The 111,415-nt window shown below is 36.1% G+C and overlaps 14 protein-coding genes, 1 long non-coding RNA gene and 2 other non-coding genes across 33 annotated transcripts; 6 read left to right on the forward strand and 11 right to left on the reverse strand.

The window, feature by feature from the left end:
- The first annotated feature begins 3,515 nt into the window (after positions 1-3,515).
- On the forward strand, positions 3,516-7,690 carry LOC113691062 (putative late blight resistance protein homolog R1A-3). 2 transcript variants are annotated; one of them, XM_072050901.1, is made up of 2 exons: positions 3,516-6,491; positions 7,100-7,306. In XM_072050901.1, exons 1-2 carry the CDS (start codon positions 3,799-3,801, stop codon positions 7,107-7,109), a joined length of 2,703 nt encoding a protein of 900 aa, XP_071907002.1. In that variant the 5' UTR covers positions 3,516-3,798; the 3' UTR covers positions 7,110-7,306. The 2 variants fall into 2 exon arrangements, with proteins under 2 accessions (XP_071907002.1, XP_027065049.1); XM_027209248.2 differs by having other exon boundaries at positions 4,072-4,241; positions 4,409-7,690.
- Positions 7,691-12,216: 4,526 nt separating this feature from the next.
- Positions 12,217-16,739, forward strand: LOC140003922 (uncharacterized). Of its 2 annotated transcripts, XM_072050903.1 has the most exons (3): positions 12,217-12,355; positions 15,622-15,776; positions 15,958-16,739. In XM_072050903.1, the coding sequence occupies exons 2-3, from the start codon at positions 15,671-15,673 to the stop codon at positions 16,560-16,562; spliced, it is 711 nt and encodes a 236-aa protein (XP_071907004.1). In that variant the 5' UTR covers positions 12,217-12,355; positions 15,622-15,670; the 3' UTR covers positions 16,563-16,739. The 2 variants fall into 2 exon arrangements, with proteins under 2 accessions (XP_071907004.1, XP_071907003.1); XM_072050902.1 differs by lacking the exon at positions 12,217-12,355 and having other exon boundaries at positions 15,481-15,776.
- A 1,320-nt stretch (positions 16,740-18,059) lies between these two features.
- Positions 18,060-24,668, reverse strand: LOC140007740 (uncharacterized). 5 transcript variants are annotated; one of them, XM_072050906.1, is made up of 9 exons: positions 24,365-24,662; positions 21,308-21,762; positions 20,375-21,085; positions 20,141-20,301; positions 19,712-20,050; positions 19,502-19,633; positions 19,287-19,385; positions 19,135-19,203; positions 18,060-19,051 (listed from the first exon to the last, which is right to left on the reverse strand). In XM_072050906.1, exons 2-9 carry the CDS (start codon positions 21,714-21,716, stop codon positions 18,308-18,310), a joined length of 2,664 nt encoding a protein of 887 aa, XP_071907007.1. In that variant the 5' UTR covers positions 21,717-21,762; positions 24,365-24,662; the 3' UTR covers positions 18,060-18,307. The 5 variants fall into 5 exon arrangements, with proteins under 5 accessions (XP_071907007.1, XP_071907006.1, XP_071907005.1 ...); XM_072050905.1 differs by having other exon boundaries at positions 20,375-21,091; XM_072050904.1 differs by having other exon boundaries at positions 20,375-21,762; positions 24,365-24,663.
- Positions 24,669-35,911: 11,243 nt separating this feature from the next.
- On the forward strand, positions 35,912-39,579 carry LOC140007342 (beta-amylase-like). The gene is made up of 10 exons (XM_072050077.1): positions 35,912-36,112; positions 36,809-36,895; positions 37,024-37,076; positions 37,310-37,433; positions 37,918-38,105; positions 38,219-38,396; positions 38,577-38,775; positions 38,823-38,850; positions 38,934-39,207; positions 39,336-39,579. The coding sequence occupies exons 1-10, from the start codon at positions 35,912-35,914 to the stop codon at positions 39,441-39,443; spliced, it is 1,440 nt and encodes a 479-aa protein (XP_071906178.1). The 3' UTR covers positions 39,444-39,579.
- Positions 39,580-40,212: 633 nt separating this feature from the next.
- Positions 40,213-41,348, reverse strand: LOC113688388 (uncharacterized). Its single transcript, XR_003447967.2, has 2 exons — positions 40,764-41,348; positions 40,213-40,671 (listed from the first exon to the last, which is right to left on the reverse strand). It is a non-coding gene; the product is annotated as an uncharacterized lncRNA (long non-coding RNA).
- Positions 41,349-51,634: 10,286 nt separating this feature from the next.
- Positions 51,635-54,885, forward strand: LOC140007741 (beta-amylase-like). 2 transcript variants are annotated; one of them, XM_072050909.1, is made up of 7 exons: positions 51,635-51,750; positions 51,962-52,360; positions 52,624-52,788; positions 52,886-53,149; positions 53,766-53,975; positions 54,096-54,335; positions 54,452-54,885. In XM_072050909.1, exons 1-7 carry the CDS (start codon positions 51,700-51,702, stop codon positions 54,596-54,598), a joined length of 1,476 nt encoding a protein of 491 aa, XP_071907010.1. In that variant the 5' UTR covers positions 51,635-51,699; the 3' UTR covers positions 54,599-54,885. The 2 variants fall into 2 exon arrangements, with proteins under 2 accessions (XP_071907010.1, XP_071907011.1); XM_072050910.1 differs by having other exon boundaries at positions 54,197-54,335; positions 54,452-54,544.
- Positions 54,886-57,271: 2,386 nt separating this feature from the next.
- On the forward strand, positions 57,272-60,617 carry LOC140007742 (beta-amylase-like). 3 transcript variants are annotated; one of them, XR_011815140.1, is made up of 7 exons: positions 57,272-58,037; positions 58,227-58,625; positions 58,880-59,044; positions 59,147-59,410; positions 59,508-59,751; positions 59,862-60,101; positions 60,217-60,617. XR_011815140.1 is itself a non-coding variant. In XM_072050911.1 (5 exons), exons 1-5 carry the CDS (start codon positions 57,978-57,980, stop codon positions 59,739-59,741), a joined length of 1,122 nt encoding a protein of 373 aa, XP_071907012.1. In that variant the 5' UTR covers positions 57,272-57,977; the 3' UTR covers positions 59,742-60,272. The 3 variants fall into 3 exon arrangements, 1 of the variants encoding a protein (XP_071907012.1); XR_011815139.1 differs by having other exon boundaries at positions 59,508-60,101; XM_072050911.1 differs by having other exon boundaries at positions 59,508-60,272.
- On the reverse strand, positions 57,466-57,556 carry LOC140007908 (small nucleolar RNA Z221/R21b). The gene has a single exon (XR_011815355.1). It is a non-coding gene; the product is annotated as a small nucleolar RNA Z221/R21b (small nucleolar RNA).
- Positions 60,618-62,792: 2,175 nt separating the features above from the next.
- TRNAA-AGC (transfer RNA alanine (anticodon AGC)) lies at positions 62,793-62,865 on the reverse strand. Its single transcript has one exon. It is a non-coding gene; the product is annotated as a tRNA-Ala (tRNA).
- A 96-nt stretch (positions 62,866-62,961) lies between these two features.
- On the forward strand, positions 62,962-75,077 carry LOC140003904 (formin-like protein 3). Of its 7 annotated transcripts, XM_072050918.1 has the most exons (14): positions 62,962-63,085; positions 63,255-63,317; positions 63,512-63,580; positions 64,211-64,357; positions 64,524-64,574; positions 64,665-64,732; positions 65,723-65,837; positions 68,061-68,149; positions 69,155-70,160; positions 70,244-70,727; positions 70,843-71,042; positions 72,017-72,252; positions 73,103-73,998; positions 74,587-75,077. In XM_072050918.1, the coding sequence occupies exons 7-13, from the start codon at positions 65,831-65,833 to the stop codon at positions 73,964-73,966; spliced, it is 2,886 nt and encodes a 961-aa protein (XP_071907019.1). In that variant the 5' UTR covers positions 62,962-63,085; positions 63,255-63,317; positions 63,512-63,580; positions 64,211-64,357; positions 64,524-64,574; positions 64,665-64,732; positions 65,723-65,830; the 3' UTR covers positions 73,967-73,998; positions 74,587-75,077. The 7 variants fall into 7 exon arrangements, with proteins under 7 accessions (XP_071907019.1, XP_071907013.1, XP_071907014.1 ...); XM_072050912.1 differs by having other exon boundaries at positions 65,723-68,149; XM_072050913.1 differs by having other exon boundaries at positions 65,723-68,149; positions 74,688-75,077.
- A 2,515-nt stretch (positions 75,078-77,592) lies between these two features.
- LOC140007343 (putative late blight resistance protein homolog R1B-17) lies at positions 77,593-79,620 on the reverse strand. The gene has a single exon (XM_072050078.1). It carries the CDS (start codon positions 79,618-79,620, stop codon positions 77,593-77,595), a length of 2,028 nt encoding a protein of 675 aa, XP_071906179.1.
- Positions 79,621-81,985: 2,365 nt separating this feature from the next.
- Positions 81,986-82,822, reverse strand: LOC140007344 (putative late blight resistance protein homolog R1A-3). Its single transcript, XM_072050079.1, has one exon. The coding sequence runs from the start codon at positions 82,820-82,822 to the stop codon at positions 81,986-81,988; it is 837 nt and encodes a 278-aa protein (XP_071906180.1).
- A 391-nt stretch (positions 82,823-83,213) lies between these two features.
- Positions 83,214-85,586, reverse strand: LOC140007345 (putative late blight resistance protein homolog R1B-17). Its single transcript, XM_072050080.1, has 2 exons — positions 85,173-85,586; positions 83,214-85,031 (listed from the first exon to the last, which is right to left on the reverse strand). The coding sequence occupies exons 1-2, from the start codon at positions 85,584-85,586 to the stop codon at positions 83,214-83,216; spliced, it is 2,232 nt and encodes a 743-aa protein (XP_071906181.1).
- A 1,816-nt stretch (positions 85,587-87,402) lies between these two features.
- Positions 87,403-88,239, reverse strand: LOC140007346 (putative late blight resistance protein homolog R1A-3). The gene has a single exon (XM_072050081.1). The coding sequence runs from the start codon at positions 88,237-88,239 to the stop codon at positions 87,403-87,405; it is 837 nt and encodes a 278-aa protein (XP_071906182.1).
- Positions 88,240-88,630: 391 nt separating this feature from the next.
- On the reverse strand, positions 88,631-91,003 carry LOC140007347 (putative late blight resistance protein homolog R1B-17). Its single transcript, XM_072050082.1, has 2 exons — positions 90,590-91,003; positions 88,631-90,448 (listed from the first exon to the last, which is right to left on the reverse strand). The coding sequence occupies exons 1-2, from the start codon at positions 91,001-91,003 to the stop codon at positions 88,631-88,633; spliced, it is 2,232 nt and encodes a 743-aa protein (XP_071906183.1).
- Positions 91,004-92,765: 1,762 nt separating this feature from the next.
- LOC113690110 (putative late blight resistance protein homolog R1A-3) lies at positions 92,766-99,281 on the reverse strand. The gene is made up of 3 exons (XM_027207933.2): positions 98,629-99,281; positions 93,264-95,626; positions 92,766-93,183 (listed from the first exon to the last, which is right to left on the reverse strand). Exons 1-2 carry the CDS (start codon positions 99,088-99,090, stop codon positions 93,302-93,304), a joined length of 2,787 nt encoding a protein of 928 aa, XP_027063734.2. The 5' UTR covers positions 99,091-99,281; the 3' UTR covers positions 92,766-93,183; positions 93,264-93,301.
- A 4,804-nt stretch (positions 99,282-104,085) lies between these two features.
- Positions 104,086-108,606, reverse strand: LOC113690111 (putative late blight resistance protein homolog R1A-3). Of its 2 annotated transcripts, none has more exons than XM_027207936.2 (3): positions 108,010-108,606; positions 104,635-106,946; positions 104,086-104,538 (listed from the first exon to the last, which is right to left on the reverse strand). In XM_027207936.2, exons 1-2 carry the CDS (start codon positions 108,460-108,462, stop codon positions 104,673-104,675), a joined length of 2,727 nt encoding a protein of 908 aa, XP_027063737.1. In that variant the 5' UTR covers positions 108,463-108,606; the 3' UTR covers positions 104,086-104,538; positions 104,635-104,672. The 2 variants fall into 2 exon arrangements, with proteins under 2 accessions (XP_027063737.1, XP_027063736.1); XM_027207935.2 differs by having other exon boundaries at positions 104,086-104,555; positions 108,010-108,605.
- Positions 108,607-111,415: the final 2,809 nt, after the last annotated feature.

The raw sequence follows: 111,415 nt of genomic DNA on the forward strand, positions 1-111,415 counted from the left end.
CTATTTAATGTAGATTTCACCTGAAAAAAATGGATTTTAAAAGTATAATATGCCCAAAATAGATATAAACATATGAATTCCTAAAACTCGGAAAGTAAGCCATTTTTTAATTTATGTTTGTTCTATGAATTATACGTCATTTAGAGTAGAATTTTCTTTTGATGTATTTGGTGTTTCACTAATTACTTTCTTTTTTTTTTTTTCCCAAGTTTATAATTCAAGCACTTCTGAAGCCAATTTAGAAGGACACGAGACTCCGAGTAAACCCCCACTATTGTTATGGTGCGGGCCGATCTGTGTATTGAGTGAAAGTGTGAAACCAATAAGTTTTTTTTTTTTTTTGGTTCCCCCTTTGCCACTTGTTTCAAATTTCGACAAGTAAAATATTTGAGAGACAAAAATTGAGAGAGATCAATGTCAACATAGGGACACAAGTCTAGGATAAATAAGCCTAAACTATCACACATTCTGCAATACTAAATTTCATAATTAATGGTTTTCCACTGTCGATAGATGTGCTCTCCCTAGCTACTAACTACTATTAATTAGTATAACAGAATTGAAAAGGAATCCAGGCTGCTGCTAGACGTAATATAGTATTGTCTCTTCCTTCTTCTTCTTTTTTCCATTTGCCACTTGTATTACTTAATTTTGCTTAGGTCCTGTTTGATAACCTAATTCAACACTTAAAGTTAATGGCTTCAAATCTTAACATATTCAGACATGTTTGATAATAACAATCGAGTATCTTAATTAATTAAAATGGTGTTGAATTTTCTAGAAAAAACTTACTCAAAAAAAAAAGTAATAAATTATTCACTTATCACTTAATACAAAATATGTTCAAATGTTAAGATTTTAATACATAATAATTCAATAACTTAATAGATTTAAATTTCAAATTTTCATAGAGCCACTTCAGGAGATACAAATGGACATGGGAAATTTTCATCCAAAGAAATGGACTACTGATCTTCTCAAGCTTGTTTAGTTTGGACAACCAATTTATTCATTTTATTTTTCTCAAAAAATTTTTTTTTTTTTACTTTTGTACTGTAACTAGTTGTGTTGCATCAGTCTAACATCAAGATCAAGTAACTCATTTTGTTTTATTGTTCATTATCCCGTCTTAAACCTGTGTGGTAGGATCACTTCCTAGGATATTTGTTGTTTCTAAATATTTAAATGAATGAAGCAGCTGTTTTTGTTTTTCAAATTTTAGTTATGTTTTGAAGAATGACTACAAATTTAGTCAATCTTTACGTAATTTGTTTACAAAAAAGAACGAATGCCATCGACTAATTTAATTACTAGGATTTCATAATTTATCAATTCTTTTTTCCATTGTCTACCTCTACAATTTCTTTCTGCCAGGTTTAGTAGTCTAACTGTCCAACCGAGCCCAATCATGAGATTTAATGAGTATTTTGTACCCAGTTGGTACTTGCGAATCTTTCCTTCTCCTCCTCCTCCTCCGTTTTGTCTCCAATTTGCCACTTGCATTATTCAATTCTGTTGTTGAGTCTCTCCTCTTATTCGACAGAAGTTTTATAAAGAAATCTCTCATCTTAATGGTTATAATTACAATGAATTTAAGTGAATTTAAATATGCTAAGGGTACCAACTCAAGTATCATATATACTAGATGAAGAAAATTTTAGAGGGCCACACTCTAGTATGAGAGGAGTTTTTGTTAGATATCAAATGAAAAGAACAAGTAACGGGATTTTGGACCGTTAAGCATTTTATAATAGGTTGCCATTAACAAATAATTCTAAAGACAAATAAGTGGAATTATAAGGAGAAATATTACCTCAAAAATGTCAAATAATAAATGTTTTTGTTTAGTGGTTGCTCAGTAGTAGGCACTTGTATTTTGCGATCAGTCAAATGTTAGCCATAAGAAATTGAAATAAGTTTATGGATCAGAAATTTACCTCAATAGATAATCAAGAGTTGCTCGAAAAAATATCCAACCGTTGATTTGACACTAATAGAATCTCGACAGAGTCTCGTGTTTCATCTTTCGCTCAGAAGTAGAGACTTATGCTGATAACATGTTGTAAAACTAATAAAATGACAAGATGTAGGATAAAATAAAATAGAGAGAAGTAGGCAAAAGTAGTGAACTATTTTTCCTTTTATTAACTCAAGACGATCAAAGCTTACAAAGAGATGTTCAATCACCTTTATTTATGGAGAACACTGAATAAAACTAAAAGATTAACCTCTATATATAAGAGAGGTTATAAAATTAATTGTATAACAAAACCAAACCGTCATCTATACCGACTCTTTTATCTTTGAGGCGGATTCAATAGACATTTTAATGGATATTCATTAGTACCATTTAATTGTTTCATGAAAATGGAATCAAACAATTCTGTATTTGGTTTTTAGTGCTCGAAGTTCGGTCAGCCGAAAAAACCGGTCATGTGAAAAGCATATGATTTCGTGAACTGACCAAATTACCAGTTATAATCTCACCACGAAAGTTTTGAACTATAGTAAAATAGTCAATATGAGCCCTTGATAATGTGCATATTATGAGAACATTAACAAATTAACAGGCTCATTATTTTTTTTTTCATATTCTTAGTAAGTATTATAAGGAGTCAATAAAAATCAAAGGTTATGAGCAAGTTGTTGAAACTATTTAGACAAAAAATAAATAAATAAAGTGTCCTACTAATTTTTAGCATTTCCCGAAAGATGATAAACAGCATGCACTGGTTCAATTTTCTATGACCTGCTGACTCTATATAAGATCAGATTTTTGGGTCAATAATTCAGCTACAAAATTATTCCTTATGAATAAATAATATATCTAGTTGTGAGTATATATACTCGCAACTATGGAGGAAATTTCCAAATCATAAGAGTTTTAAGAAAGGGTCTCAAATAGTCAAGGTTTTGAAAACAAAAATTCAATAAATATGATTTCTAAACGATACATTCATACGTTATTTAAGTAATATCTACCTATACAAATAGTAAAACAATTTTATAAATGCATCATGTGAAAAAAAAAAAAAAAAGGATTGCATTTCACTAAATGCGCTTTTCACAAATTGAGAAAAAGTTAAAAAAATATTACCCATTGAAAATTTTTCTTAAAATGTCTCACTTTTTGGGAATTCAATATCCAGAAAGAGTTGAGCCTAAACGTGTAATTGTTGCAGCCTAATAAGCTTGTCAAACATTATTGACTGAAAATAAGGAAATATAAATATTGTAGCAGATTAAGACGAGGAATTCATTACTTTTGCACCTGTGAAATTTCTTATACTTTCCCTTTTCTCGTGGGGGGGGGGGCGCAAAACTGTGAAAATAAGGGCAAGTTGCTCGACAAAAGCGAAAACTTTAGTGGGATTGACTGACTTTTCACATTTCAGAACAGAACCCAATAATTCAGTAGCTCTCCACTTCTTCTGCAATGGAAAAGATAAATAACAATATCCAGCCAAGAATAGGAATACAGGAAGGTTAATATCAGCCAGATGTGAAATACTATATATATTTGCAAGTTGCAACCAAGTTTATGCAGGGGAAAAGGCCAAATTATCCCCCCAGGTTCAGCACCAGCCCCCCCAACTGGGCAATGACAGACCCTCTTTACCAGCTCTCCCAATTGGACTGTACACAAATTCTCTCTAAAACCTCGATCTAAGTATCTAACTTCTTCTGAGCTCAGAGCTTTCCTAGTTTCTGAAAGAGAGATCTGTACAACCTTTTTCATCATTCCTAGCCATATTCATTGACTTCATCTCTAAATTTAACTCATCTTCCTTTCGTTACATGGCCTCCAGTTGTCTTACTTGCATTTCAGCCATCTTGGATGATCTGCAGTTGCTGGAGGATCTGTGTCCTAAAACTCCAGATTGGGAGGACAAGCTCATTGACTTGAGGGCATTTAAAATATTTTTCGGAACTTTCAGACCATTTCTTCTATGTGTGAGAAAGTGGGGCGATGATGATGATGCAAATCTGGGAGCACTGGTTGTTAGGATGAAAGATTACATTTCCAAAGTGGGACCGGCGATTCACAAGGTCTATCTTACTAGTGTGGAAGATGGATATCGTATGGAACTTGCGGAACATATCCCCGATGATCTAGAAGAAGTGACATCCCTCGAACAAGAAATGAAGGATTTAGACACCTCATCAAGGTTGCCTAGCAAGTCCCTGGTAAAGAAAGATGACCTAATGGATGTCATGGACTCTCTTCAGGAGAGCCTTCGGTACGTTTGCTTAATAGATGTCTTAGAAGAGCAGGAACCATGGGAAGACTTAGAAGAGAAGCTAACATTCTTGAAAAACTTCATCTGTTTTGTTACACTTCATGGCATCGATGATGGGCAATTGGGACCTTTACTGACTCACACTAAATCTATTGCTGTCAACGCAGCACGCAACTATCTCCTGTGGGGCCTTAGCTCATTCCCGTTAGATGGCGATCCTGCTCGGGACCTGCTGCTGAAGATCATTCCTGTAGAACCCGAAGTCCGTAGGACTTGTTTCCAGGCCCTGATTGCTTCAAAGATATCAAGACAACCATACGAGAAAAAAGATGAGCACATATTCAGAGTCTTCATCGATACTCTCCTAATCTATCTTTGGGAGATACTAAAGACTGGAGCTTGTGTTATGATGTCTTTGAAGGATCGATTGAAAATGGTTTACGACGGGCTGAGGTCTTTGAGAATCATTCTCAAGGAGAACCCCAATGAGTTTGATGAGAAAATGAGAGATCTTACTGGACTCTTGCTCTGTGATGCAGGACTTGTTATTTTTTCCCTTTCTCTCAATGTAATTAAAGATGGATCTGTCAAGGAAATGGATCTTGAGTCTTTTCATGATTTCCTGAAAAGAATAAAGCTTATCAAGGCAATAGTTGCAGAGAAATATCCAGAAACATCACCATCATCCAAGTTTCCTAGGACTAATGAGTTGGGATTTATCGATTTTCTTCTAAAATATATGGAAGATTTGACAAATCCTGATGCCCATTCAGTTGCTCTTTCAAACTATCCAATTCATGCAATCCATGAAGAACTTGTTTACTTACGCTCCTTCTTGGGAAGAATTGTGGAATTGCGCAATGAAGATCAGGAGCTTCAAGCACTTTGGGATCGTGTTGTTGAGGTGGCATACATGGTAGAATTTCTTATCGACTCCTTGTTGGTTGGAGACATTCTAGATTCTTCTTCAATCTCATTTGATTCCGTTGAAGAAGAAATTAAGATCATCAAAGCTGCGGTCATGAACACTTTTGATAAAAAAACACTTGATCTCAATGTTAAGGAAGTTACCAAGAGTCCAAATAACATGTCATCACAGGGAAGCATGCCAATAATCAATGACATGATCGTGGGATTGGAGGATGAGGCAACCTCAATAATCAATCGACTCACAAGAGGATCATCCCAACTGCAAATTGTCCCCATTGTAGGTATGCCAGGACTTGGCAAGACAACTTTAGCTGAAAAAGTCTACAATAATTCTTTAGTTACATCGCATTTTTATACACGTGCTTGGTGTACTGTGTCTCAAGTGTATCACAGAAAAAATCTGTTACTTGAAATTTTGACTTGTATTCACTCCAAGCCTCCTAACAATTTTTCTAAGATGTGTGAAGAAGATTTGGCTGCAGAAGTCAGAAGAGGTCTGCTAAGGACTAGATATCTCATTGTTTTGGATGATCTATGGGACACTGAAGCATGGAATGAATTGGAAGCATCATTCCCTGACAATCGAAATGGAAGTAGAGTGATCGTGACAAGTCGAAAGTCTGATGTCGCTGATCCGATAGATGAACTTGATGAAGGGCCTCATTTCCTCCGTCCACTGACTCCTGATGAGAGCTGGGACTTGCTAAATATGAAGTTATTTCCTGGAAATGATTTGCCTCCACCAGAATTATGCGACCTGCAAATGAAAATCGTGAAAATGTGTCAAGGACTGCCACTTACAATCGTCATTCTAGCTGGAATTCTGGCAAATGAGGACCAACATGGTTGGAAAGAACTTGTGGACGGTTTAAGTTCAAGAATCGTCTCTAGTACAGAACAATGCTCTGCTGCAATAGAGTTGAGTTACAAGAACTTACCAGATAATTTGAAGCCATGCTTTCTATACTTCGGAGCATTTCCAGAAGACCATGAACACTCTTCTGAGAAGTTGATTTGGTTATGGGGCGCTGAAGCATTTACCCAGAAAACTCAGTTCAAGAGTGCAGAGGATGTGGCAAATGATTTCTTAATGGATCTTATCCACAGAAGCTTGGTCATTGTTTCCAAGCAAAGATCCATTGGTGGTGTCAAAGCTTGTCGCGTTCATGATTTGCTGCATGAGTTTTGTGTGACAAAAGGCAAAGAAGAAAATTTTCTGCAGCTGGTACGTGGGTATGATGAAATATATACTTTCAGAGTGCCACGCAACCTTCGCCGCCTATGCATCAACTCTAACCCAGAGCACTTTTGCAAGTCCAGGTTATTTGCTCCCACAATCCATTCTCTAATACACTCCGATGGAGGTAAAAGGCACCGACATCGTGGATTTGAGATTTCATCCATTTTTGGTATCTTCAAACTTGTTAGAGTGTTAGAATTGAGCAACATAAATGTAGGTACTACTTTTCCTAGAGAACTAGAATTATTGGTTCGATTGAGGTACTTGGCAATTCTAGGAAATATGGATTCAATTCCATCTTCCATAGCCAATCTCTTGAATTTGGAAACTTTCGTCCTGAAAACAGTTGGTCGGCCTGTTTTACTACCTGATACTATATGGAATCTGAGGAACCTAAGGCACTTACAGATAAAGGACATCTACTCTGAACCTTTTTGTTCATTTTTGTTACCCACAGACAATCTTGACACTGCTGCAAACTTGTGTGATTTGAATACCTTCTCCCGAGTATCTTTTTCTTCTTTGGATATCGTCCGCAAGGTATTCAGTAAAATTCCTAATATCCACAAGCTGAAATGCATTCTCATTGCGTATAATGAACATGATTGGGTTTCAGCAGACAAGATTCTAGTACTTGACTTTCCAAGTGGACTAGAATCACTGAATCTGATGTTCAATCATTATACAGGTCTTCCTAATCCATGCCGGTTTGAGTTTCAATTCCCTTTGGCAATTAGAAAGTTGACTCTATCCGGTCTTCGTTTCCCTTGGAGCCAAATTTCAGTGATCGAAAATCTTCCCAATCTGGAGGTTCTCAAATTACTCCGTGACGCCTTTGATGGGGAAATATGGAACATGGAAAAAGAGGGGTTCCCTAAAGTAAGATTTCTGAAAATAGCTGCCTTGGATATTGTCAAGTGGACTGCCTACGAGGGCGTGGGCTGTTTTCCAAGTCTGCAGAAACTAGTATTGATAAACTGTCGCTTTCTAAAGGAGATCCCTTCTTGTTTGGGGAGTTCGACTCTCGAAATAATTGAGGCGTCTGATTGTCCCTACTCTGCAAGTTTTATAAAGCCACTTCAGGAGGAACAAATGGACTTGGGAAATGCTGATCTGAAGATCCTTATTTCATAAGGTGGACTACTAATCTTCTCAAGTATCTTTGGCTTGGGCAGCCACTTTCACTCATTTTACCTGTTTTTTTTTTTTTTCCTAGTCCTTTACTTCTGTACCACTACTGGCTTTGCTGTATCAGTCTAGCATCAAGATCAGTTAATCAGGTTGCGTTAGTGTTACTTGCATTACAATTTCTGATCTTCCCGACTCCTTCCGGCGAATTATAAAAATATGACCCGCTAACTCAATCTATGTAGTCATCAAATCAGGGCCTCACAAGCTTCGTTTCAAACCAGTTTGTCTAGAGCATAAATAAGCGGCGGTCCAATGTAAATAAGCATTAGTAATGTGTAAACAAGTGGGATCATGGTGTAAAAAAATTAAAAACAAGACTGTCAACTGATTTGAATTGAAACTTGTGAAACCGTAATCCCTAAAGGACAGCTCCCTAGTTTGCTGATTGAATGTTGTTACTATCTGTTTAAAAGAAAAGCCATAGTAAAGACCCACGCCACAGTTGGTGATGACCGCAGTAAACAGTAAAACATGATTTGTCTGGGAAGGAGGGGTATGAACATAATTGTGATGATATAGACAAAGCAGCAAGTATGTAAATTAAAAAAGAGAGGGGTTAAATCCACATTTTTCCATCCCAAAATCCACACCTTAAATGTCATAAAACTATTGAAGCCCTTGACAGTTAATGGGTTTCTGCTAACTTTTTGTTTATTCTAAATTTTGCTTTCACATAAAATAAATGATTTGCTATGTAGTTTTTTTTTATGAGAATAATTACTTTTCAATCTTTTTATCTTTCACATGTGTTTCCATTTTATAACCTCTTATTTTATAAAAACTAATCTAATGGACAGTGAATTTCATAACATAAATTTCATGGCTTTAGTGATTTTTGGGCCACCTTATGCGTAATATACAAAATTTTAATTTTTTTTATCATATAACAATAGATTTTACTATACTATGAATATTTCTCCTAAAAAATCTATTTTTTTAAGATTTGAAGATAATCACATTGAGGTTTTGATCACTACATGATTAGGTGTAGTTAACTAGTAGAGCGAGTTATTTGGGTAGCCACGAAACTTTTTGAATAGTCGAATTTTGACCACTCAACTATTAATAGTATTTTTTATCCATTGAACTATGAAAAGTATAAATTTTTGAACATTTCGTCTGATTCCACCGTTAACTCATCTAAATCTAACTATTAATAGTATATCTCATATATCATGCGAACTATTAAGTCTGATAGAGTTAATAGTAAAATCAAATGAAATGATTTAAAATTTACACTTTCAAAAAAAAAAGACTCAAAATTTACATATTTGATAGTTCATTGTGTAAAAACATACTATTAATAGTTAAGTGGTCAAATCTTGACTGTTGAAAAAGTTTAGTGCTACCTGAATAATTGCTCGAACTAGTATTAAATGGGTAAATTTATCGATTTATTAGTTTGACTTTGACTTTTTTCTATTGATCGTCAGTTTTAACGAAAAAACTCACAATCACACTTGAACGCAAACCATAAGGGGATTATACATAGATTTTTAAACTAAAGAGAAGGATATATGGTAAATGACCAAATCATAAGGGGTCAAAAGTAATTTACCCTTCTATATAACATAACATACTATGAAGGCATGTTGATTAAACAAGAAGTATATTGTTCTTTCTTCTTCTAAATCCAAACACATTTAGTGGTGCTAGTACTAGTAGAAAGGTGGACTTTGTACGTGTGTATACATACATATTTGAGTATTTACTATTAAGGCAGTTAAAGACTACATTTTGAGATCGTGCTCCTCTAAAGAATTAACAACATTATAGTTGATGTCTCATGAAAATCTATACCGAGTGCTTACCGATCATGATGCTAAAGCCTCATCCAAGAGAAACAATTACAATAAAGCTTTTAAAACAGGGCAGCCAAGCAAAACTCAGTACCATAGAATTTGACAAAAAGCAGTAATAAAAGGTACAACAGGTTGCCAGTATCATTTTGGAGATAACACAAAACGGAGAGCCGTCAGTATAACTTGAGTTGTCATTAAAGATTTGCCAAAAAATAAAACCACAGGGTTTGTCGGGATTGAAGAATATTTGGAAAAAAATTTTGATTTTATTTAATTTAGTACTTTTTTTATGTGATGTATGTCAGATATAAGTTAAAAAACATATTTTGTGAATAAGAAGAAAATTTTTTCCCAAATCATCCTATCTACACGAACCCTGTAGCTCTCAGATCATACTTGGGAAAAGGATTTTTATGTTATTTACTGTAGCACTTATTTTAAGTGATATATGTAAGATAAAAAGATAATTAAAAACTTGTGAATAATAAAAAAAATTTCCCTAATCATCCTATCCTAATGAACAAATGTTTTAAATGCTCTGGTAGTTCTCGAATTATCACTAGTCTAAGCCACCCTAAGCATCTCGCAATCATACATGACTCTCTATTGAATTTATCATTCCAAAGCTCTTACATTCTATGCTTCTATTTGAGGATTTAAATGGCTTAAAACTACAATGTCAACAAAATTATAAAGGTATCTATGCTTAAAACAAATTCCAACTTTTGGCTTCTAACCAAATTAATCATATGTAAAACCTAGTATGGCAGAATTAAAAGTTTAAGAGTTACATCCAAATTCATGATTATCCAACAAGAGCAACATCTTAAGGAACTGATACCAATAGAAGCTTACACTAATATATGATACTATGACTCTTCTTAAATTACCAAATCCTACAAAGGAATTACAACTTAGAAATATTAATGATAAGTCAAGAAAACACCCTCAAATACTAATGACTTGGGGGAGACTTTAACTAACTTAAGAATACTTAATGATAAACTAGGAAAGGTGTTCTACAATCAAGGACGAATCAAATCCAGAACCCCACGTTACCAATTAAAAAATTTGATAGGTATATCAATTAAAATTTGATTTAAAAATTATTTTCCATGTCAAGCAACCTCAAACTCGTTAATTTAAATGATTTTTGTCTATTTTTCACATTAGTTCAAACCATAAGTATTGGATTGTATGGTTTGAAACTATAAGGGAGTTTTTTCTACAGGTTTGCTAAACCATAGGGGGCTTTTCTATATTATAACTCAAAGGATATATTATAACCATAGGTATATCAATTGAAAATTTGTTTATTTTTAGTACAAATGCAAAAAAAAATTCAGATGATTTTCGTCACTTTTTTAAATTGGTTCAAACCACGAGGTACCGGAGTGTATGTTTTGAAACTATAGATGATCATTTTGTATGTTCGTTTAACCTCAAGGGGTTTTTCTATATTTTACCCTTATTTGAATGTAATTGCTTACATGTTGATGTTTAAGCTACTCATTTCAGTAAAGGTTTTTCTAATGTATGCCTGTTGGATACACTTTAATACATCTAACCTATTATGTGAATATATACACTAACAATTATTACATTTTCTTATACTTATATATTTTCTTAATTAACTTTATCTTTTCAAAGAAATTAATATTTGAACTACATTTTAACGGTGCCCAAAGGAGTGACCCTACCAATAAAAATCAAGAAAACAATTTCATTAAAGCAGATAACAAAATTCTCTTCGACCTTTCAAAAAGAATTCTGTTAGTCCACAAACTCGCCCCACATTGCCCATCAAAAATAGGGCCAATTTTTACTTGAAAATGGTCTGGGCTGAGGATGGGAAAAATTTAACTGCCATTTTCCAAGTGGGTCATACTAAGCTTGGCCTGTTTTCAGAGAGTTCCGCAGAGGCTTGTACACGAGTCTGAAGTAATTATTTATGAGAGAAGGGGTAATACAATTGGAATTTTCGTACAATTGCGCTAGTGTTGTACTTCTTTTTTTTTTTTTTTAATGTAAACGGGAGGATTCGAATCCGAGAACTTTTGCTTACACTTCCCCCACCTCTTGTTGTACATTTTACTTGATTTGGTGTATACTTACATTTCTTTGTTTTACACATAATTTTTTTTCGATAAAAGCAAAACTCATTAACAAATTGCTAAAAATCATCCAGTACAATTTGATCTACATCACTGTCCTAATGGCAAATTAAACATGTACTAGAAATTATAGATCTACAATTTAATAGATACAATGGATCCGAAAAATTATAACACATTTGAAAAATACAAGAAATTTGAAAGTTGTTTTCAAACAGATAAATCGTTGCAACTCCATTTTGTGCATGCTGTAATCTTTAGATCTACTAATCAATGGTTTTAAATTTCAATAATGATGGTGATCTGTCAAAATAGATTCAAGATCCGACAAAATTCAGATCTGAAATAAATTAAGATGTAACATTTAAAAAAATAAAAATAAAAATTTCCATAGGAATCCGTAGGAGAACACCAAAAAGAAAAAAAAAAAACACATAATTGGTTTGGGCCTAATAGACGAAATGGGCATATGCACTAAGGTCATACTAAAAGAGATAAAAGGAATAAAAGGGTTCTTGAAAATAAAAAAGGAAAAAAGGGAGATAAAAGAGTCACAAAAAACCAACATTGTAAAAGTACAAATGTAGTTTTGTACGTCCACCATGAAACCCTAAGCCCTTGGTGTACTTCATATCATAGTACAAATAATTAAGTACTTTAAAGACTTCAATCTTGGTGTTGGGTAATGGAGTTCTTCTCTTTCTATCCAGATATCGAATTCCCTAATTATCCCCAGTTTGGATCCAGTTCTATTTGTAAGTCTAATTACTACAAGGGATCATGTTCTTGTCCAATGACAACAGGATGAAGGCGAGTATCAATTCAATTCAGAGAACTGTAAGTATTTTTTTTCCTATTTTTTTTCTTTTAATTACTGGCACTTTTGGAAACACGTCTTCAGCTTAATACAATTGCTATTGCTGATTAAAAATATTCTAACTGCAGAATTTATGATATTTGTGATACGGGAAAGCTAGTTTTAATTTCCTTTTTTCTGAATATATATATCCCTTTGAGCTAAAAGGTTCTTTTCTCTATAAGCAAAATCATGGAAACCAAAATGTTTTCTAGAATTAGTTTTCGTGGTTCTAGTCCCTCAAACTTAATTATATATTAATATTGTCCATTGAAAGAATAGCTTGTATTAGAAATTTCTTGAATACGATGTTACATATAAGATTGCTTGCTGTAGTTGCTCTTATAAGATTAAAATTTAAAGTTAAATCTATTAAAAGAAAAGTCAATGACATCCTGATCTGAGTTCAAATCCCTCATTTCTCTTTTTCGCTTCTTAAATTCCATTCTTGAGAAGCAAAAAAAAAAAAAAAGAAAGGGTTGGCATGATCCTATTGATATTTCCCAACGCTAGATCCTGCTTTGAATACTCGGGCAATTGCCAAAACCACTAGGCAAACGTCTCTAATTCTGAAGCAATAGCTAAAAAAAAAAAAAGACAATTCTAAAGCACTAATGGCAATTTGGACTTATAAAAAATATTTGATTTTTCTTCAATTGAGCCCCAAAAATTGGAAAATTCTTGCAAGAGGGTAACTCAATTGATAAAAAGTTCTTCCCTTGCTCTTGTTGTTGTCCATAGTAGCATCCCTTTCTCCCTCTACTCCTGGAGAAGAAATAACTACTCAATAGAATTGGAAAACCACAATATTACTGCACCACACAATACAATTGAAGGGGAAATAGCCACAGATTCTTTGTAATTTTGTTTCCTGCCATGGCTATGGTGGTTGGATTCTGGTGGATTTTGTAATTTTGTAATTATAGATGATAGATCACCACCATGGTATGCTAATTTTTTGCCCACATATATTGACCTTTGTGATCAAGTAAGGGCTTAAATGAAACCAAAATTTAACTTTTGTTGATAATAGACATAGACATAAAACTTCAAGGGCCTTAATATATGCCAGTCACATTTCAAAGACAAAAAAACTTGTCCTGGATTTCATTATTTTCATCTTCATTTCTCATTTCTCATTTCTCAATTTCTAAGACCAAAAAAAAAAATTTTTCAAAATGAACCCATGTAGAATTCTTTTACAGTTTCTTTCTTCCATAATTAAACAAGACATTCATGATTCATAGATTAGTGGGCATCTCCTAGCTAAAACGTGTGCTCCATCACATGGCTGCTGGCTGGTTTTAGGGATTTTATTATATAAATACTCTTTAAAAAAAATTATTTGGCCTACAAAACATGGTCACGACCACAAACAACATCATATAATTCTCAACTTTCTACTGTCAAAAAAATTAATTATAATAAATGGAAGAAAATTATCAAGCTTTTTGGTCAACGAAGACAAACCAATGAACATGGCTTTGTACAAATTGTGCACGAAAGGGAGGTAGGTGGAGACAGCATCAAACATTTTCAAATTGTCATATTTCTCTTATAAGTTAGTGCATTTTTTTACTTTCTTTTTTTCCCTTTTCTTTCTGGAAATCATAAGAAGCGGTTCAGGAAATGTTTGCATGTTGTTGTGTTTTTCTTTCAAGAATTCAAGAATAAGATTCAAACATAAGAATTTTTCTAGCATACACCTTTTTTTTTTCTTGTGCATGTTGTTGTTAGGAATTTTCCCCAACTACCAAATTTTAATCCTAGAATTGCTTTCATAAATTTAACATAAACAAGAAAAACGGATACCAACTAAATTCTTGGTCAATGGATTAAACCCTTGAAAATGAAGGGTTTTTTTAAAAAAAAAAATTTGTGAATTGTAACTCAATCATATGCAACACGACCTAGAAGATTCTCACATAGCAGTAGAAAGCAAAATCTCGACTCAAAGATGTTATGTTCTATTCATGATTGTAGCAGCCAAAAATTGAATATTAAGCTGTCTTCATATAGATCATGTCTATTACAACTAGGGCTGCAAACGAGCCGAGTCGAGTCGAGTTTTGAGCTAATCGAGCCGAGTCTCGGCTAAATTTTATCAAGCTCGAGCTCGAGCTCGAGCTCGACGAGCTGGCAATTTTCGAGCTCGAGCTCGACTCGAATCAAGTCGAGCCGAGCTCGAGCTCGAAAAAAATAAAAAAAAAATTATTTTATTTTTAAAAAAATAAATAAAATAATATTTTTTTCTGAATAAATAATAAAATATTAAGGATATATCCGTAATTTCACTATGAAAATAAAAAATAAAAAAATATATATATAATATACGTAATTTATTATTAAATAAAAATAAAAATAAAAAAAATATATATATACTCAAGCTCGCGAGCCGGCTCGCGAGCTAACGAGCTTAATATTCTGAGCTCGAGTTCGAGCTCGAGCTCGACTCGAGCTGGCTCGAGCTCGACTCGAGCTCGATTAATGTCGAACTCGACTCGAGTCTGGCTCGAGCCGCTCGCGAGCGGCTCGATTCGTTTGCAGCCCTAATTACAACTAATGGACATGTCTTTTCCCTAGGAAAAAAAAAAGAGCAAAAAAAAAAACTATAATGATAATAGATAATTTATCACACCTTAACAAGGCAAAATTTCCCGGAATAATAAGCTGTTGAACTGGAAAGCCCTTGGGGTTTGAGCTAAGCATTTTTCTTCTAGCTTCTTTTCTTCATTTTCAGTTTTCATGTGGGAGGGAGGAATAGAACCTCATAGGATGCTTCCTATATTTGCGTAGTTTAAATCTGGGAATCAAACATCACAAAAAGTCAACTAACGTGTAACGGTGCTGGATCAAGACAAAATTAAGTTTAACTTATTTGTACCTGGTCAAGATTAGGATAAACTAATGTGCATCCTCCAGCTGCAATTGGCAGAAAACAAATGTATTTTGATGGTGGAAAACCAAGAAAAACGCGTTATACTTTCAAAGTAGACTTCCTTGTAAACAAGCTGGCACTAGCCTATCACCCCATCCCCATCTTCAATAATGATCAAAAGTCAGAAAGAAAAAATCCTTTCCTACTCTTTTTCTTGCATCTATAAATAGCAAACCTTGTCAAGAAATAAACCAAGATTGGGAAAAAAAAATCAGCTTCCAGATCAAGTTTGAGCAACTGTTGAAGCAAGAGAAAATAAGGAACAGCTTCCTTTTTGTTGATAACCAAAATGACAATAATGTTGCTCAGGACATTAGTGATTGCAGCTGCTGTAGCAGCAGCATTTGTTGACACGGCCATGGCCGCGAATTATGTGGTGGGAGCGCCAACCGGTGGATGGGATCTCAATACACAATTCCAATCATGGGCAAACGCTAAAAAATTCTTCGTTGGAGACACTCTGAGTAAGTAATCAATCCTAAAATGTGTGCAAAAACTTCTTTTCTTGCAACGTGCATTAGTCGACTCGTGACTTTGGATGAATTCGTGCAAACTGATATAATGTGGAACAGATGTAAAATGAAAGTTCTTTTTCTTCAATCCCAGATGGATTTTATTGATGAAAGCTCTTCTTGATTTCTGCAGATTTTGTGTATGGACCAAGCCATAGTGTGCTTCAAGTTTCAAAGCCAGATTATGATGCCTGCCTGACGAATGCCTCCATAGCATCGTATTCTGGAGGGAACACTGCTATAACCCTTTCTTCCTCAGGAAACAGCTACTACATTTGTGGAACATCTGGACATTGTGACAGAGGAATGAAAGTGGTTATCAGTGTACTTCCTGCACCTGCGCCCCCAACAGCCGCTCCATCGGTTCCTCCTCCAGCAGCCACTCCATCCTCCCCAACACCAGCAACTCCTTCAGGTTCCCCAACTTCAAGTCCTACAGGTTCGCCTGCTGCATCTCCACCCAAACCTGCAGCTCCAGCCAACTCTCCAAAACTGTCTCCTTTAGTGTCACCCTCCAAGTCACCTGCAAGCAGTCCATCCAAGTCACCAGCCATCAGTCCTGCATCATCACCTCCTCCCAGTCCCACTCCTGCTGCCGAATCCCCAGCAGCAAGTCCACCATCTCCTAACGCATCTTCACCATCTGGCTCTCCCCCACCATCTTCAGCTAACAAAGTCAATGTGGTATCTTTCACAATGACAGTGGGCTTCATCATCATGATGCTACTGACTCTCTGAAGATTTTGACCAGATTTTCATGCGGAATTTTTGTTACCGCTGATTCCTCTCCATTGATGTCTCAATTCTCTTGTATCGCTTATTCTTTGATATTTGATCTATCTGGTACATTTAAAAGATTGTGTTCCCGTTGTACAATTTTGCTCCTAATATGGATGTGTGAAAGATATTCTGTGAGTTCTCCTGCCATAAATGCATTTCAGATTCTTCATCTACCGGGTGCAATCATGGTTCAAAGTCGTGGTCGCGGTCACGGTCGCGGTCCGGAACGTTCCATATCGGTCTCGGCATATCGATCGCGGTCTCGGTGAGACGCAAATTTTAAAGTATTTAATATTCTAAAAATTATTAATAATATAAAAAAAAGTATGCTAAACAAAAATAATAAAAAAATAGCAGAAGAAATGGCCGAGTCAATCTGTCACGGTGTAACTCGGCCGATTTCTCGTCTTGACTCGGGATAACTCGGAGTGACTCGGCCGAGTCAATCCGTCGCGGTGACGTCTCGGCCGATTTCTTGGCGAGTCAAGTATTTCGGTATCGTTTCGTCACGGTTTCGTATCGGTAGGGGCCGAGACGGTGACGACTCGGCCGAGTCGTCTCGGTCTCGGCCGAGACTTCGAACCATGGGTGCAATAGAAGGATCCTGTTATCTTCGATATACTTAAGATGCTAATGACAAAAATATGTGAATGGAATTTCTCTTATTTTTCAGGTAGGCACATAATCTCATGAGTTGCATCCTACTGATAGAGCCCCTCTATTTTCATTTTCGCGAAAATAGAAACTGAAGACAATTTGCTTCAATTTAGACAGTTCTTATTAAACTTGATGAGCTTCAGAATATGCAAGGAATTACCATAGAAAATGGCATTTCACACATTCTTGGGTCTCGCTTTAAAATCCCTAGTCAAGCACCCCTCAAAGATGAACCTCAACTGATATTAGCTCAGCTTGTTGGCAAATATTTTAAGATATCAAATTTAGAGCAACGAAGGAGATTGGCAACGCGGTGGAGACCAGTTTCTTGTACAATCAGGTGCCAGAACCCTAAATGAAGGCATACCCAAGGCAGAGGAGGCAAACTGTAGAGATGATGATGAATCCTAAGGAATTGCCAGAGAAAATGATATTTGAAACATTTGAGGATCTCACTTAAAAATCCTTGGATCAAGAACCCCCAGTAAGATGAATCCCAAAATCAATTTAGCTACGGTTATTGTAAATATTTCATGATATCAAAGTGAGAGGGACGACAGAGAATGGCAACTGGGTGGAGACCAATTTCATACACAATGAGGTGCCAGAACCACAAGGAGAGGCATACACAAGGGCGACAAGCCAAACTCAAGAGATGATGACTAATCCTCCAAATTCCGTTCCAGGTTAATGGCACCAAGACAGATACAAAATTTCGTAAATTCCTATATGCAGGCTTGGTTAAATTCACGAGGATATGATAATGAGAGCAACAAAAAGAAAGCAAGCCAACAACAGTTGCAGAATAAACAAATGTTGCTACTCAAGAGTGATGATTAAGCCTCCAAATTCTTCTGTTCCAGGTTAATGGCACCAGGACAGACAGGCTAAATTTTATGAGGCAACAATATGCAGGATTAGATAAGTTCACAAAGAGGACATGATAATGAGGACAACAAAAAGAAATCAAGCTAACAACAGTTGCAGGATAAAACAATCCTTAAGTCAATAAATCCGATAGAAAAAAAAAACAAGACATATAAGCACTAAGGCAGATAAGATTGATTGCCCTGAATATCAGCCCATTGTTTCTCAATGCTGTCCATGTCGGCCATTACTTGAATTTGCTTTGATAATATGCTTTGTGATTGTGGCTTGACTTCTTCATATTGCGATCTAGCAGTGGCAGCTTTTTCAGCTAACAAACGCAAATCCTCATTTGCTCGATCGTCTTCTTTCTTCAGTGCGTCTCCTTCAGCAAGAAGTACATGTACAGCCTCTTCTATTTCTTGGTGCCTGATCATGATAGCTGATCTTCTATCTGTTAATTCCTTGGACAAATGGAAAGAAGTCCTCAATTCCTTTAGGAGAGCATCTTTTTCCTGAAGCACCTTCTCCAATTCAGATAATTCACGAGTAGCAACTTCATAGCGCTGAGTCAAGTATGGGAGGTTGTTCACTAATTGCTGAAGGTACAAGGCCTGCTGACAAGGAAGCCTTCCAGAGGCCAGCAAGGACTTGCAAGTAGAAATCAGCACTGGCAGCCTTCCGGGATGGGAGATGGCTTCTAGAGAAAATGAGATCAGATTCTTGACAGTTGAGACATGCTTGTTGAATTCTTCTTCTGAAAGCTCTGTCTTTTCAGAATTAGTGCTAGATAGTTGGAAGCCATCTGAGAAACTTTCCAATTCCAAGAAATTTTCCAAGTCTTTGAAAATAGCCACTGGATCAAAAGGAGCAGAAGTGTTGTATGGATCAGATGGATGTATCCACTGAGAATTAAGAGGAGCCTAATCACCAAAAGTTACTGGTCTTCGTTAGTTATTCTTAATAGGCTTCATGCGAAAATCAACCAAAGTTAGGAAAGGAATACCTGATCCGCAAAAGGAGCAGAAGTGTCGTATGGATCAGTTGGAAGTATCCGCTGAGAATTAAGAGGAGCCTAATCACCAAAAGTTACTGGTCTTTGTCAGTTATTCTTAATAGGCTTCATGCGTCAATCGATCGAAATTAGGAAAGGAATACCTGATCCCCAAAAGTCTGTGATGATGAATTCTGAGCACCTGGAGTATTCTTTGGCTGGAATTCATTGACAGAGGACTTTGAAGGACCAATTGAAGTCATCTGGGAATTGGAGAAAAAGAAGAGTCTAGTTAAAAAAAAAAAAGTGCTTGTCTTGGTGGCTATTCTCTGAAAGGGATCATAAAGTGTCAATTCTTTTATGCTTAGGAAGAGAATACCTGATCCACAGAAGTTGATGCGGCTGGGTACTTGGTAGCTGGGGCATCCTTTTGCTGCCTAATTGCCATAGATTCAGTTGCACACAACTTAGAAGGATCCAGAGGAGGAATCAACCCAGGAGCCAGAGGAACCTAGTCGTAAAGAAGTAAGGTGTTGGAAAGTTATCGTTAAAGGACACTGAGATTGAATCCTATATCCATAAGGAGTACCTGATCCAGAGAAGTTGATGAAGACAGATCATTAGGGCTGAGATTACCCTTTTGTTGGCTAATAGCAGGAGTCTCACTCACATAAGGACCAACAAGTGGATCTACTACCTTACTGGTCGCTTTAGAAAGCCCAGGATATAATAGATCTCCTTCAAGGCTTTCTCTAGCCATTCCAGCAGTTGTTTTCTTGAGAAAGTCCATTTCTTTCCCACCTCCTTTGTCAAACTTTTCCTCTAAGTTCACTTCAACATCTGCTTCCTTAGTGTGAATATCATCCACTGCCTTCTGAATCACAGGTGAATCATCCGGGCAGACTGAGGTAGTTGATATCAATGGTTCCTATAAAAAGAGAATGAGTCGATGAGAGGTGAGAAAAACAATTCAAACTAAAGACTGTTAAGGATTCAGAAAGAGAACAATAATAAATACAGGATCAAGAATCCTCCTAGCTGTCTCTTTATAGGACCCACTGCCAGATTTTCTAATTCGCTTCTGTTTTGGAATGGCAGTTGCTGGAGATTCTGCACCGGGACCAAGAGGTGCTTGCAGTTCAGAGGACATTGTTACTTGATTAATCCTAATCGGAAGGCCTGCAAGGAGGGAATGTATGTAGATAAGGGAATGTAAGTTGAAGGTTTATAGATTAACAGAAAAATAATATACCATGGAGTTGAGGACTGAGTTTCCTTTTCATTTCATGGCCTCTCGAGGGAGAAGTTTTCGTAACATTTTCACCAGATTGTGGAGCAATTCTGTGCCATACTTGAACCCAGTCCTCTTTCTTTTGGCCCTGAATGTACTTCAGCCACCAGGAATTGAAGTTCTCGCTGCTCGCCTGAGAAAAGTTAAAGGAACAGAATCTGAAATCCTTTTTCCTTTTGGCAAATTGCGCTGCAACATCTGACATATCAGACTCAGTCAACTTGCGCCGAGGTATCAATTGCCTGTTATGGGTCTCCAGAAAAGGAAATGGCACATCTTGCACCAATCCGAATTGTCTAGAAACCAAATTTGGAAGGTAAATTTCCACGCTGAACTTGCTTTTATTTTCTTCATCCACACACAGGGAAACGGGAAGGTCTCTACACAGGACAAAATCGGCCCAAACATCATGGTTATCATACTTGAAGCTTGCTGGAGCTTGTGTGCAAATTATACGGTGCCAGGGAGGGCCAGTGTGCTGGGGAAATGGCATGTATGAAGGTCGAGAAGCACAATCATAAAAGAATCGGAAACATTCTTCCAATGATTTTGGGGTGGGAGGAAATTGACCGAGTTGATATCCAAAAGCTCCAGTGGGTTCATCAGTGAGCTTGGAACCAAGCTCAGGAAAATAGGATTTAAGCCACAGTTGCAAAATCCACAAGGGACCTCCTGCAGCTTTAAACTGCTTAGAAATTAATTCATAGATGCCTCGATACAAATGGGACAGTACTAGTACAGGAATATTTACAGAGATACCAGCATGAAGGGCAAAAGCCACTTTTTGTAATTCTTTTGAGATTTTATTATCTGGGCTGCAGAAAATAATTTTATTCAGCCAGTAAACTAGAAAAGCGAGGTGTTCTTCGTCGGTAACAGGAGAGCCATCTTTACCTTTGAAATCCTTTAGAAAGGAACTATATGCCCGTATGGAAGAGTTCCATTTAGGGCTAGAGAAAAGACCATGGGACTGATCAAATTCAGCATACATTTCTAGAAGCCTCTGATGCACATCCAAGTTAAAGTCAACGGGTGGAAGCCCCAAAATTGCAGAGATATCAAGAACTGTTGGGGTCATGGCACCACATGTTAGATGAAAAGTATTGGTAGAACAGTCCCAAAACAAGAGAGAGGAAAAGAGCAGCGGTTTGTCAATAGCAGGAACATTACAGCTGATCATGATAGCATCAAATATCCCAGTTTGGATCCAGAGATCCTTTTTAATGGCAGACATGCGAGTTACCCATGAAAGCCAGTCAGGGGATGCAAGTGGCCACCCCTCCATCGGAGTAGGCTGCTGCATATCAGGCCAGGTAGGGGACTCATAATGAAAGGGAAGTGTATTACGCCTGCAAGGAAAAACAGCCGCTACATTAGGCGGTAAAGTCTTTTCCATGAAAATTGGGCCTAGAATGAAAGAATTGATGGTTCCGGCAAGCTTCTCCTTAGCCTCGATAAAGATTCTTTTATCAATCTTGCCAGATTGTTTTGTGAAGGAAATCTTCATTCTCTCTGTGGCTAAAAGTTTCCCTTCAATCTCAAAGGGTTCTTGCATGGGAGTTTTCGCCATGGAGAGGTAAAAAATAGAGGAAACGAATACAGGAGAAGAATGATGAAGACAAGACGTTTAAACGTACTCTTTTAGGTCAATTAGAGAAAATGGTAAATGGCCAGAGCAGATACAGAATTCCAAAAGAAATTTATTGAATAACAACATGAATAGTTTACCCAGAGTAAAAGGATAACAACATCATTAGCATTAATTGCTCCTAATAAGAAAATATCAGCAAGAATAAAATCTTACTTCGGTCTGACAACGCCGAACGGTAAATACCAATATACTTCGGCGTAAAATGCAGATTCACATATGCTTATACCCAAATTTGGGTTCCATGTCATGTTAACATATCTAGGAAAGAAAATTGCCAAAGAGACCTACTTGGAAAAGGAAAAGATGAAAATCAAATTAAAATCCAGAATCGAAGATAACAGTAAAAAAATATTGGATAAGAACTAGCAAGCAGTAATGTAGGTAGCATGAGAGACACAGAGAGGCACCTTGAGTAAAATCGCAATTGTTACTGTATAGTTCCCCTCTTTTGACACTCCTCTCAGCATAAATTAGCGATACAAGTTATGATATCTATGCATCCTTGCAGGATACAAAGTAACACAATAATAGATGGTCTTATTCGTTGAGGTATGATCTTGATTAATTTGCAGCAAATAGTTAAATTGTAGTAAGGTTGCGGAGGAATGAGTAAGGTTCATTCAAGGTGAGTGGCGGTAAGGCATATAGATAGCTTCCCATGTATATAGTGACAACAAGAACTGGATCATCACATAATTTGTAGCATCTTTTCTAAGCTAAAAACAATTGCATAGATCCAACTAAGCATGGCAAGTATACATCCGGTCAACTTCCTGCAGATCCTCTAGAGGGATACAAAATTTCCAAGTCATGCCCTGCTTCAAATCAGGTAAATTTCCTTATTTATTTTCATCGTAGTTGATCATTATAATAGCTATCTTATGGTTAGTTCATTAGAGTTCTGTGGAACAAATGCCTACAAGAAATTTAACCAGTTATCTCAGACTGTGGTTGGAGAAGTAATTGCTAGACATGCAATTACTTTCAAGACACAAGATCTTCATTTGTGCACTTTTAGTCACCAAGCTAAAGAGGGAATTGAAGTATTGCTCGGCAAATATTTGAATTACATTTGCTCTTTCTCACAGGCAAAGCATATTTAGTAGTCAAAGTTCCCCATGCAAAAATGTAACACAAGGTAGAATACATATTGTTTTCCTCAGATGCATCTGGATATGATACAGAGGACAAATTAACAGTTAACTTCATTACCGTAGCTACAGAGGAGGAAACTAATACTGGTTTTGAAGGAGAACCAACACTTGAATCCTTTAATCTTCAAATTCTTTACAGATAGCCTTAGACTTGATTCGACTCGCTTAGATGAAACAAATTGATGACTTAATATTCTTCGGAAAGTATTTTTCACCAAACAAGAAGGCATGGCCAAAGAGAGAGGACTTACTAAAAGCTGCCACACTTTATCTTGCGGAATTTTGCTCAACTGAGTTTTCTGAAACACACGCCTTATTACTAAAATCAATAAGATACTAAACTAAGAATTTGTGACCATTTTGCTGAATGAAACCAAAGAGTTGTTTGGTGGAACATAATAAGTTAAATTCATTCGGCATTCCACTCATCTTACGGTCTCTTTGATACTAATTAATCTATACCTTTGTATACTTATTAGAGAAAAGCTAGGGTTGATTACCTGAGGAATGAGGCCAGAATTTGCACCTGTATGTATCTATTTGGTGATGATTCCAGGTTTTGATCTTTCACAGGTGGGTACAGGTACCATAGTTAACAACAGACAGAATTATCCTGCTATTCATGGCTAAAGTTTTCAGTTGATTAACCTACTATCCTGACGAAACCCACAGGTGTTCCCAACCAAGCATGCAAAGGGCAATGGCCTATACAAAGACCCTGGGGTGGTTCATCATTTTTCATTCCCATATCGATTCCTACCCCGGCCAGTTCGCCGAAGAGGGTGGAGGCGAATATTCAACATAACAAATATTATAGCATCTTTCAAAAATAAGCGTGTATGTGAGACAAAGACGTGAATCAAGAATGTCGCTGAAAAATCATTTGCCAAATAGAGTCAGCCACCAAAAGCCAAAAGGACACTTGATTCTCATCACTCTAAGGAACGAAGCAGGGATATCAATGCCTCCCAAAATTCCCAGATGGGAATAGGATTCAAGTTGATAGAAATAAAGAAATTGGCATTCGTCCAATGAAACGAGGCCTACAGGCTGAACCCCACCACATATTCATATTCTTGCAAAACACCAACCCAGAAAACATAATTTCTCGCAACAGTGAAAAATCTGATGGATAGTCTGACTTACCAAGAATTACAACGGCCGATGGCTTGAGAAGACCAGCTGATATCTATGGTGGCCGTCCTCGGTGGCCCAGATGGCGTAGATGCCACCCAACATCCATTGTCAAGTCACAGTATAACATAGACGGTGAGAAATTCTGGAGGGGAAGTGACGGCGGCATTGAGGATGGTGAAAAATAGCCGGCGGATTTCCGGCATCAGTCGCCGTTGACGTTTAAGTCCGATGTTTGACATTAGCATTGATTTCCTGTTTCTGTTTGTCGTTTTCTCAACCGTAGGCAACTAGGCCCAAATCCATTTTTTTTTAAACTGCAAGCCCGTCCATGATTTGGGCAACATGGGCCAAGTCGCGTTTAAAAATAATGAAATTTTTACCAAAAATAAAGGCCCTGTTTTGCAAATGAGTTTTTTTAAGTGTTTGTCTAAAATTTTACTGTAACCTACAGTTGAAGTTGTAGGAAAAATTTTTGAAATGTGCAAATTTTTGAATATTTTGAAGTGTACAGTTTAAAATTTTCAAGGAGTTTTTTGAAATTACTGTAACTAAAGCTGTTAAAAAACTTGTAGAAGATAAACTTGGTAAAAAAATAATTTGCCAAACAGGCCCAAAGATTTGGTAATTTAAAAAAAATTCTCATTGTGCGCTACTATGTGTGAGAGAAAGGTAAAATTTTGGCAAATCAAACGGAAATTTTCGTTTCAAATTGTGTATAAATTAAGATGTAGTTAGTTATTTTGAAATTAAGATGTATAATGAAGATGTAGTTATTGGTAAAGTACTTTTGTTATCTAACACATACCATACAAGTGCAATGAATATGTTATAAACACTTCATCAATTTATTAAACACCATTAACTCTTATGGATTTTTTGCCTTTGGGAGACAAGTGATCAATCCTATTTCTACATGTAGATGATTGGCAGTAGTTTTTGGGACATGGGCTTGGTTTGGAGTTTAAAAGAGATTAAATAGTCGTACATCTTTCTTTTTATGTGGTTTGGGAACTTCGAAATAAGGGAAGAGAGAGTATTAATGACAGTTTCCGAATTCAAAACCTTCTACTAAAAAAACTTTGAAAGGAAACCACAAAAAAAAAAAAAAGAGATGCTTTTATGGCAGTATATCTTCAACATTTAGAAGGAAATCTAGATAAATTAATATTCTTTGTCATTACATCATCTATCCCGAAAAAAAGAAAAGGAGAGATGCTTTTATGGCAGTATATCTTCAACATTTCAAAGGAAATCCAGCTAAATTAATATTCGTTGCCATTATATCATCTATCAGGGAAAAGAAAAAGGGAGAGATGCTTTTATGGCAATATATATTCAACATTAAAAGGAAATCCATCTAAATTAATATTCTTTGTCATTATATCTATCCCTAAGAATAATCTCCAATTCACCAAATTCTTTAGGAAGTTTTTTATCATTACCACATCTGCAGGAACTAACATTAGATTCTTCTATTAATAGTAAACTTACCTAGCTTCATAATCTTCGCAATCAAATACTAACTACAATTTCTTCTTTTTTTTTTAAAACAAAGAAATGTACTAACGCGCATTGCTCTGGTCGACAACTTGGCCGCGAGTCATTTGAGAACGCTTTCAAGTTTCAAAGCTCGTAGCAAAAATTTCCCATTAATCTATTTTCTTTTTTAAAGCAAACCCTGTATATAAGGAAGAAAATTTTTCCATTAATCTATCATATACATTTAATCAATAATACCAAGGTTTTTAATCAGGGACAGTATTTCAAATTACTATGATTAAGAGGACTGAAGCAGAATTTTTGTGACTTTGTCTACCACGATCGAGAACTTTGTTGACGTTAGGAAGACAATTGCATTGGATTCTCACCCTTTCAAATTCTCGGACTGGGGAAAGAAGAAAGATACTCCCTCCGTCCCACTTTGATAGTCTTGTTTTCCTTTTTCGTCTATCCCAAATTGTAGGCCACTTTCCCATTAAGAAATGTAGTATTCTTTCAAATTATCTAAAATACCCTTATTAAATATCTTGTTATTAATACATTGTTATTAAATACTAACCCACTACATTGAATACATTGAGTTTTTCCAATACTAACCCATTAGTTGTAACTGATATTAATTGGCACTCTTCGTGATTAGCATAAGGGTATTTTAGGAAATTATTAATCTAAATTTATGTTTCCAACCAAATTAATTACACTTTCTTAATCTGTGTGAAAAAAAAACCAAGACTAACAAAACGGGACGGAGGGAGTATAAGTGATTCCAAAATTATTCAAATAGTTGCAAAAGTTAGATGCATAGATAAGTTAGTTAAGTAGTAATGATTCCCTTTTTTTTTTTTTTTTTTTTTGTTTGAGGAAGTTAAGTAGCAATGACAAAAAACAGTTTCATTATTCGTACCATAAGTTAAGACTGATAAAGTACTTGGATCTTCACAATCTTCCTATATTTGGATTTTTTTTTTTTTTTTTTGGGTGCCAATCCAACTCTACTCCAAGGGACCAGAAGGAGGTGACCTATTTATACTAGAGGTGTGCACCATAATACAATATTTGGATCGTTTTTAATTGTAAGTGTGGGGTTTGACTTGGTGCCTCACTAGTTAGTTTAGTTTCTTCATCAAATAGAAGCAAACGTAAAATGAGTCATACAAAATATGTTGTTAATAATAGAAGAAGCGGCAATAAGTTAGTCAAATCATATCTCAGTTTAGCTTTTATTCATTTAATTTATTTGTTTTGGAGGGGAGGCGGGAGGCGGCGGAAAGATAATGGAGGGAAGAGAAGGAAAAGGAGGACGAAAGGGAGGAGAAGAGGAGGGAGGAGGAAGGAAGGGAGGAAAGAATGAGGGGGAAAGGAGAGGAGGAAGGAGGGGAAGCAAGAGTTTGAGGAAGGAGAGAGGAGAAGGGAATTATGGGTGGTGGTGGTGAATGGTATTATTTTTAATTTCTTAAAACTATCTCAAAAATTTTAAATTCTAAAAATACCTAAAAATACATTCTCAAAAACATCCCCAATAATATTCCGTAAGAGTTTTAAATATGCACGGCTGCAGTAAGTTTTTTAAAAATACCTCTAAAAATACCTAATCCATATAGGGCCTTTAAAAAAAAAATACAAAGCCTTTAAGTTAGTTTATTTCCTTCGTCAAATGTAGGCAAACGTAAAATGAGTCAAGCAAAATATGTTGTTTACAATAGAAGAAGCGTTAATGAGTTAGTCAAATCATATGTCAATCTAGCTTTTATTCATTTATTTTGTTTTATTATTTTAATTTATTTTTTTGTCTTCTTAAAGTAGGTTTTTTTTTTCTTTTTTGAAGTAGGGTTGATTAACCAATTCACAATAATTTGAGATTGTAAATTATTTGAGATATTTTTACTGTAATATTTTTTGTGATGTGATGTATATGAGATAAAAAGGTAATTGGGAAGATAAAAAGATGTATTGAAAATTGTAATGGTGATGTAAACAAATATATTTGAACAAATAATCTCCTGCCCAAACACACTAACCAATAAGAAACTTAAAATAAGTCCTATATGCCTAAACTCTAAGTAGTAAAGGCTATTGCACCAAAGGAAAAATATTGAAGAATAAGAATTAATCCACATTGTCAGGAAGATAGATAGAAAAAGGAAAGAATTAGAGGTGGCAATGGATTATGTGTGATACCGTATTTGTGTTGTGTCCTTTTCATGTTCGTGTCGAAAAATCTCAACTCGAACCCAATTCATTAGGTTTCTGTGTCCTGTTGCGTTGTGTCATAACCTACATATCAACAGGTTGATACGATCCAACTCACTTAACCCATTAAGTAATTTTAGCCATAATAATCATGTTAAATGAACCTGTTTGACACTCTCTTAAACCTATTAATTTATTTATGTACATAGTTTAGTGTTGTTATTAAAGAATTTTCAATGACAAATTGCTCAATAAGGTCTTCAAAGTTCAAAGTAATAAAGAAATAAGTAAAATTTTATACACACTGACAATGTATACACTATCATCGTTAGATAAATGCCACAAAAATGAAATTTAGATTTGAAATTCAAATTTAGCATATATAGCAATCATCTAAACATGACAATGTACATACTGTCAATGCATGAAGATTAATCCTAAAGAAATTTAAGAATTTCAAAACTAAAAAAAAAAATTTCCAAAACTTTGAAATTTGTTTTCAACAAAAAACAAATCTATAAACGAAACTTGTAAACTCATGCAACCATGCATCTTACTAGCCTTCTTTATTCAACAGCCTTCTTAATCCACGAACAACCGAATGACATTTCCATTATCACAGCAGCGGTTTTGTAGTATTCAATTGTCCGTTTGTTTCGACGTGAAAGACATTTTCCATAAAAATATTTTTACGTTTCATGATTTTTTGATGTTTGGTTAACTTTTAAAATATCATTGTGACAGAATATCTGCAAGTACTCTACATTATTTATCATTCTTAAAGACATAAACTAATTTTTTCCCAAACGAGTAAAATGTTTTTCATGAGAAAATATTTTTAGTGAAAGACATTTTCCATGAAAATATTTTTACGTTTCATGATTTTCTGATGTTTGGTTAACTTTTAAAAGATCATTTTGACAGAATATCTGCAAGTACTCTAAATTGTTTATCATTCTTAAAGACATAAATTGATTCTTTCCCAAACAAGAAAATAAGGTCTGACAAGAATATGCAGTCGTGATACGAATAGGTAGGGATCGCAACGGGGCGCGGTTTGAGGACAGAGCACCCCAAAATTGCCAAAAAACTTGCCCCACCCTCGTCCCACCCCCCGGCTTCTCTTGCGGGTGCCTGTGGTTGATAATTTGGTTTTTTCTAGAATCTTTTATTCAATAGATCAAACCTAAATTCAAACAATAAAATAAAATACGGAGTTGAAAAAAGTGAAAAATAAAAATGAAACAAAAAAAGTGTTGAAATAAAACATTAAGAAAATTAAGAAACTCAATTGGATTGTATAGATAAAATCTGAGAATATTCATAGAACGCATAACATGTTTGTAGCAAATATCACCTAGGAATTTGGATAGAAATGAGATAAAGATTTTATTTAGTTGTCGAATATTCTATATTTATTATTATTAGATTATATAATATAAACATTTATTTATATTAATAAATCGGAGAATGGGGCGAGGGTCACTTCCCGTTTAAAACAGGGGGAGAAAAGTTCTCCCCATCCCCGTCCCCGCCCCACCCCATCGCCCGCACCATTACTCCTCCCGTGGGTACCCGTCCCCATTACCATCCCCATGAATAGGTAGTTTGGGATGTTAGATTCAAAACTCATGGTAGGTAAGGAAAATAACTTCAGAAAATCTATTGTGTAAGTTGTTTTCCACTGAAGGATGTAAATCATTTGCTGAAGAAAAGGTTTTCAGTGGTCTAATTGCATCCAAACATTGGAAAATTGGAAAAAGGTTTTTCGAAAAATAGTTTACACCAAAACAAACGGACACTGAGGCTGTCATGAAAGGAAAGAAAAACAAGATGGGGGACAATTTTTAGTGATGTTCATTTTTTTTTTATCAAATTAGCGTGACAACCTGTAGGCTAATCCAATTCGACCTGCTTAAATTAATATCGTTAATGAATTGGCTCAATAATAATTCACTTACACTCAAATTGTGATAAACTTTTGTGTTTGGATTGTATTTTTCATGATTTTTCATGAAAAAATTACTATAGCAATTTGATGTATGTGAGGGAAAAAAGTAATAGGGAAATGTGATTACGGAAAATGACATAATTTTTTTGTCGAAAAATAGCAATCCAAACAAGGCGATTTCAATTGTATTATCTTGCCGCTTCAGAAATTGTCACCCTTAAAAAGAATTATTCACATGGCCCTAATTATTGGGCATGTCCACATGTAACGATCGAGCTAAGCATTAGGGCTTTTCAGACCAACCCTACAATTCTTGCACATGGACATCCCAAGGACATTAACAAGAATATAGGTTTCTACTCATTTTCATCATAAATGCATCAAATTCTATGGACAGGCTATTGTATTGAATTGAATATTTGAATTAAGCTATTGGCTTGAAACATTGTAGCCACCATGAATGTCACCTAGGTGTCTAATATTTGGCTGAATAACATATGAGCGTTTTACTCATAAAATTCACAATTTTCCATGCCACAATTAAAATGAAAAAATACCATGCCACGAGAAAAAAAAAAAGATCATAGCAGAATTCCCTATTTAACAAATTCGAAGCTTAATTTTGTCAAAGAAAAAAAATTGTCACTGAAGCAAAATACCAATTGCAGTGACATCCAAAATTTTTCTATACAAAAGAAAAGACATCTAAAGATAACCAATTTTAAGATACTATCAGATGGGAAACAAAAAAATAAAATAAAAGGAAAAATTGCCAAAGTGAGATGAATGAATCAGTCAGAGATCAAATGCAGCAAAGATTGGCTGGGACCTGGTGTAACCAAGGCTGGACTTGGAGGGCTCAATGCTGGTGGTGGAGCTTGTGAAACCAATGGCGGTGGAGGCGGCGGAGGTGGCGAAGATAATGGTGGAGCTGGAGGTACTGGAGGTGTTGGTGCTGGTAATGGTGGTGGTGGTGGTGGTACTGATGTAGAGGGATTTTGTGGGCTAGGAATTTCACCACCCGCAGGCGGTGCTAGTCCTCCTCCTCCTGCTGGTGGTGGTGGTGGTGGTACTGAACTTTCGCTAGGACTAGGATTAGGATTAGGATTTGGAGTAGGACTTGTAAGAGAAGAGCTTGGTGGAGTGGGGTTAGGCACCACTGGAGATTGGTAACAAGCATCACCAGAACATTTGCTGTTGTGGGACTTGTGATTGCCATGCCTAAGAAGCCCAAATCCCAAGATGAGTCCAGTCACAACAAGAACTGTGATAATGAAGATGAAGATCTTGGTTGCCTTCCCCACAAAACACATCTTTTCCTTTCCTCTTTTGCACTTTCACTTTTAGTACTATTCTCTGGTTTGCGCTCAGAAATGGGCTCAGGAATCAGAATTGGTATGGTAGATTGGCAGGGATGGTTTTTGGTCGTCTTTGTTAAAGACAGAAAATGTGAGGTGAGTTGTGGTGAGTTTTGTGATATTTGAGGTAATAGTATGGTACATTTTGACATATTTATTTCTAGTACTCTTTATGTTGTTGTTTTCTTCTTTTTTCTCTTGGTCTTGTCATGGTGTAGAGAGTGAAGATGAAGAGGGACAAGTAAGCATTTGATGAGCAGGGAAAGATGGGGTTGGATTTGGGCATTTCACTTGGTTTTGGTTGGTTGGAGGGGGAAAATGTGCAGACTGGCACATGGAACCAATTAAGGGGGTGGGAAAAAATAGTGGAGTAGTATTTTTTTGCTTGTAATTTTTTGGCTGTTTCTTGATTATGCTAATGACAAGTTACTGGATTTTGGATGAGAGTGTTTTGTTTTGAGAATTTAGTGAATCCTGAATTGAGAACTTTTTAAATTCGCTGTAGTAACTCTTGATCCCTCATATTGGCTGTTGAGTTGATGACTTAATGTGAGTAATTTTTCTTGACATTATCCTCATATGTTTTCACCAGCTTTTGATTATTGATTTACTCCATTGCGTTGAAAAAGCAAAGGTAGGGATGAGAAGACCAGCAAAACAATCCCTTTTGGGTAACAAGACAGGAATTCAGCAAGTATGCAGTCGCTTAAGTTTTTATTTAATAGACTGTGTAATGTGTAATTTTTTTTTTCTACCCTTTTCCCTTGGAGCCTTCCTGCTAAGAAATTCATCCAGTGTCACAACCGGGATGGATGAACACCAGGTTGATAATGACGGCCTAGTCACATCTGAAATGGGTAGAAAATGTTGGAAAAATGTCTTAATGCATATCCGCATTCTTCTTTGTTCTTAGAAATTTGGATGTGTTTGTAGATCACAATTTTTTCAAATATTATTTTGCTTGCATTACAAATACGTTTTCTTTTTATTTTACATATATCATGTCACAAAAAGTGTCATAATAATTATTTTAAATATATTTTTCTTTTTTTTTTAAAGGAAAATTCAATTGGATTATATAAGGAACTAGAGAGGAGAGATAGGCTCGTTTAGATCAAAAGAGTGATATGACACATTCGAGAGATAGATCCATCGTGATCAAAATGATGCTTTAGCAAAGCCCTTTGAATTGTTTTAACTGCACAATGCAGGATTTGAACTTTCAACCTACTCAAACAAGAATTTTAAATCCCTTTTGGTAGCTAACTTGCTTAAGACAAGTTGGTTGTGAGTTAAAATACCATGTGATGAGATGAACTGATATTTGTTTTATAGTTAAAAATTAGAAATTCCAAAATGTTTGGGACTGTTAGCAATCTGGCAAATTGTCAACGTTGAGCCCATCCAATGTCACTGTAATGCATCTCATCTCTTTTGCTTTAGACAACAAACAATTCAATTTTAACAAACCAATCTGGCTAATTGTCAATGTTAAGGAATTGTGGACAATGAGGTGGCCTTTAAAGTTGTAACTTCGAACAAACAATCAAATGTAATGAAATCCAACTATTAAGGAATGAATATGAATAGGAAACACAAGGTTTTAAATGTGTTTAAGCTGCATTACAAGGAATCAATGAGTCTCTGTTTGGAGAGAATTGCGCCCACAAGACAAAAGACAAAGATTGCATTTCTTCGGGTTTTGTTTGGGTGTTGATTATTTGCACAAAACAATTTATTTGTTTGTATCAGCAACAAATTTTTAATTACTTTTTTATTTCACATACATCACATCAAAAAATATTACAGTTAGTATTTTTTCAAAAAAAATTATCCCAAATAATCAACATCAAAAAATGTTGATTATTTGCACAAAACAATTATTTGTTTGTATCAGCAACAAATTTTTAATCACTTTTTTATTTCACATACATCACATCAAAAAATATTACAGTTAGTATTTTTTCAAAAAAAAATTATCCCAAATAATCAACATCAAAAAATGTTGATTATTTGTACAAAACAATTTATTTGTTTGTATCAGCAACAAATTTTTAATCACTTTTTTATTTCACATACATCACATCAAAAAATGTTACAGTTAGTATTTTTTCAAAAAAAATTATCCCAAATAATTTACTATCCAAAAATTTATTTGCTTGCATTCCTTCGGATTCGTTACTTTTGCAGTTTTACATTCTACTTCTTTTCTATTTTTTGTGGGGAATCAATTATTTTCTTATTTTAGTTTAAGGAATTAAAATGGTGAATTTTGAATAAGAACAGATAAAATTATTAAATGGATATATGTTGAGCACCTGTAGAAGGGAATATATTGGGAAACGAGCCCGATATTATTCTGCCATGTCAACCCTTGACCTAATCCTAAGCTAAGCTGGCAAAACGTCAGTTCTGTTCGTTAGCTCCTTGGTTCCGTAATTGCCCTTAATATTCCAGTTTAATTATCAAATTGACAGAGTAGCTTTTTTAGCCTTGTTACGTCCCCAATAGAGAGTGCGCCCACGCGCACTATGCCCAATTTTTATTTATTTTTTTTGGTCATTTTTACTTCTACTCCTACTCTTACTCTGGACCTATTGGAGAATCGACAGGAATTGAACTACCATCGAACTCACAAATATTGAATCACCATCACCTACTCGTACGCCTATTCTGGACTTATCGGAGAATTGACGAGAATTGAACCATTATTAGATTCATACTCCTAGTCTAATTTATTCTAATAAAGAGGATTCAACTCAATCTATTGAAGAATAGATGAGAATTGGACCACCGATGGAGATTAAATTATCATCAAACTCTTACTTCTACTTTAGCTTATTTTAATGAAGAGAGTTCAACTTGACCTATTAGAGAATAAAGGGAACTGACCAAACGGGTGCGTAGATTTAAGTCACATGTAATAACAAATGATGAAAGAAAAGATTTGAACCTTTAACCCAATCCCACCAATCTTTAAAGATCGGTAGTGGCTAACAATCCAAATGACTGTTGGCTTGCTGCGCAACTATTTAACCTCATAATATTCTTCAAGTAGCGGGCACGTCCATCGAGGCTAGTACAATTAACTCATTCATTCTTGACGCGCTAGTAGTCGCGTGTGATTAATAACTCTTAACTTACTTCCCGAACTGTGGATTTTTTTTTTTTACTTTCAATTTTGCCAAATTGATCGAGGACAGAAGAGATTAATTGCAGTAGTAGTATTTAGGTAATTAGAATATTTCATACACTTTTTTTTTTGTTGGTTTAAGAATATTTCATACACTGCAATGAGGCTTTTGGTTTAGCAGTATACACAACCTAAGTCAAATTTCAGAAGAGATTCCGTTTAAATTTCATAATTAGAGCTATAGTTCTACACATTAGGCTAATATTTGCCTCACCTTCTCTAAGTTAATCATCATATTCTATATATATATATATATATAAACTCAGCTAAGCTAAAGGGATAGAATCTCCGTAATGTGTATAATAATTTAAGGAGCCTATCCTTCCTACCAAATTTTAAAGATGATAAGTGTGTTTAGATTGTAAGTTATTTTTTCAAATATATTTGCTTATATCACCATTACAATTTTCAATGCACCTTTTTATCTTTTCAATTATCTTTTTATCTCACATACATCACATCACAAAAAGTGCTACAGTAAAAATATTTCAAATAACTTACAATCCAAACACACTCTTTAGCATCCTTGAAAGCTATACTAGTAAAAATGGCCTTTGTCAGCTAAGTTACAGTCCCTGCATACTTCGCGGTTCTTATCTTTCAACTATCATAAAATACTCTAATAACCAGAGATCGCCATTCTAATCTCCCAAACAAAAAACTATCATACGATACTCTTATAACCAACCCCTCTTGGCTCCTCCCCTTCTCAAGGAGTAGGTTAGAAATTATCGTCCCGATACAAAAATAAAGACAAGTGAAACGGATGATCTTATTAACATTTAAAATGTTAACAAAGAAAATGTTCCATAATGAAATGAGACGGAATAGAATTTTCTCTCTCTTTTTTTTTTTGGGTACTTATGGAATCTTCTCTCCCACAAGTCACTTCGGGGCTCCGACTCATTGGCCAGCGATTAATAAATTTCTTGGCCATTCTCTGGAAAGAGGAGGGGAAGGTAAATTTCTAGAACTCCTTTCCATAGACTATGACTTGGATTTACTGGTTAATCGAAACAAACAGATGACAATGACAGAAAATGTTGTCAAAGTCTGGAACTGCACATGAAAATGTTCGAAGATTTTCCATAACCAGCGACTACAGTATACAGTCAGTTTCATCTTTTAGTTTCCCCACCACACTTGCAGCTACTAATGACCAGAGGACTACAATACTCCAAAACATGTCAATTTCTAGATCAATGCAGCCCACACCAAATGCTTCAAGCAGCTGGAAATGAAAAGAATCAAGGATCCAGCTTGTTTGAGGAACTTCCATGTCCTTATTCTAGATTTTTTATGTTGAGCTTACACTACTATAAAATCAAGATCCTCTATGCAACACTCATCCAGCAAAAATCACAATGACAAGCATTATAACCTCAAAACCAACTGGTACACTTAGAAGAACAGGATTCCACAAAGCACAACTGCTCTCAAGCCTGCCGAAGAAGATTGAACAGAAGAATGGACAAGGCCTCAGGAATAATCTCACATTTCGTTCTCACAGAAGGATGCAAAACCGTCAAGCAATAGCTTCTGACGTTTCAACCACGCAAGCAGAGGTAACTTGAAGTGAAGTTTAATAACCATTGCAGGTTTTCTCTCTCTTACATTTCAAACCCCCTGCCCTGGGCCGGGGAGGGAGGGGAGGGGAGGGGGGACCAACCCAAAATTATGTTCTCTTTTTCCAGAATTCTATTGGATGCAAATATACTTGTTAAGATGTCTCGGAAATGAATGCAACCCTAAATCCTAGTATAGTTCCAATCCTGCTGTCATTATTCCTAGCAACAGCTCTTAAGTTGAAATCAGACGAGCTACCGAAGCATGAAAAGGAAATTAGTAGTGGAGATTTTCTACTCCTTCAGCACCCAATCTCCCATGCAGTCACGTTACTGCCATGATAACATGACTTCACGGCCAACAACCTATTAGCAGCCTTCTCCAAGTTCTATATTATCCCACCTATTTTATAGTCTCATTGAATAAGTACTAAAATGTTCCTAAACCACATAATGCATGAACCAAGTGTTTGTGTAATACTTGCTCTTATTTGACATGTGATTCTCCAAACCAATCACAAGTCAGCAAGCATAATAAGTGAAAAATAAGTCAAGGATAAGACAGGAAAAGCACAGCATATAACATCAAAGCTTGCAGTACCAACACATTTGTAGTTTATCCAAACCGATAATAATCAGATAACTGCAAGCAAGAGAAGAAACTATGCTTTCATTTTTCTGTGATACATATTTAAGCTTACCCTTTTCCCCACCCATGGTACAGCTCCAAAACCCTCCCATAGCATATTGGTAAACTATGTACCAGTTTATGTCATGCTCCAGGTGAGTCATAATCTCTACTTTAAAGCACAAAATACATTACATTCCAATTAGGTGGTGGGAAACAATAACTGCCTTAAAATCACATATTCCTTTTCAGTTTATGCTAAACATTTCTGCTAGTGATACAGCTACATGTTATTTCAACAAACAATGCTATCTCAAACCAAGAAAAGCTTGAGAAGTAGCTGCACGAACTCAGACTAGCTGGAGTTGATGGCATCATGGTTGATGTCTGGTGAGGCATTGTAGAATCCAAGGGTCCTAAAAGCTATGACTGGTCTGCTTACAGGAACTTGTTCCAATTAGTTCAAAAACATAACCTTAAAATACAAGCAATCATGTCATTTCACCAATGTGGTGGCAATGTAGGAGATGCTGTTTATATTCCACTCCCAAAATGGATTCTTGAAATAGGAGAAGAGAATTCTATACAAACCAATCAGGTACTAGGAATAAGGAGTGCCTCTCACTTGGAGTAGATAACTTGTCTCTCTTTGAAGGTCGAACTGCTGTCCAGGCAGATGATTTCGATGAAATTCTCTAATGCTGTTCAAAGATCATGCATTTAACCATTATAGAAGCTCTTTTCTTGAGTTAAAAAGATGTCAAAAAAGAAAGGTCGACTTAAAAATCTGGTGTTTGGGTAAAATCCTTTAAAATAATCATTTGGTTTGTGGCCATGTTCTCATTAGTATGCCAACTATAGAGCCTGCTTCCTGACCAAGAGTTTTATTAAATAAAACTAAATCCACTATTATAAGTTGAAAGAGTATCGAGCTTCAAACTGTTGGTAGTAAACTCTGGTCTGCCCTTTAGCTGGCAGTGTCACAAGAATTATACCAATCACATGTAGGAGATGGGGTTTGACATAAGCAGCCACAATTTCTGTGTTCCTCTGTCTTTCTTATACAATTTCTTATTACTTGTAGTGCTTTTGAAGGCCTAACATTAACCTAATGAACTATTGAGCCTAGCATATTGTCATTTCAGTTTTGATTTGTCATTAATCTCCTAATGTTTAGATGTATAGTGACTATATGAACAGCTTCAGAGAGAACATGTCAGACTTTTTGGAAGCAGGAACTATCATAGACATTGAGGTAGGCTTAGGACCAGCAGGAAAGCTCAGCTATCCATCATACGTAAAAACTCAAGGATGGAAATTTCCAGGGATTGGAGAATTTCAGGTTAGATTTTCAGCCTATTTGTTGTAAGCCTACATCTTATCCTCCCGTTAATCAAAAGAAAATCATTCCTAACTAATGTTCTTTCAAAACTAACACACAATCATAACATATTTCAGTGCTATGACAAATACTTAAGGGCAGATCTTAAAGAGCATGCAAAAAAAGCAGGATATCCTGAATGGGATGTGCCAGACAACGCAGGAACGTATAATGACACACCAGAAAATACAGGCTTCTTTGGACCAGATAGGATATACCTCTCAGACTACAGGAATTCCTTCTTGACCTGGTACTCCAACAACTTATTGAACACGGTGATCACATCCTCGAGGAAGCCAACAAAGCTTTTCTGGGATGCAAAGACAAGCTGGCAGCTAAAGCAAATGCTCAATAAAAAGAATAACACTTAATGTAGTGCTTTCCCTAGACATACTATTAAAATTTTCTTATACCCACTGAATTAACGGGTCTCTGGTTTCCATTAGTGGTAAAAGGATGACACTCATGCTGCAGAGTTAACTGCAGGATACTATAACTTAAATAATAGAGATGGGTACAGACCTATAGCCAGGATGTGGTGTAGGCATTATGCTTGCTTAAACTTTACATGTCTAGAGATGAGAGATTCTGAGCATCCAAAAGCGAAGAGTGGACCTCAAGAACTAGTTCGACAGGTTAGTTATGTAGGAAAAGGCAATTCTTAATCATGAAATTATCCACCCTGTCTTAAAGCTTGTAAGAAACTATCTTTTTCTGGTTACAGATACAGTTAGTGAGATATAAAAGACAAATCTTGTTAAAAAAGAAAAAAATAATAAGACCTTTGCTAGCTGAACGATACTCACATCTAGACATTTGTCACACTTGTTACACATTTTTGTGCAGGTTTTAAGTGCTGGGTGGAGAGAAAACATTGATGTTGCAGGAGAAAATGCACTTTCAAGATATGATCGTGTAGGCTACAATCAAATCCTCCTTAATTCTAGGCCAAACTGTGTCAACAAAAATACTTTACCAAAGCTGAAGTTGTCAGGATTGACTTACCTCCGACTATCAGATAAACTACTAGGTCGGAAGAACTTCAGCATATTCAAAACTTTCGTTAAGAGAATGCATGCTGACCAGGTTAGCGGCTTTCCACAAACATGCACACAAGGAACATAGATGAAAAAGAAGATATGATACTTGAACATTAAAAATGGCCATGATCTCTTAATATTTCTATGTCTAATATCATTACTATCTTTTCTTAGGATTATGATCCAGATCACATCGACTTACCAGCCCAGAAAGCATCCAAACAGAAGATTTCTTTTGGCCAACTTCTCGATGCAACTAAACCAATTGAGCCATTTCCTTGATATGAAGAAAACTATATGCGTGTGGGTGCTTCATTCTTTGAATTCTTGGACAATCTCTTGCACCATTGTTCTCCATACTAAAGTGAGGGAAATTATTTAGCTTCTTGAACCCTGTGAAGGGATCTCTCTCTCTCTAACCAACAGGAAAAAGGGTGAAAATTATATGACATGAAGGCAATTTGCTACTTCATGAGCTCTCATACACCCCCATTAATATCATAACTTGTTACTGTGAGCACCACAGCATTTATCCACTTCAAATTTTGCTTAATTGCATACCCATGTGTCTATGAATCTAGAATCTGAAAAACCTATTTTTGAGCATTGAAAAGCTTTCTTGACATTCATAATCCACTAATTCTATAGTAGGAAAATGTCACCCAGTTTCCATATGAAGCTTCTGTAATGGTGATTGCATAAAAGGAGGGCCAAAAAGTTCATCTATTTGAGGTGAATGATCAACTCACTCAGAGGTGACATGGAAATAACTACCAAAATCTAACTCGACCGAATTAAACTATCACTGCTCATCAGTCATTTTTCAGATACAAGCTTCATACAAAGACTAAAAGCATAGTAATATTACCACATTTCCTCTCCCTGAACCACATCTTTTAATCCAGGAATAGCTAAAAGACGTCTGAACAAGCATGAATGAGAAAATATCAACCGCATAAGAAGGTAAGGCATACTGGCTCAAAATCAGATGCTAGAGCTCAGAAGCATGACTAGAGGTGGCACATAATTTAAATCACTAAGCTACAAGAACTTCAAGAAATAAAAGCTTCTTATACCTCATAGATGTTGCCAAGGAAAATGAGATTTTAGCAAAATGATTGCTTTCACATTTCACTATGTTAAAATTGCTGCAGCATTACATCTAAAACTGAAGGAAGATTTTGATTGATTCCTCTTTAACTTCAAGCATTATCCATCTTCCTTCCAGTTTTCTCTTAACACAAAATACAGAAAAAAAAAAATTGAAGGAAAAAAGACAATAAAAGAAAAAGCCTATCCATTTTCCTCACCAAAAATTCTGAGTTCCAATCGAGGACTAAGACGCAAAAATCATTTCTTTATCCTTCGATGACTTTCCTCTCACATATCTTCGAAAAGCCAACCGTAACCGCAGCGAGAGACGGTGAGGTTCGAAATCATCAAAGACGACGCCGTGGCGCTGTGGTACGGCTGCATTGAGTCCAAGCATGCACTCAATTCTACCGGACGCCTTCAAAATATGAACAAAACAAAGCTTAATCAGTAAAAGACTCGTGTACTCCGAGAACGGAGAAATGAATACAGATAAGAGTAGAAACAAACCTAAAAATACGACGGGAGAGAGGCTTGGAGGAAGGTGAGCGGAAGGGAGAAGTAGATGGTTTGGACTTAGTGGTAAGTCTGGAGGCGGCGCTGCGGGCGGCGCTTGATCGGAGAAAGGAGCGCGCGGCCGCAGATGCGGTGGCGACGACCATGTTAAACCCTATGGGGAGTGCTTCGGTGTGGTGAGTCTAGCCCAGCTACAGCCAGTCGAGTGGATTTTTCATTTTGTTTATTGAATTTAAAATTTAAAATTATCGTTCTCAATTTGAATAGTTTCTAGGAGGAGATCATCCGCGATGCGCGATGGATGAATGGAATTATGCCCACTAATGCCTAATGTACTTTTGAAATATTGTAATGCCGATGAATTAAAATAATAAAGATGAATTCAAGGTTGTGTTTTGAAAAAGTATATGGGTAATTAAAATTTGAGGAAAAATAATAAGAAGATTGGAAAACCAACCCAGATACAAAATAAAAAAAAAAAAATTTCTTTTGCGGCAAGACTTCGCACTGAGTTGATAGAGCATCTTACCTTCACGGAACTTGTATGCAAAATTCAACAACGTTAAGCAAAAGTAGCAGTCTTCGATACCGCTTTATGTCAACACAATGCAAACCATAAAAATGGTTTTACCTGGAAACAAAATGTTAAAAGATATAAGAGCGTCGGCGTAAAAACCTTAATTTACTGTTTGTTTCTTAATGACTATACCAACAAAATTATAAACAGTAATATTTTCCAATTATATTAGAGTTACCATTTTGGAAAATGATCAATGGTTCTCAAAAAGACAGAACAAAGGATCTTCAATATTTGCACTTGTCAAACCAGAAAATACATTATTCACATAATTTAATACATTATTCGAGAAGAAGAAAGAGATGTAAATTTTTAAAGCCAATGTCACCATTGAATTTGAGAATAAGAAGCAAAAACACCAAAAACATGAGAATTTTGATACATTGATGACCACTTAACTCCCTTTTGACCTCAACCAACTTTCAGTGATTCTAGAATTCTACTGATTTAAAAAACATTGAAATGACATATAAATAATTTTAAAAAATAATACAATGATGAAACTAATAATAAAGGACAAAGTACAAAATATGACTACTGAAGTATCCAATCATGAGCAAGCTAATGGAAAACTTTTAAGGGAACAACGTTCATGATAATTAGTTGTCCTTTTTCTTCTCCAAATTTTTCTGCAATGCAAAATGTAAAACCAGGCTTTGATGTTACAAGTTGTAGCCCTTGTTCACTGCACAATAACCCAATTAAATGCAATTGCGAGACTGACTTTTGTTCCTTTTTATTTCTTCTTTTCCTTTTTTTACTTGCTAAGAAAATATCAACCAGTTCACAAGGGAGTGAAAAATAATCATAATAAGTTCAAAATGGCCCCAATTATAAAATACTGCATGAAGTCTTCAAAAATTTAGGAGAGGAAATGCAAATCATAGTTTAAGTGATGAAACACTGAGTGTGTTTAATATGTCGAGTCATTCCCATCCAAATCACTGATTTTCCTATTTATATCAATTCAAAGAGAACAACATACCAACAGATTAGTATATTAATTCTATTCATCCATTTCCTCCTTTTGGCCGTCACAAAGTAAAAATAACAACTAATTCAATGGAGCATCTTCAACCAAATAAATGTATTATTTACCAACAATGGAGCCTCATTGACATCAATACCAAACTACTAACTTTAAGAAATTGCTTCCTTTTTTTTTTTTTTGTCGAAACGATAGGATTCTTATAACCTAAACTAGCCTATTCTAGGGGGAGGGGACTCAATGTGAGTAGAAACTCCATCAAAGAAGGCTAAAGAAGACCGTCACATATTGTGACAAATTTTTGAGGGAGGCAAGGTTCGAACCTATAACCTCTTTGCATCACCAAACCTTAGAAGGTTTGGGATGACCACTGGACCAAAGGCCCAATGGCTAAGAAATTGCTTCCTATGTGGTGGATTTTTTCAAAGGTGTCAGCCACACCACTAAACTTCCAGTGATCAAGGCATGTGGTTATTTGATATTGGACATCCCACCATTATTGGGCCAGAACTCTAGGCCCTTATAATACGGCTTGACGTTGGCATGTTATATTTGAAAAAAATAAAGATATCTACGTTAGGGGCGTCAATTCAGCTTTTTGGGCCGAACTTTAATAAACATCTCTAGGTTAGGCCTTTATACAAGGTTTTTAGTTTCGAACTTTTGAATTTTAGTTCAAATTAAAAGGTTGAAACTCAATCCAGTTCCAGCGATCAATGCATGTGGTTATATGATATTGGACATGCCACCATTATTGGGCCAAAGCTCCATGCCATTATAGCATTAGGGTGTCAAGTTCGCTTTTTGAGCTGAACTATGGCAAGTTCGGGCTTTGCTCATAAATTATTCAGATTTTTGAGTTTCAAATTTTTGGGTTTTAGTACAAATTAAAATGTTCAAACTCAATTCACACTATTATGTGAATTTTGGGCTCAAAAGTGGCTCAACTCAAACTCATAATTAAATACGTAATTATATATAATATATATTTAAAATTATGAATCACTATAAATTTATATATAAATTATTAACATTTAATGTCACACACACACACACACACACACTCGTGTGGAGGTTGGGTTTTAATCGGGTTTAAGCCTAGCATGACCAAAACTCAGTTTACATTTAGTTTGGACCTAATATTTAGACCAAATTCTTTTCAAGGTTGAATAGGTAGAGTTCGGGTTGGCCTTGTCTCATTGATCGCTTTACTCCTCCAGGTGGAATTGGATTCACTTGTCATATGTAGGGATGCAAATGAACCGAATCGAGTTGAAATTCGGCCTAATTGAACCAAATCTCAACATAATTTTATGAAATTCGAACTCGAGCCCAAATTTGACGAGTTCAAAATGTCAAACTCGAGCTTGAGCTCGACTCAAATTCGAGCTTAAAAAAATAAAAAATAATTATTTTATTTTAAAAAAATGACTAAAATAATAATTTTTCTTAACAAATAATAAAATATTAGGAATATATATATATTTTTACTATTATATATATATATAATCAAGCTCGAACTGACTTGTGAACCAACGAGTTTAGTATTTTTGACCTCAAATTCAAGTTTGAGTTTGATTTCGACTTGGTCAAGTCGAACTCGATGTTGACCGATCTCAAATCGAGCTTGGACTCGAGCCACCAGCGATAAGTTGGATTCATTTGCAACCTTAGTCATAAGTCATATGATCTAGGACACTGATAGAGATTTACTACATGGAAAGTTCAATCATGATCGAAATTGGGAATGTACACTGAAGTCTTAGCATGCAAATGGGAGCTAAATTGCTTTCAAATCCTCTTGATGTTGTGAATATTATGCGAGTATCCAATTTTTAGCAGTTTTGCGGGCTTTGCCCTTCTTTTCTACCAGAAAAATATATAAAAAGAATTTGTTTTTTTTCCTTCTTTTATTTTTTCTTGTGCTATTTGATGTTCCAAGGTACATTTCAGTTCGATCTGGTTGGTAAAATCTAATATAAAAAGCAGAAACCTGAACAATTCTCATCAAAGAAACATATGTTCAATTTATTAATTTTGAATCACAAACAATAGATACCAAAATAATTCAATTTTCAATCAAAATTAACTAAAAAAAAATACTAAAAATTGAAAATTTTCACGGCATGAGCATATGGCTTTATGCTTGAAAATAAGAAAAAGAACCAAAAAAAAGGTGAAAAATAATATTTTATGGTTGACATTTATTTTGGGGAGGCTTTTGAAAGTGGCATTTGGGATGCAGTCACATAAACGTTTCTCTCCTACGACAATAACTCCTTGAAAATAATTGTAGTATCCATTATATTTTTGCAGTTCTAAAGTAACAATCAATATGTTATACAGCTCAAAAAATCTCCCATCTCAAAATATGCACTTCATGCAAATAAATTGTTTAATTAATCCCTTTTGAGAACTCTTATTCATCAGCCATGTCGGTTATTCTTTCTAATATTTTTTTTAGCTTACTATTTAAACAACAATTCCTCGTGTGGAATACATAGTCTACAATTTCTATAAAAACTAGCAATTCTTTTTCCAATCTAACTTCTTAGCAAATCCTTCAAATTTACTGCAGCAGAATCGAGAGCTATACCAACAAGTAAATTCTTTCTTTACATTTTCGGGTACGTGATTTTCAGTAAATTCATATCGCTTACTAGTCATTTCCATCTAGCTTATTGTGATTTCACCAATGGATCAATGCCGACAATTTTCTTCCTCTGGCTTAAATTTTATCACGTGGTCATGCGTGGATGGAGATTTGAGATTTTTGTTTTGATCTTCCATTATTTTGGTTGAAGTATGGCCAGAACTGATTGCAAAACGACAGCTACGCCAGATGCCACACCATTGACGGAGGAGCACATTGGACCTCTTGAGACAGGGAACCTCCACTTTACTGTCATTTTCTTGTCACCTTTCAACTTTTTATCCGCTTGACCTATTCAAAAGAAAGGAGCTCTTTAAATTGTCCACAATATAAAACCGATATAGATAGATGATATATTATCCCAATTTGGAGTGCAAATTTATTAACAAGTTATCTAGTTCAGTGGCGGAGCCTGAAAAAAATTTTAGTGGGGGCAAAAATAACACTAAAGTTTTTTATCTACTCTTTTTTTAGTTTTTTAAGCAAAAAAAAAAATAAAAAATAAAAAATCACCAACAAATACAAATGATACGTATATTCCATGAAAAACATAAAAAGACAAACTCAAAATTATTAATGTAATAATAATTTTATTTCAAAAACAAACTAAACTATTTACAATTGCTCACGACGAGTTTTCATATTTTGATAACGGTTTACAACTTTCTCATTTTGAACTTCACGAAGTATATTTTTCTCAATATAAATAACTAAACTAAATTTTGTGATCTATACTTTCACATCTTTTCTAAAAAAAACTCTGGGGGGCACACTTAAAATTTTGTCAAACTTGTATAAGTATTGTAGGAATTTAAGGGAGGCAGTGGGGGCTCGTGCCCCCACCTTAAATCTGTCCCTGATCTAGTTGGCAACTGATATTATTACATCCCAAATTTTATTGTGATTAAAATGAAAAACTCCCCCTCCAATTTGCATTTTGACTTAAGAAGGAAAAGTGCGAGTATTTAATAGAAAAGAATAGGTGTGGAAATAAAATTTGCACACTCGCATTAGAAGAAGCCTTACTCATTGAGCTTGGATTCTTGGTTGGTGGTGATGCTAGTACTTAATAAGAATCTATTTCTATGTACTTTGTTCACCCTCTCTCTAGCTGTGAAAGAAAGATGAAATCATACATGAGGACTATAACATTGCAAAATATTTATTGCTATATGAATTTAAGTTACACCGGATTGCATTTTTTTTTTAAACGAATAATATAGCTTTTGAAGAGCAAAAAAGAACGATAAGAAGACGTACTGTTCTGAAATATTTTTGCAATAAAATGAGCATCACAAACACTAGATATAAGGTGGTGTTCACATTTCTAATTATCTTTTCCTCTTCTAAATAATTGCTGCGAGTTTCCACAAGTTATATATGTGAAACAAGTTATTGATCATAGGGTGAACTAATTTCAAATTGTAGATCCAAAACAACCTCATTCATTTGCAACTATAAACAACTGAGAATGGATATTTGAAATAAGAATGCTCTAGCAAATTGCATGAAACGCAATAAATGGTCCTTTTTAATTACTACTTTGTTTTTTCTTGGAGTAGATGTCAAATAGATTGATATTTATAAATCTTGCTTGACTTGCTTGGTTGGTTCACAGGAAGTGACACATTAACTCTTTACAATAACACAAGCACAAAAAAAAAAAAAAAAAAAAAAAAACTCATGCTCATAATATTCGCTAGTGGGACTTAATTCTCTGTAATTTGGTTGTGCAATTTTGCATGATTGACAGGTAAAGGACTGTCTAGGTCTTGAATGCCTCAATTACAACATTTTGGACATGTAGCACAAGATAGCTTTTATGTACTTGAACTCAAATAACATTTAAGATTTTGTTAGAGGATATTATTTTTTTTTTTATCATGTCCAATCTGATTAACACACCTGATTTTACAACCATTATTTCAAGATTAGAAGTACTTTTTTTTGTTGTCTTCATCCCCCATAGGTTTGCATAATCAATCAAGTCCTCACTTATGAGCTTGAAACAAAGCTATGCTAATTATTGTGGATGAACTGATTGATTATGAATCTATGACAAGTTTCTTTATAAAATCAAGAAATGACAATTCAAGAAAATAAAAAGCTTATTGACCTTACGATCTCATACACATGTGCTTACTATTCAAGGAAGAAATTTTTTTTTTTTTTTTTTTGTTATGGAGAATAACTAGAATGTCAAGCCAAAAGGAGGGGTTGGAAGTAGAGGAACGCGCGGTAATAGATGCTGATTTTAGTTGTTAGGTCACTAGCCTAGTCATGATAGGAAAAGAAGTTATAACTATTTAGGGTTAGCTATTTTCATAAGAAGTTTTCTTGGTGCATTGTTGGGTTGGCAAGTTGTGATCCAGGTTCATTGGCTCATAATTACTTCAAGTAATATGAAGTCCATGCAATTGAAGAGTGAATTATTGCGCGTTTTTCTTTTTCTTGGTAACTAGTACTTCCGTTTGTGAAAGGATAATTGAGTCTAAGGCCTTATTTAATATCTCAATTTAGCACTTAAATTGAATTGGTTCAGATCTTAATATATTTAGACTTGTTTGATAAGTAAAAATAGAACATCTTAATTAATTAAGTGAATCTGTGTTATCAAGGCAAAATTTACTCTAAAAAAATAAGTGATAAACTGTTCACTTATCACTTAATGTAAAATAGACTCAAATATTAAGATTCAATAACTTGATAGGTTCAGATTTCAATAACTTAACAGTTCAATAGTTTAACAGATTCAGATTTTAATTTTATCAAACGCACCCTAAGTTAAAGTAAGGTTCAGAAGTTATTTATAACGCTTGGCTGATTTCCTTTTTCACGTTTTTCTACCCTTAATCCTCGAATGAAAAGCTTACTTCGTACCATTCCCGTTCTTAGTTATTCATTTATTACCTACAAAATAGAAAATAGAAAATGCACTTAACCTAGTAACTAACTGGTATATTTCTTGAACATTCTTAAGGTAATTGAAAGACTAATGAATGATATACTACAAACCAAGATGGAGTAAGTGCAGGGACAGCTGAGTCAGCAGGATTGAAATGGAAATGCCATGCAAGTGACAAAAATCTTGTAACGTGGCTGATTTTTTCTTTGTTTTTTTTTTTAAGTAATAATAAACTAGATAATACTAATAAGAACTAAGAAGCAAGGTTACAAACGTACGGTACAAACGTGGGCTGATTAGTTCCTTGTCATCAGGTGATTCATTGTCCATTTATGTCACATTCGACGTCAATTTGCCCCATATCCGTAAAAGTCCTTGTCCTTCTCAGCACTGTTTTCTGCATTATTGCTCCACGATTACAAAATCTCGACCTACTCCACTTGCAATTTTCATAGCCGTTCTTTCTCTCCTTTTTTTTTTTTTTTTAATATAAGGCTAAATCCTACTTTTTTTTTTTGTTATAATTATTATTATACAAATGGCAAACGAAATTATCGAAATCTAATGGAAAGAAAACCCAACCGATCTTTTAAGACATTAAAGGAAAAGATCCATCTAAACGAGCGTGATGACTCGTAAGTGTAGTTTTATTTTGATTAACAGTTTAAAGAGGAATTTTAGATCGTACTTTTAAGCGGGTGTCATTTTTTTTTTTGTTTTGAATATATTTAGTGGGAATCTATTCAAAAAAGTTCAATAGCTTCACTCATGTTGAGAGTGGAACATAAACTCAAAGAATTTTTTATATCTGTTCATAATTTTTCAAATCTATTATATCTGTAAAATTGCATCTCTATAATTTTTAGTGAAAGTTTAACCTGTCATTAGAACAATCCAAATAATTTTCAGCAATTTGTTAATAAAATTTACTTTTAATAAAAAAGAACAGTCTAAAGAATAATACACCGACAAAAAAAAGAAGGCAAACCTTATTTGCACTCTAGAAAAAATGCCTAGTACTTCAACCATTGTTTTTGAGTTCCAAAAATATCTTTGCCATAGTGGTCCTTCGGCCAAAATCATGGTTGTTGCTCTTTCAAATCAAGATCAACTTTTCTCACGGACGGTAATTCAACATAGCTTTCTACCTCAAATAATTTCTTTTTTCATTACAATATCACAACGTTTTTTAATAACCCAAACTAGCCCCAAGATTTATGTTCGGCCTCAATGTCACCAATGATAACCACGAAATGGCGTGTAAACTAGTAACAGTCCTCTTCAAACAATCATCACCTAATTAATTTTGACAAATTCTAACTCTTAGTACATAGAATATTTTTTTAATCTTTAAAACATAAAAAAAATTCAATTTTTTCCAAATACTTGCACAAGAAAAAAAACCCAATAATAAAACAAACTATTGAACGAGTTTTTTTTTTTTTTTTTTTTTTAACTTTATCCTTCAATATCTTGGATTACCTGTACTCAGGTGCTCCTTAACAGCGCAAGTTTGTTAATCTAGTTGTGGTGTAAAATGACAGTGAATTATTTGTCAAAATTTATTTGACTGCATTATTAATATATTTTTAATTAATTTTTTATTTTACATACACCACATCAAAAAAATATTACAATATTTTTTTAAAAAATTATCTCAAAAAACACATTCATTATATTTTGAATATTAAAAGGAGAGTCACCACCTGTCACTGAACTTAGATGCGTTTGCCGTAATTTTTGACGTGTTGGTTTATGGGACATGGACAATGGTGAAGATGCTGGCTAATAGCACCACTAAAAGCGCGAAGACAAGACTCAAGAGTGAAGTGGAGGTGGTTTCGTCCGTTGAAACATATATAATGGGGTAAAATACACTCTACCCCTATAATTTAGTGGTTTTTTACATAATCTTCTTGGGATTTAAAAAATTATATACAACCCCCTTATAATTTAGTCTAAAAATGTCAAAGTAACAAAATTTATATTTTATAATGGAATCAACTAAAATGTCAAAAGTACTCTTCTATAAAGTTGAAAATTATTAATTAATCAAATAGGGGTTATGTATATATTTTGAAAACTATAAGGAAATTATGTGGTAAATTAGTAAACCATAAGGAGTTATGCAATAAAACACAAAATCATAAAGGGTTAAAGTGCCATTTTAGTTTTTAAATAAGGATATTCTAGATATTTCTTAGGGTTTTATTATAGAGAATCATTTTCATCACTTTGAGACTTTAGTCCAAATTATGAGAAAGTTTTGTATAACTTTTAAAATTGCGAGAGGCTTATATAAAAAATCGCTCAACCACATAGGGATAAAAATGCAATTTACCCTATATAATTTAGTAACCAATAAGTTTTAGACACATTTCTGGAAATGCGAATATCATTTGCTTTAAAAGGAAAAAGGCATGAAAGACTAACTAAGCAAGTGTATAAAAGGCTTCTATATTGGGGTTTGTATGAGTATTGGATTTGCTAGTAATTGGTCTAATGCACAATATCTATCTTAGGTTGCAAATTACAAACATATTTTATAAAATGGATACGAGAAATTCCGGAGCGTACGTGCATTTGAACATTTCAATCCAATTCATGATAGACAGCCGGTAGCGATAATTCATTACCACAAAAGGACAGACAGACTATCAAACACTTCAGCAATGTGCTATGGATTTTGTTAACTGTCCGGTGACACATCTAAAATTCATCTATTCTATTGGGTATACTACAATTCTTACCCTCATTTACCTTTATATGCCTTTCCTATTTGACCTTACCTATCCTTCTTTATATTTATTTAATTTTATATTTTAAAAAATATGACACCTAAAATATATTTTAATGACCCGTTAGACAGACCTTTTGACAATTTAAATTTGATGTATCCCAAATTAAATTCACCATATGGGAAATACAGATAGAATTCTTCTATTTTGTGGCTTTGTGACACAAGATATAATGAGAGTCCCATTTAAATTTCGAATGCTAAAATATATATGGGCTGTAGATGCCGTTAGAATTTTATGGTGAATTCATCTCTTTGTTTTGTGTGTTTATCTTGTATCTTTATGGCACAATATAGAAAAAAAAGAAAGAACTATGATTTCCTCTAGTCGATGCGGTTAATGTTTAAAATGCACAGCCACCTTGGTAATTTAGAGTAGAGAAAAATGCAATTTTGGTATTCAAATTTTGATACATGAGCGGTTTTAGTTCTCAAACTTTAGATAAAAGCAAGTCTGGTGCCCAATTCTTTAACTTTTGAGCACATTTAGTATCCTTGACGATTTTTTCCTAAATTGCTACCAAAAAGAGTCACGTGATAGTTACATGTCTGGCAACTATTGTATAAAAAGTGCCTAAAAAATTAAAATATCCTTCTAACACTAAGTTTAAGAACTAAATTTTATGTTTTTTGGCATTTTTTTTTACAATAACTGCCAAACATGTTACTATAACGTGATTCTTTTCAACAGCAATTTGAGAAAAATCCATCAAGGGCGCTAAATGTGCTCAAAAGTTGAAAGACTCGGTACCAAATTTGCTTTTGTCCAAAGTTTGAGAACTAAAACTGCTCATGTGTCAAAATTTGAATACCAAAACAGTATTTTCTTTTTAGGGTAACATAAAGTCACCAGGCACATTCTCAATAATTACACCAAGGACAAACAAATAGTTACACTCCAAATCTTCTATAAAAGGGAATGCAAGTAAGGTATTGAGAGGGAACAAACTTCAAATCTTCTGGCATCTCATATTCTCATTCTTCACCCACGCTTTTCCTCATCACCAAGGATGGCATCAACTTTACGGTCAAACTATGTTCCAATCTTTGTTATGCTCCCGGTTAGTCATAGCTTCTCTTATCATCTCTATTGTCTTTTGCAAATAGAAAATGGACATACCCTGATCAAGAAAAGATGTGCATATATATTTTTTAGGTTTACAAAGCATGATATATACATTTTCACTTTTGTTAATCACGATCAATAACATGTAGAATGTGATCTGACTAATGGTCATTTTTGTCTTTTTTTTTTTTTGGTGGTGACGATAGTTGGGAGTTGTTAATGTTAACAATGTTTTTGAAGACCCTGAGACTCTTGAGAAGCAGCTGAAGAAGCTGAAAGAAATTGGAGTCGATGGCATCATGGTAGATGTTTGGTGGGGACTCATTGAGAACAAAGGGCCTAAGCAATATGAATGGGCTGCTTACAGAAGCTTGTTTGAGCTTGTTGTGAAAATTGGCCTGAAAATCCAGGCTATCATGTCATTCCACCAATGTGGTGGCAATGTTGGAGATATTGTTACCATCCCACTTCCCAAATGGGTGCTCGCAATTGGAGACAAAGTCCCTGATATCTTCTACACTAACCGATCTGGTACCAGGAATCCGGAGTACCTCTCATTAGGTGTTGATAATGAAAATCTTTTTCAAGGTCGGACTCCTGTGCAGGTAAGACATGTGACAGCTTCTTGAATTTGATCACATTAGGAAATTGTGTTATTCTTGAGCAGATTTTTTCTTGAAAGCAGGACATAATCATCAGCTCTTGATCCTTTCAAAGCTGGAAATGATCGATATTGATATGAGATATCTAGTTCAGTGTCTTTCAACTTCAGTTCTAGACTGATAGTCTGTTAATATTTAGTACATGATATGATAATGGATCAGCTTTTGGTTGTGAGTTTTGATTAATGCCAGCTCAATGGATTCAGATCTACAGTGACTATATGAAGAGCTTTAAAAACGCCATGGCAGACATTTTCGAGGCTGGACACATAACAGACGTTGAGGTAGGGCTTGGTCCAGCTGGAGAGCTGAGATATTCTTCATACCCAGAAACACAAGGATGGAAATTCCCTGGAATTGGAGAATTTCAAGTGAGTCTAATTCAAACAAATCATATTCTGTATCACTTAATCTATTAAGTTCCTTCAAGCTAATTTTTATTTCACTCCAATATTTGATGGTGTGCAGTGCTATGACAAGTATTTGAAAGCAGATTTTAAAGCTGCTGCAACAAAAGCGGGGCACCCTGAATGGGATCTTCCAGATAATGCTGGAACATACAATGATACACCAGGTGATACAGAGTTTTTTGCAACTAACGGGACCTATCGCACCGAAAAAGGAAAGTCCTTCTTGACATGGTACTCAAACAAGCTTATAGAACACGGAGATCAGATTCTCGAAGAAGCCAACAAAGTTTTCAATGGAACCAAAACCAGGCTAGCTGCAAAAGTGAGTAGCCAATTATTACAATTTGATGCCTACTGCTTTCAGCCAGTGGCGAAGCCACATATAGTTGAGGGTGGGCAATTGCCCCCTCTCAACTTTGGTAAAATCATAAAATTTTGTTCAATTACCTTTTATATATAGTTGCATTAGCCCCTTAACTATTAAGATATCATAGTGATTATCTTTTGATAGATGGACCTACTTCAAGTTACATTATGATTGATCCATTTGGATTAAAAGTTATTTGAAAAATTTTCTTTACTATTGCAAAATTTTTTAATGTGAAGTATGTGAGATGGAAAAAATATTGGAAAATGTGTGTTTAAGACGCATAAGAAATACTTATTTTTAAATTTTTTTAATAACTTTTTTATTTTCCTAACTCAAATAAGTAGAATGATCTTATTGTTAAATTAAAGTCAAAAAATTAGATTTAATGGCACATATAACAAATATGTCTATCAAACAGTCTTATCACATCGGACAAGAGAGTTGCAAATTACACCCCCTGATTTAGGGCCTTGGCTCCGCCACTGCATGATTTCAGCCATCTGCTAAGGAGCACAACTATTCTCAAGGTTTTTTTTTTTTTTTTTTTTTTGTGTGTGTACTTAAATAGGTTTCTGGTATCCATTGGTGGTTCAACGATCAGTCGCATGCTGCTGAGTTAACTGCAGGATACTACAACTTGGACGATAGAGATGGTTACCGACCCTTGGCCAGGATGTTGACCAGGCACTATGGTACTCTAGATTTTACTTGTCTTGAGATGAAGGACTCTGAACAACCAGAAACTGCTAAAAGTGGTCCACAGGAACTTGTTCAACAGGTTCGTGCATGATTGTTACATAGCACAGCATAAATTAATACAATTTTGTTCACTTCATATTACAAAGCAAAACCAGTATGCATGATGGTTCAAGAATCATACAGAGACAGATGTTTACAGGTTCTGAGCGCTGGCTGGAGAGAAGTCATTGATGTTGCAGGTGAAAATGCACTTTCTAGATATGATGCCACCGCTTATAATCAAATGCTACTGAATGTTAGGCCAAATGGGGTCAGCAAAGAAGGCGAACGCAAACCGAAGATGTCCGCATTGACTTACCTTCGCCTGTCAGAGGATTTATTCACAACGGAAAACTTCAGTCTGTTTGCATCATTTGTGAAGAAAATGCATGCTGATTTGGTAGTGCTGCAGTTTTTATTTTTTCATCCCCTCTCCATCATGATTTTGAGTGACAAAATGAAACACAACAGACTGCTTTTGCTATCCTAACTGTTGTATTACAACCTTTTTTTCAGGATTATGTTCCAAATATAATTGACTTAACTCCATTGGAGAGATCAAAGCCAAAGATTCCAATTGAAAAACTTCTGGAAGCAGCTACACCAAAATTGGAACCCTTCCCATGGGATAGTGAGACTGACCTGCCTGTTGAGTCTTCCTGATCAATTGGGCATCAAGCACCAGCAACATGATTTGAATAATAAATTCAGGCACTAATCTTTGTTAGTAAAAAAATAATTCTGCACTTCCAGAAAAATAAGTTTGAGTTGCCAGAGATTGAGGTGCCTGCCTCTGAATCCTATGTACGTAGGAAGACAGTTAAATATCCATGTTGTTGTCATTTTCATGCTGCTTGCTGTACTGTGGTTTTGTTCTGTAATGTTAATAAATGTGTATTTTGAGCCAAAAATGAAGTCATGAAGAAGCCGAGAACATTTTCCCTTTTTAACTTGAAGTTGAACAAGCCAAGAACTTTTGATGCCAGAAATAATCTCAGAATCAGCATTCCTACTTTATCCAATCCGCACCAAATGTAGCCCCAGCTATTAATTCACTAGGGTAAGCAATGGACACCAGAAAAGAACTTTACTACTGATGGTAAATTACTGGCAAAAGTAGCAATTAATATATTGCTAATGGCTAGAGATGTCAAAATGGATTAATGGTCGATATTAAATGGTCTCCTGCCAATTACCTTGAAACCATATGATATTGCATTTCTGCAATAAATACCGCCATAATCTGTAAGTGAATGGATGAGAAAAATGGTTGATCATGACTTTCAACATTGGCCCGACAAAACACACATGATGCTGATGCAACAACACCATAATTAAGAAGCTTATCTTGGGTTGACATTCTCTCTTGAACAGCCAACCAAAGGACGAAGGAGTGAGTAAATTTCTTGGGAAATAGCTTTCGGCTACCAAACAATGTTGGGTCCAGTGGATTTGAGTAAATTTTATATATACTGTCAGTGTATATATTATTATGGTTAGATGATTGATACATGAATAAAATTTTAATTTTAAATTCAAATTTTACATATATATTATATATTTAACGGTGATAGTACATATACTAACAATGCAGACAGACAAGATTAATCCGGTGGATTTTCGGATACATGATCTAAAAACTTAAGTAAATTCTTTCTTTACATTTTTGGGTACATGATTTTCAGTGGATTTTTATTGCCTATTCGTTATTTCCATCCAGCTTATTGTGATTTCTTCTATGGACCAATGCCGACAATTTTTTTCCCTTGGCTTAAATTTTATCATGTGATCATGCATAGACGGAGACTTGAGAATTTGTTTTGATCTCCATTATGAGTCGTCCATTTTATTTTTCAGACATGGCTGAACAGAAACTGAAGCAAAGCGAAAGCCACCCGAGATGCCCTCATTGGCGGAGCACATTAATTGGACCTCCTGAAACATGGGACCTCCACTTTAATTTCATTTTCTTGTCACCTTTCAACTTTTTATCAAGCTGTACTTACCATTCGAAAAAGGGGACTCTCTAAATTGTCCACAATGTAAATCGACATATACGATATAGCAAGTATTTATATTTTTTGCCAACACAAGTTAGCTCGATTGATAAGAACAGACTACTTTCTTTACGAAGATTGTGTGTTTAAATCCCGTTGTCGATATGAAAATTGTATGGATAGATGATTGTAAGCGATCTATGATTCTAGAAATATACCCTGATCTATAATGGTGATCGGATCTAAACCCGCCCAAACTTGTGAGCATTTATTGCAAGAAGTGTCCTTTTTGGACTGCAAATTGATTAACAAGTTCTCTCGTTTCAAATGGTTTTGTCACAGTCCAAATTTTACGTTCTAAACAATATTGATTAAATGATAAAATTTACCATTTGAAGTCCAACTTGCATTTTGGCGTATGAAGTGTGATGCGAGTATTTAATACAAGACTTGGTTGTGGAAATAAAATTTGGGCTATGGCATGAACAGGAACCTCTCTCATTGGACTTGGATTCGTGGTTGGTGGTAATGGTAGTACTTGAAAGTTGAAAGAATCTATTTCTGTACATTTTTGTTCACCCTCTCTCTAGCTATGAATGAAAGATGAAATCATATTCGACTAAAACATCGCCAAATATTTAACGCTAAATGAATTTTACTTACATTGGATTTGGATTACTTTTAAAAAATAATATAGTTTATGGCAAATAAAAAAGAGTGATTAGAAGAGCGTTCAAGAACTATTCTGTAATATATATATATATATATATATTTTTAAAAATGATACATCTTAAAACATGAAACAAATACAACAACCGTACTTGTTGTGGACATTATCTCGGATTAATAAATTTCTCTTTTTTTTATAAAAAAAAAAGTGTATTTGAACTTTTTAGTACAATTAAGGATAGATGGTTGAGATTCACGTTAGCAAATGATTCTTCTATTCAGAATAAGAGGTAAGTCCTATTTTAAATTTGTCTACAATGTAACAATTCATATTTACAACGCTAAAGCATCCTCAATTCAGGCAGTAATGATGGGCACATTCAATATTCTTTGCTTGTGCCATTATTATGGCACAAATTGGATTAAAGCTTTCATCAAATACTTCCTTCTCAAACACTATTTCCACAAAAGGACAAAAATCTAGCTTCCATTTAGCTAAGGGCCGATAAACAAGGAGTGTAGAGTGGCCTCATTGAAGTGGTCAATTTTTATACTTTTTTGTTCTCATTGATTTTATACTTTGCTCTGTTGCCTTGCTCTTTTGTTTTTGCATTTTTTTCACTCTTTATTTGTTTCAATTTTGATTAGCTTGTTGATTGCTGAAGTTAGTTAAAAAAAAAAAAAAATAGGCTTGCTGTTATTGCTTGAATGTAAATGTTTATCCAACAGTTGATTTACAGATATTATGACTTTGATTAGCTTATTCATTGATGCACTTAGTGAGTGTAATTTATCTACTGATATTACTTGCACTTAGTGATAATAGGAGGGTTCTTTTTTCCAGTATCATTTTTGGGATGAGAAAAGCTCAGAAAATTATATGGTTAGGAGAAATTTTTCATCATCTGAGATTGTTAGAGGGGTGCATGACTTTCTCCATATCTCATCATAGCCTTCCAGATCATTCTTGAATCTAAATCTCAGAAAAAAAATCCGAGGGAGGTGGTGAGTTTGTTGTTAGTTGTCTGCAGAGCTTGAATATTTAAAACTAAAGTGCATGCATTTTAGGGATGGGTGATAGTATGAGATCTTTCCAGTGAACTCACTTCCTCTTCTTTTTGGTTTGCTCAAGGGCACAGGGTAGGAAAAACTATAGTAGATAATGTAGTGGTATCTAGAGGATATTTCGGGTTATTAAATAATTCATAGTAACATGAAGTCACCGCTCACAAGGCATATTCTCAGTAATTAAGAGAGATGGTCCGTCCAAAATCTTCTATAAAAAATGGAAATCAAGGAACTATTGAGAGGCAACAAAGCTTCAAATGTTCTAGCATATTATTTTCCACATCTGCATTTCTTCTTCGTTGAGAAGGATGGGCCACGGGAAATCAAGTTTGCAATCAAACAATGTTCCAATTTTTGTTATGCTTCCGGTCAGTCATAGCTTCTCTTCCATGTCTTCTGCAAATAGAAAAATGCACAAACCCTTTGATCAGTAAATGATGCCTTTGCTTTGTCCTAATTTACTTAGCGTAATTTCCTTACATTTTCAGTTTTGTCAATCATGGCCAAATAGCATGTACAATGATCTGACTAATGGTGATTTTTTGTGGTGACTGCAGTTCGGAGTTGTTAATGTTAACAATGTTCTTGATAATCCTGAGACACTTGAGAAGCAGCTGAAGAAGCTGAAAGAAATTGGAGTTGATGGCATCATGGTAGATGTTTGGTGGGGATTAATTGAACGCAACGGTCCTAAGATGTATGACTGGGCCGCCTACAAAAGCTTATTCAAGCTAGTTGTAAAGATTGGCCTGAAAATCCAGGCTATCATGTCATTCCACCAGTGTGGTGGCAATGTTGGAGACAGTGTTTTCATCCCACTACCCAAATGGGTGCTTGCAATTGGAGATGAAGACCCTGATATTTTCTACACTAACAGATCAGGCACCAGGGATCGTGAGTACCTCTCGTCAGGTATTGACAATTTGGCTCTCTTTGAAGGTCGGACTGCTGTGCAGGTAAGACATTTTGAGATTTGACATCTTCTTGAACATGATGATATTAGCCATCTGTATTACTCTTGTGGAGATTTTTCTTCAAATCTGAATATAATGAACTTTTCTTGATTTTATTACTAGGAAACATTGATACAGACATGAGATATCTAGCTCAGAGTCTTTCAATTTCAGTGCTAGTTTATGAGTATTTTGTAGATGATATAACAATGCATCAGCTTTTGGTGAGATTTGATGCATAGACTCAATGGATTCAGATCTACAGCGACTATATGAAGAGCTTTAAAGAAGCCATGTCAGAGATTCTGGAATCTGGATCCATTTCAGACATTGAGGTAGGGCTTGGTCCAGCAGGAGAGATGAGATATCGTTCATATCCAGAAACACAAGGATGGGCATTCCCTGGAATTGGAGAATTTCAGGTAAGTCTGATCCAGATACAACACACTCGGTATCTGTTAAATGTACAAAGTTCCTTCCAGCTACTGACTTTTCGTTTCAATCCAATCCTTTCTGGTATGCAGTGCTATGACAAGTATTTGAAAGCTGATTTTAAAGCTGCTGCAATAAAAGCAGGGCACCCTGAATGGGATCTTCCAGATAATGCTGGAACATATAATGATACACCAGGTGATACAGAGTTTTTTGGAACAAATGGAACATACCTCACTGAAAAAGGGATATTCTTCTTGACATGGTACTCGAACAAGCTCATAGAACATGGTGATCAGATCCTTGAAGAAGCCAACAAGGTTTTTGCAGGAACCAAAACCAGGCTAGCAGCAAAAGTGAGTATTTAATTATCACATTTTGATTCCTACTGCTTTCAACCATATGCTAATCAACGAGAACAACTAATCTCAAGTACTTTGTGTACTTAAAAAGGTTTCTGGCATCCATTGGCGGTATAAAGTTCAGTCACATGCTGCTGAGATAACTGCAGGATACTACAACTTGGATGATAGAGATGGCTACCGACCTTTGGCCAGAATGTTTTCCAGGCACCATGCTACCCTAGATTTTACTTGTCTTGAGATGAGGGACTCTGAACAGCCAGAAACTGCTAAAAGTGGTCCTCAAGAACTCGTTCAACAGGATTTTAACTATCACATCATATAGCATTTTGTCTGTAGGAAACTCTCACTCCACATCGGTTAACCCAATTTTGTTCGCTTTCTATTACAAACCGAATACAGTATGAGTTATGCTTCCAGATTCATACATAGACAAATTTTATAGGTTCTGAGTGCTGCCTGGAGAGAAGGCATTGATGTTGCAGGTGAAAATGCACTTTCAAGATATGATGCCGCAGCTTACAATCAAATGCTACTGAATGTCAGGCCAAATGGGATCAGCAAAGGAGGAGAAAGCAAACCTAAGATGTCTGGATTGACATACCTTCGTCTGTCAGAGGATTTATTCACAAAGGAAAACTTCAGTGTGTTTGCATCATTTGTAAAGAAAATGCATGCTGATCATGTAAATCTGCACCTGTTCTTGTTTTATGCCCTTCCAGTTATTCTCGAGGGAGAAAATGAAACACAATAGACTGCTTTCGTATTCCTAATTGTTGTATTCTAACCTTCTTTTTCAGGATCATGTTCCAAATATAAATGATCACTTAACTCCGTTGAAGAGATCAAAGCCAAAGATTCCAATCGAAAAGCTTATGGAAGCAACTAGGCCAAAGTTGGAGCCCTTCCCATGGAATAGTAAGACTGACACGCCTGTCGAGGAGTCCTCCTGATCTTTTTTGGACATCAAGAACCAGACGGATCATTTGTTCAATAAATTCAGCACTGCTGTTATTTAGGATGAATAATTTCGCACTCCAAGAAAATAAGTGTGAGTTGCCAGAGGTTGAGGTGGCTGCCTCTGGATTCTGTGTTTGAAGAAAGTTAAGTATCCATGTTGAAGTAAACTTGCCATTGTTATGCTCTTTCTTGTACTGTGATTTTGTGTTGTTATGGTAACAAATGTGTGTTTTTAGCCAAATTGAAGTCATGAAGAAGCTAAGAACATTTTCCTTTCCTTAGCTGAAGCTTAAGAGGCTAAGAACTTGATCCAAGAATCTTTAAACAAATTTTATATGACACACTTGTTGACCCCAAAAGGAGGCTTAGGCCTAATTTTTTGTAGCAAGGTTTCAAGCTCAAATTGGATTTGATGCAGTTTAATCATGCAAGTTAATGCTCCATTAGTTTCAAGTAATGGTATGCAACATACTCACGTAATTTTGCAAATCTAAAGGGGACTAATTTGGTGTCTTTGAAGAAAGGATGTTGAACTAATCTCGTTTCAGCAAAGAATTACCATGTAATTGGCTGATTTGCTGTATCAGAGCATACACTTAGGTAGCATACTTCTTGTTATTGTTCTTCCTTATCACCAACAACCAGATCAAAATGAGGCGGAAGTATTAGGGTGTGTTTGGTAAATGGATATGAGGGTCAAGAATGGTTATTAAAACAATGACAATGATACCTATAGCTATTGTTTGGTAATTGGTAGACCAATATAATATTCAATCAATGAGAATGAAAATGCTAAATTTTGCCCCCGAAAATTGCCCACTAGTAACTTGGGTTTCTAATTGATCAACTTACTGGTTAAATAAAACTTATCCCGGTTTCAAAAAAAAAAAAAAAAAAAGAAGAAGATAAATTACTTGTAGCCAACAGTAGCCAAAGGCCTATTAATGGTAGAGAATATGTGACTTTGATTTTAAATACTCTTGTTCACATGTAGTTGGATGTCTAGAGCTTTCAGGGTCTTTAAATTTGTGAATAGATAAAATTAGAAAATTTGCTCTTGAAGAGATGACGGTTTCACGACAATTCCACGTCGTTAGTTTTTGTGTACGTTTCTATTCGATCAAGGGGTAATTGGCGCAACGGATCTTTGTCTCATATCTTGTGCCACTCTCTGTCCTACATTTTATTATATTACTATTTCTCCTACATAAACATCATGTTTTAGTTCTTTTTTGTTTCCTTAACATTCAATAACTATTAACTAAATAATACACAAAATTTAACAAACTCAAAAAATAAAAATGCATAAAAAAATGAGATTTTTTATGAATTTTCTACTGTATTTTTTAATTTTCTATTATATATTACTTTTTTGAACCTGTTGTATTTATTTTTTATTTAACTAATTATTATTGAATGTTAAGGAAACAAAAAAGAACTAAAACATGATGTTTATGTAGGAGAAATAACAATATAATAAAAAGTGGAACAAAGAGTGGCACGGGGTATGAAACAGAAGATCTGTTGCGGGTAATTGGTATCTATTGACGGCCTATGGCTAGACTAGAGGCGGATGGGTCATGTATGAGACTACTAAGAAATCTTCAGAAAGATGAATTATTAAGGTATTATAAAAAAGTAAACTTTATATAAACTATCAGTATATACATTATTACGGTTGGATGGATAACACATGAGCAAATTTTATAAAATGACTCTCTTCTGTACCATTTTATTTTATTTTTACCTTGTTTCTTTTGCATTTTGTTCTTGACTCTCCTTAGATGTTAAAAGGAAACATCAAGATTGCACTCTCTTTTCTTTTTATTCTTCTTTAATTATAGAAAAATCAAACTTTGCCTAGTTTATTTTGTAAAACATCCTCAATTTTGCCATCAAGAATATAATTTTCGATACTAAACCTAGACAGAAAAAATGATACTATTTTTATTACGGTCCATAAAAATGGAAGAGTTATTTACGAAAATCCAAAAATTATTGCTCACACTCACCAAGCTTACTCTCATCTTGCTTCCTTAAGGTACAAATTCAAACACTTAGAAACCCAAATTACATTTATATACTGTTAGCCCATTACCAATTGATGTGTGTAAAATGCCAATACAAGGATTTCATGTTGTCAAGTAAATTAATTTTAGTCAATTACCGGCTCTCATACTCTGAAAAAGCAAACGCATTTGCTAAACATAGAGACTACTTTTATTAGACATGAAATCAAATATTAAATAAAAAAACCCAATTTACATTAGAAATTGTCAGCCCATAACAATCTGATATGTGTAAATTGCGAAACAGATTTACGCTATTGTCATGTAGCTTCATTTTTTGTGGGCCTCTTTTGTGCCCAAGTCACATGTTCGTTGCAAAGGAGAAAAAGAGAAAAAATAGAAGGAGATGGAGATGCGGGGTATCGATCCCCGTACCTCTCGCATGCTAAGCGAGCGCTCTACCATCTGAGCTACATCCCCGGGCGAGTTTGATGCTTAACAATATGTATTTTATTGTGGCCTCCCAATCCTACAAACACGTCATTGCTTCGTATTGCTGCAGGTGTTGAGCTGCATGGCATGCGGACCTGTGCTGCTGACAACTTCTTCACTCTCAATGGAAGCGAAGGGAATATTCCTTCAAGTTTATTCTCCTTCTTGTTTTTGCTAGCAGAAAAACGAAGCCCAGAAACTCCCCAGTGTAAGAACTAATTCTATATTTTTGGGGTTAATTCTCGATAGAAGAGAAGGGAGTATTCCTCCAATATTATTCTCCATTTTTAACCACCATGATTCTATATACTTGAATGCATCTGTCACAACTCCTTACTTTTTTTCCCCTCTTCTTGTTAATTTTTATTTGCATGCAGGGATAGTTCATTCAGGGTTTGGTTGTGCTAGCTCAAAACTAGTAGACTCAGAAACTCCTCAATGTAAGAACCAATTCAACATTTTTAGAATTAATTCTCAGTGGAAGATAAAGGAATATACTTCCAGGATTATAGATTTTCTGTTTTTTGTTTTTAATTTCCTCCAAGATTTTATGTACTTGAATGCATTTATCACACTTCTTACATTTTTTTCCGTCTCTTGTCTACTTTTTGTCTGGGTGCACTCTTCGTTCAAGGTCTGCCTGTGATGGCTGAAAACTAGATTCAAAATCTTCCGAAGGCAAGCACAATTTCACATTTTTAAGGTAGTATTTTTGCGGTAATTTTCGTAATTGATCGATTGACATGCATGCATGTTTTCAGTTAGAGTAGTGTGTTTTATTGATGATGAAAATGTCTGAGGTATTGCTAAATTTTGATGATTTATTTTAATGTGATTGATTGATTGATAGTCATTTAGCATATTTTACTGTGAACATTGTAGTAGATTGAACTTTTGTCATAAGAATAAGGACTAAGGAAATCCTGATGAGTAGTAACCATGGAGTACAATTGTAGCACAATTCTCTAGCAGTCTTAGTGTGAGGGCAAACCCTGCTACCCCCTTATCATCATGCAACAAAAAGAGAAAAAAAAAAACAAAAAAAATTCTTGAATTTGATAACTGTTTTGATTATAAAATCCACCATATATAAAAATTTAGCCTTAGAAAACTTTTTAAGGGCTGTTTATGGTAATTGTTGCAATGGTTTCTATATGCAGTTTGGGAGGTTTATGATGTTGGAGTAGGGAAAATAGCAAGTCTGAAAGGCTAGAACTTTCATTTAGTACTGCCTGTTAAAAGGCTTCATTTGTAGCTTTCATATCTGGTTTGACATTCATTGTTTTAGTACTGCCCATTTATAGACGTCACATGGTTATATTGGGTACAATAGGTCGTCAACCTATTTCCAGGCAAATGTGTACTGGATTTTCTCCATAGATTTTACAATCCAGAAGTGGAGGGAATGAAATCGGTTCTTCAAGCTGGCCTTTGCGAAGACTATCTCGAAAGCGCTGTTAAAGACATTCAGTTGTCAAAGGTGAGTAAATGGTGCTCCTGAGACGACCATACCGTCTTTTGAGCTCTAATGCGCGATGTAACACTTGCAAGCTCTAGTTTTTTCATTTGAGTTTCCTCCTCCCCCTTTTTGGTCACTCAATTTTGAAGATAAACATAACATAAAAAGGAATGAAATTTCTGTGCAGGCAAAGCTACTCGGGAAACGGGTTGCTGCAGAAAATCCTGAAAATGCTCAGGTAGTATATATTCTGGACTTAGCAGCAATTGGACTAAAACCACAATATTGAAAATTCTGAACTCAGGTAGTTTCTCTGTACCATCATTAGGGAAATTCTGTCAGGATGGACATTGGATCTTCAACAGTCAATCAGACAGCAAACATACGCCAAAGAAGGTACGACAATCTGATGGCCTGTGGCAAAGATATCATTTTTTTTTTCAACTTTTTTCTTCATTCATCGCAGATATGAGACTTAGAAGCAGGATATTTAGCAGTCACTATTTTCCTTCCATTCTTTATTTTCTTATTCCATGATAATCCCAACCCAGAATGGGAAAAAGCCTTTCTGCTACATTGCCACTATATACATGCTCGTCACTATGTGCATGTCACCAATTATCAGACAGAGGTTCAACACTCTTGCGTTAAGCCTACCATTAGTTTTTTTGTCAGCTTATTTCTCATCGACTTAAAGAGCACTTACCTCTGTCTAGTTCAAACTAGCAATAAAGGCTGGGCTTCAGCTAGTTGCTAAGTGGCTCCAGTAGATGTACAAAGGGAAAGGAATATTCGTAAATAGTTCCACTGGATGTAGGTTTGATGTTCAAATATTATTTTCCATCTCTTAATGTGCTTTACTTGTCTGTTTCATTCCTGACATAGAATGTGAAAGACAGAAACTATGTACATTCCTTGCTTGTATGTTAACTTCTTTAAGCAAGAAAACCAGAACCAAAAGCAAAATCGTTTGTGCTGCATACTGACTGACAAGTTTGTTAGGGAGTGCCAGATTTGGAAGTTAGAAGAGTAAAAATAAACTTGATATAGGGTCAAAAAACCTTGTCTAGAATTGAATCATCACTGCCACCTGCTACATGCTTCCCTTGTGTTATGGACGGGGAATCTTGGAGCATGCAAGTCAATTTACAATACAAGCTTTGGCCTTTAGGGAGGTTGCATAGCAACTATGTCAATTGCTTGTGGTTACATTATAAAGAGAAAGAGGTTTTTCTTCTTTTTAGTGTTTGAAATTATCCTCTTTTCTCTAGCTTGCATGTTGAGGGAGGTATGTATCATGAACTATTCATCATTTAACCACGTTGAAACTCGTGTTCCTTTTTCTCATAACTAACGGTTTCTTCACCATGGCCATTTTATCACTAGGACGTTCCTTCGAAGGCAGCCTGGTGAAGGGACTTCCCGATCAACAGGTCCTCATCTGATCATTGATTTCATAAAGGCACAGCTGGCTCCCAGACAGGCTCTTAAAGAATGAAAGGTTACACGGCTTAAGCGCCTTATTTCCATTGGTTGAATGCAAGTAAATAAAGCAGCAATCATTGAGTTCTTTGTCCTGTAACTCAAAGCTTTTATGGTACTAAACTTTAAGGAGTTCTTGATATACCAACATAAGACTAATGTAACAGTATGACTTAGATTTATACTTCTATTTGGTTGTCATATGTTCTGATATACAGCTAGTATTCTTATGTTCGCATATTTGGATAGTACAATGAATTTTTTCAATTTCAATATTAGATCCAGGGAGCAATCATATAGACCAGATTGATTGTTCGGGGATGAGTTAGTGAACTTTCCTTGGCCCAATAGGATTTGAGTGTAGCATAATCTTGCTGCCTTTTTCCAGTTTCTGTAATTGACAGCATGCATCATGCAGCATCTGCGTGCCGTTTCTTTTCAGCCATGTCAAGAAAATAGCCAGTTTTATACAGGAAATTTTGGTGTAGGAAAGAGTTCTGAAAATTTGAGTACGACATTGATGCTGTTTATAGTTTAGGGTTGTCTAATTTTGCTTTGACGTATACGTTGGGTAACATATAGTATTAAAAATTTCTAAAGATTACTAGTTTTCAGTGTTCAGCAATTAAGTAATCAAAAGAGATGATGAAACAGAATAGCATGCAAGAAAGAGTACAAAAAACCTAAAGATCCCAACTATGTATTTACCATGTGGGGTTTAGGCTAGGCACCAAAAAGTTTGAAAATGAGCACATCATAGGAAACAGAACAATGCTAGTCTCCAATTGCCAAAGTATTTCAATATACACAGTCAAAATATCATTCTACACCTAATTCGGTGTGTAAATATGCACACTCAAAATTATTATTCTTTAGACACTTTACATGTCTAACTTAATCTTTCACAATATCTAACTTTAACTTCTCAGAAAACACAGCCTTTTTGCAACATCTTTGCACCTCTAGGTATAGAGGTTTTTTTTATTTCATGAAAGTAAAAGTTGTAATCCGACACAAATAAAATCCAAAAGACAGGAGGATTCAGAAAAGATGAAAAAAAAAAGGTGAAATGATCATTTTTTTCGAGTAAAACTATGTAATTAAAATATTCAAAAAACAAAAACTAGTATTCAGCCTTTTGCAACTTCTTTGCACCTCTATGTTTACAGGGTTTCTTAATGAAAATAAAAGTTGTAATCTGACACAAATGCAACCCAAAAGACAGGGATTCAGAAAAGATGAAACGATCACTTTTTAAGTAAAACTGTCTAATTTTGAGTTAGATTAGACAGATGATTAGAGACGTCTCTTTAATATTAGTGTATATATAACACCTGATAGATGGCTTGTTGTTCGTATTTTTAGAACTTTATTTTCTACCTGCTAGAAAAATTATAAATTAATAAACAATAGAGAGATAGGACCAAAAAAGAAACAATTATGGATATCTAATTTTGGAGGATTCTCAAATCTTAACAGAAACCAAAAAAGAGGGGAAAAAAATGTATACAAAGTCTACAGTGGCCACCTACAGCAAAGCTTAGAGAGCTAGAGGTCAAAATTATTTTCTATTTTGCTCTCTCCCTCTCGCCTCTGCGTAGTTCTCTGCACCTTTGTCTGTTCGTTTATCTGAAAGATATATCTGTATTTGTCATTTTCCGGTCTCTTTTCTTCTCTTCATTTGATTCTTTGTGCCTCCGAAAAACCTGAAACATTCCAACGAACAAAAATCCCAACTGAAAATAAAATCTGACACAAAAAATTTCAAACGTTTTCTGCAAATCCCCTTTTTGCCCCCTTATTGCATCAGAGAAAGATAGCTTGGTTTATGATTGCTTCATATATTCAATCTCCCAACTATCTTGAAACATTTGTGGGTTTTCAAATTCAGCCGAAAGGGATTTCTGGGTCCTCATTCTTTCTTGTTTTTAAGGACTTTTTGCGTTTGTACTTGGGCTTCTTCTGCATGTGCATGGTTGGGATTTTTTGTCTCGTTGGATGAAAAATAAAAAAGAAGAGGCCAACAAATCTTTCCTTTTTGGCTTGCCCGATCCTCGAATTATTGTGTTTCTCTGCATACAAATATAACAAAACTGAAAGGGGTTTTGTTTCTTGAGTTTGTTTGTTTGATGAAATGACAAGAAGTGAATTGTGGGAATGGCAAAGGCATCTTGATTATCAATGGACGTTGGAATGTCCCGTACAAACTTTCTTTTTGTTGCTTTTTTGTGCTTTTTTGCAGCTAGTAATTTAAAGGGCATTAGGAATTTTGCAGAGGCCTTTAGTGGCAATGAAGTTTCTTTGGATATTGAAAAGATAGATTATGATAAGGTATGAGCTTCTTTTTATGTAAATCTTGATTCAATTCCTGCGAAAATGGACATAAAAACACACACTACACAAGACAAAAGTCTTTTAGTAGCGTAAATTTGATTTCTGTTGCAAGAATTTGATGCTTGGGGTGTGAATATTACCATTCATGGGTTGGTAGTTTCTTCTTTCTTAGAGACTTAATAGTAACTCTTATATTAACAGCTCAGTTTGCCAGACTTCAGAGTTAGCTTCATCTTAAATTTGAGTGACTCTTTTAACATGTAGAATGAGAAAGACATGAACCGTTACAGCCCACATAATAAAGTAAACAAAATTCTGTGTGTGGTGGTAACCAAAGTTTTTAGCAACTAATTACTAGTAAATGCTTGAAAACCTTGATAAACTGAATATTATTTTGGATTATTGCATAAATGACACTGTTAAATTGGATAAGTTTCTGTGGCAACTTGCCAATATTATTGCTAGGTCTGCAATGTTTTGAGTTGGACTTCTACGTACGGTCCTATTTCAGTCATTCTTATTTATGAAATTTCATGTTTCTAAGTTCTAGATTAATACTTTAGGATGAATCGAATCTCTCGCAATGCTGGCCAAAGCTATGGGTAATGTAACCAAAAGTTTTTGTAAACTTTGATGAGGGATGGAAAATTTTGGGATACGCAGTCAGGCTGTATATTTTGTGTTGTTATATCTTGTGCGATACTGCAAAATAAAATATTGGTTATTATACTGATTATTGTGGTAGTGCAGTTTATAGGACTATTTCTAACCGGAACTGATTTTTGTCTAACCCAATCATCAATGCTACCTTCCAGTCTATACGTTGTGCTGAAAATTTCAGATTACCCCTTTAAATCTCAGACATAGCATAAAGTGGACAACTGCTTTTTAGCTAATAAAAAGAAGAGGAACAGGATTGCATTTACTAAAACATATTCAGGATGAATTCCAAGCTTTACATATTTCAATGTCTTGTTCATTTAAGATGTGACTGTTTCACAGGCAGAAGATGTATGGATACAGTGTAGAAGAGAATTGAAGGAGTGCCTTCAGTTTCTTGAAAGTTTAGAACTATATCTCTCTCAGATACCAGAGCCTTATGAAAATCCAACATTGCCCGTTGATTTGTTGGCTAAAAGAATTGTACAGCAGACTATACCCAATTTAACTTTCCAAGATAAGCAATTTCTCTTTGAGTGCTTAAGAAAGAAGCCATTGCAAAATCATGAATCTGGAAAAGAATTTGGTTCCAATACTCAGTTCAATAAGTGCCCAGAGCTATTTTCGAGTTGGTCCTCTGCTCCCAGAAGGTTCTTAAGACATCATAATCATCATGTGCTAAGCCTCGTTCAAGCCCCAGGTTCTCCAGCTGCATCGCCACATCACGCTCCAGCACCATCTCCAGTGCCTGCTAGTTCTCCCTCCCCAACTCTTCATTCCCCTTCTCCAGTTTTACAGCCACGTTCACCAGAACCATCTCCTCAACAAAATGTCATCCATTCTCCTCTACCATCATCCATTGTTGGTCCTCCACCACCTCAAACTGGTGCACCAGCTCCTTCAGGAAATGGCTTGGACAGAATTTTTGGCACTGCAGCCATAGCTGCAAGTGCAGTGGCATCGCCACATCACGCTCCAGCACCATCTCCAGTGCCTGCTAGTTCTCCCTCCCCAACTTTGCATCCACCTTCTCCAGTTTTACAGCCACCTCCACCAGAATCATCTCCTCCGCAAAATGTCATCCATTCTCCTCCACCATCATCCATTGTTGGTCCTCTACCAAGACCTCAAACTGGTGCACCTACTCCTTCAGGAAATGGCTTGAACAGAAATTACGTCATTGCAGCCATAGCTGCAAGTGCGGTGACAGGTTTGGCTCTTATTGTACTGTTCTTGATATGCTGTATCAACAAGAGAAAAGAACAAGTTGCCCCTGGAAATGGACAAAAGAATGAAAAAAGAGATGAAAAGCCTCTTCTAAACTTCTGCTCCAGTGATCTTTCTGCTGGTATTTTTCAGTAACAATCAATTATCCTTTTCCAAATATCATTCTGTATTCATTTTTATGACTTGTATACTTTGATTATCCAGGTTCTACTCAGAAGTCTCAGAATATAGTAGCCTTTAATAACCAAAACCTCAAGATGTCATCTACTGTCAGCAATATTCCTTTCGCAGTTAATGTTGTTGATTCATCAACTGAAACTCAGTCAACAAAACTGACAAATGATGCATCTGAAAATGTTAATTCCTTATTGCCGCTTCCTCCAGGAAGACCAGCACTTCCACGGCCTGGACCACCACCACCTCCTCCCCCTAAACCTCCAGCTCCTGCCCCTCCTCCTCCTCCAAAAGTGGCTCGACCTCCTCCTAATCCACCAAAACCTAGTAACTTGGGAAGGCCTTCTCCTCCTGGAGCCAATAATCCCAGAAGTTCTTCTGGAGGCAATACAAGTGAATTGTCGGGTGAATCTGATGCTCCAAAAGCTAAGTTAAAGCCATTTTTCTGGGAGAAGGTTCCAGCGAACCCTGATCACTCCATGGTTTGGCATGATATCAAAGCTGGGTCTTTCCAGTAAGAGTTTATACGGTTAACTTTTGGCTAATTCTGGGTATCTTTATTTTAGTAGACGTGTCATGTGAACTGTAGAATTTTTTATTTTTTATTTTTTATTTTTGTGAATTTACAGGGTTAATGAGGAGATGATGGAATCCTTATTTGGTTATGTCCCAGCCGAAAAAGGCAAATTTGAGCACAAGAGAAATTCATCTTCTGAATCTTCAGTCCCCTATGTTCAGATAATTGATCCGAAAAAATCACAAAATCTTGCAATTCTTCTTAAAGCATTGAATGTGACAACAGAAGAAGTGATTGATGCTCTAAAGGAAGGTCTCTCTCTCTCTCTCTCTCTCTCTCTGTGCTCTTGGACGTGTCTGTGAAAGTGCATCTCATCTGCATCGATAGGGTGTCGATTTTGTTTGAAGTCTTTGTTGACCAGCACTTGGCACTGACGTTGTATTTAAAGAAAAACTGAACACTCATACCATGTAGGTAGTCTTGATATTTGATAGTTTATTCTCTTTGGTTAAGTCTCTTCTCCTCCTAAACTATCATTAGGTTCTCTATGATGACTATGATGACCGGACTTCAAAGTAACTCTGGAAAATAATGTGAAGCTCTAGCCTTATTTCAAGATAAAACAGTATATGCTCGCCACGGTTAGATTCTGAAGATTCCATAGTGATAATGGAAGTTTCAAGTTGATGACACTTTTTTCTAGTATTAATAACTTGGTATTCAATTCTTTGTCGATTGGCTAATTCTTGGTAGTGGTGATTCCATCTGAAACACTAGCTGAAAGTAATCTTTACGCTCACAACAACTTTTGTAAACAGCAGGTTGCTGCTTTATTTCCCCTTGTGGTTACCAGAAAAGAATTTCTGTTTCATGTTCTTTTAATTTTACCTTCCCAGGTTTTATTGTGATTTCAATAGTCCAGATTGAGTAACAAAATTGAATTTTCATCACTCAGTTTCTACATTTTTTTTCCTTGTTTTTGGTATAATGAATAGAGTTGTTTTTGTTAGTGCAATATTTATCTTCGATATTGCTCTTGCCCATAGATTCATGAATACTGTGTGGATGTCTTTGTCCCTCAACCAACTTATATTTACTGATAGAAATTATTAAGAGAAAGATATGGAGTTTGAGTGAATCATTTGGATTCAGTCTTGGCGACTTACCTATGTGCGAATTATATCACCTGAGCATGTATGAATTCACATTCTGCACTCATTCACGTTTTGTTATGGGTTTATGTCTTGGCTGAAATAATTCAACGTTGTGTTTGCCAATCAAATCAGGTAATGAGCTGCCAATAGAGCTTGTTCAGGCATTACTGAAGATGGCACCTACAACAGATGAAGAATTAAAACTGCGGTTATTTAGTGGGGATGTCTCTCAGCTTGGCCCTGCTGAACGCTTCCTGAAAGTCTTGGTTGAGATTCCATTTGCCTTCAAAAGGATGGAATCATTGTTGTTCATGAGTTCTTTTCAGGAAGAATCTTCTTCCATCACGGAATCCTTTGCTACTTTAGAGGTTAGTGTAAATTGATTTACAAATTTAGATGTCTGACTAATAATGAGTCATCTGTCTTTCCATTTCCTGAAGTCCCATAAACTGTCCACAAAGTATCTTTTTTCTTCTTAAAAAGTTACAACGAAAATACTATGTTAACTCAATTAGTTTGTATCTACTTGCTCTTTCTGTCCAATGACTCCGAGGATACACTAACAATTTTATGAATAAGAGGAAATACTGTTGCGTAAAATAGTTTAGAACATATCACAGAAAATGGTGAGAAAAAGAGGAATTGTGTTTGGTAAGTAAACTAATACACCAGATTTCAAATTAGATAATATAAAAGCATACCCTCATGTATGCATTACACACTATCATGCTTTGTCCATTTACGACCAACATGATGTGTACTAAAATCTAAAATAGTTGGCAACATGATCGACGTTTACCTTTTGGCTGCCCTGCTGTTGTATTAGGTTACCCAAGCTCTGAAAATTAATTCAGGGAAGTGCAATGCAATTTGTTTACTTGTCAAAGTCTCACTGATTCAAAGACTTTATAGTGTTCAAGTTTTTATTATTTTGCACTTGGGAAATAATTCTGGGATGGCATTTAATTTGTTGGCTATTATATGTATAGCTGTGGTCTATCTGAAACTTTCCTATTTGCAATTGGTTGAGAAATATTTAACTGGAACAGCTCCAAAGTAGCCTTTTAACTTTTATGCAGAAAATGTACGCTCCAGAGCATCTTGTTATTTTCAGTGGTTGCTAAATGATTCAAAAAATCATGATTTTCATTTGTTTCTTTTTAAGTAAAAATGTCAAACTAATTCTTTTAAATGTTTCTCCCACCATATGTGTTGCAGGTAGCTTGTAAGGAACTGAGAAACAGCAGACTATTCCTGAAACTCTTAGAAGCAGTTCTGAAACTTGGAAACCGCATGAATGATGGCACTTACCGTGGTGGTGCAACAGCATTCAAGCTTGACACTCTCTTGAAACTGTCAGATGTAAAAGGAACTGATGGTAAGACCACACTCCTTCACTTTGTTGTTCAGGAAATCATCCGATCTGAGGGTCTAAGGGCTGCACGTAGATTAAGAGAAAGCCACAGCATGTCCAGTGTGAAAACAGAAGATCTAGTGGAGGAATCATCAGAGGAAACAGCTGACTACTATCGCAGCCTTGGTCTTCAGGTGGTATCTGGGCTGAGCAACGATCTGGAGAATGTACGAAAGGCAGCACTTATAGATGGTGACGACCTAGCTGGAGCAGTTTCCAGTCTTGGGCAATCGTTTGTAAAGCTTAAAGATTTCATAAACAATGAAATGACGAATGTTGAGGAAGACAGTGAGTTCCGCACTACACTGACTAATTTTGTGGAGCATGCTGAAGCTGATATCACAAAGCTGCTGGAGGAAGAGAAAAGGATAATGGCTCTTGTGAAGAGTACAGGAGATTACTTTCATGGAAATGCAGGAAAGAATGAGGGCTTGCGCCTCTTTCTTATTGTTCGTGATTTCTTGGTAATGGTGGATAAGGCATGCAGAGATGTTAGAAGCTCAACAAAATTGCCAGCCAAGACCCCTCGAAAAGAAGCGCTAGCACCATCACCTTCTGAAGAATCCAATCGCGAGTCCTTGCCAGATTTTCGGCAACGATTATTTCCTGCAATCAAAGAAAGGCATATGGATGATTCCAGTTCAGATGAGGATGACAAATCTCCTTAGTATCCAGTACCAGAAGGTACTTTAGCTAAAGGGTAAGCAGAGAACAAATTAAAATTTTCTTCTCCATTTGTGAGAAATCAGACCTCTTAACAGGTCTTTTGATAATGTATCTCAGGGCTTCTTGTTATTAACAATTTTCTTGCTTTGGCAGTCCAAGTGTTTAAGAGTTCAATTGAAGGGGATAATGTGGTAAGGATGGGATCCAAAATAATGCTCACTTTACCAAATATTTTGGGGACTTAGGACTGCAATCACTTTAATTGAGGTTGTCACGAAATAAAAGTCAATTGAAACTGCATCACTATTTTTAGCCTGGCAATGAACATTTTGGAGAGCTGAGACACTTGGGTGTATGATTATATGAAGAAAACATTTAAGTGTTAATCATTGTCTTATAGAAATTGATATGTAGTTTTTTTGGAGCAGTAATTTTATGTTTGATCTGTTAATGTTTCATATTGCTAAAGGAGAAGGAAAATGAAATCGATGTTGTAACAGTCAATAATCTGGTGACCTATTCTGTGGCTGGACTATCGTTAAGATACTTGACTGGTAAAGTGGTTGCTTTTGTTGATTGTCCACAGTACAACTCAGAGTCCTTAATTTCCTGGTTAATTCAGGTGGAAATGAACTTCTGCTAGAAGTTTTTATTAACTGGAGTCCTCAAGTTCTGAAGGTTCACAACTCTCCTCTAAAAGATTCTCGGATCATTCGTTTACAGGTGCTCAAATAATCTGTCGATCAAGTACGTGAGGCTTAGCATCTTGTTTTAGTCCTCTAAATGGATATTGTTTCTCAAGAAAGAGGATGAGACTCTGCCATTGGGCTTTATCCAAGCACTAGAGGGGCAATGTGAAGAAATCACAATATTCCTGCTGTTATTTAGGTGTCAGTTGAAAGCAACCTTGTAATTATGTTTCTCTGTTGTGTTGCACTCAATAGATATGCAATTTGTCGATAGGTCAAATTCACCCTTGTCCACAGCAGATCCAAGATTTTCTTGGTCTGAGGTACTGATCTTCCTTAATCTCAGTCCCGTTGTGTTGTCAAGACAATCTAATTGTTGAACAATCTATATTGCTTGCTATCAGCTTCTCACTGTTTCTCATTATTTTTCTTATTTATTGGTAGCCTATTGTTGCAATTGACTGTGATTTGATGCAAATGCTTGTGTTTGTATGAGCTTTTGAACATGTGATTGCAAGTTTGAGAGATTACTTTCAAATGGATGGTATCCATGACACCTGCGAAAGGTGACACTCATGCTGTCATGCATACCCTGAAATGGAGCAGGATTTTGGTTGGAAGGCCATTTAGGAAATAATTGTTGGGACCAAAATGAATATGAAACTTTTTTTTCTTCCATGATTTTTGGCTTAGTATGCCTTTCTGTGTTCTAGGAGTAACTTTCTTGCAGTAAAATCTTTGAGCCAAAAGAACTCTTGATTATGAATACAGCTCGTGAGTTATTAGCATCTTTATACAGTAAGTACTATGTTTTTCGCTGTTGAACATATTCCTGCAGAATTGGCGATATCTTGCTTGTAAGATCTGTGTAAAATTCATTTTATTGTTAACCAGCCAGACTTCTTCAAGGACGACTTTCTTATGATCAATAGGACTAGCTCAACAATGGCTTGGCAGGAAAAGGTAGGTTGATGAAATTAAAGGTTTTAGTATAGCATAATTTTAGTTTTCTGACCGAAATGCCGGTCGATTTAACATGGCATACTTAGCCTACAATAATAAAATTATAAAGCCACTGATATTACACATGTAATAGATAGTGTTATATTGAAGAATGAAATAGACTTGTAAAATTAATAAAAATTGCAAAGTACTGCCAGTCAACAATTCCTCGGTATTATGCAAAAACCAAGAAACCATACCACAGGCATTTTGAGTAGGTTGACGAAAAACTCTATTTACATTTGAGACGCAACAAATCTCGGATTGTCAAAGTTTGAAAATGGAATCTGAAGACACTATTAAATGTTGTTCGTGAGTGATTTGGAATTGAAGATGTGAAGACTCGTCAAAGTGGAGATTTGTTGACCAAAGTGCCTCATCCCACTATTCATCTTCTAAGGCAATTTTCTTCTTTCTCCCTCTATTGTAATATTTCACTTTGGTATCAGAGCTGCACAAACTTCACTGAGAGATATAGTAGCCTTCCCGTGGAGTAGAGTGGTTTCAAGAAATTCAAACTCCTCAGGAAGTGATCCCAATAACATCAGAGCTAGATCTTCATCTTTGAATGTTTCATCCATGTTCATTAGATCAGTAACCAGCTGATTAAAATTGGTAATATGATCATTCATTGTGGTACCTGGAACATAGGTGAAGCGAAACAGTCTCATTTTCATATGGAGCTTGTTGCTTTTCTTCAAAAACTTTTTTTCTAGCGCCATCCACAATTTATTTGCAGAAGTTTCCTTTGAAAATACATACCTCTGCTCCCTTGAAAGGCACGATCGAATTGTACCACATGCTAATCGATTGATAGTCTTCCAATCTTTCTCCTCAACATCATCTGGTTTCTGTTCTTCAATAGCAATGTCTAGACCTTGTTGGAAGAGAGCGTCTAGAACCTCACATTGCCACATGCCGAAGTGACCGGTGCCATCGAAAATCTCCACTGCCAATCTCGTATTTGTGACAGCAGTTCTTGCCCAAATAGACGGTGATGAAACTGCTGCCGAGGTAGACGTCGATACTTTTGTACTATTTTTCATTTCGGTTACAAATATTCTTCAATAGCAACAATGAGCGGACCCCACAAGATGAGCAGACCCTACAGGTTGACCCCACAGATAGGGCCTACTGGCCCTACAGGCAGACCCCACTGACCCCACAAGTGGACCCCACAGGCAGGCCCTATCAGTCTCACAGGTAGGCCCCACAAACAGGCCCTACTGGTCCCACAAGCAGCTCCCACAGATGGACCAAAGTCCAAGGATATTTTTTCTGATGTGAAAGATCAAATTTAACTACGCCCACAGAGCATTTTCAAAATAACCTCAAACTCTGATACCACTTGTTGTGCATCAGATAATAACTACACTCTTTTATAGGTGAATAAAGAGTGAAGTATTGTACTAAAAATTACACGATGGTTAATTCCCAGGAAAGATTGAAGGGGTCACAAACAGTCCCGCTTAAAATCCAATCTCCTTAGACAGAATTACTCTACTAATATAATTTACTAGCACAATATAACACTATAACCCTACTAATATAATTTACTAGCACAATATAACACTACAGCTATATCCTATAATAGCTATTAAAGAAATAAATAACAAATAAAAAATACCAAAATTTAACAAGGTTATACAGCTATATCCTATAATAGCTATTAAAGAAATAAATAACAAATAAAAAATACCAAAATTTAACAAGGTTCGGCCAATAACGCCTATGTCCTCAGACACTACCAAATTATATTTCACTAAGAATATCTACAAAGTAAAATATTACAACAGAGAGAGAAAGAAGAAAATTGCCTTAGAAGATGAATGGACAATTTTGGGATGATTCCAAGATGAAGAGCCAGGGCCCTTATTTATAGTTAGGAAAGGCCTTCAGCCCTTCCCAAACTTCCAATGTGGGATGAGGCACTTTGGTCAACAGTTTGGCATTGAAATGTCTTCAGAAATTGATACCACAATAAAAGTTTCCAAGTTTGGGATAGCTATGGATGATGCGATGGAATTCGAATCAACTAGAACAGCCAAGTACCTCAATAGAACTAGTAAACTTGGTTCTCCAAGAAAAGTAGAATCTAGAACTACCTGGCTCAAATCTAACACTCTAACAAGTTTAAAGATGCCAAAAATGAATGATATATTGAACATAGGTCCGTTGTACCTTTTACCATGGCTGAAGAATAGTAGGCTACATATTGTGGGAACAAACAACCTGGACATGCAAAAGTGCTCTGGCTCAGAGTGGATGCATAGGCGCCGTAGATTGTGTTGCATGTTCAAAGTATACAGTTCATCATACCCACATGCCAGCTGCATAAATTTTTCTTCTTTGGCTTTTCTCACACAAAACTCATGTACCAAATCGTGAATTCGACAAGCCTTGATCCTACCAGTGGAGCTTTGTTTGGAAACCATGACTAAGCTTATCATGTAACCATTTGCTACATCCTCGGAGCTCTTGGATTCAGCTTTTTGCACTAATCCATCAGCAACCCATAGCCAAGTCAACCTCTTAGGATTGTGTTCATAATCTTCTGGAAATGCTCCAAAGTACAGAAAGCATGGCTTTATATGATCTGGTAAATTCTTGTAACTCAGATCTAGTGTAGCAATACATTGTTCTGTACTGGAGAGAACGTTTGAACTCAAACTTTCCACAATTTGTTTCCAACCACATTTGTCCTCATTTGCAAGAATTCCAGCAAGAACGATAATTATAAGTGGTAGCCCCTGACACATTTCCAAGATCTGCCTTTGAAGTTCACATAATTCTGGAGGATGTGAATTTTTTCCAGGAAATAACTTTCCCACTAGCAAATCCCAACTCTCATCATGCCTGAGTGAACGAATAAAATGAGGTCCTGCATCTAGTTCACCCAGCGGAGCAGCAATGTTGCGATTTCGACTTGTCAGGATCAGTCTACTTTCATTTCGATTATCTGGCAATGTGGCTTCCAATCCTTTCCATGCTTCAGTATCCCATACATCATCCAAAACTATGAGATATCTGTTATTTTGCAGCCGTCGTTTGACTTCTAGTTCCAGATCTTCTTCACTCTTTTTAAAAATTTTGTCAGGAACATTTGAATCAAGACAAATCAAAATTTCAAGCAGCAGGTTTTTGTTGTGATACACTTGAGAAACAGTACACCAAGCACGCTTATAAAAATGGGACATCACAATAGAATCATTGTAAACTTTTTTAGCTAAAGTGGTCTTACCAAGTCCTGGCATACCTACAATGGGAACAATTTGCACCTGGTTTGATCCTTTTCTGAGTCGATTGATTATAGCTGTTGCCTCATCGTCGATTCCCACCACCACGTCATTGATTGTTGGCTTAGTTCTGTGTGAAGGCATGTGATCGAGTGTCTTGGTAACTTCCTTAACCTTGACACCAAGTCTTTTGGTCTCAGAAATCTTTAAGGCCTCAGATTTGATGATTTTAATTTCTCCTGCAATGGAATCAAACGACATTGAAAAACAATCTACACAATCTCCAACTAGTACGGAATCCACGAGAAACTCTTCCCTGTATGCCATGTCCACCACACGATCCCAGAGTGATTGGAGCTCCTCATCTTCATTGCGCAACTCCACAATTTTCCCCAAGAAAGAGGGAAAGAAGTCAAGCTTGTCCTGGATTATTTGAACTGTACGACCGACAAGAGCAGCTGAGCCAGCCTGAGAACTTTTCAGATCCATCATAGACTTTGGAAGAGAATCAGTAAGGGCCAACTCGTTAGTCCTGGGAAAGTTGAATGGTGATGTTCCCAGATATTTCTCGGCAATTGTTGCCTTTATGAACTTAATGCTTTCCAGCAAACATGAAGGCACACGATACAGTAATAATCTTTTGCAGCCAATCCAATGTAGCATTCCTGACTGAGGTGTCCAGTTCTCTACTCGCATCAACGATCCATCTGAAATAGAGACATGCTGCATTGACAGCGGCAGATTCAGTGTGAGTCAATAAAGGTCCCAATCGGTCATCTTTAATGCCGTGCAGTGTGACGAAACAGATAAAGTTTTTCAAGAATGTTAGCTTCTCATTAAGGGCTTGTGTTGGTTCTGCTGCACCTTTGAATGGAAGATCTTCAAAAAGAATAGTTTCACGGAAAGCCTCAAGAAAAGAATGAATCCCATAAGATCATCTGTTTTTATCAGGGAATTACTAGACTGCCTTAATAAGCGATAGGAGAAAATCAAGTACCACTCTTTTATTTCTGCAAAAGGAAATTCCTTAATAAAACAACAGGCCAGATTTTCCAGATTGTGATCAGTAACACCATCTTCCATCTCTGAATGAGTAAGACACAAGGAATGGATCTCCTGTCCGGTTTTGGAAATGGCAGCTTCAAGCCCAACCAGCAGAGTTCCTAGACTTGCATCATCATTGTTGCCCCACTTCTCGCACACATAAGGAATGATTTTAACATTCCTAGCGCCACTTTCAGGGAACTGAACTCTGGAGAAAATGAATGGACTGCACATCTCTTCTTCGGCAACTACAGATCATCCAAGATGGAAGAAATGCAAGTAAGACTACTGGAGGCCATCTAATAAAAGGATGATTAATAAGGTAACCAAAAGTGAATCCAATTTAGAGATGAAATGAAACAACTCCAATATTTCTGAGGAAGGAGAAGAAATCAAGGGATAATGGTAGGAAGATGAAAAAAGTTATAAAACTTTAATCCAGAAACTAGTAGTATATAATCACTACTAGCAACTAGGAAAACTCAGAGCCTAGATGTTAGATTGGGGGTTCATTTAAAGCGCTTCCAACCAAGTAGGCAAGCACTTGCTGGATACTCCTTACTTCTGGTCGAAAATGAAAAAAGTCACAAATAATGACTCGATTGCACTTGCTCATGCATCTTGTACTTGGTCCAAGTGCTTAGATCAAAACAAAATGGAGCGTTAAAGTTTACAATAACATTAAAAAAAAAAAGGAAAGTCAACGACTAATTAAACATAACTTATTTATGTTTTTTATATTAGAAATTTTGATATATGTGTATCAATTTTAATCTATATTATAAAATTAGTATTAAATTTTTTAACCTTTTCATATACTTCATCCTATACTACAATACATATATATATTTATTATTTTGAATTGAAATATAAACTCCTACATAGCATGAATCAAAATACTAGTATATCAAAATTTATAATATAAAAAACATAAATCATAACTAATTCATTTTCTATGATTTTAGGAAAAAAAATTTTCTCCCATCGTGTACCCCTGAAATTGTTGAGTACTTATAGAATAGTGTTTTTCATAAATTTTAATATAGATTAAAAAACATATGTGCAAGCAATGCTTTTAGATTTTAGAATTATTAAAAACTATCATCCTTTCCATCTCTTTTTACTTGCCAACTGACCATCTGCTGCCTCGTATGATTTTGGTACCTCCTACCACAATGCTATCCTTCCTATCATCTTTTGCCACTTATGCCATATCCCCACAATTCCCTTCTTTTTTTCCTCCTCTCTCCTATCAACTTTATAGTTCATCTTCCTTCTTTGTCTTTTTCACCATTTATTAACTCTTTATTATTCCCTTCCCTCTCCTTTAACTTCCTATCCTTTCTCCTCACCATTCTCCCAAATCCCTTGGATAGCTGCCCAATCTCCATCCCTTACACTCAACCTCCTCCATTGCATTTTTCCCTACTCATCTCTTCTTCTTATACCTGGTCAACCATAAAAAATTAATATTATAGTTTTTTTATTTGAGATATGTTGTTCTATCAAAAATCTCGTTAAATTCAATATTCCTTTACTTCATTGATGACACTGTATAGACTTGTAGTATAGATTACAGGTTTCTTTTCTTGATTTGATGTATTCGATTAAGGGACAATCCTTTCTATAGTGTACATTCTTCTTTGAATCAATAAAAGATTAGGATTTACATAAATAAAAAAAAAAGGAAATGACAAGCAATATAAATCTGATCAATAGAATTAAGTACAGAGCTACGGATATTGGTATAGACATAGCCATTGGTCATTCATTGCAACTGATCAATAGTACTAAATAAAAGCTTTTCACTAAATTTTCATCACCATGACTCCTTTATACTAGTCTTCAAAGTAATACAAATTGAAAGCAACACGTTTCAGCCTGAGGAGCAAGACAAGGGAAACTTGAAGCTGGAAAGCAACTTTACTAGGTCGCAGTCCTTCCTTGGCTCAAGTTTGCAAAAGATGATGGATTAAGATTCAAAAGTCGGAGTCAGAAACAAGTTTACTAACCTGCTAAAGATGCACTTATATTGCAGTTTGCTTGGCGTTCAATACTCTGGAGGATAAACTATGAGCTTAACTGGGCTAGTCTTTTTACTCTTTTGCTGCAAAAGCACTTCCAATTGTTGTTGCACAATTCTCCTGGCAGATGAAACTACCGAATCCTTGGTATGTTCAACTTTGATCATCTCGAGCTTCTTCATGTGAACAAAGTCAGATGGGATCCGCTCAAGTGTTTTGCACTGCTTGAGAATAAGGCATTTGAGTTCTGGGAAGTCATTGGCTTTAGCGTCCCAACGCGTTAAATCTGTAGCTCCAATGAAGAAAACTTTCAGAGAAGGAAAACCCCCTTGTTTTGTCTTCCAATAATCTCCCTTAAAGGCATAGTCCTTCAGCTTGAGCTCCTCATGATACAGAAGATTTCCGAGTATAGACATGTAGTCCCAATTTAGACTTGTGTTATGCAGGCTTAGCCTTGTCAACCTTGGTGGGAATTTGTGTGCCTGAGGAAGGGCAAGTAGCTTGGAGCTCACGTCATCACCGTATAGCTTCAAATTTTCAAGGGAATTCAGTTCGCAAAGACAATCAAACAAACTAGACTCACCATTGGCTTCCACAAGATTGTTTAACTTCCCACATATTCCAAGCTTCTTAAGGTTTCTAGCCCTTTTAAACACATCTTTTGTAAGACTTTCAGGTGAAACTGTAGATAGAGTTTGTAGGTTTTCACCACCAGGAGATTGCTCCAGACATTTAGGCAAGATTGTGGAGGTATTAGTATGTAGATACCTTAGCTTTGTCATCGACCAGATGTCTGCTTGTATGTCAAGAGTGGAGGATGTGGTGTGAACTACAAGAGTTTGCAAGTTAAGCAAGCTAGACATTTTTCTGGGAAGGACTGTTAGCTCGCAACAGATGGCAATAAACTTTAGCAGAACAAGGTTAAGCAGTTGGTCGGAAAACGAGTTCCAGGGAGCTTGATGGACAAGATATCCAACACTCGGAGTAGTTTGAACAGCTTAAATACATCTGAGCAGAGATGCCCTATAATAGCACAATATAACACTACAGCTATACCCTATAATAGCTATTGAAAAAATAAATAACAAATAAAATACACCAGAATTTAACGAGGTTCGACCAATAATGCCTACGTCCTCAGACACTACCAAATTATATTTCACTAAGAATATCTACAAAGTAAAATATTACAACAGAGAGAGAAAGAAGAAAATTGCCTTAGAAGATGAATGGATATTGCCTTAGAAAATTGCCTTAGAAGATGAATGATATATTGAACATAGGTCCGTTGTACCTTTTACCATGGCTGAAGAATAGTAGGCTACGTATTGTGGGAACAAACAACCTGGACATGCAAAAGTGCTCTGGCTCAGAGTGGATGCATAGGCGCCGTAGATTGTGTTGCATGTTCAAAGTATACAGTTCATCATACCCACATGCCAGCTGCATAAATTTTTCTTCTTTGGCTTTTCTCACACAAAACTCATGTACCAAATCGTGAATTCGACAAGCCTTGATCCTACCAGTGGAGCTTTGTTTGGAAACCATGACTAAGCTTATCATGTAACCATTTGCTACATCCTCGGAGCTCTTGGATTCAGCTTTTTGCACTAATCCATCAGCAACCCATAGCCAAGTCAACCTCTTAGGATTGTGTTCATAATCTTCTGGAAATGCTCCAAAGTACAGAAAGCATGGCTTTATATGATCTGGTAAATTCTTGTAACTCAGATCTAGTGTAGCAATACATTGTTCTGTACTGGAGAGAACGTTTGAACTCAAACTTTCCACAATTTGTTTCCAACCACATTTGTCCTCATTTGCAAGAATTCCAGCAAGAACGATAATTATAAGTGGTAGCCCCTGACACATTTCCAAGATCTGCCTTTGAAGTTCACATAATTCTGGAGGATGTGAATTTTTTCCAGGAAATAACTTTCCCACTAGCAAATCCCAACTCTCATCATGCCTGAGTGAACGAATAAAATGAGGTCCTGCATCTAGTTCACCCAGCGGAGCAGCAATGTTGCGATTTCGACTTGTCAGGATCAGTCTACTTTCATTTCGATTATCTGGCAATGTGGCTTCCAATCCTTTCCATGCTTCAGTATCCCATACATCATCCAAAACTATGAGATATCTGTTATTTTGCAGCCGTCGTTTGACTTCTAGTTCCAGATCTTCTTCACTCTTTTTAAAAATTTTGTCAGGAACATTTGAATCAAGACAAATCAAAATTTCAAGCAGCAGGTTTTTGTTGTGATACACTTGAGAAACAGTACACCAAGCACGCTTATAAAAATGGGACATCACAATAGAATCATTGTAAACTTTTTTAGCTAAAGTGGTCTTACCAAGTCCTGGCATACCTACAATGGGAACAATTTGCACCTGGTTTGATCCTTTTCTGAGTCGATTGATTATAGCTGTTGCCTCATCGTCGATTCCCACCACCACGTCATTGATTGTTGGCTTAGTTCTGTGTGAAGGCATGTGATCGAGTGTCTTGGTAACTTCCTTAACCTTGACACCAAGTCTTTTGGTCTCAGAAATCTTTAAGGCCTCAGATTTGATGATTTTAATTTCTCCTGCAATGGAATCAAACGACATTGAAAAACAATCTACACAATCTCCAACTAGTACGGAATCCACGAGAAACTCTTCCCTGTATGCCATGTCCACCACACGATCCCAGAGTGATTGGAGCTCCTCATCTTCATTGCGCAACTCCACAATTTTCCCCAAGAAAGAGGGAAAGAAGTCAAGCTTGTCCTGGATTATTTGAACTGTACGACCGACAAGAGCAGCTGAGCCAGCCTGAGAACTTTTCAGATCCATCATAGACTTTGGAAGAGAATCAGTAAGGGCCAACTCGTTAGTCCTGGGAAAGTTGAATGGTGATGTTCCCAGATATTTCTCGGCAATTGTTGCCTTTATGAACTTAATGCTTTCCAGCAAACATGAAGGCACACGATACAGTAATAATCTTTTGCAGCCAATCCAATGTAGCATTCCTGACTGAGGTGTCCAGTTCTCTACTCGCATCAACGATCCATCTGAAATAGAGACATGCTGCATTGACAGCGGCAGATTCAGTGTGAGTCAATAAAGGTCCCAATCGGTCATCTTTAATGCCGTGCAGTGTGACGAAACAGATAAAGTTTTTCAAGAATGTTAGCTTCTCATTAAGGGCTTGTGTTGGTTCTGCTGCACCTTTGAATGGAAGATCTTCAAAAAGAATAGTTTCACGGAAAGCCTCAAGAAAAGAATGAATCCCATAAGATCATCTGTTTTTATCAGGGAATTACTAGACTGCCTTAATAAGCGATAGGAGAAAATCAAGTACCACTCTTTTATTTCTGCAAAAGGAAATTCCTTAATAAAACAACAGGCCAGATTTTCCAGATTGTGATCAGTAACACCATCTTCCATCTCTGAATGAGTAAGACACAAGGAATGGATCTCCTGTCCGGTTTTGGAAATGGCAGCTTCAAGCCCAACCAGCAGAGTTCCTAGACTTGCATCATCATTGTTGCCCCACTTCTCGCACACATAAGGAATGATTTTAACATTCCTAGCGCCACTTTCAGGGAACTGAACTCTGGAGAAAATGAATGGACTGCACATCTCTTCTTCGGCAACTACAGATCATCCAAGATGGAAGAAATGCAAGTAAGACTACTGGAGGCCATCTAATAAAAGGATGATTAATAAGGTAACCAAAAGTGAATCCAATTTAGAGATGAAATGAAACAACTCCAATATTTCTGAGGAAGGAGAAGAAATCAAGGGATAATGGTAGGAAGATGAAAAAAGTTATAAAACTTTAATCCAGAAACTAGTAGTATATAATCACTACTAGCAACTAGGAAAACTCAGAGCCTAGATGTTAGATTGGGGGTTCATTTAAAGCGCTTCCAACCAAGTAGGCAAGCACTTGCTGGATACTCCTTACTTCTGGTCGAAAATGAAAAAAGTCACAAATAATGACTCGATTGCACTTGCTCATGCATCTTGTACTTGGTCCAAGTGCTTAGATCAAAACAAAATGGAGCGTTAAAGTTTACAATAACATTAAAAAAAAAAAGGAAAGTCAACGACTAATTAAACATAACTTATTTATGTTTTTTATATTAGAAATTTTGATATATGTGTATCAATTTTAATCTATATTATAAAATTAGTATTAAATTTTTTAACCTTTTCATATACTTCATCCTATACTACAATACATATATATATTTATTATTTTGAATTGAAATATAAACTCCTACATAGCATGAATCAAAATACTAGTATATCAAAATTTATAATATAAAAAACATAAATCATAACTAATTCATTTTCTATGATTTTAGGAAAAAAAATTTTCTCCCATCGTGTACCCCTGAAATTGTTGAGTACTTATAGAATAGTGTTTTTCATAAATTTTAATATAGATTAAAAAACATATGTGCAAGCAATGCTTTTAGATTTTAGAATTATTAAAAACTATCATCCTTTCCATCTCTTTTTACTTGCCAACTGACCATCTGCTGCCTCGTATGATTTTGGTACCTCCTACCACAATGCTATCCTTCCTATCATCTTTTGCCACTTATGCCATATCCCCACAATTCCCTTCTTTTTTTCCTCCTCTCTCCTATCAACTTTATAGTTCATCTTCCTTCTTTGTCTTTTTCACCATTTATTAACTCTTTATTATTCCCTTCCCTCTCCTTTAACTTCCTATCCTTTCTCCTCACCATTCTCCCAAATCCCTTGGATAGCTGCCCAATCTCCATCCCTTACACTCAACCTCCTCCATTGCATTTTTCCCTACTCATCTCTTCTTCTTATACCTGGTCAACCATAAAAAATTAATATTATAGTTTTTTTATTTGAGATATGTTGTTCTATCAAAAATCTCGTTAAATTCAATATTCCTTTACTTCATTGATGACACTGTATAGACTTGTAGTATAGATTACAGGTTTCTTTTCTTGATTTGATGTATTCGATTAAGGGACAATCCTTTCTATAGTGTACATTCTTCTTTGAATCAATAAAAGATTAGGATTTACATAAATAAAAAAAAAAGGAAATGACAAGCAATATAAATCTGATCAATAGAATTAAGTACAGAGCTACGGATATTGGTATAGACATAGCCATTGGTCATTCATTGCAACTGATCAATAGTACTAAATAAAAGCTTTTCACTAAATTTTCATCACCATGACTCCTTTATACTAGTCTTCAAAGTAATACAAATTGAAAGCAACACGTTTCAGCCTGAGGAGCAAGACAAGGGAAACTTGAAGCTGGAAAGCAACTTTACTAGGTCGCAGTCCTTCCTTGGCTCAAGTTTGCAAAAGATGATGGATTAAGATTCAAAAGTCGGAGTCAGAAACAAGTTTACTAACCTGCTAAAGATGCACTTATATTGCAGTTTGCTTGGCGTTCAATACTCTGGAGGATAAACTATGAGCTTAACTGGGCTAGTCTTTTTACTCTTTTGCTGCAAAAGCACTTCCAATTGTTGTTGCACAATTCTCCTGGCAGATGAAACTACCGAATCCTTGGTATGTTCAACTTTGATCATCTCGAGCTTCTTCATGTGAACAAAGTCAGATGGGATCCGCTCAAGTGTTTTGCACTGCTTGAGAATAAGGCATTTGAGTTCTGGGAAGTCATTGGCTTTAGCGTCCCAACGCGTTAAATCTGTAGCTCCAATGAAGAAAACTTTCAGAGAAGGAAAACCCCCTTGTTTTGTCTTCCAATAATCTCCCTTAAAGGCATAGTCCTTCAGCTTGAGCTCCTCATGATACAGAAGATTTCCGAGTATAGACATGTAGTCCCAATTTAGACTTGTGTTATGCAGGCTTAGCCTTGTCAACCTTGGTGGGAATTTGTGTGCCTGAGGAAGGGCAAGTAGCTTGGAGCTCACGTCATCACCGTATAGCTTCAAATTTTCAAGGGAATTCAGTTCGCAAAGACAATCAAACAAACTAGACTCACCATTGGCTTCCACAAGATTGTTTAACTTCCCACATATTCCAAGCTTCTTAAGGTTTCTAGCCCTTTTAAACACATCTTTTGTAAGACTTTCAGGTGAAACTGTAGATAGAGTTTGTAGGTTTTCACCACCAGGAGATTGCTCCAGACATTTAGGCAAGATTGTGGAGGTATTAGTATGTAGATACCTTAGCTTTGTCATCGACCAGATGTCTGCTTGTATGTCAAGAGTGGAGGATGTGGTGTGAACTACAAGAGTTTGCAAGTTAAGCAAGCTAGACATTTTTCTGGGAAGGACTGTTAGCTCGCAACAGATGGCAATAAACTTTAGCAGAACAAGGTTAAGCAGTTGGTCGGAAAACGAGTTCCAGGGAGCTTGATGGACAAGATATCCAACACTCGGAGTAGTTTGAACAGCTTAAATACATCTGAGCAGAGATGCCCTATAATAGCACAATATAACACTACAGCTATACCCTATAATAGCTATTGAAAAAATAAATAACAAATAAAATACACCAGAATTTAACGAGGTTCGACCAATAATGCCTACGTCCTCAGACACTACCAAATTATATTTCACTAAGAATATCTACAAAGTAAAATATTACAACAGAGAGAGAAAGAAGAAAATTGCCTTAGAAGATGAATGGATATTGCCTTAGAAAATTGCCTTAGAAGATGAATGATATATTGAACATAGGTCCGTTGTACCTTTTACCATGGCTGAAGAATAGTAGGCTACGTATTGTGGGAACAAACAACCTGGACATGCAAAAGTGCTCTGGCTCAGAGTGGATGCATAGGCGCCGTAGATTGTGTTGCATGTTCAAAGTATACAGTTCATCATACCCACATGCCAGCTGCATAAATTTTTCTTCTTTGGCTTTTCTCACACAAAACTCATGTACCAAATCGTGAATTCGACAAGCCTTGATCCTACCAGTGGAGCTTTGTTTGGAAACCATGACTAAGCTTATCATGTAACCATTTGCTACATCCTCGGAGCTCTTGGATTCAGCTTTTTGCACTAATCCATCAGCAACCCATAGCCAAGTCAACCTCTTAGGATTGTGTTCATAATCTTCTGGAAATGCTCCAAAGTACAGAAAGCATGGCTTTATATGATCTGGTAAATTCTTGTAACTCAGATCTAGTGTAGCAATACATTGTTCTGTACTGGAGAGAACGTTTGAACTCAAACTTTCCACAATTTGTTTCCAACCACATTTGTCCTCATTTGCAAGAATTCCAGCAAGAACGATAATTATAAGTGGTAGCCCCTGACACATTTCCAAGATCTGCCTTTGAAGTTCACATAATTCTGGAGGATGTGAATTTTTTCCAGGAAATAACTTTCCCACTAGCAAATCCCAACTCTCATCATGCCTGAGTGAACGAATAAAATGAGGTCCTGCATCTAGTTCACCCAGCGGAGCAGCAATGTTGCGATTTCGACTTGTCAGGATCAGTCTACTTTCATTTCGATTATCTGGCAATGTGGCTTCCAATCCTTTCCATGCTTCAGTATCCCATACATCATCCAAAACTATGAGATATCTGTTATTTTGCAGCCGTCGTTTGACTTCTAGTTCCAGATCTTCTTCACTCTTTTTAAAAATTTTGTCAGGAACATTTGAATCAAGACAAATCAAAATTTCAAGCAGCAGGTTTTTGTTGTGATACACTTGAGAAACAGTACACCAAGCACGCTTATAAAAATGGGACATCACAATAGAATCATTGTAAACTTTTTTAGCTAAAGTGGTCTTACCAAGTCCTGGCATACCTACAATGGGAACAATTTGCACCTGGTTTGATCCTTTTCTGAGTCGATTGATTATAGCTGTTGCCTCATCGTCGATTCCCACCACCACGTCATTGATTGTTGGCTTAGTTCTGTGTGAAGGCATGTGATCGAGTGTCTTGGTAACTTCCTTAACCTTGACACCAAGTCTTTTGGTCTCAGAAATCTTTAAGGCCTCAGATTTGATGATTTTAATTTCTCCTGCAATGGAATCAAACGACATTGAAAAACAATCTACACAATCTCCAACTAGTACGGAATCCACGAGAAACTCTTCCCTGTATGCCATGTCCACCACACGATCCCAGAGTGATTGGAGCTCCTCATCTTCATTGCGCAACTCCACAATTTTCCCCAAGAAAGAGGGAAAGAAGTCAAGCTTGTCCTGGATTATTTGAACTGTACGACCGACAAGAGCAGCTGAGCCAGCCTGAGAACTTTTCAGATCCATCATAGACTTTGGAAGAGAATCAGTAAGGGCCAACTCGTTAGTCCTGGGAAAGTTGAATGGTGATGTTCCCAGATATTTCTCGGCAATTGTTGCCTTTATGAACTTAATGCTTTCCAGCAAACATGAAGGCACACGATACAGTAATAATCTTTTGCAGCCAATCCAATGTAGCATTCCTGACTGAGGTGTCCAGTTCTCTACTCGCATCAACGATCCATCTGAAATAGAGACATGCTGCATTGACAGCGGCAGATTCAGTGTGAGTCAATAAAGGTCCCAATCGGTCATCTTTAATGCCGTGCAGTGTGACGAAACAGATAAAGTTTTTCAAGAATGTTAGCTTCTCATTAAGGGCTTGTGTTGGTTCTGCTGCACCTTTGAATGGAAGATCTTCAAAAAGAATAGTTTCACGGAAAGCCTCAAGAAAAGAATGAATCCCATAAGATCATCTGTTTTTATCAGGGAATTACTAGACTGCCTTAATAAGCGATAGGAGAAAATCAAGTACCACTCTTTTATTTCTGCAAAAGGAAATTCCTTAATAAAACAACAGGCCAGATTTTCCAGATTGTGATCAGTAACACCATCTTCCATCTCTGAATGAGTAAGACACAAGGAATGGATCTCCTGTCCGGTTTTGGAAATGGCAGCTTCAAGCCCAACCAGCAGAGTTCCTAGACTTGCATCATCATTGTTGCCCCACTTCTCGCACACATAAGGAATGATTTTAACATTCCTAGCGCCACTTTCAGGGAACTGAACTCTGGAGAAAATGAATGGACTGCACATCTCTTCTTCGGCAACTACAGATCATCCAAGATGGAAGAAATGCAAGTAAGACTACTGGAGGCCATCTAATAAAAGGATGATTAATAAGGTAACCAAAAGTGAATCCAATTTAGAGATGAAATGAAACAACTCCAATATTTCTGAGGAAGGAGAAGAAATCAAGGGATAATGGTAGGAAGATGAAAAAAGTTATAAAACTTTAATCCAGAAACTAGTAGTATATAATCACTACTAGCAACTAGGAAAACTCAGAGCCTAGATGTTAGATTGGGGGTTCATTTAAAGCGCTTCCAACCAAGTAGGCAAGCACTTGCTGGATACTCCTTACTTCTGGTCGAAAATGAAAAAAGTCACAAATAATGACTCGATTGCACTTGCTCATGCATCTTGTACTTGGTCCAAGTGCTTAGATCAAAACAAAATGGAGCGTTAAAGTTTACAATAACATTAAAAAAAAAAAGGAAAGTCAACGACTAATTAAACATAACTTATTTATGTTTTTTATATTAGAAATTTTGATATATGTGTATCAATTTTAATCTATATTATAAAATTAGTATTAAATTTTTTAACCTTTTCATATACTTCATCCTATACTACAATACATATATATATTTATTATTTTGAATTGAAATATAAACTCCTACATAGCATGAATCAAAATACTAGTATATCAAAATTTATAATATAAAAAACATAAATCATAACTAATTCATTTTCTATGATTTTAGGAAAAAAAATTTTCTCCCATCGTGTACCCCTGAAATTGTTGAGTACTTATAGAATAGTGTTTTTCATAAATTTTAATATAGATTAAAAAACATATGTGCAAGCAATGCTTTTAGATTTTAGAATTATTAAAAACTATCATCCTTTCCATCTCTTTTTACTTGCCAACTGACCATCTGCTGCCTCGTATGATTTTGGTACCTCCTACCACAATGCTATCCTTCCTATCATCTTTTGCCACTTATGCCATATCCCCACAATTCCCTTCTTTTTTTCCTCCTCTCTCCTATCAACTTTATAGTTCATCTTCCTTCTTTGTCTTTTTCACCATTTATTAACTCTTTATTATTCCCTTCCCTCTCCTTTAACTTCCTATCCTTTCTCCTCACCATTCTCCCAAATCCCTTGGATAGCTGCCCAATCTCCATCCCTTACACTCAACCTCCTCCATTGCATTTTTCCCTACTCATCTCTTCTTCTTATACCTGGTCAACCATAAAAAATTAATATTATAGTTTTTTTATTTGAGATATGTTGTTCTATCAAAAATCTCGTTAAATTCAATATTCCTTTACTTCATTGATGACACTGTATAGACTTGTAGTATAGATTACAGGTTTCTTTTCTTGATTTGATGTATTCGATTAAGGGACAATCCTTTCTATAGTGTACATTCTTCTCTGAATCAATAAAAGATTAGGATTTACATAAATAAAAAAAAAAGGAAATGACAAGCAATATAAATCTGATCAATAGAATTAAGTACAGAGCTACGGATATTGGTATAGACATAGCCATTGGTCATTCATTGCAACTGATCAATAGTACTAAATAAAAGCTTTTCACTAAATTTTCATCACCATGACTCCTTTATACTAGTCTTCAAAGTAATACAAATTGAAAGCAACACGTTTCAGCCTGAGGAGCAAGACAAGGGAAACTTGAAGCTGGAAAGCAACTTTACTAGGTCGCAGTCCTTCCTTCGTTTCCAAATAAAAACTACAGCAATTTCATCATTTAACACAAGGAAGGGTGCAATAAATCAGAGCAAGATTCCACGTAAACTTAACAATACAAGGAAACAAGATGAGGAGGTAAAAACCAAACCTCTAACAGGAAGAAAAGTACAAGACCCTAGATTCAATGCAGCAAGAGTTTCCTGGTGGAAAGAGAATATCTATTTCAATCACTGAATTTGCCAGATGATCCATGGCCTTATTTCTATCACAACAATTGCTCAAAAGGAAATTTGACATTTTCAAAGATACTGAAACAAAAAAACAATGCAAAGAAATCATAGCAGCTGAATGTTGTTGCCCAGAGCCAGGTACTGGGCCTTTATTACTGCAGAATAGAGAAGAAACACGAAAGATTGAGATAGAAGCTTCAGCATCTCCACATTACGAATTCATTCAGGCGAGCAGAAGACAAAAACTGGCAAGCATGAAATCCTGCAAAATACATTGGCTCAAGTTTGCAAAAGATGATGGATTAAGATTCAGAAGTCGGAGTCAGAAATAAGTTTACTAACCTGTTAAAGATGCACTTATATTGCAGTTTGCTTGGCGTTCAATACTCTGGAGGATAAACTATGAGCTTAACTGGGCTAGTCTTTTTACTCTTTTGCTGCAAAAGCACTTCCAATTGTAGTTGCACAATTCTCCTGGCAGATGAAACTACCGAATCCTTGGTATGTTCAACTTTGATCATCTCGAGCTTCTTCATGTGAACAAAGTCAGATGGGATCCGCTCAAGTGTTTTGCACTGCTTGAGAATAAGGCATTTGAGTTCTGGGAAGTCATTGGCTTTAGCGTCCCAACGCGTTAAATCTGTAGCTCCAATGAAGAAAACTTTCAGAGAAGGAAAACCCCCTTGTTTTGTCTTCCAATAATCTCCCTTAAAGGCATAGTCCTTCAGCTTGAGCACCTCAAGATACCGAAGATTTCCGAGTATAGACATGTAGTCCCAATTTAGACTTGTGTTATGCAGGCTTAGCCTTGTCAACCTTGGTGGGAATTTGTGTGCCTGAGGAAGGGCAAGTAGCTTGGAGCTCACGTCATCACCGTATAGCTTCAAATTTTCAAGGGAATTCAGTTCGCAAAGACAATCAAACAAACTAGACTCACCATTGGCTTCCACAAGATTGTTTAACTTCCCACATATTCCAAGCTTCTTAAGGTTTCTAGCCCTTTTAAACACATCTTTTGTAAGACTTTCAGGTGAAACTGTAGATAGAGTTTGTAGGTTTTCACCACCAGGAGATTGCTCCAGACATTTAGGCAAGATTGTGGAGGTATTAGTATGTAGATACCTTAGCTTTGTCATCGACCAGATGTCTGCTTGTATGTCAAGAGTGGAGGATGTGGTGTGAACTACAAGAGTTTGCAAGTTAAGCAAGCTAGACATTTTTCTGGGAAGGACTGTTAGCTCGCAACAGATGGCAATAAACTTTAGCAGAACAAGGTTAAGCAGTTGGGTCGGAAAACGAGTTCCAGGGAGCTTGATGGACAAGATATCCAACACTCGGAGTAGTTTGAACAGCTTAAATACATCTGAGCAGAGATGCCGGTTCAGTGTTGTTTCTTCGAGGCCAAAGCTCAGGAATGAACGGACATTCTGAGCAGGCTGTTGATTGGAAACGTAGCTCGAGAAGTGTGAGTTAATGCAGCAAAGGCGACGGCTGGAAGATGAAACCGTCCCCACGTCACATTCTTGGAAAAGATTTTCAGCTTTGGCTGTCCTTTTGCAAAAGTCACGCAGCGTATCATGGACTAAACACGTCTTAATCCGACCACTTAAGGTTCTCTGCCTCACCATCACTAAGTTCCTGTCAACCAATTCCCGCAAACATCGCTCTGCAGTTTCCTCCATGCTTTCTCGCTCAATTTGGGGAATGAAGCCTTCCGCTATCCACAATTGGAACAATTTTGAAACTTGGATCTCCAAGTCTTCAGGGAAGACACCAAGGTAGAGAAAACAGGATTTGTATACGTGAAGCAAGTTATCATAACTCCGTCTTATTAAATCATCCACTAATTGTTTCTGGCTATCACTATCTAACTCATCCATACTAAGTGATTTTTGAGCCACATTCTCCCACCACTTGTCGTTTTCTGGATCATTCCTCAGAATACCTGCTGTTACCACTATTGCTAATGGTAGCCCGCCACATTTTTTCAGAATTCGTGATTCAGCAGGTTGCAGCTTCTCTGGACATTCATTTTCATTGAAAACCTTCGTCCTTAGTAATTCTTCAGCTTCTTCTATAGTCATAAATCGCAACAGGTAGGGATCAGTCTTTGTTGCAGCACGCTTGGCCATAGACTCTTGTCGAGTCGTTATTAACACCCTACTGCCCTTGTTATAATCTGGAAAAGCATCCTTGAGATCTTCCCATGCTTTTATATCCCAAACATCGTCCATGACAATCAAATACTTGTACTTCAGTGTCTTTCGGACCTCGGCAACTAATTCTTGCACCGACATGTTACGATCCCTAATGTCCTTGATGAAGGTACTTAGTATACTAAGAAGCACTTCTTTCTTGTTGTAATCCTTTGAAACACTGACAAATATGCGAGTGAAAAAATGATATTCAACCTGAGGGTCATTCAGAACCTTTCTAGCAAGCGTTGTCTTCCCGAGTCCAAGCATTCCATGAATCGACACTATTTCAAGTGGGTTTTCGTCACCATGTTGCTCTGCCTCCGACGTGCTCGACACTATTTCAAGTGGGTTTTCGTCACCATGTTGCTCTGCCTCCGACGTGCTCTGCCTCTTTCTCTTTCTGTCGGACCTGCCTGGGTCTAGGTTTGGTACGCCAAGAAGGTCCAGTACTGTGTCAGCTGCATCCTCAAACCCAATGATTCTGTCTCCCCATTGATTGCCTGCAGGCTATTTGCATGAAAGTAAAGGAATCAATGACGGATTGAAACAGTTGAGCCAGGAGATAATAAAGGCCTGAAAGTTTGAAGCTCTACTCCTGAATCTAATGAAGGAATCCGAGACAAGTATAAAATGCAGAAGACAGGATGGATTCAGACAAATTACCAAACATTCAATATTGTGAAGGTGGCAGCCGCAATTTACATTAGCACAATAACCCATTATTACTTGCAAACAGAAGAGAGACACAAGACATCCAAGAATTTGAAACTGATTTCCTCAATTACTATAGTATAAATTGCACCTTTGCTATTCTTTGTTAGTAAAACTAGTAAGTCCATATTTCGTGGGTAAGAGTTAACCTTTTTTATCTTTAAAATGGTTTTCTTCTATTTTGTGCCCAAAATAACAAGATAAGCACATTAATTAAGGATTGCTTTTTGTTATAAAAGATTATGTCTATTATAGTAAAATTCTTAACATTATGATTCACAAGAGATAGACCTAGTATTAATCATCCAATATTTTAGCGTTAATATTTGAATTTTTTGCAAACAAAATAACACCGTGCCCACTTTTCATAAGGGTACAAAAATAGAAAAAAAAATCTTTTAAAATATGCCCAGCAAAGAACCAAAAAGATGACAAATGAAGTTAGTGAGAGCCATAATATCTACCTAATATTAACTTGTTTTCCTTCTTTCATTTTGAATATCACATTACAATTGGGAGTTTAATTTAAAATTTTAGAATTTTTTATACACCCTTACTATATAATTTGGTAACTAGAATGTTTATGGGTGTCTTTCTTGACAGTAAATTGTTAAAAAAAAAAAAAGGTGGTGATACTTTTCAACTAGTCCCCTCTCTATTGCCAGCTAGGGGTGTCAATTGGAATTTTTCAGTGGGCTTTGGGCACAACCAAATTCAACTCACAAACACATACGAAATTTGGATTTCAAACTTATGGACTTCGAGCTCAAATTAAAAGTTTCAAGTTCCGCTCACACTATTATATGAGTTTTGAATTCAAATCGGGTTCGATTCAAATTCATAATTAAATACGTAATTATATATAATATATATTTTATAATTAGGAATTACTATAAATTTATGTATAAATTATTAACATTTTATGTCATAATATGTATAATTATAAATTATACATTTATATATATATATATAATCATGCTCATATATGAGCTGAGTTTTAATTGAGTCTAAAGCTAGCATGATCCAAATTAGGCTCACATTTAGTTTAGACCTAGTCCGATCCATTAAAGTTTAGGCTTAGTGGCCTTTTGTTTGGATCAATGAAGTCGAGTTCGAACTGGCCCAACCCTATTGACAACCCTGCTAACAGCTCTACCAATGTCGCCCTCCCTAGCTACCTCCCTCTCTTTTCCCCCACTCCCAGCAGCTCTGCCCTCACCCTTCTTCTCCTGACGCCCTTCTTTTCTTGCCCTCATACTACTAAAGCAACTTCAATTAAGGGTGCATTTAATAAAACTGAAGTCTGAATCCATTAACTTATTGAATTATTAAGTATTAAATCTAATATATTTGAATTCATATCACATTCAACAATAAGTAAATAATTTATCACTTAATTTTGAAAGCAAATTTTGTCTAAAAAATTCAGTGCCACTTAATTAATTCAAATATTTAATATTTGGTTATCAAACGATCTAAATATATTAAGATCTGATTTGATTAAGTTTAAATGATGAATTGGGTTATCAAACAGGGTCTAAATACTTGTGCAGTAAGTTTTGACGTTATATAGAAGATTAAAGAGTAATTACTTGCCAATATAAGTATTACAGTTCTTTTGAATTACACAAGCAAGACTAAAGGGAAAATCAATAATCAATTGAAAGAAACTTTGACAGTGGTGCTTTTGCAGATGACCGTGAATGAAGATTAAATTAGTAAAAGAAAGAGTTGAATAATGGGGCCGCTAGTTTTGGAGGGATAAAGACCTCCAGAATTGGCATGAGAGTGACTCTTCTTGACTACTGATTTATATTCTTGCTGACTGTTTGGGAGTTCTGGGGGAATTCTTTTTTTTTTTTTTTGTTTGGATTGATTTTCAAGAAAGAAAAGAAATGGAGAGTAAGAGAAAATGTTATTTTGTTGAGATATGATTTCTGCCTAAAAGATGAATAAAAATTGAAGGAAACAGAAACAAAGTAAGTGAAAAAATTAAACTTTTTTTTCCCTTCATTTTAGATAATTGACACTGGAATTTTTCCTTTCTTTTGTTCTGCTTCCACAATGCAAACAACACATCCAATGTTTGCTTTGCATTATTTTTATACTGTATTCCAACGAAAGGGATGTAAACTACTTTCCTCTACAATTACAAATCGAACCAAATTAGCCGATTCAATTGATCAAATCGTGAATTGACCGTGGCATCGGTCCGATTCAATAATAAATCTAAAAAATCAATTGAATAAGTCAAATGTGATCGAACCAATCAAAACGGGTGAAAACTGGACTTTTGAACTGATTCATACTAAATTTTTTTAATTTCAAATTCATCCAATTTACATGACAAATAAAAGATTAAAAAAAAACATTTGAACCGAATTAAACCAGTTGAACTGGTTTGAATCATGAACCGGAAGTTCATCCGGTTCACTAAATGGTCTGGGTTTAAAAACATTATTATTGTCTCCAATCCTTTCCTTTCTTTATTGCTGGTGTCATTTTCTTTCTTTTCCCTTTCTTCTTTCAATAAAAAGCCGATGATTAGGGTAGAAAAAACAGTATGGAGAACAATTAATTAGTTTACTACCCTGGAAATTTATTTCCGGACGTATTCTAAGAAATAATATATCTTACTTTTTTCCATGCATTAATTTCTTGGCACAGACGAAAAGAATTACAAACAAAATTAAACCAAACAAAAAAAAAAAAGAGAAATATCCCCTCTGTGGACAAAATATGAGCTTTTCTTCAAGATGGACGTAAAAATTTTGATAGAGGGTGGATGGAAATTGTACCGTATTATTGTCTGCGGGAATTGGACCAAGCATTCCGCTCGCTTTACTCGTTTTGATGCGGAGGCCAATCTCCTTGTTCTCATCGCACGCCTTCCTAACCTTTTCACTCAGCTCACGGATGGCTTTGCCGAAGTTCCGCGAGTTTCCTGGCGATACCAGAAGCGATAACAGTTTCTCGACGAAATTCTTGTTTTTGAACCGTGACTCCTCGACGATGTGGGTTTCCAGGACATCTTCAACTTCATGCACCAGACTCCTGCTCTCGTTCGCCAGCGTCCTCAGGATGTCGTCTTTGTAGTACTCTTCAGTGTACAACTCCATGAATTTCTTCACTAGAATGAGGCTTTTTGTCAGGTCCTCGATTACGGCATCGTTACCGCTCATCAATTTGCGGTTGTCATCGATCAACTGCAGCACATTTGTAAAGATGGCTTCTACTCCAAGTTCTATTGCCTTGTCCATCTCTCACTGATTTGTTTCGTGCTTTGATTTCTCTGTTGAAAGAGGAAAGCAAGCTAAAATCTTAGGTCGGATTTTCCCCCGCGGTACGTTGACTTGACTTGGATGCTTGCCCCATCCCCACAAAGTCATCAGCTCAAGGTGGGGCAGCAACCAACGACTTGATGTAGAATAGAAATTCTACTATTGGTTTGCACTCTTATCCGAGATTTCGCAGAAATTTCATCAACCGGTGCACGGGCACGTCCGACCCTGGCTCAATCTCTTTCGAATTTTTTATTAACCCTCTTGGATTCACTTTTTTTCCCAGTCTATAGTAAAAGTAGATATAGAATAAGAATTATTATATTAACAAAAAAAAAAAAAAAAGCAACCGATGACTCGATGACTACTTTGTGGGGGTGGGGCAGAAACCAATGCAAGTCAGTCAAGTCTTTCCACACGCACACACACACATACATACATATATATATATATATATATATATATATATATAACACCAAGGGAAAATTGTTTTGCAAGACTCCGTCAAAGTCTTGCTTTCTGCAGTTGGTAAGACAGAGCAGATACCAACAAAAGTACTTTCATTACAAACGAAATTCAGTAGTAATTGGGTATGAATTTTCTCCAACTCCCTTTGATGTGCTGTGTTTGTCTTCTGCTATTGACTAATGAATAATGGATCAACAAAGTCTTGATCCAGGCATGCCTTGGGTCTTTCCTGTGGCTTGCCATTCTCAATCTACGGAATTTACTACGAAAGGGATTGCACCAATCTAGATTCATGGAACCAAAAATTCTGCTTCATCAAAAGAGAAAATTCTATGTAGCTAACTCGAGCAAAGCATGGACATAGTGTCGTTGGGTTCCATTGAACCTAGGAGTAACTAATAACACATTATTTCATATTCTTGTTCGTGTATCTTGATCACGTCTGCCTGGCAACTTTGCATTTTATTACTTGGTTTGTACTTTGAATATATTGGCTACATGAGCAATGTGAACAATCAGTATCAGTAAATGTGAATGGTCATTAAGTTTTAACATCTAAAGAAGCGCATGTTGTTTCCTTCTATTTGTGGTTGGCACTTTGGGGCGCATTTCAACAAACTTTTCACTATTTTATAGCGCTTCCTTGCAGTAATTTCAGTTTTTTGAATTCTCAATACAGCCTTTCAAAGCAATAAGAGCGCTAGACAGTCCCACCACTTTATTAAAGCAATTTTATGATTATTTCTTCCGATTGAATGTTGTCATGATGCTACAATAATGAATAATCTTGAGGTTCTTCATCAACCGTTTAACTGCTAAAAAGATCAAAAGTATAATAAAATCATTATCGTTTTATCCTGTGGTTTTGCATTTACCACACCTTATTGTCCACTAATATCAACTTAACCACTTGGGGTTTATATAAAGTGAAAAATGGATGTAAAATATCATCAGTTGCACTACGGTTGATTCAAACGCGCTCTAGAAACATGTGAATCATGAAAGAAGGAATGTGTTGAAAATTATATATCGGTGAATCTCCCAAGGTTTCACATTCGACCCTTTGTAATTTATCTATAGTTTTATGTAAAGTGGTATGGCACTTATGATGTGCATTATTTAAATAAGTGTAAATTACACATATCCTCTTATAGTTTCACCTATTATCAATATTTAAAATATCCCCTTCATCCCCCTATGATTTCATGTAAGGTGGAAACTTGGCGGAAGATAGCCTATGTAGCATTGTTAATTAATATACCAGTAGTGCCCTTATTTAAACACTACATCGAACAACGACTTAATTACCTTAGATAATGATTATGCAGAGGAATGAAAAACTAAAGGGGAAAAAGGGGACATTCATAGGAAATTAAGTGGATATTTCAATTCCACCACACATACTTTTGGAGAGCGTCTAATTTAATTGTCATGGTCGATGGTGCATTCCATTCATTTTCAACTTTACGTAAATTCATTGAGAGGTTATATGGTTACCTTGAAACTTTAAAGAAGTCACATGACATTATGTAAAACTACAAGGGAATTATATGTAATTTACTCTTTGAACAAGAACATAACTGGGATTTTCAATTATGTCATTATTGGACGTGCTTTCTATCTGGTTTCTACTTGACATGAATCCATTGGAGGTTAAGTAAACATTTTTGAAGAATGAGAGGATTAGGTAATAAAGCTTGATCAAGAACACCTAGGAAAATCGATTCTTAAAGGAGTGTTAAGAAACACAATACACTTTACTCCCCCTGTGATATAGCTATTTTTCACATAACCTCCCTATAATTTTAAAAGTTATATACAACTCCCTTATAATTTGGATTAAAGTGTCAAGTGCCGGAAATAATCATTTGTAATGGAACTTATAAAAATGTCTAAATTACCCTTGTTTAAAAACTAAAATGGTTGAAGTGACCAAAATATATAAATATAATAATGCATGACACTATGGTTTTATGTTTTACCATATAACCCCCTTATGGATTGATACTTTACCATATAATTCTCTTATGGTTTTCAAAATATATACATAACTCCTTGTAGTTAATAAATAATTTTCAACTTTATATAGGAGTATTTTTTGACACTTTAGTTGACTCCATTATGGAATGCGTCACTTTGATACTTTAATTCAAATCATGAGAGTTTTATGTATAACTTTTGATTTGAAAGGACTAACAAGTAACATGTAGCCCTTTCAAGTAAGTGTCAAGGTGTAATTTGTCAAAGTGTAATTTGTAAAAGTGTCAAAGAAAGGACTAACAAGTAAAGTGTAATTTGCCCTTTCGAGAAATTAAAGTACATTTTATCGAAAATAGTGCTTCCTACTTGTTAGTAATTTCAACAATTAGAATTGTCAACAAAACCTTGCAAATTAATAAAGGAAAATTCTACCATCCCTTTTGAATATCATATCGTGATTATAATTCAATAAACTCTTGCCATATCATTCAACAATTTAAACTCTTAAAACCATCAAAGGATTGGTATCTCTTTTTTATACATCTAATGGCGAATTGATGTGTAAACTGTAGAACTATGCACCCTATAGTACGACCACTTAAAGGTAGAGCAAATTTTTATGCATTAATTCTTTCAGTTAATTTTCTCATAACGCTACAATGATCTTGGGGTACTTCATCAACAGTTTGACAGCAAAAAAGATGACATCGAATGATAAAACTATCATATCAGGAATAAATTGGGAAACCTATTCTACAAATGTGTATTAGAAAGGAAAAAGGAACAAACAATGGAGGCACTTTTGACGATGAATAAGTCGTTTATTTAATAGAAATTTCTTATGAGAAATAATGGGAGAAAAGAATCTTATGAAAGCATCCATCATGCACAAAAAAGAGCAGGTTCCTCAACTAAGAGTATTTTTAATTAATGCAAGACCATAAATCTTTCAAGATTGTAGTACTCTTGCTGGACGTACACTATCAACTTACATTATTGTCATCTTTTTTATTTACCGGACATCTTTTATAAGTATGGAGAGATGAAACGGTGCGTGTTAATTAATAGAAACACCGTTGATTATTACGCTATAACGTGATTTATCAGCAACTATTCGAAATTGCAAGTTCATTTGTTAACCAGTAGATTCCCACGAAACCTTAGTTTTACCGAATTTCAAGCCCATCAAGCTGAAATTTTAATTTCATTAGGTAGCTTTCCAATTTCCACAAAATTTAATCCTGTCATGCATGCTCTCCAATTCGTAGAGAACCTAAAATTTGATGTCAAATTGTTGACCTAGGGATGAATACTTTATATTTCTTCGTTTTGGGCTATGGAAGTAAATTGGGAGTATCTTTCTTTTACAAAAACAAATAATAATAATAACACTTTTAGTTTTTTTCTCTCTATTTGTGTTTTAAGAAATATATGTAACATAAAAAAAAAAGGAACAAACTGATTAACGTGCAGCTGTTAATCAAACCCTATATATCCATTTGTGTAAGATTTGGTAATCCTTTTTAGTTAAAAAACACAATTTTATTCCATGAAATCTGCTCTAATCAAACATGTCACATATACAGTAAATTTGAAGATTCACTAGATTTACTAATCTAAAAAAAATGAAGATTATATTATGAAACTCTAACAAATTTTGAATTTAAATAAATCACCAGCAATCCAATAAAATTTGTACATGTCAACACTAGATTTACTATTCAATTGGTTCAAGCTTAAATTCGATGCTGAGATTTGATGAAATGATCCAAGAAATCAAGATCCAACATACAAATATTTAAAAAAAAAAAAAAAAACTCTTAGATCCAATAAAATAAGACAAAAGCTAAACAAAAAATATAGACTGCAAATAAATTGTGATCTTATTGCCTACAATTTAGTGACACAAGTTATTCTTTGGGATGGGTTAAACCCGTACTCCTGCAATCTAAATTCACACCCTTAGTGCACTAATGACTTGGACAGCGAGTACGTAAAAAGTTATACCCAATATAGATTTGAGTCGTAGGGGCGTAGATTAAGTATCACCCCTGTTCTTTTCATGTGTATTTGACAATGTATTGTTTCATCTGATAATTGAGCAAATATTAAGATAATTCGTCATGCAAGAAAAAAAAAAGATTGAATCAGGTATTCAACCAAATTAGGATACCCAATCTGGTCTATTTACTTCCAAAGTTGGCTCTACGAAAATGACTCGGTCTATACTAAAGTAGGTTAATTAAATTTGTGAAATTGACATAACTCATAAGATAAGCTAGTAGTTTAACTTAATAATGAGGCACTAAGAAATGGGAAGCAATATAAGTCTGATCAATAGAATTAAGCACAGAGGTATGGATATTGGTATAAACATAACCATTGGTGGTTCATTGCAAGTTGCAACCGATCAATAGTACTAAATAAAAGCTGTTCCCTAAATTCTCATCACCATCACTCCTTTATACTAGTCTTCAATGTAATACAAAGTGAAAGCAACTTTACTATGTCGTAGTTCTTCCGTAGTTTCCAAAGAAAAACTATAGCAATTTCATCAATTAACACAAGGAAGGGTAAAATAATACATCAGAGCAAGATTCAACATAAACTTAACAATACAGCAAGAGAAACAAGATGAGGTTAAAACCAAACCTCTAACAGGAAGAAAAGTACAAGACTCTAGATTCAATGCAGCAAGAGTTTCCTGGCGGAAAGAGAATATCTATTTCAATCACTGAATTTGCCAGAAGATCTATGGCATTATTTCTATCACAACAATTGCTCAAAAGAAAATTTGACATTTTCAAAGATACTGCGAAAGAAAAACAATGCAAAGAGATCATAGCAGCAGAATGTCGTTGCCCGGAGATAGGTACCAGGCCTTTATTACAGCAGAATGGAGAAGAAACACGAAAGATCGAGATAGAAGCTTCAGTGCCTCCACGTTATGAATTCGTTTGGGCGAGCAGAAGACAAAAACTAGCAAGCATGAAATCCTGCAAAATTCATTGTTTCAAGTTTGCAAAAGATGATGGATTAAGATTCAGGAGTGGAAGTCAGAACAAGTTTACTAACCTGTTAAAGAAGCACTTATAGAGCAGTTTGCTTGGCGTTCAGTACTCTGGAGGATAAACAATGAGCTTAACAGGGCTAGCCTTCTTACTCTTTTGCTGCAAAAGCACTTCCAATTGTAGTTGCACAATTCTCCTGGCAGATGAAACTACCGAATCCTTGGTATGTTCAACTTTGATCATCTCGAGCTTCTTCATGTGAACAAAGTCAGCTGGGATCCGCTCAAGTGTTTTGCACTGCTTGAGAATAAGGCATTTGAGTTCTGGGAAGTCATTGGCTTTAGCGTCCCAACGCGTTAAATCTGTAGCTCCAATGAAGAAAACTTTCAGAGAAGGAAAACCCCCTTGTTTAGTCTTCCAATAATCTCCCTTAAAGGCATAGTCCTTCAACTTGAGCACCTCAAGATACCTAAGGTTTCCGAGTATAGACATGTAATTCCAATCTAGACTTGTATTATGCAGACTCAGCCTTGTCAGCCTTGGCGGGAATTTGTGTGCCTGAGGAAGGGCAAGCAGCTTGGAGTTTACATCATCACCATATAGCTTCAAATTTTCAAGCGAGTCCACTTCGCAAAGACAGTCAAAGAAACTAGACTCGCCATTGCCCTCCACAAGATTGTGCAACTTCCCTCGTATGCCAAGCTTCTTAAGGTTTTTCGCCCTTTTAAACACTTCTTTTGTAAGACTTTCAGGTGAAATGGTAGATAGAGTTTGTAGGTTTTCACCGCCAGGAGATTGATCTGGACATTTAGGCAAGGTTGTGGAGGTATTAGTATGTAGATGCCTTAGCTTTGTCATTGCCCAAATGTCTGCTTCTATTGCAAGGGTAGGGGATGTGGTGCGAACTACAAGAGTTTGCAAGTTAAGCAGGCTAGACATTTTTCTGGGAAGGATCTTGAGCTCACAACAGATGGCAATGAACTTTAGGAGAACAAGGTTAGGCAGTTGGACTGGAAAACGAGGTCCAGGGAGCTTGATGGACAGAATATCCAACACTCGGAGTAGATTGAACTGCTTAAATACATTTGGGTAGAGATCTTGGTTCAGTGTAGTTTCTTCCTGGCCAAAGCTCAAGAATGAACGGACATTCTGAGCAGGCTGTAGATTGGAAATGTAGTTCGAGAATTGAGAGTTAATGCAGAAAAGGCGACGGCTGGAAGATGAAACCGTTCCCGTGTCACATTCTTGGAAAAGATTTTCAGCTTTGGCTGTCCTTTTGCAGAAGTCACGCAGCGTATCATGGACTAAACACGTCTTAATCCGACCACTTAAGGTTCTCTGTCTCACCATCACTAAGTTCCTGTCAACCAATTCCCGCAAACATCTCTCTGCTGTTTCCTCCATGCTCTCTCTCTCAATCTGGGGAATGAAGCCTTCTGCTATCCACAACTGGAACAATTTTGAAACTTGGATCTCCAAGTCTTCAGGGAAGACACCAAGGTAGAGAAAACATGACTTGTATACATGACGCAAGTTATCATAACTCCGTCTTATTAAATCATCCACTAATTGTTTCTGGCTGTCACTGTCTAACTCATCCATGCTAAGTGATTTTTGAGCCACGCTGTCCCACCACTTCTCGTTTTCTGGATCATTCCTCAGAATACCTGCTGTTACCACTATTGCTAATGGTAGCCCGCCACATTTTTTCAGAATTCTTGATTCAGCAGGTCGCAGCTTATCTGGACATTCACTTTCATTGAAAACCTTCGTCCTCAGTAATTCTTCAGCTTCTTCTTGCTTCATAAATCGCAACGGATAGGGATCAGTCTTTGTTGCAGCACGCTTGGCCACAGACTCTTGTCGAGTAGTTATCAACACCCTACTGCCCTTTTTATTATCTGGAAAAGCATCCCTGAGATCTTCCCATGCTTTTGTATCCCAAACATCGTCCATGACAATCAAATACTTGTGCTTCAGTGTCTCTCGGACCTTGAAAACTAAATCGTTCACAGACATTTTATGATACTTTTGATCCCTAATGTCCTTGATGAAGACACTTAGCATACTAAGAAGCACTTCTTTCTTGTTGTAATCCTTCGAAACACTGACAAATATGCTCGTGAAAAAATGATATTCAACTTGAGGGTCATTCAGCACCTTTCTTGCAAGCGTTGTCTTCCCGAGTCCAAGCATGCCATGAATCGACACTATTTCAAGCGGGTTTTCGTCACAATGTTGCTCTGCCTCCGATGTGCTCTGCTCCTTTGCGTCGGACCTGCCTAGGTCTAGTTTTGGTATGCCAAGAAGGTCCAGTACTATGTCAGCTGCATCCTCAAACCCAATGATTCTGTCTCCCCATTGATTGCCTGCAGGCTATTTTCATGAAAGTAAAGGAATCAATGACGGATTGAAACAGTTGAACCAGAAGATATTAAGGGCTGAAACTTTGAAGATCTACACCTTAAATTTAATAAAGGAATCCGAGACAAATTTAAAGGAATAAGAGGCAAGTTTAAAATGCAGACGACAGGATGGATCCAGATTAATGTATCAACAATTCAATTGTGAAGATGGCGGGCGCAATTTGCATTGGCACAATAACCGATTATTACTCGCAAACAGAAGAGAGTCATAAGACATCCAAGAGTATGAAAATAATGAAGCTAGTGAGAGTCTTAATATCTACCCAAGGTTAACCTGTTTTCCTTCTTTCATTTTGAAAATCACATTACCTTTGGGAGTTTAATTTAGTAATTTAGAATTTTTTTTCATAACACCCTTTTATATAATTAACTAACTAGAATGTTCATGCGTGTTTTTATTGACAGTAAATTTCCACCCAAAAAAAAAGCGGTGAAACTTTTCAACCCGTCCCCTCTCTGCTGCCAGCCTCATCCTCCCATGCTACACTCCCCCTTCCTTCCCCTACTCCCAGCAGTTTTACCCTCCCCTCCTTCCCCAGCTGCCCTTCTTTCTTTTCCTCCTTCCTCTAGAGCAACTTCAAATTAAATGAAATAAATTAAACTTTTCTAAATAAACTTTTTTTTTCATTTATTTTAGTCAACTGACACTGGAATTTTTCCTCTTTTTTGCTCTCCTTCCTCGATCCAAACAACGCATTCAGTGTTTGCTTTGTATTATTTTTATATATAATTTAAATAAAATGGATGTAAACTACTTTCCTCTACAATCATTGTTTCAAAAATCAGACTGAATTGGCTGGTTCAATCGATCAAATCACAAATCGGCAATATATCCTACTTTGTTCATTGCAAGAATTTCTAGGCACAGAGGAAAAGAATTAAATACAAAACAAAATTTAAAAAAAAAAAAACTTCAAATGATTGAAACAAGAAATATCCCCTCTACGGACAAAATATGAGCTTTTCTTCAAGATGGACCTAAAAATTTCGATAGAAAGAGGGTGGAATTGTACCGTATTATTGTCTCGGGGAATAGGATCGCATATTCCGCTCGTTATGATCCGGACGCCAATCTCCTTGTTGTCATTGCACGCCTTCTTCACCTTTTCACTCAGCTCACGGATGGCTTTGCCCAAGTTCCGTGTGTTTTCTAGGCGATCCCACAAGCCCACCACTTTCCCAACGAAATTCTTGTTTTTGAACCGTGACTCCTCGACGATGTGGGTTTCCAGGACATCCTCAACTTGATGCACCAGATTCCTGATCTCGTCCGCCAGCCCCCTCAGGATTTCGTCTTTGTAGTACTCTTCAGTGTACAACTCCATGAATTTCTTCAGTAGACCGAGATTGTCCGTAAGCTCCTTGATTTTGGCATCGGTACCGCGCATCAATTTGCGGTTGTCATCGATCAACTGCAGCACATTTGTAAAGATAAATCCTACTCCAAGTTCTACTGCCTTGTCCATCTCTAACTGACTTGTTTTTTGCTAGAACTGATTATTACTCCTTCAAGAAATGCACTGTAGTATGGATTGGGATTGGGAGGTTGTAGCTGAACGTGTATACTATAAATGCTACTACTTGTACTTCTTCTCGCACTGATCTTGTCCAGCTTCACCTTCACGACTTCACGTTAACTTGACTTGGTTGACTAAGTGGGGCAGCAACCAAGGACTTGATGACCTTGTGGGGTGGGGCAGCAACAAAGTCCAGTCAACTCTTAATTATATGAAATAAAAAAATCTGAAAAGTCTCTAATAAATTATCATCCCTGTCTACTTTTGAATTCTGACTTAAATTTTGTCTCCGACCTAACCTTGAATAATTAAAAGTACATAGTTTAAGAATATTTGACCCTTTTAAATTTACATAGTTTAAGAATATTTGACCCTTAATTATATGAAATAAAAAAATCTGAAAAGTCTCTAATAAATTATCATCCCTGTCTACTTTTGAATTCTGACTTAAATTTTGTCTCCGACCTAACCTTGAATAATTAAAAGTACATAGTTTAAGAATATTTGACCCTTTTAAATTTAAGTCTACCCAGAATTGAAGGGCATTTTGTCTAACCATAATCAAAAGCATTGAGAGTAGAATTAAAAGAACATAATCATTTTTTTCTCTCAGAGAATTGAAGGTTTTTCAAAGATTTGTGGAGATATTTGATGGTGAGCTTAAGAAAAATGAAGAGTTTCCTTTTCTTTGGACGTCTACTCATGCTTTCGATGCCTTCAATTAATCTCCCATTGCTTTTGATTATGATTGGACAAAAATGCCTTTCAATTTCGAGTGGATTTATGTCTAAAATGGCCAAAAGTCTTTAAACTATACAGTTTTAATTATTCAGCGATTAGTTGAAGACAAAATTTAGATCAAGAACCAAAAGTAGACAACGGCGATATAGTTTAGAATTATATATACATATATATAACTAATGAGAAATTGCATAAGCTAGCATTCCCTAGTAGTAGTAAGTGCTAAGAAATTTTTAATTTGTTTTGAACATGCATTTTTCGGGTGTCTATATAAAATTATACTGTAACTTATTGTAGAAATTGTAAAAAAAAAAAAAAAAATACTTCTGTGTATCTAGGGTTTGAAAAATTGAAAAACTTTCCTTTTTTTGGCCTTTACTTCTCCCTTTCTTCTCTCTCTCTACACCAAATCTGCTCTTTCCTCCACCCTCTTTTCTCATTGCTGCCACCATCTCCGTGCGCCACCCTTATTTTTTCCCTCTCTCACTACATCTCCCCTCCTTTTTCCTACCTTCTTCTGCCAATCCTTTTTCCTTACCAGGCCCCTTCTCCCTCCCCCACCCTCACGGCCTCTAGTCGTGCGACCAAAGGCTGCAAAGTTGCGGGAGAGAAAGGGGCGGGGTGAAGGGTGAGGAGGAGAGTGGGGATAGTGGGAGGAGGTAAAGGAGGAGAAGGAAGGAGGGAGAGAAGAGAAGGGGGAAAGAGGGAGAAGGAAAGAAGTAAAAAAGGAGAGGGACGGTTGCGCTATTATCAGTGCCGGAGCAGATGTTAACAAAGGTGCCGACCGACTAATGTAGGGAAAGAGAAAGAAGAAGAAAGGCAAAAAAAAAAAAAAAAATGCATGGTGTTTTGAAATATTTTGGGATGTGTGTTTTAAAATTTTGGGGTATTTTTAAAGAGTTTCCATAGACAAAGTTGTAAAAAAAATTTATCTGTTAAAATTCCCTAAAAATATCCCTTCCATGTAGACCTTTTATTAAATTTTGGATCAACTATTAAACATGACAACTAGTTAATTCTCACCGAGATAATATTTCTTAGCGTAAGTTTATGCAAATTTTCAAATTGCACATGTAAGAAATTATATCAACAAGGTACTCGTCACTTAGAAATATTGTCATTAAAGATCAATTTTTTTGTAGTGCTCGGTGAAAGGGCGAAAGAAATGCTTTAAATCCTAACAGAAGATGAGAGAACATTTTTTAAGCCAATCCTACTATGTTTAGTATAACAGTTTTTGAAAAGCAAACTTTACCAATTCTATTGGGTTCGTTACATAATAAAATAACATTCCGGACTTCGCTGATTTACCAAGACTTAGCGTTAAACCGAATTTTTATCTAGAGCATTGCAGAGGCCCCGTACTGGGCCTAGACACGTGGCAGCCCAGGTAAAGCCGAGCTGGGCTCCGGCCCCAGGCTCCTGGCGACCGCCCTGGGCCGCACCCCCGCTAGGGCTCCAGGGGGATCAGGAGACCGTCCCGCAGAGGTCGGAGGAGATCCCGCTCGGCGCGGGATTGAGATTATATCAGGAAGGTCTCGGAACGTACGGAGGTCGGACTCTGACCCAGGTATAAATAGTGCTACACACCCATTGCCCAAGGGACGCTCACTATAGGCAAATTACTCCCGGTTGTTACGACCTCCCGTGAACTCTACTCACCGGAAAACTAACTTGACTGTCGGAGCGCCCTCGGGGACCACCCTCGGGCCCCCTCTGTTAGCTCTTCCTTTCTGTTTTGCAGGCTTGGAGTCAGCTCTGCCATCAGCGACCCGAGCTGGTCAGGTCAGCTCTGCTAGGGGAAGTTCCGTGCTTCTTCAGTTGGCGCCGTCTGTGGGAAACGCAAGGTAATTATTGTTGTGTTGATGGCAAGAACACGATCCAAGCGAACCATTGAGAGCACCGGCCCGAGAGCCGGCGAGGGATCCTGGCGAGCGGAGACCGAGGCGGCCCGGGGCGCGGGGGGCTCGGAGAGCGGAGAGGACGGAAAAACCCCCCATGAGGTCCGCAAACGGCTTGAAATTGCGAAATTTGAGAGTGCGATGCTCGACCCCAAGAGATCGGCACGCCTGTTAAAGACGGGGGGCTTGACGCTCAACCCAAGAGATCGGCATGACCGTCTTGAAGGTGTGATGCTCGACCCCAAGAGGTCGGCACGCCG

This window comes from Coffea arabica, chromosome 5c (assembly GCF_036785885.1).
Source record: "Coffea arabica cultivar ET-39 chromosome 5c, Coffea Arabica ET-39 HiFi, whole genome shotgun sequence".
Lineage (NCBI taxonomy): Eukaryota > Viridiplantae > Streptophyta > Magnoliopsida > Gentianales > Rubiaceae > Coffea > Coffea arabica.

Excerpts from the sequence above, each read along its gene's own strand:
- LOC140007347 (XM_072050082.1), bottom strand. The coding sequence starts at position 91,003 with ATGTGCAGTCCATTCATTTTCTCCAGAGTTCAGTTCCCTGAAAGTGGC. Across the intron at positions 90,449-90,589 it reads TGAAGATCTTCCATTCAAAG|CATGTCTCTATTTCAGATGG; the intron begins GTGCAGCAGAAC and ends CTGTCAATGCAG.
- LOC113690110 (XM_027207933.2), bottom strand. The coding sequence starts at position 99,090 with ATGGACAAGGCAATAGAACTTGGAGTAGAAGCCATCTTTACAAATGTG. Across the intron at positions 95,627-98,628 it reads TTCCCGCAGACAATAATACG|CCTGCAGGCAATCAATGGGG; the intron begins GTACAATTTCCA and ends TCATGCAAATAG.
- LOC140007345 (XM_072050080.1), bottom strand. The coding sequence starts at position 85,586 with ATGTGCAGTCCATTCATTTTCTCCAGAGTTCAGTTCCCTGAAAGTGGC. Across the intron at positions 85,032-85,172 it reads TGAAGATCTTCCATTCAAAG|CATGTCTCTATTTCAGATGG; the intron begins GTGCAGCAGAAC and ends CTGTCAATGCAG.
- LOC140003922 (XM_072050902.1), top strand. The coding sequence starts at position 15,602 with ATGACAATAATGTTGCTCAGGACATTAGTGATTGCAGCTGCTGTAGCA. Across the intron at positions 15,777-15,957 it reads CTTCGTTGGAGACACTCTGA|ATTTTGTGTATGGACCAAGC; the intron begins GTAAGTAATCAA and ends TGATTTCTGCAG.
- LOC140007343 (XM_072050078.1), bottom strand. The coding sequence starts at position 79,620 with ATGCAGCATGTCTCTATTTCAGATGGATCGTTGATGCGAGTAGAGAAC.
- LOC140003904 (XM_072050912.1), top strand. The coding sequence starts at position 68,000 with ATGGACGTTGGAATGTCCCGTACAAACTTTCTTTTTGTTGCTTTTTTG. Across the intron at positions 70,728-70,842 it reads ATCAAAGCTGGGTCTTTCCA|GGTTAATGAGGAGATGATGG; the intron begins GTAAGAGTTTAT and ends GTGAATTTACAG. Across the intron at positions 72,253-73,102 it reads AATCCTTTGCTACTTTAGAG|GTAGCTTGTAAGGAACTGAG; the intron begins GTTAGTGTAAAT and ends TATGTGTTGCAG.
- LOC140007742 (XM_072050911.1), top strand. The coding sequence starts at position 57,978 with ATGGGCCACGGGAAATCAAGTTTGCAATCAAACAATGTTCCAATTTTT. Across the intron at positions 58,626-58,879 it reads AAGGTCGGACTGCTGTGCAG|ATCTACAGCGACTATATGAA; the intron begins GTAAGACATTTT and ends CAATGGATTCAG. Across the intron at positions 59,045-59,146 it reads CTGGAATTGGAGAATTTCAG|TGCTATGACAAGTATTTGAA; the intron begins GTAAGTCTGATC and ends TCTGGTATGCAG.
- LOC140007740 (XM_072050904.1), bottom strand. The coding sequence starts at position 21,716 with ATGCAGCAGCCTACTCCGATGGAGGGGTGGCCACTTGCATCCCCTGAC. Across the intron at positions 19,634-19,711 it reads CATCAACTTCTCTGGATCAG|GTTCCTCTGGCTCCTGGGTT; the intron begins GTACTCCTTATG and ends CTTTACGACTAG. Across the intron at positions 19,052-19,134 it reads CTGCTCCTTTTGCGGATCAG|GCTCCTCTTAATTCTCAGTG; the intron begins GTATTCCTTTCC and ends TTTGGTGATTAG.
- LOC113690111 (XM_027207936.2), bottom strand. The coding sequence starts at position 108,462 with ATGGACAAGGCAGTAGAACTTGGAGTAGGATTTATCTTTACAAATGTG. Across the intron at positions 106,947-108,009 it reads TTCCCCGAGACAATAATACG|CCTGCAGGCAATCAATGGGG; the intron begins GTACAATTCCAC and ends TCATGAAAATAG.
- LOC113691062 (XM_027209248.2), top strand. The coding sequence starts at position 4,211 with ATGTCATGGACTCTCTTCAGGAGAGCCTTCG. Across the intron at positions 4,242-4,408 it reads TCTCTTCAGGAGAGCCTTCG|CACGCAACTATCTCCTGTGG; the intron begins GTACGTTTGCTT and ends CTGTCAACGCAG.
- LOC140007346 (XM_072050081.1), bottom strand. The coding sequence starts at position 88,239 with ATGTCTAGCTTGCTTAACTTGCAAACTCTTGTAGTTCACACCACATCC.
- LOC140007741 (XM_072050909.1), top strand. The coding sequence starts at position 51,700 with ATGGCATCAACTTTACGGTCAAACTATGTTCCAATCTTTGTTATGCTC. Across the intron at positions 51,751-51,961 it reads CAATCTTTGTTATGCTCCCG|TTGGGAGTTGTTAATGTTAA; the intron begins GTTAGTCATAGC and ends TGGTGACGATAG. Across the intron at positions 54,336-54,451 it reads AGAAAATGCATGCTGATTTG|GATTATGTTCCAAATATAAT; the intron begins GTAGTGCTGCAG and ends CCTTTTTTTCAG.
- LOC140007342 (XM_072050077.1), top strand. The coding sequence starts at position 35,912 with ATGACAAGCATTATAACCTCAAAACCAACTGGTACACTTAGAAGAACA. Across the intron at positions 38,106-38,218 it reads AGATTTTCAGCCTATTTGTT|GGCAGATCTTAAAGAGCATG; the intron begins GTAAGCCTACAT and ends CAAATACTTAAG. Across the intron at positions 38,851-38,933 it reads TTTTTCTGGTTACAGATACA|ACATTTGTCACACTTGTTAC; the intron begins GTTAGTGAGATA and ends ACTCACATCTAG.
- LOC140007344 (XM_072050079.1), bottom strand. The coding sequence starts at position 82,822 with ATGTCTAGCTTGCTTAACTTGCAAACTCTTGTAGTTCACACCACATCC.